Raw genomic sequence first — 130852 nt, forward strand, 5'->3', positions numbered from 1 at the left:
CTTGCATTAATCTTCTGTATTTGTTCAATTCTGGATCGAAAAAATTAGGGTTTACGACCCAATTGATCGAAAATTTGGGGCTTTTCCCCCAAATGCATTTGCCTTGTCAAATTGACATTAGAAACGGGTAATTGGTAATATAAGGAACATAACCATATATTTGTCTCGAATTTTCGTTGAGTTTTGAGCCTTTGAGTGAATTTGAGACGGTTTCACAGCTAAACCGCAAATTGCTTCAAAAATAGCCTTAGAATTGCCCATTGCGATGAAACTTGATGTTTGGGATCCTTGGATGATGGGTAAACTTTCTACCATCTCGGAATTTTGGTTTGTGACAACTTCTTCAGGACACTTTTCTAGGGCATAATCGCCGTTGTAACGAAATACTGCCGAAATTTCGACTTGAACCCGGAACTAGGCTTCAAATTAAGCTTGACTTGACCCAAATTACCACATGAGTGATCGGTTTTGTGAGAATATGGCCAAAGATGGCGAGAAAAGAGCGGTTTCAGGGCTTCCAAAGGCTCGAAAATCCCTTAACTAAGGCTCGTCGTCACGTGACGCGGCCTAAATTTGCTTTAATGTTGCAGGTGATGAGGCTTCTACTTCTGGGAGAGCTCCCATGGAGATAGACGTTGCTGTGATCGAGGAGGATTTGGAGCAGGCCTTCACCGCTGCAGTGATGGCTGCTGGGGACGAGATCCATGAGAAGGAGGCCGTTGAGGAGGAGGAGGCCCCGAGACGGGCCAACGTTCGGCGAGGAGGTCGTCAGCTGAGAGGAGCTCCCTCGTGGGCTGAGACCTGGGAGAGCAGGCACCTGCTTTAGGCTGCAGAGGGTCACCTGTCCTACAGGACGGTGAAGAGTTTGGTAAATAGGAATTCACTACTCATCACCCATCTTCTTTCATTCATTTGTTCATATCTCTTTCAATTTTCATTCAAAACTAAAGATAGCTTTTGTTTCAAATCATAATAGGAGGTCGGGAACATCAGATCATTCTCGGGCTATACGACAGCGATGGAGTGCTACGAGTGACTGTCGGCGGAGGAGCGCGCCATGATCGAGCGCGGAGCGTTCGGTTCTTTGGTGCAGGCCTGGAGGGATATTGCGAAGAGGAAGCTGCGGGCTAACCTTAGCCTGGTCCGCGCTTTCTTGGACCGATTCTGGGATACGACTTCCACTTTTCACATGCCTTTTGGTGAGGTGGGAGTCACTCTGGAGGACTACGGCATGATTTCTGGTCTGCCGTGTGGGTCTGAGGCTGTGGAGTGGCCGGAGACTGCCATGAGGGTGGACTCGGCCGAGGCTAGGAGGTTGATCGGCTGGAACTTGTCGCCGAGGGTTGTCACAGTGTCGGGTTTGGTACCCAGCTCCTACGTTCGAGACTACTTTGCGGGAAAGATCCCGGCGCTGGTGACGATTGACGGGAGGGAGACGGCTCCTCCTCCTTGTACAGCTGAGCAGAGGGTTCGTTTGTAGCTCTGGTGGTTTCTGTCTTGGATTTACCTCGGAGACAAGGGCGAGAGGCTGTCCACGAAGCTTCTTCCCTTCCTTTCTTACCTGAGCTCCCTAGGGCGTTGGGACTGGGTCACTGCTGGTTTTGCGGTCCTCATCTGCTTCATGAGGGCCATTGTTCGTCCGGAGTTGATGGAGAAGGGGACTTCTCCTGGCGCTGTCGGACCTGGACTACTGCTGGAGGTATGAACCTTCATTTAGACCAAAATCAATTTCTTTCTTTATCAAATCACGAAATATCGTTATTGACTATCTTGCTTCGCAGGCATGGGTATACTCCTACTTTCCGGGCCTCGCGCCCAAGAGGACGGAGCCGCTGGAGAAGGCCTATCCCGTGGTGAGGGATTGGGTGATGTGCAGGACGAAGAGCAAGCGTTCTTCTCACGGCGTCTACCGGCGGGACGTGAACGCTCTTCAGCTGGACAACTAAGCATCTCACTTATATTTATTTGCTTCTATATTGCTTTTAAATTGATCATAAGAATGATTCTTTGTCTATCTTGTCTCAGTGGGTGCCCCGGCCTTGGGCGAAGTACGCTGACGCGCCTCCTTTTGTGGCTGAGGTCCTTCGACCTAGGAGCTCGAGCTGGCTGCTGTTGAGGACGTCGATGGGTCATGTGTGGTACTTGGGCGAGCGCTTGGCTCGTCAGTGTTATCGGGACGTGTTGACGGTTCCCATCGATCCTCCTAGGACGATGTTCAGGGAGCCTTCTGAGGCTGAGAGGGAGGCGGACTTGGTTGGCGCAGGTGGTGAAGCCCTCCTTCTTTCTGGCGAGGACTACTCGGCGTTCCTCTACGGGAGGTTGGCGTACTGGCCGGTAGTGGTAAGCATCTTTACTCTTCTTCTTTACTTGATTTTTTGAGAACTATGATGAAAGATCATCGGTTAATGAGAAACATTTGACTTTGCAGGAGGTTGAGGCGGCGGGCATCGAGCCCCCAGAGTACCCCGAGACCCTCGAGTACACTGACGCGACTGGGAGGACGACGATCTCCGAGCTACGTGACTTTGACGTGGCTGTGACGGATGCTGGCCTGGCCGACTGACAGCATCTGATTCGGAGGGTGAGCCTCTAATTTGCATAACTTTTTGTGTAAGAACACATTTGATTGAGTTTGTTCAATTATTGAGAACTTCTTTTTGAAAATGCAGGTTGCGCCGTCTCGGTTCGTGGCGTTATGGAGGGTGGCCAACCGGCTGCGAGCTACTGCCATCGAGGCACTTATCGCCGGTCGAGGCCGTCAGGTATGGACCTTGTGCCTATTTCATTTTTTAATTTTGATTTTCCAACTTTTCTTGTAATTGCTTGGAATGATTGACATGAGCCAATTTTGTTGTTTACAGGGGGACCGTGAGCTGGAGCGAGAGTTGGCCCAGTCTCGGGAGGAGACAGCTCGCTTGTTGAGGGAGCTCGAGGTTCGAGACGCCGAGATTGCTGCTCTTGCGGCAAGAGTTGCGGAGCTGGAGGGCGACCAGCAGTAGCTTTGTTTAGTTTTTATTTGTTTGTTGGCCGTATTTTGCACATTTGTACATTTTGACTTTCATTTTGAATCATTTCGGGCTTTGTTTGGGGCTCGAGCCCCCAGTTTGTTAAACATTTCCCCTTTTTGAGTTGTATATAAGATGGCCTGAGTGCCTTTGCTGCTGGGTTGCGTTGCTTGTACCTGCAGGTTAGCTTTGAATAGGTTTGGTAGATCACGGTTTACGCCGTCATGCCGCCGAAATTTACATAGAAATCACGCAAGACATACATTTGTATATACATATGGTCGTAATTAGCGCAAAACGAGTGGCTCAAGAGAATGCAAAAATGCAAAAAATTTGCCGGAAATGACCAGACAGTACGGAGGGTTACCCCTTAAAAAAAAGAAAAAAAAGAAACCTAAGTTAGAAATGAGAAGATTAAAAAAAGAGTAAAATAAATAAAAAAGAAATTAATATATATATATATTAAAATGAAAGGTACTTCCGAAAATTAATTATATATAAAAAAATGAAAATTATTTCCTAAAATGAAAATTATTTAAAAAATGAAAATTATTTCCTAAAATGAAAATGTGCAAGTGTGGTAAAATGACGAAAATGTCGATGTCGTCTCGAAATGCGCGCCCGCGGACTTTAGGAAACATGAAATATATGGCAATTTCCACGTATTTACCAAAATAATAACCCATAAGAATAGGAAATTATTCGTCGAGGAATTAGGAAAGATCCAACGCGGAAAATCACAGAAGTCAAGTCAAAGAGGCGCAAAGATGAGTGCGTCCCTTTGAAGAGGCGCAGCAGGTGCTGCGCCTGTTCCCAGGTGGTTCTGTTCTGGCGGATTTTTGGAAACAGAAATTAGTATAAATAGAGACGTCGATAGAGCTTTTATTCACACAATTCTTCCGTCTCTTCTTCGTCTTATTACATAAAATTCTAAAAAATAATCCTTCATCATGAATACTTTGGAGATTCGCTTAAAGGAATGGACCAACGAATTTTCAAACATGGAGAAATATGATATGGGCGCCTATAATCTTGGATCATTGTTGAGTTTAAAGCTCATCAAGGTTGTTAAACCGTTCTTGGATGCTTGTCTTGACTATTGGGACCCAAATTACCATGTTTTTGCGTTCCCTGGAGGCGATATTTGCCCATTTCCTGAAGAAATTGCTGCTATTGGTGGGTGGGACCCCGAACACTTGCCCGCCATTCCTTCTACTTCGCAAGGGTACAAGAGCAAATTTAGAGACTTGCTTGGGTTGACTAGACTTTAGGTGGACCGTCTAGTGACCTCGAAGGGAGTGCGAATGTTGGACTTCATAGATCGATTTATTAATAGGGCTGACCCCACCGTTTCTTATGTTGCCAGGCGAAGGGCATTTGGGTTTTGCTTGTTGCATGTGTATGTCTTCCAAGGGCATGTTGATGAAGACTTGAGAGGTGATCCCCGTCTTCTGGGCCTTGTTGAGCAAATGGAGCTGCGCAGGAGCCCAGCTTGTTTATGTCTAGGAGAGCTCCTTTTGGGCTTGGATAACAGGGAGGCCAATCGCGACCTACCGTATTTGGGAAGTCCCGTCATTCTGCAGGTAAAAGAACTTTTCTCTTTTTCTTCTTTTTCTTTCTTTTTTTTTCGTTTTTCTTTTTTTTTTCTTTTTTTTTCGTCCTTTTTTTTCGTTTTTCTTTTTTTTTTTCTTTTTTTTTCGTCCTTTTTTTCTTTTCGATGTCTAATACCCGCTTTTGGTAGGTTTGGCTTATGGAACGGCTTCGTTTGATCGAGCCCCCAGTTCATGTTCCTTCCTATCATGCTCGTTCAATTGCGATGAGGACCAGGCTTTACATGGTAGATTTCACCCGAGTCTGCAATTATTGGGAGAACAAACTGAAGAGCGATGACGGCCCGTTGATTAGGTGGATTGTACCATGGTGGCACCTCAAATCTGTCACTGGAGTGTCTTCTTTGGATCCTACTCGGTCCGTGCGCATTCCTGGCTTGGAATTTATGGTGTGCATCTTCCCGGAAAGGCTGATGAGACAGGTTGGACTAAAACAGACAATCCCGAAGCTTGATACTGTCCTGCAGACTGCTGTGGCGCTTACTACAAAGAGACGAAGGGAGTGGGCCATTAAATGGGCTCAAATAAATGCATGGTTCTTGAACTCTTCTGCAAATGCCTTGTGGGTGTCGGATTCTTATCTACGATGGAGGAAAGCTACTACTCCGGAAGAGCGCGAGAGATTGAGGAAGCGCGAGCCCGTTGACTACAAGGTGCGCGAGGTGGAGGAAGAGAAAGAAAAGCATTTGACTGAGGGAGAGGAAGAAGCCGGGTTTCGAGTCGTTCATCCTTCGAAGAAACCGAAGACCTCTCCTGTCGTAGAGATGGTGATTGGCAAGAATGGGAAATCTAGGCCTCGAGAAAGACCGTTAGTGATTAGGTCTGAAGTGGCGCAAGAGCGTCCGGCTCGAGGTCGCGACATGAAGTATGACAAGAATGACAAGAGCAAAGGGAAGATGGAGGAATAGTCCAAGTCTTTATTTATTATTTATTATTATTATTATTATTATTTATTGTTGTAATAAAAAAGGTGGGGTTTTTAGAATCCTAGCCTATTTTTTATTTTTATTATGTAGCGTATTATTACTATTAGAAATTAAATGAAATAAAAAGGTTAAATGGTTATGAAACCGTTGTGATTTTCTATTTATTATTCTTGTCGAATTCCAAATGCAAAGCAAATGTCCTATTTACATTTTAAAATAAATGGGTTGTATCCTATAAAGGATTGCCTACGTATTCATTAAAAAAAAATGAAATCAAACCCTTGCGCGTAGTTCGAGTAAATGTAAAAAATAATTGTTCTAAGCAATAGCTTTTAATGAACTTAGAAAATAAGCATGAGCTTTTGCTTACTCTTGAAGGTGCAGATTTAGTTTATTTGATGATGTGAGGATGACAAATTTGTGAAAGTGCAAGAGCAAAGTGACATTAGCTTATTTCAGGTTGGCCAGGGGCCGTTTATTTAGTGCCAGAAGAGCGACACGTGAGGTTACGCGAGGCGCATTTTTGTTCCTATTCTAGGCATAGTATCGTTTTAGTTGGTCAAGGTTTGTTGGGTTGGTAAATTCATTCCCGTCTAGGTCTGTGATTCTAACCGCACCCCCTGGAAGTATGGACTTGACTAGAAATGGTCCGGCCCAATTAGGTTTGAATTTTCCCCCGTGGGTCGACAGGTAAAAGAGCTCTAACCGATTTGAGTACTAAGTCTCCTTCCTTGATGTTTCATGGCTTAACCCTTTTGTTGAAAGCTCGTTTGATATGTGCTTGATATGTTTGGACATTATGCAAGGCGCGTAGCCTACGTTCATCCAGGAGGATGAGTTCTTCATACCTATCCCTCTTCCAAACGGCTTCTGGGATTTGACTTTCGAGTAAAATACGCAAGGATGGTATCTCTAGCTCGACTGGTTGTACAGCTTTCATGCCGTAGGTCAAATAGAAAGGAGTAGCCCCAGTGGGCGTCCTAACAGATGTACGATATCCCCACAAAGCAAAGGGTATCTTGCTTGGCCAATCTCGATAGTTGTCAATCATTTTCTTGAAAATTGTGACAACGTTCTTATTTGCTGCCTCTACCGCGCCATTAGTCTGTGGCTTATAGGGCGAAGAGTGGTGATGCCTAATCTTGTATTTGGCTAGCAATTGCTCAGTCTCAGCTTGGAAATGTGATCCATTATCACTAATTATCTCATGTGGGCAACCATATCGACAAATGATGTTGTTTTGTATGAACTTTGCCACGTTTTTAACCGTGAGACTAGTGTAGGAAGCCGCTTCTACCCATTTGGTGAAATAGTCGATTGCCACTAGGATGAAACCGTGACCTCCTATTCCTACGGGGATTATCTTCCCGATTATGTCAATTCCCCAAGCATAAAATGGCCAAGGAGATGTCATCGTATAGAGCAATGAAGGAGGGATATGTTGGACATTCCCGAAGATTTGGCAATTGTGGCAATGTCTTACGTATTTGATGCAATCAGATTCCATTGTGGTCCAATAATACCCCAAACGTGTGATTTTCTTTTCCATCATGGGCCCACTCATGTGAGGACCGTATTCTCTATCGTGGACTTCTTCCATCACCTTTCGTGGCTGTGAATGATCAAGGCAACGTAGGATTACACCAAGAGGTGTTCTTTTGTATAACTCTCCTTGCATGAGAACGTATTGGGAAGCTAATAGGCGTATAGCACATTGTCCCCTCTTGGCCATATCCGGTGGATAGGTACCGTTGAGCTTGAAATTCAGAATTGCTTGGAACCAGGGTTCCTGCGCGATCTCCTCTTCATCGATGATTTGGTGGACATAAGCTGGCTCCGACCGTCGTTCGATGCACAAAGGCATTTCCACCATGTGATCTGGCATATTAATCAAAGATGCAAGTTTTGCAAGAGCATCTGCAAATTGATTTTCTTCCCGAGGTAAGTGTAGATATGTTACGTGATCAAAGAATTGGGCAACTTGGTCTATTCTGGCTTGGTATGGTGCTAGGCTTTCGCTTCGAATTTTCCAAGATCCTGTAACTTGATTGATGATCAGTGATAAATCCCCATGTACTCGGAGGTTTTTAATGCCTAAGCTCACTGCCGCTTGTAATCCAATTAGACAAGTTTCGTATTCTCGCAAAGATTATTTGTCACCTCGAAGTCGAGTTTGACAGAGATTGGTGTATGCTCACCTTCTGGAGAAATGAGCAACACTCCTATTCCAAATCCTCTTAAGTTTGATGCCCCATCAAAGTAAAGGTCACAGGAGTCTACATCAGTTTGGAGTATATCCTCGTCTGGAAATGACCAAGTGTCTATTGTTTGTGCATCATTGATGGGATTTTTTGCGAAGAATTCGGCAAGAGCGCGCCCTTTTATGACTTTTAGAGGCACGTATTTGAGGTCAAATTCTGAGAGCATCAAAGTCCATCTTGCTAGGCGTCCATTGAGGACGGGTTTTTCGAAGAGGTATTTGACTGGATCCATTTTGGAGTATATTTTGACGGAGTAGCTAAGCATGTAATGGCGTAGCTTCTTCGTTGCCCACACAAGAGCGAGGCATGTCTTTTCGAGTTGTGAGTATTTGCACTCGTACTCCAAGAACTTCTTACTAAGGTAGTAGATAGCCCTTTCTTCACTTCCTACAGTTTGAGCTAGCATGGCACCCATGGCGGTTTCGGTTACTGTGAGATATAAACCAAGAGGTTGATCTCGTTGAGGTGGCATGAGCACTTGTGGTTTAGCCAATATCTCTTTGATTCGGTCAAATGCCTTTTGGAAATGATCGTCCCACATGGTGTGGTCCGTCTTCTTGAGTTTCTTGAAGATAGGCTCGCAAATCATGGTGAGTTTCGATATGAATCGACTTATGTATTGCACTTTTCCCAGGAATCCTCTGACTTCATTTTCTGTTTGAGGTTGTGGCATCTCGATCAGAGCCTTGATCTTGGAAGGGTCTATTTCTATACCTCGTTGGCTAACGACGTATCCCAGGAGTTTGCCAGATGTTACTCCGAATGTGCATTTCTGAGGATTGAGCCTCATGTTGTACTTTCGTAGCCTTGCGAAGAATTTGCGAAGGTTCGCAATATGCCCCTCTCTTTCCTTGGATTTGACAATCATGTCATCTACGTATACCTCAACTTCTTTGTGTATCATGTCATGTAAGAGTGTAGTTGCGGTGCGTTGATATGTAGCTCCGGCGTTGATTAATCCAAACGGCATGACCGTATAACAATAGGTTCCCCATTGAGTGACAAAGGCGGTCTTATGCATGTCTTCTATGGCCATTTTGATTTGGTTATAACCCGCATACCCATCCATGAAGGATAGTAATGCGTGGTCTGCAGTATTGTCCACCAATATGTCGATATGTGGTAGAGGGAAGTCATCTTTAGGACTTGCTTTGTTTAAGTCCCTAAAGTCAACACAAACGCAGATTCTCCCATCCTTTTTGGGTACAGGTACTATGTTGGCTACCCAGTCAGAATACTCGGAAACTTTGATGAATCCGGCCTTGAATTGCTTATCAACTTCTTCTTTAATTTTGAGAGCCCATTCTGTTCTCATGCGACGAAGCTTCTGTTTTACAGGTTTGAAACCTGGCTTAATCGGAATTCTATGTTCGGCGATATCCTTGTCGATCCCTGGCATGTCTTTGTAGGACCAAGCGAAAACATCTTTGAACTCGTTTAGGAGGTCTATGAAATCGGCCCTTTCGGTAGAGCTCAAGGTAGTCCCTATCCTAAGTTCTTGGGGTTCTAGTTCGGTTCCTACATTGATGGGTTCGGTGTCCACTATTACTGGTCCCCCTTCCCCTTCCTGTAGTATTTCTTTGGCTACATAGGGAGGTATTTCGATCGAGTCTGGGTCTTGGTCATCCTCAGTATCATCGTAAACAGAATTGCACTCAAGATAACACAAAGAGTAAGCGGAACCTGATTTATTCATATTAAAGTTTGAGTAAAGTTGAAACAAAGAAGCCATCTGATCCATGGTCAGTGGTGGCAAAGGGACAGTGGTTGGGACATTTCCCGAACTACCGTGACTACTCGAGGCTAAGCTAGGAGAAACAGAGGGAATGGGGATGACGACAGGAGGAGACTCTCTAATGACTTCTGATACGGTCGTTATGTACCAAAAATAAATACCTAAATATAACTAACAGAAGCTAGCGATAAGTAGGGTCGATCTCCACAGGGATGCGGTCACTATCTACTTGTCTATTCTATCTGTCTGATGTCACAATTGGGGGTTTTGATTTGATTTAACTAAACTACTGAGGATTAAGGGAAGAGAAAACAACAAGAGAAAATAATGATGAAAAACAGGGGTAAAACAGATAAAAGAGAGAAATATGCTAGGAATCGGTCTACCGTGGCAGCTACACTATCGGGTCAACTGAGTCGATTAAATTATTGATAAGAAGAGCGAGGTCGTCACCTTTCGGTCCTTAAACCTACGATTATACCCTTTCGGTCTCTAATCGCCCTAGGGTCTCCCTAACTTAGCTTTCGCCCTAATTAGGTATCACCTATTGTAATTAAGCAAGCCTTCCCTTCCAATCTTTTGATCCAGGTCGGGGGTAACTAATTAATCGGTCTCCTGCATGCATTCATTCAACCTAATCACAATTAAATTGCTTAATACAATTCTTATCGCAAAACTAATCTAATCATGTCGATCCTAACATATTGCTACCACGGTTTCCCTAGTCCTAACATATTAAAGGAATTAGCTACGCATGGCTCGGGATACTACACAAGCAATTGCTAATCTAATAACATAAGACATGATAACTAAATAATAAAGAAACAATAAAAGCAATAAAGAAACAAGGGGTATTTGGGTTTATTCAGGCCAAGAGGGGATTGAGGCAGGGAGATCCTCTCTCCCCCTTGCTTTTTACTCTATGCTTGGAGTATTTAAGCAGGATTTTGGAGGTTACTCAACAGCATAGGCAGTTTAGATTCCATCCTCTCTGTCAAAGACTAAACCTCTCACATCTGTGTTTTGCAGATGACCTTATAATGTTTTGTAGAGGGTATAGGACTTCTATGGAGCTTCTAATTCATTCCTTTGAATATTTCTCAAAACCTACTGGCTTGGTTATGAATAGAGGGAAATCCAACATATATTTTAATGGCACTGATGAGCATCATATTAGTGAGGTGGAAAAGCTAACTGGTATGAAGAGGGGTAATGTACCATTCAAATATCTTGGGATTAATGTATCTCCAAAAAGACTGTCTGTGATGGACTGTTCTTGTCTAGTGGAGAGGATAGTAGAACGAATTAAGAGGTTGGGCTCTCGAAAATTATCTTATGCAGGGAGGATTGTTCTGATCAAGTCAGTCCTTAGCTCTCTTCATACATATTGGGCTCGTATTTTTGTGTTGCCTAAAACTGTGATTGCCAGCATTGAGGCTACTTGCAGATCCTTTTTATGGCATGGCAATGAACAAAAAGATAATCCTGCACTGGTCTCCTGGGACACTATTTGTCAACCTAAAAGACAGGGTGGACTAGGGATTAGGAAGTTTCATGAATGGAATCTTGCTGTCATAGCCAAGTATGCCTGGTGGGTTGCTACAAAAGCTGACCATTTATGGGTTCGTTGGGTTCATTCAATTTATATCAGAAACAGCAATTGATATGATTATGAACCTTCACCTACCTCCAGTTGGGCTTGGCGCAAAATTTGCCAAGTCAAGAACATCTTCAAAAACTTCTTATTTCAGCAAACATGGACTGATTCTGGACAGAGTTATAGGATTGATAAAGGTTATCAATGGTTGCTACCTGTAGGAGCTCAAGTTAGCTGGTTCCCTTGGATGAATCAGAGATGGCTTCTTCCCAAACATAGCTTCTGCAGTTGGCTCATTGTTCAGCAACGACTTTTAACACAGATGGACTAATGCGAATGAATATAGTGAATCATAATCTACATTTACTTATGTGGACTGCACGAGGAGTCTCATGACCATTTATTTTTTGAATGTGTGTATAGCAAGCGATGTAGGGCCTTGATTTCTGATTGGTGTCAGGTACAACTCCCTGGTACGAACAGTATTCTGTGGTGGCTAAAATGGAGGAATAGAATTGTTGGGAGGAAGCAAGGTATAGCGGTGATTCTTGCAGGACTGATGTATTGGATTTGGTATACAAGGAATCAGTGTCGTATTGAAGGGATGCTGTGGAGGCCTGAGTTTTTGGTTCAAAGATGTTAGGAGTGAAGCTTGTATGCGGTTCAAAGTCCTTAAGAGTCAAAATGTGAATTCTGCGACTTAGATTGATAGCATGATGTAATAGTTAGAGATGGTGTTATAAGTCTCTAACAAGTTTGTAATTGGGAATCTTTATTATTAATGAGATCAGCTTACTTGCCCCAAAAAAAAAAAAAAAAAAAAAAGAATAAAAGGGAAGAGAAATGTTACTGAAATAAATTCGGAAATAGGGAAGAACAAAAGTAACGGAACCAGTGTATTGGAAATTATAAGAGATCCCGAGAGGGGAAGAGAAGAGAGGGAGAGAGAGAGCTACAACTGACGTCCCTACCTTCCTATTTATAAGAAAATAGGAATTATTTAACCTAATGACGGAAATAAACCTAAAAAGCCCAAGCCCGTAGGATAAACCACTCGATCGAGTGGTTTAAAACCACTCGATCGAGCAAACTAAGGCTCAAACTGCTCGATCGACCAAAAGAAGTGCTCGATCGACTAAACATAAATAAGCAACTGGTCGATCGACCATATAAAGTGCTCGATCGACTAATTATTGAATCTAAAACCACTCGATCGACTAGTACAAAGGTTTCGATCGAGTGAAAACTAACTTCAAGACTCATAATTCTCGTTAGTTTGACTTTGACTTGTCCTTTTGGCTCCCAAAACAAAATGACTTCGCATCCCAAGAGAGCTATAATTCCGCTCCAAATTCACTCTTCCTCCAAATGCATGCAAAACGGACGATAAATGGCTTGATTTCACTACTTTCTGGTTCATTCCTGCAAATTAGACAAAATAACCCAAAGTAGCATATTCGGGGCATTTCGTAGCATAAAACCACGATAAAAGCATAGAAATACGTGCATAAAATAGGCTAAAAAGACTATATAAAATGCACGTATCAACTTCTCTAGACTCCGACTCCGACTCGAACTCATCGTCTTCTGGTTCTCCTTTGAACATCTCTCCTTCTCCAGTGGTGAGTTTGAAGAGTCTTCCTTGATTGTTGGTCCACTTGATTGATTTTCTCCATCCTTTCTGCTGTCTTGCGTTGGTTTCCGTGATTAACGCGGTGGGGTTGAAGCGATCGTCTTGAAGTATCATGGTAATGATCTCATCCTCGCGCGCTCTAACAAATCGATCCTCTCCGAACAATAGACTAACAGCTTGTTCGTTTAAGCAAGGTGCTTGACGGGTTTTGACGGTAGGAACCGTTTCTGGAGGGATGAAGTAGCAATCGTGAAAGATCTCGATTCCGGCTAGCTTCTTCTCGAGATAATGTCAAGGCTCGGGAAATTCGTGAAAGAGTTCTAGACTTCCTTCCTTAACAAAATACCCATTTAGGGTAGGGAGATAGGGTCGCATTTGGATTCCTACATGCTTACGGTTTTGAACTTGAGCGAGCATTTCGAGAACCTCTTCTTTAGTGGGTTTGTACCCCAGTCCAAGTGGTATCCTTTTTGAGTTACCTTCCTTGTATGGTGCGAAGGTGTTTCTTCGGGTAGGGTTCAAAGGCATTCCAGGGAAGTATCCCTGGGATTTGAGTATATGGTTGACCACCAAGTTGGAGTACGGGTCATAGTATAAGGGTGCCAATTCGCTTTCTATGACACTTATGCTTTGGAAGCCCCCAAGTTCATATACTAGATCTGCAAGGACTTGATTGCTTGATTTCTTTTCGATTATTGCCTTGATGGGTGACGAAGTGATCGTCACCACTTTGCCATTTAGTGGGATCTTGATCTTTTGATGAAGGGTGGATGTTACCGCTTTGGAAGCGTGAATCCAAGGTCTTTCTAGAAGTATGTTGAAGGAAGCTTCGATGTCCACTATTTGGAAGTTAACCTTTCGCTCAATTGGCCCTGTGGCTATGGTTAGGCTAGCAAGTCCTACTACCTTTCGTCGTGTACCATCATATGCACGCACACCTTGATTGGTAGGGGTCCAATCCGATTCTTTCATGCCTAATTTGTATGCCGTTTTGAGGGGTATGACGTTGACCGCGGAGCCATCATCTACCAAGGTCATTGGCACATTTTTCTTTAGACAAATGACAGTGATGTAAAGAGCTGAGTTGTGACTAGCGCCAAAAGGCGGCAAATCTTCGTCTGAGAAAGTAATAGGATTACTTAGCTTCGGTGATTCTTGGAAGACCAAGTTGACTACATCTTCGGGTGTCGAGTTATGTGCTACATTTAGTTTGGCCAAAGCTTGCAGTAAAGCTTGGCGATGTGGGAATGAGCTTGCTACTAATTGCCAGACTGAAAGATCAGCCTTTGTCTTCTGTAATTGCTTGAGCAAATGGTCAGTGGGGTCTTCTTCGTTATCATTTGGTGTGACAACGTTGGTTGGACCATTTTGAGTAGTGCTTTGATATGGACGACCCGAACGAGTTAGGTGGCCCACATCTTGGTCTTCACCATTTTGGACTATTTCTTTGACTAGGGAGTTTTTAATGAGATACTCGTCCTCATCATCGTCGGCCCAAACTCCATTGATTGTAGCTAGTTCCCTCATTCTCATGATTTCATCTTCTATTCGTATGATTTGATCGACTAGTTTATCAACTATGGCGACTACTTCTTGCATAGTAGCATTTTGAGAGAAGGTTAGTGGCACATGCTTCTTGGGTGTCACGTTGGGATCATGTAAAGTTATCACCACATTTTCTAATTCCCAAACTTGCCTATCCATACTCCTTGCCCATGTGATGAAGTCGGAAATGGTAGGGGAGATAGTAGAGTAGAACCCCTCACTCTCTATTGCGTGGATATTATTTTCGACTAGAGAAATGAGATGTGAACAATCTAAGGTAGATTCGTCACTTGTAATCACTAGAACTCCAAGAGGATTCTGAGTGTTGTTAGGTTTGCCTCCCGGCGGTATTGGTAGTCGACCATCTTCAATCATGTCTTGAAGCACATTTTTCAACTTGTAGCATTTTTCTTTGTCATGCCCCTTACCCCTATGGTATTCACAGTACGTGTTCTCGTCCCAGAATTTGGATTTCCTTTCGGGTTCGGGAGTAGGTCCAATGGGTTGAAGTTTGCCTTGCTTCATTAACCTTTTTAGAGCGTTGGAGTAAGTGTCCCTAAGGTTTGTGAATTTCCTCGGCGGGGTACTTTTCTTGGATGGCTCGAGAAGGTTAACTTCATCGGTTTTGCTAGTGGAGCCGTATGAACGACTTGTTGAGCCTTGATATCCTCGACCTACCGTTTTGGACAAGAGTCCTTTACGGGTGTCATCTTCAATCCTTGTCCCTATTACGGTTAGGTCCTTGAAAGTCTTGATATTTTGGTATCTCAAATGATTGGCATAAATGGGTTTGAGATTATCCACGAACTTCTCCATAAGGGTAGCCTCATCCGGCGTTCAACTAGTTGGGTACTAGTCTTCCTCCACCTACTTAGGAAGTCGGTGAATCCTTCTTTGTCATTTTGGGTAAGAACCTCTAGAGTGCGCATGTTAACTTGGATCTCGGCATTATCCGCATATTGCTTAGAAAACACGATCGCGGCATCTTCCCAAGTAGCGACCTTCTTGTGTTCTAAGGAGTAGAACCATTGCTTCGGGATGGTCTCAAGAGATGAAGGAAAGATCCTTAAGAACATCTCGGGTTTGATGCCTTTGATAGACATGTAATCCTTGAAGGCACGGATGTGGTTCAAAGGGTTTTCGTGCCCCTTGAATTTAGGGATATCCGTCATGTTGAAGTTGGTTGGCAATTTGGAATTGACGGCCTCGTACTTGCGGTTATTCTCCCCGTAAATGTCATCCCCTTTAAGGTACATCAATTGCTCCTCTAAGTATTGGAGTCTTTTCTCGGCTACAGTTAGCCCCATGGGAGGATTTTCATCCGCGGAGTCACCTATTACTTCACTTTCATGAGGAGGCAACCTCCCCTCTACGGCATAGATCCGGCCCTCAATGATCTCAAGGCGATCATGGACTTGGTCTTGGGTAACTTGGATTTGGGCTAGCGCGGCTAGGATTCGATCATTACCATCTTGAAGTTGGTGGAGGTTTGTTTCGCTGGATCCAGGCATCTTGAAAACTGGATAAGAGACCGATGACGAATCAAAACACGATCGACCAATCTAACACACTTGCTAAAAGAAGAAATGTTTTGACTCGTGAAGTGGGTGTGTGCCACTTGTGTTGAGTGAGCTTTGAAGAAAGACAAGGATTTTGAAAATGTGTATCCTAGTCAACTATAGTGTAGTTGTAGGAGTGGACTCGAAGTGAGGTTTTGAAATGGGTTTGTGACCCGGATTTTGACTCGACAAATGGACAGAGTTTCGACTGGGTTTTGCGCTAATCAAATGGCCTTTTCGAAATTTTGATTAAAAAAGGGTTTTGATTTTTGCAAAATTGTCATGGTTGTGTTTAGAAATGGTGATCACGTAAGGTACAAACATTCATACGAGCATTATAACGGGATGCTGAGTGCATTTAAAAGGGTTTTGGTTTAAAGGGTGGGTTGCCATACCGAACCATCAAACCCGAAGTCTGTGGAGAGGCTCGTACCAAACAAGAGTAAGGCCGATTCCTAGTCCATTTCCTCAAGTAGTGAAGGCCCTTGATACAAACAAGAGTAACCATCATGGTATGGATGACGTCAATCGCTATCCATCCTTAGGCCCAAATAAGAATTAGGACCGTTTAGACGGGACGATTGGTCGAATGGGTTGGGTTGGGCCTAAGAAGGCCGAAAAAAACGGTCTAGGAAGACCGAGTTATGAAAACCGACAATTGTCTTGTACAAATTATTCCCTAACCTTGTTCAAGTTTCACCCTTGGCTACACGTAAGTGTATTATTCCCAGCGGAGTCGCCAAACTGTGGACAGCGGGGGGCCCACGGGGGCGCTTGGGAGGAAGAGAACAAGCGTTTGCATTTTTGTTGGAGTCGCCACAATTTTTTATGGGAAATTGGAACCGTTCGAATACCTCGTGCCATGTCAAGACACAAAGTAGAGACATGAACACTAAGCAATCGTTACCCTTAGCATTCTATGTCTAGAATGACTCTCGTGGATGCCAATGAACACGGGTGTTCACGGAGATCTGGAGTAAGGGGTGAGGGTACGTATTAGGAAGCTCTTTTGATCGAACACCTAATCCCGCCCGCCTCGATAGCGGCCTATACTAATGATTAGGGACATCATTCGTACTTGATATATCGTCGGCTAAATGCATGCAATGCAACATCCAAGTTTTAATTCTAACATGTGAAAATTAGGCTAAGTCGATAGACAATTAATTTAGCATACAATTGGGTCGAAGTAGGATTTAATGCTCAATTACATGTGAAAACATACAAATGATACAAGAAATAATGATAAATACAATAAAGAAAATTACAATAAAGAAAATTACAATAATTACATTGGGTTAGGCGATTTATGTCGAAAATACCTTTAAAACGGATAATTTGAGAAAACGAATAAAGGAATGAATTAACGAACAAAACAGAAGGCGATAATACGAATAATAGTTAATTAATACATAAGCTAATTAACTAAGTCAAGGCAAAAACGGAGTTCAGGGACAGAATTCAACCCGGAACAGGCGCAGCAGAGCTGCGTCTCTTGGAATAGGCGCGGCAGCGATTCTTTGCGTCTGTTCTGACTTTGAATTTCGGTCGTGAAGCGGAATCGCGTGTTGTTAATACTCGTCGGTAAATTTAAAGATTGATTAAATTATTTACTCGGATGAAAGTGATTAATAGGTTATTTACATGCGATTAAGGGGTCATAAAAACAATAAAACAAGGATGAGACGGAATTAAACGAATTAATTACATGAAAGAATGATTGATTAGTGACGTGGGTGAAATAAATAGATTAAGCATGATGAATTAACGACAAATAAATGACGAATATGCGATAGATAACACAAAAGAAAGACGTAAATATGTCAATGATGAATTCCAGAAACTCAATATTGATGAATTGAATCCCTAAAACCCGAATTGAGTTTAATGACGAAAACCCGCAAAATATGAGATTATAAGGGATTTAAGTCGAATTAACGATTAGATTACATGCCAATGAATGATAAATAACATACATGTGAATTATTAGACTATTATGTCAAAGAATTAACAGGAAACAAACGAAACAAATAAAAGTTTGACGAATTTTAGAGGACGAAGGAAGAAGAAAGGAAGCAGGAACTGCGGCAGCCTCACGAAGAGGCGCAGCAGGAACTGTGCTCCTTCGAAGAGGCGCAGCAGTTGCTGCGTCCTTTCTCGACGTCTGTCTACTGGAAATCCGTAAAAAGAAGTTTTTAAACAAGCTTTTATAAATCGGTTTTAAGAGGTATTTTCGACATAAACCTTACAATTGATGATACAAAAAGTAAAATACAATAAATAAAGGAGGAATTTATACACCCTCAGACTTACATGTTTGACGAAACGAGATGAACTAAGATATCGATTAGTGATGCTCGACCGAATGTAAAGAAAGTGCCCTCGAAAGAGGAATTAAAACAGATTGATTAAGTTGATTGATTGTGGAGTTGGTCAAATTGGTCGGTCATGCAAACGAGGCTGGTACTCAGAAGGATCCGAGCTTACGTGGTCGAAAGTTCAAGCACGTAGGCGCCAAAAAGTAAGAACAAAGGTCTAGAATGCAAAGGGAGAAGAGAAAGGCGGACACTCGCGTGAGAAATATGAGGAGCAAAGGCTCCTATTTATACTAATCACGTGAAGGATTAGGGTTTCGGAGAGTCTTTGGAAGTGAATCTCGGAAAGATATGAAAAAGATACGAAAACTACGCAGAAAAGGACCTGGGAAGAGGCGCGGCAGCCACTGCGTCCCTAGGAAGAGACGCAGCACCTGCTGCGTCTGTTCCCAAGTGGTTTCCTCCTGCGGAAGAAAGATTTCCGTGTTTGAGTTATGGTAGGACGGAATAATTTGGTTTTCCTTAATATCTTATGTGAATATTACGGGAAATTTTTTACCAAAGGATAAAGATTGTGAAATATTTATAAAAATATGGAATAGAAATATCCAGAACATTCCAGAACATTCTGACTCGGGATTTGACGGTTATCAGAAAATGAAGACGGTTTTAGGCCCGGACTCCAAATGTACTCTAATTACTGTCAAAACGACCGTATCGGCACGTAGATGACAACTAAGAGGTAAACATTAATATTTGAGCAATCACTTGATGATAAACTTACGAACTGTCACAAATCATTCCGCGTAGCAAACATGCGGCCCAATCATCACCGGGTGGTTTGCGAGAGGTGCAGAAATGAGGTATCTACACATAGAGATTCATTACTTGAGTAGGGTTATATCATCTGATAGTAAGGTAATAGAAATGCTAGAACGAGTACAAGTGCTTGAAAAAGACTTGAACAATGCTGAAGCTCATCTCAAGTTTCTGATGGCGGAAAACAAGTGTATTGGGAAACTGCTAGAAGAAAATAAGGTGAAGAAATACACTGAAACTGATTTAGACCGTAAACCCTTTTCCTTAAAGGTTGTTCGTAGTACAACACTGTTACAGTAAAACCAAAACTAAACCCTAGGGAAGGACGGGTGATACCGTGTCGTGGACGGGATTTAAATTTGGGGAAAAACGCTCCTAAAACGGGACGGAAAAGGGTTTAGGGTTGGATTAGGCGGCACCGCTTCGCGGAGCCGCCTAATCCAACCCTAAACCCTTTTCCTTAAACAAAGGTTGTTCGTAGTACAACACTGTTACAGTAAAACCATAACTAAACCCTAGGGAAGGACGGGTGATACCCTGTCGTGGACGTGATTTAAATTTGGGGAAAAACGCTCCTAAAACGGGACCGAAAAGGGTTTAGGGTTGGATTAGGCGGCACCGCTTCGCGGAGCCGCCTAATCCAACCCTAAACCATTTTCCTTAAATAAAGGTTGTTCGTAGTACAAGACTGTTACAATAAAACCAAAACTAAACCCTAGGGAAGGACGGGTGATACCCTGTCGTGGACGGGATTTAAATTTGGGGAAAAACGCTCCTAAAACGGGACGGAAAAGGGTTAAGGGTTGGATTAGGCGGCACCACTTCGCGGAGCCGCCTAATCCAACCCTAAACCATTTTCCTTAAATAAAGGTTGTTCGTAGTACAAGACTGTTACAGTAAAACCAAAACTAAACCCTAGGGAAGGACGGGTGATACCCTGTCGTGGAACGGATTTAAATTTGGGGAAAAACGCTCCTAAAGCGGGACGGAAAACGGATTAGGGTTGGATTAGGCGGCACCGCTTCGCGGAGCCGCCTAATCCAACCCTAAACCCTTTTCCTTAAACAAAGGTTGTTCGTAGTACAACACTGTTACAGTAAAACCAAAACTAAACCCTAGGGAAGGATGGGTGATACCCTGTCGTGGACGGGATTTAAATTTGGGGAAAAACGCTCCTAAAACGGGACGGAAAACGGTTTAGGGTTGGATTAGGCGAAACATCTTCGCGGAGCCGCCTAATCCAACCCTAAACCCTTTTCCTTAAACAATGGTTGTTCGTAGTACAACACTGTTACAGTAAAACCAAAACTAAACCCTAGGGAAGGACGGGTGATACCCTGTCGTGGACGGGATTTAAATTTAGGGACAAACGCTCCTAAAACGGGACGGAAAAGGGTTTAGGGTTGGATTAGGCGGCACCGCTTCGCGGAGCCGCCTAATCCAACCCTAAACCCTTTTCCTTAAACAAAGGTTGTTCGTAGTACAACCCTGTTACAGTAAAACCAAAACTAAACCCTACGGAAGGACGGGTGATACCCTGTCGTGGACGGGATTTAAATTTGGGAGAAACGCTCCTAAAACGGGACAGAAATGGGTTTAGGGTTGGATTAGGCGGCACCGCCTCGCGGAGCCGCCTAATCCAACCCTAAACCCTTTTCCTTAAATAAAGGTTGTTCGTAGTACAACACTGTTACAGTAAAACCAAAACTAAAACCTAGGGAAGGCAGGTGATATCCTGTCGTGGACGGGATTTAAATTTTGGGAAAAACGCTCCTAAAACGGGACGGAAAAGGGTTTAGGGTTGGATTAAACGGCTCCGCAAATCAACCCTAAACCCTTTTCCTTAAATAAAGGTTGTTCGTAGTACAACACTGTTACAGTAAAATGAAAACTAAACCCTAGGGAAGGACGGGTGATACCGTGTCGTGGACGGGATTTAAATTTGGGGAAAAACGCTCCTAAAACGGGACGGAAAAGGGTTTAGGGTTGGATTAGGCGGCACCGCTTCGTGGAGCCGCCTAATCCAACCCTAAACCCTTTTCCTTAAACAAAGGTTGTTCGTAGTACAACACCGTTACAGTAAAACCATAACTAAACCCTAGGGAAGGACGGGTGATACCCTGTCGTGGACGGGATTTAAATTTGGGGAAAAATACTCCTAAAACGGGACGGAAAAGGGTTTAGGGTTGGATTAGGCGGCACCGCTTCGCGGAGCCGCCTAATCCAATCCTAAACCATTTTCCTTAAATAAAGGTTGTTCGTAGTACAAGACTGTTACAGTAAAACCAAAACTAAACCCTAGGGAAGGACAGGAGATACCCTGTCGTGGACGGGATTTAAATTTAGGGAAAAACGCTCCTAAAACGGGACGGAAAAGGGTATAGGGTTGGATTAGGCGGCACCGCTTCGCGGAGCCGCCTAATCGAACCCTAAACCCTTTTCCTTAAACAAAGGTTGTTCGTAGTACAACACTGTTACATTAAAACCAAAACTAAACCCTACGGAAGGACGGGTGATACCCTGTCGTGGACGGGATTTAAATTTGGGGAAAAACGCTCCTAAAACGGGACGGAAAAGGGTTTAGGGTTGGATTAGGCGGCACCGCTTCGCGGAGCCGCCTAATCCAACCCTAAACCCTTTTCCTTAAACAAAGGTTGTTCGTAGTACAACACTGTTACAGTAAAACCAAAACTAAACCCTAGGGAAGGCAGGTGATACCCTGTCGTGGACGGGATTTAAATTTGGGGAAAAACGCTTTTAAAACGGGACGGAAAAGGGTTTAGGGTTGGATTAGGCGGCACCGCTTCGCGGAGCCGCCTAATCCAACCCTAAAATCTTTTCCTTACACAAAGGTTGTTCGTAGTACAACACTGTTACATTAAAACCAAAACTAAACCCTACGGAAGGACGGGTGATACCCTGTCGTGGACGGGATTTAAATTTGGGAGAAAACGCTCCTAAAACGGGACGGAAATGGGTTTAGGGTTGGATTAGGCGGCACCGCTTCGCGGAGCCGCCTAATCCAACCCTAAACCCTTTTCCTTAAACAAAGGTTGTTCGTAGTACAACACTGTTACAGTAAAACCAAAACTAAACCCTAGGGAAGGCAGGTGATACCCTGTCGTGGACGGGATTTAAATTTGGGGAAAAACGCTTTTAAAACGGGACGGAAAAGGGTTTAGGGTTGGATTAGGCGGCACCGCTTCGCGGAGCCGCCTAATCCAACCCTAAAATCTTTTCCTTACACAAAGGTTGTTCGTAGTACAACACTGTTATAGTAAAACCAAAACTAAACCCTAGGGAGGGACGGGTGATACCCTGTCATGGACGGGATTTAAATTTGGTGAAAAACGCTACTAAAACGGGACGGAAAAGGGTTTAGGGTTGGATTAGGCGGCACCGCTTCGCGGAGCCGCTTAATCCAACCCTAAACCATTTTCCTTAAATAAAGGTTGTTCGTAGTACAATACTCATTTACATGAAAAAACCAAAACTAAACCCTAGGGAAGGACGGGTGATACCCTGTCGTGGACGGGATTTAAATTTGGGGAAAAACGCTCCTAAAACGGAACGGAAAAGGGTTTAGGGTTGGATTAGGCGGCACCGCTTCGCGGAGCCGCCTAATCCAACCCTAAACCATTTTCCTTAAATAAAGGTTGTTCGTAGTACAAGATCATTACGATAAAAAAACCAAAACTAAACCCTAGGGAAGGACGGGTGATACCGTGTCGTGGACGGGATTTAAATTTGGGGAAAAACGCTCCTAAAACGGGACGGAAAAGGGTTTAGGGTTGGATTAGGCGGCACCGCTTCGCGGAGCCGCCTAATCAAACCCTAAACCCTTTTCCTTAAACAAAGGTTGTTCGTAGTACAACACTCGTTTCGAAAAAACCATAACTAAACCCTAGGGAAGGACGAGTGATACCCTGTCGTGGACGGGATTTAAATTTGGGGAAAAACGCTCCTAAAACGGGACGGAAAAGGGTTTAGGGTTGTTTTAGGCGGCACCGCTTCGCGGAGCCGCCTAATCCAACCCTAAACCATTTTCCTTAAATAAAGGTTGTTCGTAGTACAAGACTGTTACAGTAAAACCAAAACTAAACCCTAGGGAAGGACGGGTGATACCCTGTCGTGGACGGGATTTAAATTTAGGGAAAAACGCTCCTAAAACGGGACGGAAAAGGGTATAGGGTTGGATTAGGCGGCACCGCTTCGCGGAGCCGCCTAATCCAACCCTAAACTCTTTTCCTTAAACAAAGGTTGTTTGTAGTACAACACTGTTACAGTAAAACCATAACTAAACCCTAGGGAAGGACGGGTGATACCCTGTCGTGGACGGGATTTAAATTTGGGAGAAAACGCTCCTAAAATGGGACGGAAAAGGGTTTAGGGTTGGATTAGGCGGCACCGCGGAAGCGGTGCCGCCTAATCCAACCCTAAACTCTTTTCCTTAAACAAAGGTTGTTCGTAGTACAACACTGTTACAGTAAAACCAAAACTAAACCCTAAGGAAGGACGGGTGATACCCTATCGTGGACATGATTTAAATTTGGGGAAAAACGCTCCTAAAACGGGACGGAAAACGGTTTAGGGTTGGATTAGGCGACACCGCTTCGCGGAGCCGCCTAACCCAACCCTAAACCCTTTTCCTTAAACAATGGTTGTTCGTAGTACAACACTGTTACAGTAAAACCAAAACTAAACCCTAGGGAGGGACGGGTGATACCCTGTCGTGGACGGGATTTAAATTTAGGGAAAAACGCTCCTAAAACGGAACGGAAAAGGGTTTAGGGTTGGATTAGGCAGCACCGCTTCACGGAGCCGCCTAATCCAACCCTAAACCATTTTCCTTAAATAAATGTTGTTCGTAGTACAAGACTGTTACAGTAAAACCAAAACTAAACCCTAGGGAAGAACGGGTGATACCCTGTCGTGGACGGGATTTAAATTTGGGGAAAAACGCTCCTAAAACGGGACGGAAAACGGTTTAGGGTTGGATTAGGCGGCACCACTTCACGGAGCCGCCTAATCCAACCCTAAACCCTTTTCCTTAAATAAAGGTTGTTCGTAGTACAACACTATAACAAGAAAAACCAAAACTAAACCCTAGGGAAGGACGGGGATACCCATCGTGGACGGGATTTAAATTTTGGGAAAAACGCTCCTAAAACGGGACGGAAAATGGTTTAGGGTTGGATTAGGCAGCCGCCTAATCCAACCCTAAACCCTTTTCCTTAAATAAAGGTTGTTCGTAGTACAACACTGTTATAGTAAAACCAAAACTAAACCCTAGGGAAGGACGGGTGATACCCTGTCGTGGAAGGGATTTAAATTTGGGGGAAAACGCTCCTAAAACGGGACGGAAAAGGGTTTAGGGTTTGATTAGGCAGCACCGCTTCGCGGAGCCGCCTAATCCAACCCTAAACCCTTTTCCTTAAATAAAGGTTGTTCGTAGTACAATATCACATACGAAAAACGAAAACTAAACCCTAGGGAAGGACGGGTGATACCGTGTCGTGGACGGGATTTAAATTTGGGGAAAAACGCTCCTAAAACGGGACGGAAAAGGGTTTAGGGTTGGATTAGGCGGCACCGCTTCGCGGAGCCGCCTAATCAAACCCTAAACCCTTTTCCTTAAACAAAGGTTGTTCGTAGTACAACACTGTTACAGTAAAACCATAACTAAACCCTAGGGAAGGACGAGTGATACCCTGTCGTGGACGGGATTTAAATTTGGGGAAAAACGCTCCTAAAACGGGACGGAAAAGGGTTTAGGGTTGTTTTAGGCGGCACGCTTCGCGGAGCCGCCTAATCCAACCCTAAACCATTTTCCTTAAATAAAGGTTGTTCGTAGTACAAGACTGTTACAGTAAAACCAAAACTAAACCCTAGGGAAGGACGGGTGATACCCTGTCGTGGACGGGATTTAAATTTAGGGAAAAACGCTCCTAAAACGGGACGGAAAAGGGTATAGGGTTGGATTAGGCGGCACCGCTTCGCGGAGCCGCCTAATCCAACCCTAAACTCTTTTCCTTAAACAAAGGTTGTTTGTAGTACAACACTGTTACAGTAAAACCATAACTAAACCCTAGGGAAGGACGGGTGATACCCTGTCGTGGACGGGATTTAAATTTGGGAGAAAACGCTCCTAAAATGGGACGGAAAAGGGTTTAGGGTTGGATTAGGCGGCACCGCGGAAGCGGTGCCGCCTAATCCAACCCTAAACTCTTTTCCTTAAACAAAGGTTGTTCGTAGTACAACACTGTTACAGTAAAACCAAAACTAAACCCTAAGGAAGGACGGGTGATACCCTATCGTGGACATGATTTAAATTTGGGGAAAAACGCTCCTAAAACGGGACGGAAAACGGTTTAGGGTTGGATTAGGCGACACCGCTTCGCATGCGAGCCGCCTAACCCAACCCTAAACCCTTTTCCTTAAACAATGGTTGTTCGTAGTACAACACACATTACGAAAAACCAAAACTAAACCCTAGGGAGGGACGGGTGATACCCTGTCGTGGACGGGATTTAAATTTAGGGAAAAACGCTCCTAAAACGGAACGGAAAAGGGTTTAGGGTTGGATTAGGCAGCACCGCTTCACGGAGCCGCCTAATCCAACCCTAAACCATTTTCCTTAAATAAATGTTGTTCGTAGTACAAGACTGTTACAGTAAAACCAAAACTAAACCCTAGGGAAGAACGGGTGATACCCTGTCGTGGACGGGATTTAAATTTGGGGAAAAACGCTCCTAAAACGGGACGGAAAACGGTTTAGGGTTGGATTAGGCGGCACCACTTCACGGAGCCGCCTAATCCAACCCTAAACCCTTTTCCTTAAATAAAGGTTGTTCGTAGTACAACACTATAACAGTAAAACCAAAACTAAACCCTAGGGAAGGACGGGGGATACCCTGTCGTGGACGGGATTTAAATTTTGGGAAAAACGCTCCTAAAACGGGACGGAAAATGGTTTAGGGTTGGATTAGGCAGCCGCCTAATCCAACCCTAAACCCTTTTCCTTAAATAAAGGTTGTTCGTAGTACAACACTGTTATAGTAAAACCAAAACTAAACCCTAGGGAAGGACGGGTGATACCACCCGTGGAAGGGATTTAAATTTGGGGGAAAACGCTCCTAAAACGGGACGGAAAAGGGTTTAGGGTTTGATTAGGCAGCACCGCTTCGCGGAGCCGCCTAATCCAACCCTAAACCCTTTTCCTTAAATAAAGGTTGTTCGTAGTACAATACTGTTACAGTAAAACGAAAACTAAACCCTAGGGAAGGACGGGTGATACCGTGTCGTGGACGGGATTTAAATTTGGGGAAAAACGCTCCTAAAACGGGACGGAAAAGGGTTTAGGGTTGGATTAGGCGGCACCGCTTCGCGGAGCCGCCTAATCAAACCCTAAACCCTTTTCCTTAAACAAAGGTTGTTCGTAGTACAACACTGTTACAGTAAAACCATAACTAAACCCTAGGGAAGGACGAGTGATACCCTGTCGTGGACATGATTTAAATTTGGAGAAAAACGCTCCTAAAACGGGACGGAAAACGGTTTAGGGTTGGATTAGGCGACACCGCTTCGCGGAGCCGCCTAACCCAACCCTAAACCCTTTTCCTTAAACAATGGTTGTTCGTAGTACAACACTGTTACAGTAAAACCAAAACTAAACCCTAAGGAAGGACGAGCGAAGGGTTTAGGGTTGGATTAGGCGGCTCCGCGAAGCGGTGCCGCCTAATCCAACCCTAAACCCATTTCCTTAAAAAAAGGTTGTTCGTAGTACAACACTGTTACAGTAAAACCAAAACTAAACCCTAGGGAAGAACGGGTGATACCCTGTCGTGGACGGGATTTAAATTTGGGGAAAAACGCTCCTAAAATGGGACGGAAAAGGGTTTAGGGTTGGATTAGGCGGCACCGCGAACAAAGGTTGTTCGTAGTACAACACTGTTACAGTAAAACAAAAACTAAACCCTACGGAAGGACGGGTGATACCCTTTCGTGGACAGGATTTAAATTTGGGAGAAAACGCTCCTAAAACGGGACGGAAATGGGAGCGAAGGGTTTAGGGTTGGATTAGGCGGCTCCGCGAAGCGGTGCCGCCTAATCCAACCCTAAACCTTTTCCTTAAACAAAGGTTGTTTGTAGTACAACACTGTTACAGTAAAACCAAAACTAAACCCTAGGGAAGGACGGGTGATACCCTGTCGTGGACGGGATTTAAATTTGGGGAAAACGCTCCTAAAACGGGACGGAAAAGGGTTTAGGGTTGGATTAGGCGGCACTGCGAATCCAACCCTAAACCCTTTACCTTAAACAAAGGTTGTTCGTAGTACAACACTGTTACAGTAAAACCAAAACTAAACCCTAGCGAAGGACGGGTGATACCCTGTCGTGGACGGGATTTAAATTTAGGGAAAAACGCTTCTAAAACAGGACGGAAAAGGGTTTAGGGTTGGATTAGGCAGCACCGCTTCGCGGAGCCGCCTAATCCAACCCTAAACCCTTTTCCTTAAACAAAGGTTGTTCGTAGTACAACACTCATTACTGATAAAACCAAAACTAAACCCTAGGGAAGGACGGGTGATACCCTGTCGTGGACGGGATATAAATTTGGGGAAAAACGCTCCTAAAACGGGACGGAAAACGGTTTAGGGTTGGATTAGCGACACGCCGCGAGCCGCCTAATCCAACCCTAAACCCTTTCCTTAAACAATGGTTGTTCGTAGTACAACACTCATTACGATAAAACCAAAACTAAACCCTACGGAGGGACGGGTGATACCACGTCGTGGACGGGATTTAAATTTAGGAAAAACGCTCCTAAAACGGAACGGAAAAAAGGGTTTAAGGTTGGATTAGGCGGCACCGCTTCGCGGAGCCGCCTAATCCAACCCTAAACCCTTTTCCTTAAACAAAGGTTGTTCGTAGTACAACACTGTTACAGTAAAACCAAAACTAAACCCTACGGAAGGACGGTTGATACCCTGTCGTGGACGGGATTTAAATTTGGGAGAAAACGCTCCTAAAACGGGATTTTAAATGGGTTTAGGGTTGGATTAGGCGGCACGCTTCGCGAGCCACCTAAGCCAACCCTAAACCCTTTTCCTTAAACAAAGGTTGTTCGTAGTACAACACTGTTATTAATAAAAAACCAAAACTAAACCCTAGGGAAGGACGGGTGATACCATGTCGTGGACGGGATTTAAATTTGGGGAAAAACGCTCCTAAAACGGGACGGAAAAGGGTTTACGGTTGGATTAGGCGCGGCGCTTGCGAGCCGCCTAATCCAACCCTAAACCCTTTTCCTTAAACAAAGGTTGTTCGTAGTACAACACTCAATTACGATAAAACCATAACTAAGCCCTAGGGAAGGACGGGTGATACCCTATCGTGGACGGGATTTAAATTTGGGGAAAAACGCTCCTAAAACGGGACGGAAAAGGGTTTAGGGTTGGATTAGGCGGCACCGCTTCGCGGAGCCCCCTAATCCAACCCTAAACCCTTTTCCTTAAATAAAGGTTGTTCGTAGTACAAGACTGTTACAGTAAAACCAAAAATAAACCCTAGGGAAGGACGGGTGATACCCTGCCGTGGACGGGATTTAAATTTGGGGAAAAACGCTCCTAAAACGGGACGGAAAAGGGTTTAGGGTTAGATTAGGCGGCACCACTTCGCGGAGCCGCCTAATCCAACCCTAAACCCTTTTCCTTAAATAAAGGTTGTTCTTAGTACAACACTGTTACAGTAAAACCAAAACTAAACCCTAGGGAAGGACGGGTGATACCCTGTCGTGGACGAGATTTAAATTTGAGGAAAAACGCTCCTAAAACGGGACGGAAAAGGGTTTAGGGTTGGATTAGGCGGCACCACTTCGCGGAGCCGCCTAATCCAACCCTAAACAATTTTCCTTAAATAAAGGTTGTTCGTAGTACAACATTGTTACAGTAAAACCAAAACTAAACCCTAGGGAAGGACGGGTGATACGCTGTCGTGGACGGGATTTATATTTGGTGAAAAACGCTCCTAAAACGGGACGGAAAAAGGTTTAGGGTTGGATTAGGCAGCACCACTTCGCGGAGCCGCCTAATCCAACCCTAAACCCTTTTCCTTAAACAAAGGTTGTTCGTAGTACAACACTGTTACAGTAAAACTAAAACCTAAGGAAGGACAGGTGATACCCTGTCGTGGATGGGATTTAAATTTGGGGAAAAACGCTCCTAAAACGGAACGGAAAAGGGTTTAGGGTTGGATTAGGCGGCACCACTTCGCGGAGCCGCCTAATCCAAATCTAAACCCTTTTCCTTAAATAAAGGTTGTATGTAGTACAACACTGTTACAGTAAAACTAAAACCTAAGGAAGGACAGGTGATACCCTGTCGTGGACGGGATTTAAATTTGGGGAAAAACGCTCCTAAAACGGAACGGAAAAGGGTTTAGGGTTGGATTAGGCGGCACCACTTCGCGGAGCCGCCTAATCCAAATCTAAACCCTTTTCCTTAAATAAAGGTTGTATGTAGTACAACACTGTTACAGTAAAACCAAAACTAAACCCTAGGGAAGGACGGGTGATACCCTGTCGTGGACGGGATTTAAATTTGGGGAAAAACGCTCCTAAAACGGGACGGAAAAGGGTTTAGGGTTGGATTAGGCGGCACCGCTTCGCGGAGCCGCCTAATCCAACCCTAAACCCTTTTCCTTAAACAAAGGTTGTTCGTAGTACAACACTTTATTACAAGATAAAAACTAAAACCTAAGGAAGGACAGGTGATACCCTGTCGTGGACGGGATTTAAATTTGGGGAAAAACGCTCCTAAAACGGAACGGAAAAGGGTTTAGGGTTGGATTAGGCGGCACCACTTCGCGGAGCCGCCTAATCCAAATCTAAACCCTTTTTCTTAAATAAAGGTTGTATGTAATACAACACTGTTACAGCAAAACCAAAACTAAACCCTAGGGAAGGACGGGTGATACCCTGTCGTGGACGGGATTTAAATTTGGGGAAAAACGCTCCTAAAACGGGACGGAAAATGGTTTAGGGTTGGATTAGGCGGCACCACTTCGCGGAGCCGCCTAATCCAACCCTAAACCCTTTTCCTTAAATAAAGGTTGTTCATAGTACAACACTGTAACAGTAAAACCAAAACTAAACCCTAGGGAAGGACGGGTGATACCCTGTCGTGGACGGGATTTAAATTTGGGGAAAAACGCTCCTAAAACGGGACGGAAAATGGTTTAGGGTTGGATTAGGCAGCACCGCTTCGCGGAGCCGCCTAATCCAACCCTAAACCCTTTTCCTTAAATAAAGGTTGTTCGTAGTACAACACTGTTATAGTAAAACCAAAACTAAACCCTAGCGAAGGACGGGTGATACCCTGTCGTGGACGGGATTTAAATTTGGGGAAAAACGCTCCTAAAACAGGACGGAAAAGGGTTTAGGGTTGGATTAGGCAGCACCGCTTCGCGGAGCCGCCTAATCCAACCCTAAACCCTTTTCCTTAAACAAAGGTTGTTCGTAGTACAACACTGTTACAGTAAAACCAAAACTAAACCCTAGGGAAGGACGGGTGATACCCTGTCGTGGACGGGATATAAATTTGGGGAAAAACGCTCCTAAAACGGGACGGAAAACGGTTTAGGGTTAGATTAGGCGATACCGCTTCGCGGAGCCGCCTAATCCAACCCTAAACCCTTTTCCTTAAACAAAGGTTGTTCGTAGTACAACACTATTACAGTAAAACCAAAACTAAACCCTACGGAAGGACGGTTGATACCCTGTCGTGGACGGGATTTAAATTTGGGAGAAAACGCTCCTAAAACGGGACGGAAATGGGTTTAGGGTTGGATTAGGCGGCACCGCTTCGCGGAGCCCCCTAAGCCAACCCTAAACCCTTTTCCTTAAACAAAGGTTGTTCGTAGTACAACACTCATTACGATAAAACCAAAACTAAACCCTAGGGAAGGACGGGTGATACCTGTCGTGGACGGGATTTAAATTTGGGGAAAAACGCTCCTAAAACGGGACGGAAAAGGGTTTACGGTTGGATTAGGCGGCACCGCTTCGCGGAGCCCCCTAATCCAACCCTAAACCCTTTTCCTTAAATAAAGGTTGTTCGTAGTACAAGACTGTTACAGTAAAACAAAAAATAAACCCTAGGGAAGGACGGGTGATACCCTGCCGTGGACGGGATTTAAATTTGGGGAAAAACGCTCCTTAAACGGGACGGAAAAGGGTTTAGGGTTGGATTAGGCGGCACCACTTCGCGGAGCCGCCTAATCCAACCCTAAACCCTTTTCCTTAAATAAAGGTTGTTCGTAGTACAACACTGTTACAGTAAAACCAAAACTAAACCCTAGGGAAGGACGGGTGATACCCTGTCGTGGACGAGATTTAAATTTGAGAAAAAACGCTCCTAAAACGGGACGGAAAAGGGTTTAGGGTTGGATTAGGCGGCACCACTTCGCGGAGCCGCCTAATCCAACCCTAAACCATTTTTCTTAAATAAAGGTTGTTCGTAGTACAACATTGTTACAGTAAAACCAAAACTAAACCCTAGGGAAGGACGGGTGATACGCTGTCGTGGACGGGATTTATATTTGGGGAAAAACGCTCCTAAAACGGGACGGAAAAGGGTTTAGGGTTGGATTAGGCGGCACCGCTTCGCGGAGCCGCCTAATACAACCCTAAACCCTTTTCCTTAAACAAAGGTTGTTCGTAGTACAACACTGTTACAGTAAAACCAAAACTAAACTCTACGGAAGGACGGGTAATACCCTGTCGTGGACGGGATTTAAATTTGGGAGAAAACGCTCCTAAAACGGGACGGAAATGGGTTTAGGGTTGGATTAGGCGGCACCGCTTCGCGGAGCCGCCTAATTCAACCCTAAACCCTTTTCCTTAAACAAAGGTTGTGCGTAGTACAACACCATTATTCTGATAAAACTAAAACCTAAGGAAGGACAGGTGATACCCTGTCGTGGACGGGATTTAAATTTGGGGAAAAACGCTCCTAAAACGGAACGGAAAAGGGTTTAGGGTTGGATTAGGCGGCACCACTTCGCGGAGCCCCCTAATCCAACTCTAAACCCTTTTCCTTAAATAAAGGTTGTATGTAGTACAACACTGTTACAGTAAAACCAAAACTAAACCCTAGGGAAGGACGGGTGATACCCTGTCGTGGACGGGATTTAAATTTGGGGAAAAACGCTCCTAAAACGGGACGGAAAAGGGCTTGGGGTTGGATTAGGTGGCACCGCTTCGCGGAGCCGCCTAATCCAACCCTAAACCCTTTTCCTTAAATAAAGGTTGTTCGTAGTACAACACTGTTACAGTAAAACCAAAACTAAACCCTACGGAAGGACGGGTGATACCCTGTCGTGGACGGGATTTAAATTTGGGAGAAAACGCTCCTAAAACGGGACGGAAATGGGTTTAGGGTTGGATTAGGCGGCACCATTTCGCGGAGCCACCTAATCCAACCCTAAACCCTTTTCCTTAAATAAAGGTTGTTCGTAGTACAACACTGTTACAGTAAAACCAAAAATAAACCCTAGGGAAGGACGGATGATACCCTGTCGTGGACGGGATTTAAATTTGGGGAAAAACGCTCCTAAAACGGGACGGATAAGGGTTTAGGGTTGGATTAGGCGGCACCATTTCGCGGAGCCGCCTAATCCAACCCTAAACCCTTTTCCTTAAATAAAGGTTGTTCGTAGTACAACACTGTTACAGTAAAACCAAAACTAAACCCTAGGGAAGGACGGGTGATACCCTGTCGTGGACGGGATTTATATTTGGGGAAAAACGCTCCTAAAACGGGACGGAAAAGGGTTTAGGGTTGGATTAGGCAGCACCGCTTCGCGGAGCCGCCTAATCCAACCCTAAACCATTTTCCTTAAATAAAGGTTGTTCGTAGTACAACACTGTTACAGTAAAACCAAAACTAAACCCTAGGGAAGGACGGGTGATACCCTGTCGTGGACAGGATTTAAATTTGGGGAAAAACGCTCCTAAAACGGGACGGAAAAGGGTTTAGGGTTGGATTAGGCGGCACCGCTTCGCGGAGCCGCCTAATACAACCCTAAACCCTTTTCCTTAAACAAAGGTTGTTCGTAGTAAAACACTGTTACAGTAAAACCAAAACTAAACCCTACGGAAGAACGGGTAATACCCTGTCGTGGACGGGATTTAAATTTGGGAGAAAACGCTCCTAAAACGGGACGGATATGGGTTTAGGGTTGGATTAGGCGGCACCGTTTCGCGGAGCCGCCTAATCCAACCCTAAACCCTTTTCCTTAAACAAAGGTTGTTCGTAGTACAACACTGTTACAGTAAAACCAAAAATAAACCCTAGGGAAGGACGGGTGATACCCTGTCGTGGACGGGATTTAAATTTGGGGAAAAACGCTCCTAAAACGGGACGGAAAAGGGTTTAGGGTAGGATTAGGAGGCACCGCTTCGCGGAGCCGCCTAATCCAACCCTAAATCCTTTTCCTTACAAAATCGTGGTGCAAAAAAACCAAAACTAAACCCTAAGAAAGGACGGGTGATACCCTGTCGTGGACGGGATTTAAATTTGGGGAAAAATGCTCCTAAAACGGGACGGAAAAGGGTTTGGGGTTTGATTAGGCGGCACCGCTTCGCGGAGCCGCCTAATCCAACCCTAAACCCTTTTCCTTAAATAAATGTTGTTCGTAGTACAACACTGTTATAGTAAAACCAAAACTAAACCCTAGGGAAGGACGGGTGATACCCTGTCGTGGACGGGATTTAAATTTGGGGTAAAACGCTCCTAAAACGGGACGGAAAAGGGTGCGGAACCGCTTCGCGGAGCCGCCTAATCCAACCCTAAACCCTTTTCCTTAAATAAAGGTTGTTCGTATTACAACACTGTTACAGTAAAACCAAAACTAAACCCTAGGGAAGGACAGGATTTAAATTTGGGGAAAAACGCTCCTAAAACGGGACGGAAAAGGGTTTAGGGTTGGATTAGGCGGCACCGCTTTGCGGAGCCGCCTAATCCAACAATAAACCCTTTTCCTTAAACAAAGGTTGTTCGTAGTAAAACACTGTTACAGTAAAACCATAACTGAACCCTAGGGAAGGACGGGTGATACCCTGTCGTGGACGGGATTTAAATTTGGGAAAAAACGCTCCTAAAACGGGACGGAAAAGGGTTTAGGGTTGGATTAGGCGGCTCCGCGAATTCCTTAAATAAAGGTTGTTCGTAGTACAACACTGTTACAGTAAAACCAAAACTAAACCCTAGGGGAGGACGGGTGATACCCTGTCGTGGACGGGATTTAAATTTGGGGAAAAACGCTCCTAAAACGGGACGGAAAAGGGTTTAGGGTTGGATTAGGCGGCACCGCTTCGCGGAGCCACCTAATCCAACTCTAAATCCTTTTCCTTACAAAATCGTGGTGCAAAAAAACCAAAACTAAACCCTAGGAAAGGACGGGTGATACCCTGTCGTGGACGGGATTTAAATTTGGGGAAAAACGCTCTTAAAACGGGACAGAAAAGGGTTTGGGGTTGGATTAGGCGGCACCACTTCGCGGAGCCGCATAATCCAAACCTAAACCCTTTTCCTTAAACAAAGGTTGTTCGTAGTACAACACTGTTACAGTAAAACCAAAACTAAACCCTAGGGAAGGACGGGTGATACCCTATCGTGGACGGGATTTAAATTTGGGAAAAAACGCTCCTAAAACGGGACGGAAAAGGGTTTGGGGTTGGATTAGGCAGCACCGCTTCGCGGAGCTGCCTAACCAACCCTAAACCCTTTTCCTTAAACAAAGGTTGTTCTAGTACAACACTGTTACAGTAAAACAAAAACTAAACTCTAGGGAAGGACGGCTAATACCCTGTCGTGGACGGGATTTAAATTTGGGGAAACACGCTCCTAAAAACGGGACGGAAAAGGGTTTAGAGTTGGATTAGGCGGCACCGCTTCGCGGAGCCGCCTAATCCAACCCTAAACCCTTTTCCTTAAAAAATCGTGGTGCAAAAAAATAAAAACTAAACCCTAGGGAAGGACGGGTGATACCCTGCCGTGGACGGGATTTAAATTTGGGGAAAAACGCTCCTTAAACGGGACGGAAAAGGGTTTAGGGTTGGATTAGGCGGCACCACTTCGCGGAGCCGCCTAATCCAACCCTAAACCCTTTTCCTTAAATAAAGGTTGTTCGTAGTACAATACTGTTACAGTAAAACCAAAACTAAACCCTAGGGAAGGACGGGTGATACCCTGTCGTAGACGGGATTTAAATTTGGGGAAAAACGCTCCTAAAACGGGACGGAAAAAGGGTTTAGGGTTGGATTAGGCGGCACCGCTTCGCGGAGCCGCCTAATCCAACCCTAAATCCTTTTCCTTACAAAATCGTAGTAAAAAAAACCAAAACTAAACCCTAGGAAAGGACGGGTGATACCCTGTCGTGGACGGGATTTAAATTTGGGGAAAAACGCTCCTAAAACGGGACGGAAAAGGGTTTGGGGTTGGATTAGGCGGCACCGCTTCGCGGAGCCGCCTAATCCAACCCTAAACCCTTTTCCTTAAACAAAGGTTGTTCGTAGTACAACACTGTTACAGTAAAACCAAAACTAAACCCTAGGGAAGGACGGGTGATACCCTGTCGTGGACGGGATTTAAATTTGGGAAAAAACGCTCCTAAAACGGGACGGAAAAGGGTTTGGAGTTGGATTAGGCAGCACCGCTTCGCGGAGCTGCCTAACCAACCCTAAACCCTTTTCCTTAAACAAAGGTTGTTCTAGTACAACACTCACATCTTGTAAAACCAAAACTAAACCCTAGGGAAGGACGGGCTGATACCACATCGTGGGCGGGATTTAAATTTGGTGAAAAACGCTCCTAAAACGGGACGGAAAAAAGGGTTTAGGGTTGGATTAGGCGGCACCGCTCGCGAGCCGCCTAATCCAACCCTAAACCCTTTTCCTTAAAAAAATCGTGGTGCAAAAAAACAAAACTAAACCCTAGGGAAGGACGGGTGATACCCTGTCGTGGACGGGATTTAAATTTGGGGAAAAACGCTCCTAAAACGGGACGGAAAAGGGTTTAGAGTTGGATTAGGCGGCACCACTTCGCGGAGCCGCCTAATCCAACCCTAAACCATTTTCATTACAAAATCGTGGTGCAAAAAAACCAAAACTAAACCCTAGGAAAGGACGGGTGATACCCTGTCATTGAAGGGATTTAAATTTGGGGAAAAACGCTCCCAAAACGGGACGGAAAAGGGTTTGGGGTTGGATTAGGCGGCACCGCTTCGCGGAGCCGCCTAATCCAACCCCAAACCCTTTTCCTTAAACAGAGGTTGTTCGTAATACAACAATGTTACAGTAAAACCAAAACTAAACCCTAGGGAAGGACAGGTGATACCCTGTCGTGGACGGAATTTAAATTTGGGGAAAAACGCTCCTAAAACGGGACGGAAAAGGGTTTAGGGTTGGATTAGACTGCACCTCTTCGCGGAGCCGCCTAATCCAACCCTAAACCCTTTTCCTTAAAAAATCGTGGTGCAAAAAAACCAAACTAAACCCTAGGGAAGGACGGGTGATACCCTGTCGTGGACGGGATTTAAATTTGGGGAAAAACGCTCCTAAAACGGGACGGAAAAGGGTTTAGGGTTGGATTAGGCGGCACCACTTCGCGGAGCCGCTTAATCCAACCCTAAACCCTTTTCATTACAAAATCGTGGTGCAAAAAAACCAAAATTAAACCCTAGGGAAGGACGGGTGATACCCTGTCGTTGACGGGATTTAAATTTGGGGAAAAACGCTCCTAAAACGGGACGGAAAAGGGTTTGGGGTTGGATTAGGCGGCACCGCTTCGCGGAGCCGCCTAATCCAACCCTAAACCCTTTTCCTTAAACAGAGGTTGTTCGTAGTATAACACACATATTCAAGAAAAACCAAAACTAAACCCTAGGGAAGGACGGGTGATACCCTATCGTGGACGGGATTTAAATTTGGGGAAAATCTCTCCTAAAACGGGACGGAAAAGGGTTTAGGGTTGGATTAGGCGGCACCACTTCGCGGAGCCGCCTAATCCAACCCTAAACCCTTTTCCTTAAACAAAGGTTGTTCGTAGTACAACACACATTTACAATAAAACCAAAACTAAACCCTAGGGAAGGACGGGTGATACCTGTCGTGGACGGGATTTAAATTTGGGGAAAAACGCTCCTAAAACGGGACGGAAAAGGGTTTAGGGTAGGATTAGGCGGCACCGCTTCGTGGAGTCGCCTAATCCAAACCTAAATCCTTTTCCTTACAAAATCGTGGTGCAAAAAAACCAAAACTAAACCTTAGGAAAGGACGGGTGATACCCTGTCGTGGACGGGATTTAAATTTGGGGAAAAATGCTCCTAAAACGGGACGGAAAAGGGTTTGGGGTTGGATTAGGCGGCACCGCTTCGCGGAGCCGCCTAATCCAACCCTAAACCCTTTTCATTAAATAAAGGTTGTTCGTAGTACAACACTGTTACAGTAAAACCAAAACTAAACCCTAGGGAAGGACGGGTGATACCCTGTCGTGGACGGGATTTAAATTTGGGGAAAAACGCTCCTAAAACGGGACGGAAAAGGGTGCGGGCGGCAGTGGGAGCGCCTAATCCAACCCTAAACCCTTTTCCTTAAATAAAGGTTGTTCGTAGTACAACACTGTTACAGTAAAACCAAAACTAAACCCTAGGGAAGGACAGGTGATACCCTGTCGTGGACAGGATTTAAATTTGGGGAAAAACGCTCCTAAAACGGGACGGAAAAGGGTATAGGGTTGGATTAGGCGGCTCCGCGAATTCCTTAAATAAAGGTTGTTCGTAATACAACATTGTTACAGTAAAACCAAAACTAAACCCTAGGGGAGGACGGGTGATACCCTGTCGTGGACGGGATTTAAATTTGGGGAAAAACGCTCCTAACACGGGACGGAAAAGGGGTTAGGGTTGGATTAGGCGGCACCGCTTCGCGGAGCCGCCTAATCAAACCCTAAATCCTTTTCCTTACAAAATCGTGGTGCAAAAAAAGAAAAACTAAACCCTAGAAAAGGACGGGTGATACCCTGTCATGGACGGAATTTAAATTTGAGGAAAAACGCTCCTAAAACGGGACGGAAAAGGGTTTAGGGTTGGATTAGGCGGCACCTCTTCGCGGAGCCGCCTAATCCAACCCTAAACCCTTTTCCTTAAAAAATCGTGGTGCAAAAAAAAAAACTAAACCCTAGGTAAGGACGGGTGATACCCTGTCGTGGACGGGATTTAAATTTGGGGAAAAACGCTCCTAAAACGGGACGGAAAAGGGTTTAGGGTTTGATTAGGCGGCACCGCTTCGCGGAGCCGCCTAATCCAACCCTAAATCCTTTTCCTTACAAAATCGTGGTGCAAAAAAACCAAAACTAAACCCTAGGAAAGGACGGGTGATACCCTGTCGTGGACGGGATTTAAATTTGGGGAAAAACGCTCCTAAAACGGGACGGAAAAGGGTTTGGGGTTGGATTAGGCGGCACCGCTTCGCGGAGCCGCCTAATCCAACCCTAAACCCTTTTCCTTAATCAAAGGTTGTTCGTAGTACAACACTGTTACAGTAAAACCAAAACTAAACCCTACGGAAGGACGGGTGATACCTTGTCGTGGACGGGATTTAAATTTGTTAAAAAACGCTCCTAAAACGGGACGGAAAAGGGTTTGGAGTTGGATTAGGCGGCAAGCACGTCGGGAGTCGCCTAACCAACCCTAAACCCTTTTCCTTAAACAAAGGTTGTTCTAGTACAACACTGTTACAGTAAAACCAAAACTAAATCCTAGGGAAGGACGGCTGATACCCTGTCGTGGACGGGATTTAAATTTAGGGAAAAACGCTCCTAAAACGGGACGGAAAATGGTTTAGGGTTGGATTAGGCGGCACCACTTCGCGGAGCCGCCTATGCCAACCCTAATCCCTTTTCATTAGAAAATCGTGGTGCAAAAAAACCAAAACTAAACGCTAGGAAAGGACGGGTGATACCCTGTCATTGACGGGATTTAAATTTGGGGAAAAACGCTCCTAAAACGGGACGGAAAAGGGTTTGGGGTTGGATTAGGCGGCTTCGCGGCCTAATCCAATCCTAAACCCTTTTCTTTAAACAGAGGTTGTTCGTAATACAACACTGTTACAGCAAAACCAAAACTAAACCCTAGGGAAGGACGGGTGATACCCTGTCGTGGACGGGATTTAAATTTGGGGAAAAACGCTCTTAAAAAGGGACGGAAAAGGGTTTGGGGTTGGATTAGGCGGCACCACTTCGCGGAGCCGCCTAATCCAACCCTAAACCCTTTTCCTTAAACAAAGGTTGTTCGTAGTACAACATCACATTATAAAAAACCAAAACTAAACCCTAGGGAAGGACGGGTGATACCCTATCGTGGACGGGATTTAAATTTGGGAAAAAACGCTCCTAAAACGGGACGGAAAAGGGTTTGGGGTTGGATTAGGCAGCACCGCTTCGCGGAGCTGCCTAACCAACCCTAAACCCTTTTCCTTAAACAAAGGTTGTTCTAGTACAACACTGTTACAGTAAAACAAAAACTAAACTCTAGGGAAGGACGGCTAATACCCTGTCGTGGACGGGATTTAAATTTGGGGAAACACGCTCCTAAAAACGGGACGGAAAAGGGTTTAGAGTTGGATTAGGCGGCACCGCTTCGCGGAGCCGCCTAATCCAACCCTAAACCCTTTTCCTTAAAAAATCGTGGTGCAAAAAAATAAAAACTAAACCCTAGGGAAGGACGGGTGATACCCTGTCGTGGACGGGATTTAAATTTGGGGAAAAACGCTCCTAAAACGGGACGGAAAAGGGTTTAGGGTTGGATTAGGCGGCACCACTTCGCGGAGCCGCCTAATCCAACCCTAAACCCTTTTCATTACAAAATCGTGGTGCAAAAAAACCAAAACTAAACCCTAGGAAAGGACGGGTGATACCCTGTCATTGACGGGATTTAAATTTGGGGAAAAACGCTCCTAAAACGGGACGGAAAAGGGTTTGGGGTTGGATTAGGCGGCACCTCTTCGCGGAGCCGCCTAATCCAACCCTAAACCCTTTTCCTTAAAAAATCGTGGTGCAAAAAAAAAACTAAACCCTAGGGAAGGACGGGTGATACCCTGTCGTAGACGGGATTTAAATTTGGGGAAAAACGCTCCTAAAAGGGGACGGAAAAAGGGTTTAGGGTTGGATTAGGCGGCACCGCTTCGCGGAGCCGCCTAATCCAACCCTAAATCCTTTTCCTTACAAAATCGTAGTAAAAAAAACCAAAACTAAACCCTAGGAAAGGACGGGTGATACCCTGTCGTGGACGGGATTTAAATTTGGGGAAAAACGCTCCTAAAACGGGACGTAAAAGGGTTTGGGGTTGGATTAGGCGGCACCGCTTCGCGGAGCCGCCTAATCCAACCCTAAACCCTTTTCCTTAAACAAAGGTTGTTCGTAGTATAACACTGTTACAGTAAAACCAAAACTAAACCCTAGGGAAGGACGGGTGATACCCTGTCGTGGACGGGATTTAAATTTGGGAAAAAACGCTCCTAAAACGGGACGGAAAAGGGTTTGGAGTTGGATTAGGCAGCACCGCTTCGCGGAGCTGCCTAACCAACCCTAAACCCTTTTCCTTAAACAAAGGTTGTTCTAGTACAACACTGTTACTGTAAAACCAAAACTAAACCCTAGGGAAGGACGGCTGATACCCTGTCGTGGACGGGATTTAAATTTGGGGAAAAACGCTTCTAAAACGGGACGGAAAAGGGTTTAGGGTTGGATTAGGCGGCACCGCTTCGCAGAGCCGCCTAATCCAACCCTAAACCCTTTTCCTTAAAAAATCGTGGTGCAAAAAAAACAAAACTAAACCCTAGGGAAGGACGGGTGATACCCTGTCGTGGACGGGATTTAAATTTGGGGAAAAACGCTCCTAAAACGGGACGGAAAAGGGTTTAGAGTTGGATTAGGCGGCACCACTTCGCGGAGCCGCCTAATCCAACCCTAAACCATTTTCATTACAAAATCGTGGTGCAAAAAAACCAAAACTAAACCCTAGGAAAGGACGGGTGATACCCTGTCATTGACGGGATTTAAATTTGGGGAAAAACGCTCCCAAAACGGGACGGAAAAGGGTTTGGGGTTGGATTAGGCGGCTGCCGCCGAGCCGCCTAATCCAACCCTAAACCCTTTTCCTTAAACTGAGGTTGTTCGTAATACAACAATGTTACAGTAAAACCAAAACTAAACCCTAGGGAAGGACAGGTGATACCCTGTCGTGGACGGAATTTAAATTTGGGGAAAAACGCTCCTAAAACGGGACGGAAAAGGGTTTAGGGTTGGATTAGACTGCACCTCTTCGCGGAGCCGCCTAATCCAACCCTAAACCCTTTTCCTTAAAAAATCGTGGTGCAAAAAAACCAAACTAAACCCTAGGGAAGGACGGGTGATACCCTGTCGTGGACGGGATTTAAATTTGGGGAAAAACGCTCCTAAAACGGGACGGAAAAGGGTTTAGGGTTGGATTAGGCGGCACCACTTCGCGGAGCCGCCTAATCCAACCCTAAACCCTTTTCATTACAAAAACGTGGTGCAAAAAAACCAAAATTAAACCCTAGGGAAGGACGGGTGATACCACATCGTTGACGGGATTTAAATTTGGGGAAAAACGCTCTCTAAAGCGGGACGGAAAAGGGTTTGGGGTTGGATTAAGCGGCACCGCTCGTGAGCCGCCTAATCCAACCCTAAACCCTTTTCCTTAAACAGAGGTTGTTCGTAGTATAACACTGTTACAGTAAAACCAAAACTAAACCCTAGGGAAGGACGGGTGATACCCTGTCGTGGACGGGATTTAAATTTGGGGAAAATCTCTCCTAAAACGGGACGGAAAAGGGTTTAGGGTTGGATTAGGCGGCACCACTTCGCGGAGCCGCCTAATCCAACCCTAAACCCTTTTCCTTAAACAAAGGTTGTTCGTAGTACAACACTTTATTCTATAAAAAAACCAAAACTAAACCCTAGGGAAGGACGGGTGATACCCTGTCGTGGACGGGATTTAAATTTGGGGAAAAACGCTCCTAAAACGGGACGGAAAAGGGTTTAGGGTAGGATTAGGCGGCACCGCTTCGTGGAGTCGCCTAATCCAACCCTAAATCCTTTTCCTTACAAAATCGTGGTGCAAAAAAACCAAAACTAAACGTTAGGAAAGGACGGGTGATACCCTGTCGTGGACGGGATTTAAATTTGGGGAAAAATGCTCCTAAAACGGGACGGAAAAGGGTTTGGGGTTGGATTAGGCGGCACCGCTTCGCGGAGCCGCCTAATCCAACCCTAAACCCTTTTCCTTAAATAAAGGTTGTTCGTAGTACAACACTGTTACAGTAAAACCAAAACTAAACCCTAGGGAAGGACGGGTGATACCCTGTCGTGGACGGGATTTAAATTTGGGGAAAAACGCTCCTAAAACGGGACGGAAAAGGGTGCGGAACGGCTTCGCGGAGCCGCCTAATCCAACCCTAAACCCTTTTCCTTAAATAAAGGTTGTTCGTAGTACAACACTGTTACAGTAAAACCAAAACTAAACCCTAGGGAAGGACAGGTGATACCCTGTCGTGGACGGGATTTAAATTTGGGGAAAAACGCTCCTAAAACGGGACGGAAAAGGGTATAGGGTTGGATTAGGCGGCTCCGCGAATTCCTTAAATAAAGGTTGTTCGTAATACAACACTGTTACAGTAAAACCAAAACTAAACCCTAGGGGAGGACGGGTGATACCCTGTCGTGGACGGGATTTAAATTTGGGGAAAAACGCTCCTAACACGGGACGGAAAAGGGGTTAGGGTTGGATTAGGCGGCACCGCTTCGCGGAGCCGCCTAATCAAACCCTAAATCCTTTTCCTTACAAAATCGTGGTGCAAAAAAAGAAAAACTAAACCCTACAAAAGGACGGGTGATACCCTGTCATGGACGGAATTTAAATTTGAGGAAAAACGCTCCTAAAACGGGACGGAAAAGGGTTTAAGGTTGGATTAGGCGGCACCTCTTCGCGGAGCCGCCTAATCCAACCCTAAACCCTTTTCCTTAAAAAATCGTGGTGCAAAAAAAAAAAACTAAACCCTAGGGAAGGACGGGTGATACCCTGTCGTGGACGGGATTTAAATTTGGGGAAAAACGCTCCTAAAACGGGACGGAAAAGGGTTTAGGGTTTGATTAGGCGGCACCGCTTCGCGGAGCCGCCTAATCCAACCCTAAATCCTTTTCCTTACAAAATCGTGGTGCAAAAAAACCAAAACTAAACCCTAGGAAAGCACGGGTGATACCCTGTCGTGGACGGGATTTAAATTTGGGGAAAAACGCTCCTAAAACGGGACGGAAAAGGGTTTGGGGTTGGATTAGGCGGCACCGCTTCGCGGAGCCGCCTAATCCAACCCTAAACCCTTTTCCTTAAACAAAGGTTGTTCGTAGTACAACACTGTTACAGTAAAACCATAACTAAACCCTAGGGAAGGACGGGTGATACCCTGTCGTGGACGGGATTTAAATTTGGGGAAAAACGCTCCTAAAACGGGACGGAAAAGGGTTTAGGGTTGGATTAGGCGGCTCCTGAATTCCTTAAATAAAGGTTGTTCGTAATACAACACTTTATACAGTAAAACCAAAACTAAACCCTAGGGAAGGACGGGTGATACCCTGTCGTGGACGGGATTTAAATTTGGGGAAAAACGCTCCTAAAACGGGACGGAAAAGGGTTTAGGGTTGGATTAGGCGGCACCGCTTCGCGGAGCCGCCTAATCAAACCCTAAATCCTTTTCCTTACAAAATCGTGGTGCAAAAAATCCAAAACTAAACCCTAGAAAAGGACGGGTGATACCCTGTCGTGGACGGGATTTAAATTTGGGGAAAAACGCTCCTAAAACGGGACGGAAAAGGGTTTAGGGTTGGATTAGGCGGCACCACTTCGCCGAGCCGCCTAATCTAACCCTAAACCCTTTTCTTTACAAAATCGTGGTGCAAAAAAACCAAAACTAAACCCTAGGAAAGGACGGGTGATACCCTGTCGTTGACGGGATTTAAATTTGGGGAAAAACGCTCCTAAAACGGGACGGAAAAGGGTTTGGGGTTGGATTAGGCAGCACCGCTTCGCGGAGCCGCCTAATCCAACCCTAAACCCTTTTCCTTAAACAGAGGTTGTTCGTAGTACAACACTGTTACAGTAAAACCAAAACTAAACCCTAGGGAAGGACGGGTGATACCCTGTCGTGGACGGGATTTAAATTTGGGGAAAAACGCTCCTAAAACGGGACGGAAAAGGGTTTAGGGTTGGATTAGGCGGCACCGTTTCGCGGAGCCGCCAAATCCAACCCTAAACCCTTTTCCTTAAAAAATCGTGGTGCAAAAAAAATAAAACTAAACCCTAGGGAAGGACGGGTGATACCCTGTCGTGGACGGAATTTAAATTTGGGGAAAAACGCTCCTAAAACGGGACGGAAAAAGGTTTAGGGTTGGATTAGGCGGCACCACTTTGCGGAGCCGCCTAATCCAACCCTAAACCCTTTCCTTAAATAAAGGTTGTTCGTAGTACAACACTGTTACAGTAAAACCAAAACTAAACCCTAGGGAAGGACGGGTGATACCCTGTCGTGGACGGGATTTAAATTTGCGGAAAAACGCTCCTAAAACGGGACGGAAAAGGGTTTAGGGTTGGATTACGCGGCACCACTTCGCGGAGCCGCCTAATCCAACCCTAAACCCTTTTCATTACAAAATCGTGGTGCAAAAAAACCAAAACTAAACCCTAGGAAAGGACGGGTGATACCCTGTCTTTGACGGGATTTAAATTTGGGGAAAAACGCTCCTAAAACGGGACGGAAAAGGGTTTGGGGTTGGATTAGGCGGCACCGCTTCGCGGAGCCGCCTAATCCAACCCTAAACCCTTTTCCTTAAACAGAGGTTGTTCGTAATACAACATTGTTACAGTAAAACAAAAACTAAACCCTAGGGAAGGACGGGTGATACCCTGTCGTGGACGGGATTTAAATTTGGGGAAAAACGCTCCTAAAACGGGACGGAAAAGGGTTTAGGGTTGGATTAGGCGGCACCGTTTCGCGGAGCCGCCAAATCCAACCCTAAACCCTTTTCCTTAAAAAATCGTGGTGCAAAAAAAAGAAAACTAAACCCTAGGGAAGGACGGGTGATACCCTGTCGTGGACGGAATTTAAATTTGGGGAAAAACGCTCCTAAAACGGGACGGAAAAGGGTTTAGGGTTGGATTAGGCGGCACCACTTCGCGGAGCCGCCTAATCCAACCCTAAATCCTTTTCCTTACAAAATCGTGGTGCAAAAAAACCAAAACTAAACCCTAGGAAAGCACGGGTGATACCCTGTCGTGGACGGGATTTAAATTTGGGGAAAAACGCTCCTAAAACGGGACGGAAAAGGGTTTGGGGTTGGATTAGGCGGCACCGCTTCGCGGAGCCGCCTAATCCAACCCTAAACCCTTTTCCTTAATCAAAGGTTGTTCGTAGTACAACACTGTTACAGTAAAACCAAAACTAAACCCTACGGAAGGACGGGTGATACCTTGTCGTGGACGGGATTTAAATTTGTTAAAAAACGCTCCTAAAACGGGACGGAAAAGGGTTTGGAGTTGGATTAGGCAGCACCGCTTCGCGGAGCTGCCTAACCAACCCTAAACCCTTTTCCTTAAACAAAGGTTGTTCTAGTACAACACTCATTATAAAGAAAACCAAAACTAAATCCTAGGAAGGACGGGCTGATACCACCTCGTGGACGGGATTTAAATTTAGGGAAAAACGCTCCTAAAACGGGACGGAAAATGGTTTAGGGTTGGATTAGGCGGCACCACTTCGCGGAGCCGCCTATGCCAACCCTAATCCCTTTTCATTAGAAAATCGTGGTGCAAAAAAACCAAAACTAAACGCTAGGAAAGGACGGGTGATACCCTGTCATTGACGGGATTTAAATTTGGGGAAAAACGCTCCTAAAACGGGACGGAAAAGGGTTTGGGGTTGGATTAGGCGGCTCCGCGGCCTAATCCAACCCTAAACCCTTTTCTTTAAACAGAGGTTGTTCGTAATACAACACTGTTACAGCAAAACCAAAACTAAACCCTAGGGAAGGACGGGTGATACCCTGTCGTGGACGGAATTTAAATTTGGGGAAAAACGCTCCTAAAACGGGACGGAAAAGGCTTTAGGGTTGGATTAGACGGCACCTCTTCGCGGAGCCGCCTAATCCAACCCTAAACCCTTTTCCTTAAAAAATTGTGGTGCAAAAAAAACAAAACTAAACCCTAGGGAAGGACGGGTGATACCCTGTCGTGGACGGGATTTAAATTTGAGGAAAAACGTTCCTAAAACGGGACGGAAAAGGGTTTAGGGTTGGATTAGGCGGCACCACTTCGCGGAGCCGCCTAATCCAACCCTAAACCCTTTTCATTACAAAATCGTGGTGCAAAAAAACCAAAACTAAACCTTAATAAAGGATGGGTGATACCCTGTCGTTGACGGGATTTAAATTTGGGGAAAAACGCACCTAAAACGGGACGGAAAAGGGTTTGGGGTTGGATTAGGTGGCACCGCTTCGCGGAGCCGCCTAATACAACCCTAAACCCTTTTCCTTAAACAGAGGTTGTTCGAAGTATAACACTGTTATAGTAAAACCAAAACTAAACCCTAGGGAAGGACGGGTGATACCCTGTCGTGGACGAGATTTAAATTTGGGGAAAAACGCTCCTAAAACGGGACGGAAAAGGGTTTAGGGTTGTATTAGGCGGCACCGCTTCGCGGAGCCGCCAAATCCAACCCTAAACCCTTTTTCTTAAAAAATCGTGGTGCAAAAAAAAACAAAACTAAACCCTAGAGAAGGACGGGTGATACCCTGTCGTGGACGGAATTTAAATTTGGGGAAAAACTCTCCTACAACGGGACGGAAAAGGGTTTAGGGTTGGATTAGGCGGCACTACTTTGCGGAGCCGCCTAATCCAACCCTAAACCCTTTTCCTTAAATAAAGGTTGTTCGTAGTACAAAACTGTTACAGTAAAACCAAAACTAAACCCTAGGGAAGGACGGGTGATACCCTGTCGTGGACGGGATTTAAATTTGGGGAAAAACGCTCCTAAAACGGGACGGAAAAGGGTTTAGGGTTGGATTAGGCGGCACCGCTTCGCGGAGCCGCCTAATCCAACCCTAAACCCTTTTCCTTAAACAAAGGTTGTTCATAGTACAACACTGTTACAGTAAAACCAAAACTAAACCCTAGGGAAGGACGGGTGATACCCTGTCGTGGACGGGATTTAAATTTGGGGAAAAACGCTCCTAAAACGGGACGGAAAAGGGTTTAGGGTAGGATTAGGCGGCACCGCTTCGCGGAGCCGCCTAATCCAACCCTAAATCCTTTTCCTTACAAAATCGTGGTGCAAAAAAACCAAAACTAAACCCTAGGAAAGGACGGGTGATACCCTGTCGTGGACGGGATTTAAATTTGGGGAAAAATGCTCCTAAAACGGACGGAAAAGGGTTTGGGGTTGGATTAGGCGGCACCGCTTCGCGGAGCCGCATAATCCAACCCTAAACACTTTTCCTTAAATGAAGGTTGTTCGTAGTACAACACTGTTACAGTAAAACCAAAACTAAACCCTAGGGAAGGACGGGTGATACCCTGTTGTGGACGGGATTTAAATTTGGGGAAAAACGCTCCTAAAACGGGACGGAAAAGGGTGCGGAACCGCTTCGCGGAGCCGCCTAATCCAACCCTAAACCCTTTTCCTTAAATAAAGGTTGTTCGTAGTACAACACTGTTACAGTAAAACCAAAACTAAACCCTATGGAAGGACAGGTGATACCCTGTCGTGGACGGGATTTAAATTTGGGGAAAAACGCTCCTAAAACGGGACGGAAAAGGGTTTAGGGTTGGATTAGGCGGCACCGCTTCGCGGAGCCGCCTAATCCAACAATAAACCCTTTTCCTTAAACAAAGGTTGTTCGTAGTACAACACTGTTACAGTAAAACCATAACTAAACCCTAGGGAAGGACGGGTGATACCCTGTCGTGGACGGGATTTAAATTTGGGGAAAAACGCTCCTAAAACGGGACGGAAAAGGGTTTAGGGTTGGATTAGGCGGCTCCGCGAATTCCTTAAATAAAGGTTGTTCGTAATACAACACTGTTACAGTAAAACCAAAACTAAACCCTAGGGGAGGACGGGTGATACCCTGTCGTGGACGGGATTTAAATTTGGGGAAAAACGCTCCTAAAACGGGACGGAAAAGGGTTTAGGGTTGGATTAGGCGGCACCGCTTCGCGGAGCCGCCTAATCAAACCCTAAATCCTTTTCCTTACAAAATCGTGGTGCAAAAAATCCAAAACTAAACCCTAGAAAAGGACGGGTGATACCCTGTCGTGGACGGGATTTAAATTTGGGGAAAAACGCTCCTAAAACGGGACGGAAAAGGGTTTAGGGTTGGATTAGGCGGCACCACTTCGCCGAGCCGCCTAATCTAACCCTAAACCCTTTTCTTTACAAAATCGTGGTGCAAAAAAACCAAAACTAAACCCTAGGAAAGGACGGGTGATACCCCGTTGTTGACGGGATTTAAATTTGGGGAAAAACGCTCCTAAAACGGGACGGAAAAGGGTTTGGGGTTGGATTAGGCGGCAAGCTCGCGGAGCCGCCTAATCCAACCCTAAACCCTTTTCCTTAAACAGAGGTTGTTCGTAGTACAACACATTATTCTGAAAAACCAAAACTAAACCCTAGGGAAGGACGGGTGATACCCTGTCGTGGACGGGATTTAAATTTGGGGAAAAACGCTCCTAAAACGGGACGGAAAAGGGTTTAGGGTTGGATTAGGCGGCACCGTTTCGCGGAGCCGCCAAATCCAACCCTAAACCCTTTTCCTTAAAAAATCGTGGTGCAAAAAAAATAAAACTAAACCCTAGGGAAGGACGGGTGATACCATCGTGGACGGAATTTAAATTTGGGGAAAAACGCTCCTAAAACGGGACGGAAAAAGGTTTAGGGTTGGATTAGGCGGCACCACTTTGCGGAGCCGCCTAATCCAACCCTAAACCCTTTCCTTAAATAAAGGTTGTTCGTAGTACAACACTGTTACAGTAAAACCAAAACTAAACCCTAGGGAAGGACGGGTGATACCCTGTCGTGGACGGGATTTAAATTTGCGGAAAAACGCTCCTAAAACGGGACGGAAAAGGGTTTAGGGTTGGATTACGCGGCACCACTTCGCGGAGCCGCCTAATCCAACCCTAAACCCTTTTCATTACAAAATCGTGGTGCAAAAAAACCAAAACTAAACCCTAGGAAAGGACGGGTGATACCCTGTCTTTGACGGGATTTAAATTTGGGGAAAAACGCTCCTAAAGCGGGACGGAAAAGGGTTTGGGGTTGGATTAGGCGGCACGCTTCGCGAGCCGCCTAATCCAACCCTAAACCCTTTTCCTTAAACAGAGGTTGTTCGTAATACAACATTGTTACAGTAAAACAAAAACTAAACCCTAGGGAAGGACGGGTGATACCCTGTCGTGGACGGGATTTAAATTTGGGGAAAAACGCTCCTAAAACGGGACGGAAAAGGGTTTAGGGTTGGATTAGGCGGCACCGTTTCGCGGAGCCGCCAAATCCAACCCTAAACCCTTTTCCTTAAAAAATCGTGGTGCAAAAAAAAGAAAACTAAACCCTAGGGAAGGACGGGTGATACCCTGTCGTGGACGGAATTTAAATTTGGGGAAAAACGCTCCTAAAACGGGACGGAAAAGGGTTTAGGGTTGGATTAGGCGGCACCACTTCGCGGAGCCGCCTAATCCAACCCTAAACCCTTTCCTTAAATAAAGGTTGTTCGTAGTACAACACTGTTACAGTAAAACCAAAACTAAACCCTAGGGAAGGACGGGTGATACCCTGTCGTGGACGGGATTTAAATTTGCGGAAAAACGCTCCTAAAACGGGACGGAAAAGGGTTTAGGGTTGGATTACGCGGCACCACTTCGCGGAGCCGCCTAATCCAACCCTAAACCCTTTCCTTAAATAAAGGTTGTTCGTAGTACAACACTGTTACAGTAAAACCAAAACTAAACCCTAGGGAAGGACGGGTGATACCCTGTCGTGGACGGGATTTAAATTTGCGGAAAACCGCTCCTAAAACGGGACGGAAAAGGGTTTAGGGTTGGATTACGCGGCCCCACTTCGCGGAGCCGCCTAATCCAACCCTAAACCCTTTTCATTACAAAATCGTGGTGCAAAAAAACCAAAACTAAACCCTAGGAAAGGACGGGTGATACCCTGTCATTGACGGGATTTAAATTTGGGGAAAAACGCTCTTAAAACGGGACGGAAAAGGGTTTAGGGTTGGATTAGGCGGCACCTCTTCGCGGAGCCGCCTAATCCAACCCTAAACCCATTTCCTTAAAAAATCGGGTGCAAAAAAAACAAAACTAAACCCTAGGGAAGGACGGGTGATACCCTGTCGTGGACGGGATTTAAATTTTGGGAAAAACGCTCCTAAAACGGGACGGAAAAGGGTTTAGGGTTGGATTAGGCGGCACCACTTCGCGGAGCCGCCTAATCCAACCCTAAACCCTTTTCATTACAAAATCGTGGTGCAAAAAAACCAAAACTAAACCCTAGGAAAGGACGGGTGATACCCTGTCGTTGACGGGATTTAAATTTGGGGAAAAACGCTCCTAAAACGGGACGGAAAAGGGTTTGGGGTTGGATTAGGCAGCACCGCTTCGCGGAGCCGCCTAATCCAACCCTAAACCCTTTTCCTTAAACAGAGGTTGTTCGTAGCACAACACTGTTACAGTAAAACCAAAACTAAACCCTAGGGAAGGACGGGTGATACCCTGTCGTGGACGGGATTTAAATTTGGGGAAAAACGCTCCTAAAACGGGACGGAAAAGGGTTTAGGGCTGGATTAGGCGGCACCGCTTCGCGGAGCCGCCAAATCCAACCTTAAACCCTTTTCCTTAAAAAATCGTGGTGCAAAAAAAAACAAAACTAAACCCTAGGGAAGGACGGGTGATACCCTGTCGTGGACGGAATTTAAATTTGGGGAAAAACGCTCCTAAAACGGGACGGAAAAGGGTTTAGGGTTGGATTAGGCGGCACCACTTCGCGGAGCCGCCTAATCCAACCCTAAACCCTTTCCTTAAATAAAGGTTGTTCGTAGTACAACACTGTTACAGTAAAACCAAAACTAAACCCTAGGGAAGGACGGGTGATACCCTGTCGTGGACGGGATTTAAATTTGGGGAAAAACGCTCCTAAAACGGGACGGAAAAGGGTTTAGGGTTGGATTAGGGTGCACCGCTTCGCGGAGCCGCCTAATCCAACCCTAAACCCTTTTCCTTACAAAATCGTGGTGCAAAAAAACCAAAACTAAACCCTAGGAAAGGACGGGTGATACCCTGTCGTGGACGGGATTTAAATTTGGGGAAAAACGCTCCTAAAACGGGACGGAAAAGGGTTTAGGGTTGGATTAGGCGGCACCGCTTCGCGGAGCCGCCTAATCCAACCCTAAACCCTTTTCCTTAAACAAAGGTTGTTCGTAGTACAACATCACATAAAAAAACCAAAACTAAACCCTAGGGAAGGACGGGTGATACCCTATCGTGGACGGGATTTAAATTTGGGGAAAAACGCTCCTAAAACGGGACGGAAAAGGGTTTAGGGGTTGATTAGGCGGCACCGCGAAATCCTTAAACAAAGGGCATATTTACAAAACAAATCGTATAACACTGTTACTGTAAAACTTAGGAAATATGCTCCTAAAACGGGACGGAAAATGGTCCTAAAACAATATTTATTGCTATATAAAATGTTGTAAGTGCTGTATAAAATGTTAACTATGATGTAGGAAAATCGAATGACTTTTTGCTGTGACATGTTATTGTCACAGCAACACACAATTCTACTTTTTATTTTTACTGTGACATATTATTGTCACAGCAACACAAAATCCTACTAATTATTGATAAGGTCACAATGTTACTGTAACATCATAACAGTATCAAACTTTTTTCTTTTTAGCTTCTTTCTCAGCAGCTTCATCAGCTATGCGAAGAGGGCATGTTTTCCTGTCGTGGGTAACTCTTTCTTTGCAGTATACACATAGCCTCTTTGGCTTGGCTGCTTTTTCAATGGCCTGTTGTTTAGCTAACTTCAATCTTTTTTCGCTGCCCTTGTTGCGTGCTTGTTCCGGAGGGTGGATAGTGACTTCAGACGACGAGCTGCAGCCCAACAGAATCTCCATCTCTTGGTATTTTGTAAGCGGTTCAATACATAACTTCTGCCGGAACTCAACTAGGAGGGATGCTAACTCTTCCGTGTGTTCAGCAGGTAAAGTTTTGAGAACACCAACTATCTGACGGAACTCTGACCATACGTTGCACAAATGATCATTATCGACGTAGCCATATATAAATCCTCAATGACATTCCCATTCGAATCAAGCACGGAAGTAAAACAAAGAGTTACTTTTATCATGGTGACAATGTTACTATAAGAAATTATGGTTACAATGTTACTGTAAAACAATTACTGTAAAGTCAAAACTGTCACTGTAATAATGTTTTTGAATCAAACCTGTTCGCTGCGTGTGTGTTATTTAGCCAACGATCTACAATGTACTTGCTTGGTATTCGCCCAATTCCTTTGCCCTTGTACACCCACACAATATGCCTGCAGAGTAATCCAATTCTTTCGAACAGTTTACACTCGCATACTGCATCTGTGCTTCTAAGGTCGAACCTCACCTTGAAAATTCTGTCTGTCTCAGCATCGATTACATGAATTATGCGCACATGCTCCTCCTTCTCAAAGTCATCAACACCACATGAATCGGCAGCCATTACTTCTTCTTGAAACACCTTGAACACAGCATGTGTGTATATAATAGCGCCATGCTTTTCTATAGGTAATTCTGTCTTAAGCTCAGGGAATGAGTGGTCGCTGTTATAATCATCGCACCTTCGTGTATAGCGCTGCTGGTTCATAGCAGTTTGGAACCTGGTTTTAATGCAACAAGGATTCGGCAACAAATTATTTATGTAACAATGAAACAATGGTACTTTGTAACATACACTGTTCCCGAATCGTAAGGAATGAAAAAGAGTTGTTTACCTCATCCAAAATTCGACCAGTGTACCAAAGTGATTCTCATAGCGCTTGAAAAACGAATTTGTACTTTCTGATCGCTGTGTTGTTCTTAATATGCAGCCCAAGGCAAGGTCACGATGGTAGGCAGGAATCCAATGGTGTCTGTCGTCGAACATTGTAGTCAACCAATCATTATCTTCCAGCTGGAAATCTGAAATGACCTTCTGCCACTTCTCTTCGAACTCCGACGGCTCCATATCAGGGTCCCAAACAACAGCGTTGAAGCGAGCAAGGAAGTCCGTGTCTCTGCAGAGTGCTGAACCAACTTTGTCCGTGATCTTTTGTGTAATATGCCACATACAATAACGATGCCTAGCTGTCTTGAAAACATAAGGGAAAGCCTGTTGTATGCCAGTCATAATGAAACAGCAAGTCAGAACGTGATATTGACCAGTAATAGGGAAAGAGCAAGTGAGTAAATTATATGTTAGTAATTTAGTTACAGTAATATTGTTATTGAATAACCTTGTAAAAGAGGAAGAGATGGAACAGTGGTAGTTGGAGTCAGAAAGTTGTGGTACAATAAATTTAAGTAAGTCTGTTACAGTAACATTGTCACACTATTACCTTCTTTATGGCAGGGCATTGATCCGTGATCATGAACTGCGGCTCTTTTTGTCCCATGGCAGTCAAGAAATGCTGAAAGGTCCATTGGAAGGAGATGTCATCCTCGTGTGGTGATCAACACCGACTTTCTGTGGTGATTAACACCTGTGAATGGTGTAAAAACCATATCATACTTGTTGGTTCCGTAAGTAGGGTCGAAGCTCACAACATCCCCAAAGAATGAGTAGTTTCTAATACATGTAGCATCAGCCCAAAAGAACTTTGTTAGACGGTTTTGCGGATCAACATCATAGGCAAAGTAGAACTGGGGTTGGGTCACTTTGAGTTTCTCGAGTCGATCGATGAAAAGGTCAGCATCTCTTAACCCAATGTAGCACTTGATATCTCTTTGAAAGTTCTTAAAATCTATCAATGTAGCACCGATATTTTCATACCCATTGATAAGTTCCTTAACCTGTCTAAAGGTCAACCCAGCGCCAATATTCAACTTGGAGTTGTCCAAGATAAGCGTCTTCTGGAACATATCAAGGGATCGTGAAATCTTATCGAGATCTCTGTTACAGACAGAGGTTAGACGATGATTGTGGACTTCAGAAAACTCGTCAATCATAGTTGGGCCATCAAGGCCATGTAGAAGGGCAAATCTGACGTACGCTCGGCATCCAATTCTTGTGATTTTAACTCGCCGTGTAACTGTAATAGCTGTGGACGAACCATCACCCATATTCTCATCATCCTTGGTTCTGTGACGCTGTTTCGGTTTATATTCCCTGAACCCTTGACGGTTGCAGACTACGAATTTTTGGTGTGCAACACCACCTCCTAGTGTTTTCGTACTGTGCTTCCGAGGGGTAAATCCACATGCCCGAGCATAAACCTCGTAGAACTTGATTCCAGCCTCAAGGGAGGCGAAAACTGCACCAATGGTAGGTCTAAACTTGTGCTAAACCACACGCATCCAGCGCTCACTTCCATTAGGCGTGTGAGACAGAACAAGCTGATTATTTGGTTGAGGACTGGGTTGCTCTTGGACAATTGGCGTAGAATGGGGTTGAGTGACAAGATTTGAGTCTCATGTAATACAAAAAGGAAAATACGAGTATTAGTGACCTGAAATACAACGGTGGTATTACAAAGAGTAACATTGTTACAGTAATACTAGTACTATGACAATGTAGTGACATAAGGATGGACGGGAGAACAGGAATGTGCGAAGAGGCTGGACTACAATTTAGAACAAGAAACTAAAGTACATTGAAGTAACAAATGAACCGAGGGACGTCCGAAGTGGTACAAGATATGTTATATGTGCAATGGAAAATGAATATATGTGATTGTGTTACTGATAACATTGATATTGTAACAAGTCGAGCACAGTAAGCATTGACAAAGAGAACAGGAATATACTGAGACGGGGAACAAATATAGAAGACAGGAAAAGAGGTCAAATATAATGAAATTTGACCGAATTTGAACGAGAAAATCAACAAATACAAGGAAATTTGACCTAATATTTAAGACAAAAGCAACTACGAGTATAATCAAAGGAAAGGAGACCGTAAATTGAAGTAGAAGTGAACGGATTTCATTAAAATTGAAGCAAACATAAAATCGATTAACCTAAAACACTGAAAAGCAACAGAATAAAGACAAATATAATCAAAATTGACGGAATGTGACGATAAAGCAAATGCGATTGTAAGCGAAGCAGAGGAGAAACGCAAATATGAAAATTCGATAGGAAAAACAACAAATACAAGGATATTTCACCTAATATTTAAGAGAAAAGCAAATACGAGAATAATCAAAGGAAAGGACACCGTAAAATTGAAGTAGAAGTGAACGGATTTCATTAAAATTGAAGCAAACATAAAATCGATTAACCTAAAAAACTGAAAAGCAACGGAATAATGAAATTACAATAGCGAATGATCAGCGACATAGAATCCAGATGAAATCGCGAAAAGGAAAACTGAAAACGAAAGGATTACGGAAATTACCTGTTTGCATGTTAATGTCGGTAGAATCTGCATCCATTGTAGCAACGAGAACCTGGAAAATAGACGAATTTGATTGATTTGTGAATGAATTGATAAAAGCGAGTAAAAAACAGGAACCTAGGGTTTGTTTGCTTGATTCAGAGGATTATTTTGACTTAGAGAGAGAGATAGAGAAAGCGAGGGAAAGAGACGGAGGAGAGAGAAAGTGAAACTGAATTATGAGGGGGAGGTTTGAATTCTTAGCTTTTATAGGTTTGTTATAATTTCTGAGATTTAATCACAGCCGTTTATTAGGAGTAGATCTAATGGATGAGATTAAAATGCTAGACTCACCTAAGATACCTAGACTCACTTGATGCAATTTCTATATATATATATATATATATATATATATATATATATATATATATATATATATATATATATATATATATATATATATATATAGAGTCGGGATCCGATGAGAACTCCTAAATATTTGAGGATTGAGTAACGAATGAAATATCACACCATATACAAAACAATATCGCGAGGAAAATTGACAAACAAAACCACCTAAAACTCCCAAAATCAGTCAATCGTTTCTCTCTCTAGGAAATCCAAAATCAATCAAAAACATTACAAACAAAAATATGTCACAATCCTCTCAAAAATCTCACTGAAAATCTTCGAAAACCTAAAAATTCAAACACGATTTCAACTGTATTTCAACATCCTAGAGTTATTCATTCATTAGATTGAATACTCTCACTAGAAATCAATCGTTGAGGTACATATGTTTCTCGTTTTCTTTCATTTTTGCGATTTTATTTCAACTTATGTAGTGTTAAATTGATTTTACATGTTAATTTTGTTCGAAATTATTGTATGTATGTTGAATTACCTGAATTTGATTGGATTAAATCAAAAAAATTGAACTAATCGTCAAGTTATTTAGTGTACTTTCATGTTCTTGCTGTAAATTTCTAAATATCTTACTTATAAATGATTTTAAACGTTTTTCGTTCATAATATCGACACATTGAATCAATTACTATCATCAATTGAAGTTGTAGTTATTTATAAGATGTCTTTTTTGTTTTAATCGCTAAAATTAGGGTTTAATATTGATCGATTGTGAAAAATAGGGTTCAACATTGTTTAATTGTGAAATTTAAGGTTTCATATTGTTTTAATCGCGAAAATTAGGGTTTAACATTGTTTAATTGTGCAAAATTACAGCTTCATATGATAGAATTGAAGTAATCGTTTGTGTTTAGTAAAATGAGTAATGTCGAATTACATGTTGGCTATGATAACGAAAAACGTGTGATACTGTTGTTTGTATGATGTGATACTGAATGTGAAGATTAGTGGTACTCTATTTTCATACATTTTGGCAGGTTGACTAGATAATTAAGTTGTAAAATGTCATCAAGGCAGTAAAATGCTATACTATGGTGTTTTCGCTATAAAATGTCACTGATTTGCAGTAAAATAATGTAAAATATTGCTGTAAATGATGTAATATATGGTGTGTGTTTTATATTTGTTGTATTGTCTTTTGTCTGAAAGATGATATTAAGATGATGTTTTGTACTTTGTTTTCTTTTATTTGCAGATTTCTTCGCTTTTGGAGGGTTATTTAAGAGTATGTTTGCAAGCTGGCGGAGTCTATAATGCATGATCAACTAAATAAATCATGTTTTTTTATTCATTTCTCTTATAAAGACAAATTCTTTATTCTTAGATATCGTTTCAAGCGGTTATAAATTTGTATTTTTTTTTTCATTTTTGAGTTGGAATGTAAAATAGTGGTAACAAAGTTATAGTTGTATCAGGATTTGCCTCTTTTTTTTATGTTACTAAATAGAAAATATATGGTTTCTAAAGTATTTCATTTTTTTGGTAAACAATATCACACGTTTGTTTTAACAATATCACACTATTAGTTTAACGATATCATAAGATGTGATAAACAATACCACACTATTGGCTTAACAATATCAAAAGATGTGGGAAACAATATCACACTACTGGCTTAACAATATCACAAGATGTGGTAAACAATATCATAAAACAATATCACCCTTATTGTCTTTCAAAAAAAATATCAAATGATATGGTAAACAATATCAAGTTATTACGCTAATAATATCACACTATGCTATTAACAATATCATATATCTATCTTTATTTGCTAGTTTCCAAAAAGTTATAAGAAACAATATATATCTTCATAAGTATCACGTCATATTGTTCTAGAAGCATTACCGAACAATATCAAACTTTACGCACAACAGTATCACATTTTAGCCAAAACTATATCACATTCACAAGGAATCTTTTTGCTATTGAAAAACAATATCACAACATATAAGATAAAATATCATTCATGATTCTAAACAATATCACAAAATTACAACCGTAATATTAATTTATAACGACTACAGCAGATCACTATCCTTCCAAAATTACATCAATCAGTACATATTCAATTAAAGTTCTGTCAACATAGTCTGAGTACACAGATTAGTTCCTTTCTCTTTCTCTACCTTTACCAATTTCTTTTTATTATCCATTTTGACATCTTTTTCCAGCACAATCTTGAATTTCTTGCTTGACGTTTGTTCGACCTCATCTTGTTTTAAATACCAGTACAACCGTTTCATAAAACCATTTCATGACCATGACTTAATTTAATGCAGCCACCTGACTATCTACCCAACTTTCCAGAACTCAATTACATCAAACCACTAGAACGACACCAATGAAGAATATCATGAGACTTCATATCCCCTTGGAAAGTAATACTGATTCTTAGCTTCATTTATGACTTGGTTTTATCAATTAGCTTCTTTGGACGCATCATGAGACTTCATATCCCCTTCAAAGTGGATCTGCCATTCCCAGTAAGAAAACATGTGAGAGATATACAAGGATCCAAAGTAAAGCTCGTCAAGAACAATGAACCATACTGTGTTGTGGTGTCTACTTCCACTTCATCGATGATCCATCTCAAAGAAAGAAAAGGTGGCCAACACATTTACTTCGCAGGATTTTTCACCTTTAAGCCGCCTAAACAAACCTGGTTTACGCAATCAACAATCTAGTGGGACAAAGTCAACCTATTGTACCAAAAGAAGAAAGTGGATTAATCAAAACTCGAATCCACCAATGAATTAAGAGCACTCACAGAAAATATGAGCAAGGCCACAACTGAAATTAGACAAATCCGATCTAGTTTTTTTCAATACATGATGAAAACAATGGAATCAGAAGAACCAACAACAATATCTTAAAATTTATGTTGTCCTTGCTACTCAACAAGATGAAATGGTGATGGTCAAACAAAATACCGCAACTCAATAAACAAGCAAAATGTAAATCAGAAACATATGATGACAACTCAACATCAAATCTATACCAAAACCAAACATACACCAAACTTGGAGACTCATTTGCCAGGTAAATTAAGCCTTAAGCCCAAAGCTTATTAGACCAATTTGGACCAAGTCATATCTCTGTTGAATAGGCCGCTCAAAGCTAAACAACTTTCACGATCTGACAAAAATTAGCACAAAAAAATACAATGTAAACAAACAAGTAGTAATTAATTTCTGACAATCAAAGTAACAGGGATGTAGTAAAACAATATCACACAGTCTGCTAAACAATGTCACATACTCTGCTAAACAATATCACACTGGATACTGTAGCAGCAAATACGTGATATTTATAAGATGTCAACCAATTTAGAACCTAAATCGGCGAAATGTATACTACTACTAGCTAACAGTAAAGAGTAACAATGTAAAACAGATGTAAATCAATCTGACACAAATTTAAAAAGATTTGAAACAAGATACTACACATGTAAATTAGGTTTACATGACAATAAAACTCGAACAAAGTGAAATAATTTAAAATCGCAATCAAATAACAAGACTATGAATCAATGTCATCAAAATTATAAATCGAGAACAAAAAAAATCATAACAACAGGTGAGTTGAACATAGATCAGGAAAAATTACTGAATATATAACAAATTCGTAACTTGTTCGAATTAAATTAACCTAGATATACGAGAAAGAATACAAATAAATCATATGAAATCCTCACAAATTAAACCTAATTTAGGAAAAAGAGATACAAATCATTGAAATCACGATGAGTAGCTACAAAATCATAACAAACACAGTAAGATGACTAGTAATTGCAAATATATGTAGCGAAACAACAATTACATTAAAATAAAACTGAAATTAAAAACTAAAGATAAAGTAAATGTACCTGACATCGCGATTTCGATTGAAAGAGTATGATCGTTGATAAGAAATAGAAGAATGACAATTGATTAAGCTGAGATTGAATTCGAAACAAAAAAAATCACGAAAACAGGAAAATTAGGGATTGCATCAAAGAAGATAGAAGGTAGAGAGAGAAAGGCTTTGGGTGAGAATGAATGAACTAGGTTTGTTTCGATGGAATAAGGAGTATATATGTGTGCCCGCAAAATTACCATATTACCCTTACTTATCCGCACTAAATCATGGACGATGGATCTCTTAGATCTGACAGCTAGTATTAATCCTCAATCCTCAAATATATGAGTCATACTCACATGATCCCATTCCTATATATATATATATATATCATTTCTGACGATTTTGTCTTTTTTTTCAGCATGATTACCAAGAGGAGATGAGTCAACCATTGCCACCTGGGCAGTCTCCCGACGAGATCCGGGCGTACTACAAGGCTGTAGGAGGCTTTGACGAGAAGAACCGGATGTTTGGGACCGGAGATAAAGGGGCCGAAATATGGTATGATCTTCCTACTAACAAAGCTGGCCGACGGTCTTTCTCTTATGCTCCTAGCATGATTTCATAGCTTTCCACCCAAATGAATGATGAGCGAGCCACTCGAATTGCTCTTGTAAAAACCGTTCGTAAACAGGGTGAACAAATGGCGGCAATGCAAAAGGTTTGGGCTGATATGCAAGCATCTCAACCCCCAAACATGTGTTCACAATTTACTCCACATAGGCGGAATGACTTTCCGGATGGTGGACACGGGTTTGGAGATGGTAGTTTTATTGAGCCTATACGTTAGAGCCTTTAGGTTAGATTAGTGTTGTCGTCTAGTATGGACTATGAAAAAACATTGGTGATTTGTGTTTAATTAGTAAGACAATGTATGAATTTGACCGATTTTTTATGTAAAAAATTTGCGTTCAATTCTCTTTTGTTGTCTATTGATTCCCGCAATAGCGGTCGACGTGAAAATGGATTCCCGCTTGGCGGTCGACGATTTTATGTGTTTTGCAGGTTTTGGTTGTATTTGAAACGATGCAAATAGGCATCGCGACTGTATTTGAAACGATGCAAAAAACGCATCATGGCTGGGCAGCAGGCTGTTGTTTCCAGGCCTGATTTTTAATAGACCTGACGGAAATTCCGTCAGTAATTCTAAAATACCGACGGAATTTTCGTCACGACTTTCCCTCCTATATTTCCCAGAAATAACCAGAACATGCCACATGTCCTAACAACTGACGGAAATTCCGTCGGTAATTCAAAAAAACTGACGGAATTTCCGTCTTTCCAACTTTTTTATGTGTTTCAACTGGGTGTCAAAAAACTGCCACGTGTCATTTTGTGACGGAAATTCCGTCAGTAATTCCAAAAAACTGACGGAATTTCCGTCACTTCCAACTTTTTTATGTGTTTCAACTTTGTGTCAAAAAACTGCCACGTGTCATTTTGTTACGGAAATTCCGTCAGTATTACCATTTCCTGACGGAATTTCCGTCACTTTCTAGCCACAAATAGGGACGGTCTTCCCGTCAGTGTTCTGTCAGTTATTTCATTTACTGACGGAAATTCCGTCAGGATAGGTTTTTTACTGACGAAATAAGCTGACCCTGGTTACTGACGGAATTTCCGTTAGGAAATGGAAATACCGACGGAAAAACCGTCAGTATGGCCTGAATTTTTCCGTCGGTATCCCGCGTTTTCGTTGTAGTGGAGACTGCGATTCTATTTATACTGGAGCATAGTAGTTTGCTCTAAATATTACTATAGGTAACAATCTAGCATTGTTGACATGTGCAACTCAGGAGTTGTATGCTAGCTGTGAAACTGTAACTTAATAATCCTATTTTGTGGATGGCGAATGGCCGCATAGTACGGTCTTTTGCATGTAATGTAAGACTGGAATGATTCTAGCTGATAAAGTTTCCAAGACACTTTAAGGATGGCTCAACAATGCTCTTTCAGTGGGGGTAGTAGTAATGCGGCTACCTCAAACTACATGAATTTGTGGTTTAGAGAATAAGGACTCAAATGTGCAATAGTTGATACTGTACGTGTCTCACATGTCATGCATTCTTGCTGAATTGGATAGAAATTGAATGTGCTCGAGCCAAGTTGAAGTTGTGAAGCTCCCGTTATCTAGGGTTGTTGGAGACGACGTTTATACTATGATTAGAGGAGTAGATTGGAGTTTTCACTTGAGCTATTTTGAACTGGTTAAAATAAATAATTTTTAAGTTGTAGTAAACCTAAAATGTTTGCCCTTTTTAAGAGTCAAAATTTCTGCCCAACCTCATGTATGTACCATCTTCTTCTTCTGCTACTCCTATTTCCCTTTCAGTCCTTGTACTAAACAAATGGAGGAAGTTAATGTATTTATATAATACTCCCTCCAATTCGCTATAATGTTCCCTCTTTCCCAAAACGGATTATTTAGGTAATGTTCCCCTTTCCTTTTTTAGTAACTTTTTCACATACACAATTACCATTCTATCCTTACTTGTTTTTTGTTTTTACATTTTGTACCCCTACTTTATTTCCTAACCCAAATACTAATTCACCTAATTAACCCAACCCAAATACTAACCCAATTATTAAACCAGCCCATTTAACCCTTAACCCTAATCAGCCAAACCCTAATTAACCCCTCCCGCCATATTTAACCCCTTTAATCAGCCAAACCCTAATTGTCACTCTCTCTCTCTTCCGCCATTGTTCCTCACTTTCTCTCTGTAGATCTCTCTTATTTTCCGTCCAAATCTTCCTTTGTTTCACATCTAATCCCTTTTCTCATCTCCGATCTTCACTTTCGCACTCTCCTTTCTATCATTCAATCATTATGTCGATGGATTTTTACTTAAATCGCCAGAAATTCGATAAGTTTATCAATTTTTTTCCAGATCTGAGTTATCTTGACTCGGATCTTGAAGATGGTCCTTGTTTGTTTAACAACTCTGTTGTTTTGGTTGGGTTTGATGAAGATTGCGAGGGGGTGAAAAGAAATGATGTAGGTGACAAAGTTGTTCCTGATTCTGGTGATGGTATCCTTGAATTTGGGAAAAATGATGATTATCAGAAGGCTAGGGAAGAGATGGCAGAGTTTATGAGGGTTGATGTAGAAAGAAGGATTAAAAAGATGGTTGAGAGACGTTAGTATATACTATGATAATCCTCTTGTCTTTTTATCTCTCTCTATTCTCTAATGAGGTTGAGCTATCTAACAGAGGAGACACACATAATGGTGAATTACATTGGGGGACAAGATGACTGACAATGAAGATGGTGAAAGGCGGAGTGAAAGGCGAATTTAGCTTCAGTGATGTGATATTGTGTAGTATAACCCGTGATATTGTTTAGTACAATCAGTGATATTGTTTATCGTAAGGTGTGATATTATTTTGTATAACTTGTGATACTCTTATACTGGACTCACAGACTCAGAAACAATATCACAGGTTATACTAAACAATATCATAGCATAAAAAAAAAAAAAAAAAAACAAAAAAAAAAAACTTTTTTTTATTCATAAAAAAAAAACGTGATATTTTTGTGTAAAGCGTGTGATACATAAGTGAACTCACGAGACTCAAAAAGATAGGGTGAACTCATGTGATCCTAATTCTATATATATATATATATATATATATATATATATATATATATATATATATATATATATATATATATATATATATATATATATATATATATATAGAGAGAGAGAGAGAGAGAGAGAGAGAGAGTCGGGATCCGGTGAGAACTCCTAAATATTTGAGGATTGAGGATTAGTGAATACAATATCACGGGTTCTTCAATACAATATCATGAAAAAAAATTAGACTTGTCCACAAAAAAAAAAAAAAAAAAAAAAAATTTGTTTTTTTTACACAAATTTTTTTTTTTCGTGTGATATTGTTTCGAATAACCTGTGATATTGTATTGAACAACCTGTGATATTGTAATGAAATCCTCAATCCTCAAAAAGATAGTGTATACTCACATGATCCCATTCATATATATATATATATATATATATATATATATATATATATATATATATATATATATATATATATATATATATATATATATATATATATATAGGCAAGATCCTATGAGTTTGCCACTTTTCGTGAGTTAGCCCCGCGTATATATACAATTGACCTAACAAAACCAATTGAACAAAAAAATCCATCGATAAAAAATCAACGCATCTCTCTCTCTTTCTTCCCTCCTCTCTCTCTCTCTCTCTCTCTCTCTCTCTCTCTCTCTCTCTCTACTTTCTCATCAAAATACCAACTACTCTGTTACGATAAAAAACATGGAAAATCAATCAAAATCTTCCATGATCATCAACAATTTCATCAAATTTTTCTCAGTTTTTTTTGTAATTTCATACGATTACAACAAATTCATTCACAGTTTCAAGCATTTCAATTGAAAAGATCAGATTTTCTTTAATTAATAGTCAAATTTCGGAAAACCCTAACGCGTCAAATCAAACGAAGGTATGAATATTATATACGATTTCTTAGCTAATAATCGAATTACTTCAGTGATTTTCTCGTAGCTATTGAAATTAAATAACAATTCTAATCAGATTTATGTGATTTTCAAGAGAATGATGAATTATGATGATCGAATGATGAATTCTGTTGATCAATCTCTTTCTCATCAAAACGGCGATGAATTCAGGTGCAAATATGTGTAATTCAGATGAACGATTTCGTTTTTCATTATGCTGATTACTTTAGTTATGTTATTCGTCATTAATTACAACAAATTATGATAAGATTTCATTATTTCTGGGTAATTTGCAGGTGGAATGATGTTGAAAAGAGATAATTGATGCTCAATTGAATAGTTAACGTCGTGTAATAGAACAACTGACGTTGTATGATAGAATAACTACGTTACTGTAATAAAATAACTTCTTTGCAAAGTTCACTGATATGTATGATTATTTTAATGTAGATTCTCAGTTATTGTAATGAATAAACGTAGTTATTTTATAGTTAACTCAGTTGTTTGCTGAGAAAAATGTTCTCTTGTATTTATAGTTATTCTAATGTATAAACTCAGTTATTTTAATGAATAACTCATGTTATTGTATTGAGTTGAAACTCAAATATAGCCAGTTTTGTTATCTTTTGTTTGTATATTTTCATCTTGTTTAATTGAAAAATTGTTTATTTTCAATAGAATAATTGATTTTTTTCAATGAAATAATTGAGATTTAGTGAGGGTTGATTACAATAAAATCTGATAAGATTACATTTTTTTTTGGTGATTTGCAGCAGTTCCAAGACTATACAACTGGATGTACAATGCTATTGTATATTCAGGGTTATTTTAGTCTTTTTTCAAATACTTTTGAAAAAAAAAATTAACGTAATCCAATTGCCCTCCTCCCTCTCTGACTGCTTCAATATTTTTCTAACTCCTCTTCATCTTCCTCCATCATCCAGTTAATGAATCACATCTTCCCTTAAATTATTATAATTAATTGACTATGCGGAACAAATCATATGACGTGACTCGTGAACATCATCTTGAAGGAAATTTTTTATCCAAAATTTATAATGCATGAAAATAGTTGAAGCTCGTATTTTTTTTTTTACATTAGCTCGTATTCTTTTTACATTAGCTCGTATTCTTATCTTAATAGCTCGTATTCTTATGTGCTCGTATTTTTAAGCTCGTATTCTTTTTTCATTAGCTCGTATTCTTATCTTAATAGCTTGTATTAGCTCGTATTCTTATCTTAATAGCTCGTATTTTTATGTGATTTAAGCTCGTATTTTTTTTTATATTAGCTCGTATTCTTATCTTAATAACTTGTATTCTTATGTGCTTGTATTTTTTAGCTCGTATTCTTTTAATAATAGTTCGTATGATTGGTGTAGAAATTTACCTCAAATTACTGTTTGATGCATTTTTCCGTCTTGATGGTTTAAATTGCATCTCGTTCACTAAAATATTATTAGATGCCTTTTTCCTCCTTGATATTGATGTCAATTGCTTCCGTTTCACCATTATTTTGGAATGAGAATTAGGAAAAAAGAGCAAGGTGACTATTCGTTTAAGAGAGATTATAGAAAACCCTAACCCTAAACCCCTAAATTGTGATGCGATTGAGATTTGAGAATTAAGAGTCGTTTAAGAGAGATGAGAGAAAAAGGGTTCCAAGTGGTTGTGTGAGAATTGGGAGTCGTTTAAAAGAGATTTGAGAATTGAGATGTGCGTCATTTTTTTTTATTGGATTTAGATAGTATATATAATATGTGACCCTGTTGTACAATGCTACTGTACAACAGGTTGTATGGTCTTATTTGTGGATTTGCAGGTGGAATGGCCTTGAAAAAGGATAGTTGATGGTCAATGGAATAATTGACGCCGTGTAATATAATAGTTGATGTTGTATGATAGAATAACTACGTTAGTGTAATAAAATTACTTTTTTTTTTACCGAAAATTATATTCTCTGGTATGTATAGTTATTTCAATGTAGAAGCTCAATTATTGTAATAAAGAAACGTAGTTATTTTATAGTTAACTCACTTGTTTAATTTACTGAGAATAATGTTCTCTGGTATTGATAGTTATTCTAATGTATAAACTCTGTTATTGTAATGAATAACTCATGTTATTGTATTGAGCTGAAACTCAAGTATAGCCAATTTTTTATCTTTTGTTTATATATTTTCATATTCTTTAATTGAAAAACTGATTATTTTCAATAGAATAATTGATTTTTTTCAATGAAATGATTGAGATTGGTCAATACAATAACTAAGTTAATATAGCCCTTCCCGATTTGTTGAGCGTGTTTTAGAAGAAGAAGGCGAGGAAGATGAATAAGAAGTTGGATGATCAAAAGCGGAAGAAGATGAATTGCAATCTGAATTTGACATAAGCAACACTTTTTTACAACATAAAAGTAGAGTAATTACATCAGCGTCGTATAATAATTTCCGTAAATTATTACAATAACCGTGATTGAACTTTACAATAACTGTGATTGAACTTTACAATAACCGACCATGATTGAACTATTGTGTACTTTGTCTCATACTTCATCCTTGGAGTTAAACATTAACAAGAAGTTGTCTTGATGGTGTTTTTCCCCTATTCTTCCCAATAAGAACCATGTCTAGCTGACGAGGGTTGAACTAGCAAAAAGCGAAAGCTTGCTGAAAGAAATAAAAACAAAGAAGGGCGTAAGTTGAAAATAACTATGCAACTGAAATACAATAACGACCCATAAGTATTGAAATAACCATAAAAACACTCTAAAATAATTGGATCTTTTAGAGAAATAAAAGCATATTTTGTCAGAATGAAGTAACTAAGCAAAATGAAATACAATAATCCAACTAATGCATTGAAATAACTGAAATAACACAATACAATAACTGATTATTTCACAGAAATAATAATGTACCAAAAAAACTCAACTACATCAGAATTACATAAAACAATACAATAACTGGGTTAAAACAATACAATAACTGTGTTTTGACATTAGAATCACTAACCAAGTTATACTTTGAAATTCATTGCTATTCCCAGTGATCATGCAACGTATGGTCCAACATATCAATCGTCTTGTTCATAGAGTTCACACAAACACAAAAGTAGTGCTTCCCTAAGGACAACGGGATGAAGACAAGGTCTAGTTATTATATAGTTTAACATGAATACACAAATAAGAATTAAACAGAAACTCAAAACGGGGGATGGGGGGATATACTCACATGTTCACTCTTGGAGTTTTGTGAACCCTATTGACCGCCTTTCTTGGAAAAACTGTTTTTAATCGTTGAAATCAACTCTATTACCAACTTCAGACTCTCTGTTAAGTTTAGGACCCATCTTTCTTATAACTAAGTACTACAAGAATTAAAAAAATAGTCAGAATAACATATTTATTACAACAACTAATGTACACAAACAAACAATAAGTCACTACTAGATACAATAACTGAGTTTTCATAATACAATAACTAGGTTAAAGAAATACAATAATCGACATATAACATTACAACAACTCAATCAGAACCACAAATCTCAGTTTTAAATGCTTATAATGACGAAAATTGGCATTTGGCGCTCTGAGAACAATGAAATCGTCATAATACCAACCATCTCAAGCCATATAGAGATCATGTCCAATTTTTGCTTTATCATCGACGGAAAGATCTTTCCCTCATATGTGAGCATGTGATACATGGTAAAAAAATCCCGATTCATTATCGTTCATCTGCTTTGCTTTTCATTCAAAATTAACATCAACAATTTTGAATGTAAAAACGACAATCCCTTCTTTTGCTATTGCCTTGTCTCCAAAAAGTCACATAAGCAATTAACCTACCACATGCACAAACAATAACTCGGTTAAATTAGCACTAAAGAGGACATAACAAATTATATCCCAAGATAACGAACAAGAAGTAACTATAAAATACAATAACTGAGTTTCAATAATAGAATAATTCGGTTAAAGTAATACAATAACTGTTATTAAACAGATTATACACTAACACAACAAAACAAGCAGTACAAGATAAAATAACTGTGTTTGAATAATACAATAACTCGATTAAAGTAATACAATAATCGAGATGTAATGCAACATTAAAAATCCATATATTACAATAACATCATCAATATATTACAATAACGAATAATTTCAACAAACAATTATCTTCATTGCAACAAAAGCACAATGAAATCACCAAAAACCAGAAAGAACAACATCAAAATTCAAAATCAGGTACAAAAACGCAAAATACAATTACGAAACCCTAGAATTATGCGAAAAAAATAGAAAATGTAATTTAACAACAAAAACACGACAAATTGAACTACATAATGAAAACGATTGAATAAGTTGAAGAATAGACACACAAAACACTAGAAATTCAAGCACAGGAAAATAAAAATGAAGTTCAAAAATAAACAAAAAATAGTATAATAAGAGAAAACGAGTACCTGATTGCAAAAACTGAAGATAAAGACGGAGTAGATCTACTGAGCGCGAAGAACAAGCACGAAATCGCTCTGAAAACGGAGAGAAATTGAAGATGAAGAGCACGAAATAATTGAAATTGATTATCGGACGGAGGTTTTTTTGTTCTGGCTTTTTAGAGGGAGAAGAAGAAGAGAGAGTGATTTTTCTAATAATGAGGGAGATTGAGAGAAAATTGGGTTTTCATAGCTTGAGTAAGTTTTAATCTCAGCCATTCATCTTAGATTAGATCAATGGTCCAGATTTAGAGGGGTAACTCACCAAACATGACCCAACTCATATGATCCTATATATATATATATATATATATATATATATATATATATATATATATATATATATATATATATATATATATATATATATATATATATATAGGGTCGGGGTCGGTGCGAACTAAAGTTCGGTGCGAACCGTACGAACTAGCTTCAAACCAGATTTTTTTTTTTTTTTTTTTTTTTTTTTTTTTTTTTGTAGATACACTTTATTTCTTTACTAGATACACCTCTTCTTCACATACATTTTATAATATATGTAGATACACTTTTTCCACCCTAAAATTCTAAATGCACTTTTACAATTTTTTTTACACTAATTTTTTTGGAAGTTTTAAGACAACTCCGGGATACATTTTATAGTATTTGCGGATACACTTTATATTATTAGCAGATACACTTTAGGGTAATTTCTAACTCTTGGATACGTTTTATATTTTTTGCGGATACATTTTATATTTTTGGCGGATACACATGACAGTAAAACTAGATACACATCTGTTCAAACCCAGATACACATGTCATTAAAAGTCGGATACTTGATACACATGATATAACTACTAGATACACGTGTATCCCGCAGTAATACCATGTGTATCCGGGCCGATATTATGTGTATCTAGGTGGTATTTTGCGACAGACAAAGATATAACATCATTATATGCTTCTGTCAATCAGTAAACTACTTACTAATAAACACAATGCAGAGATCAGGAACAAAAATGTTCATGAATAAATTAGACTGAACTCTGTTTCCAGTTGAAAGTATCAATAACATTCAACAACGTGATGGAGCAAGACTAGAAAATGACAAACCAGCATCTAAAAAGTTACACTGGCCATCAGACACCCACACCAGCGACATGACCATCACTCACCCCACCTATAACCCAGATTTGGGTATATGACGAGGAAATGCGGCTGGAATATCGAAAAATCGGAGTTGGTTCTCATTTTTATTACAAAATTTCAGATTAAAATGCTAGATCTACAAGAACTGAAGCGAAATATCGAAAAATCGGAGTTGATCGGAACGCGGCGAAACGAACAATAATGCGACGCCGATGAAATCTCCGGCAACAAAATACTCGGAAACGATGACGCTGATAAAATTGATGGTGGTGATGATGATGTCGCCACCATTAGAGGACGATGATGATGATGATGATGATAACTGTTGGAATTCATCAAATTAACATGGCATTTTACAAATCAATTGAAATATTAAACCCTGAATTGAGCGGAATTCATCGAATTAATAACCGCATTTTATATTTACGTATTGATTGAAGAATTAAACCCTAAAATTGGGGATTTTGATGAATGAATTTGGTGTAGAGGTTTGTGGAGTTGTATGCACGACGAAAGTGCGCCGGCGTGGAATACATCGGAGATGCTTCGGTGTTGGGGGGCGATGTTTGGTGAAGGTGAAGTGAAAGTAATTAGGTGAGTCTTTAATGGAGTAAAGGGGGAAGGGGGGGATATGTCGGTATTTGACAGAGAGAGAGAGGAAGGTACGGGGTAATATGGGTTTTTGTGTGTGTATTTGAGATGAAATCTGGGCCTTTCATTGTTCTAATCTAGTGGTTGTTAAAGAGTTCGTACAGTTCGCACCGAACTTTAGGTTCGCACAGGATCCTATTTCTATTTCTATATATATATATATATATATATATATATATATATATATATATATATATATATCGGAAATTAAGAGAATTTAATGATTGAAATAAGTATATAAAATTTCATTATACTGTATAGTTTTAACACGCTTAGTGAGTTTTTTTTAACATATTTGGGGGGCGTTTGGTTGGAGGTCTATAAGAAATGGAAGGGAAACAATGTTATCGATCCATCTAATTCCTTACTCTCAACCCCCAAGGTATGAGATTTCATTACCCTTATTACCCTTTCAACCACCTTATTTACCTACCATCACACTTGTGACTCCCACCACACCAGTCACCATCAAGACGCCATCGCCGCCACCACCACCACCACAACCACCCCACATAAACCACCACCATAACACCACCGCCACAACCATCATGACGCCACCACCATCACCGCCACAGCCACCCCATAGCCACCACCACCACGACGCCACTGCCACCACCACCGTCGCCACCACCACAACCACCCCACCTAAACTACCACCCGCACACCAAAACAAATCACAACCTACCACAGTTCATTTTTTTTATGTAACCAAACAACTAGTTAAGTTTTAGCTTTTAGGTAATCCCTTATTTTCCCCCTCTTACCCTTTCTAATTTCCTTTCCCTTTCTTTTTCTCTAACCAAACGCCCCCTTAGTCTTGTTACCATTACAGAATTTTTTTTTATGTCACAAAAGTCTTTTTACATTGCCTTACAAAATGGGTGAACACAAAATTCATGATCCAAAATGATGAACAAACCACTCTGTACGCTAAGAAAGACTTTTGACTAATATACTCTCACGACTTGGAATATTTGGCAACTCAAAACTTGACTAAGTTGCTCAAACCTAATGACACTCCAAAACACAACTATAAAACCAAATAATCGAAAACAACAATCATAATAACATAAAACATCACTCAAATTATAATCCCATTGCATGAACAAAATGTTACGTAAAAATTCCCATAATTTTCACCTTATTTACCTCTTATTTACCCTTTCAACATTATTACAAGCAATCCTAGCAGTTGATTACACTGTAACCAACAATGCACCCACAACACAAGGTGGCATGGTCTTCACTGACCAAATTGGCGACTCTTACGCACAACAAACCCTTTCAAGTGCCACAGACTTCATATGGCAAACATTCCAAGAAACCGACGTGTCGGACCAAAAATCCGTGGGCCAAGTCGACTTAATCATCGTCCCTAGCCTACCTCCTAACGTTGTGGCTGAGACGAGTAACAATCAAATCCAATATAGCGCGGAGTACCTAGCAAGCGACACCGGGGATGTTCCAACAGGATTTACTGGTGTAATTTACCATGAAATGGCCCATGTTTGGCAATGGAATGGTAATGGTCAAGCGAATGGTGGATTAATTGAAGGGATTGCTGATTATGTGAGGTTAAAAGCCGGGTATATACCAAATGGGTGGGCCCAACCCGGAGACGGGTCGAATTGGGATGAAGGGTATAGTGTCACAGCTAGGTTCTTGGACTATTGTGATGGGCTTCTGAGTGGGTTTGTGGCCCAATTAAATAACAAGATGAGAGATGGTTATAGTGATGATTTTTTCGAGGATTTGTTGGGGACGAATGTTGATCAGCTTTGGTCTGATTATAAGGCTATGTATGGTCATTAAACTATCGGACTAAATAGGTTATAATCCATTCAAATGTGCGTAAGATTATTGAAAAACCGTCTCTTCGTGTGAATTAACACGAAGGGTCGGAGATAAGTCGGTTTATATCCGATATGTTATTTCGTCATTTGGAGAACTCACAGTTAGTGAGGTAATGTTGCACTTATAAGCAGCAAATATAGATATATAAAGAATATAAGATAATTATTACGGAATTACTTTTTCACATACGAATTTTACTCTTTCACACACACTTTTTTATTATCTTTCCATATCGTAACCTTTTCGCTAAACCTACACAAATTAATTCTTATATTACCTTTTTTCCTTGAAATCTAATCTAATTGTTGTAAAAACTTGAACAATTGATTGTAATTCTGCAATTAGTGAAGTAATTTAGTTATTTAAAAATTATTAATATATTTTGTTGAAAGTATCGGATTTAGCATTAGAAATTAATATGTTTAGTTGTTTATCAATTATTATCATTTAGGGTTTACTATTGGGGGAAGACGGTAAGTAAAAATTATGAAGTTTATATCAGTAACATTAAACAACCCAATCTCGAGTTATAAACAATGGCGATTGTCAATTTCTTTGACAAAATATCAGTCGCCACATGATGCGTTGAGAATTGATCAATGAGGCAGTAATGCATGATATTCCAATTTGGATGTTTACTCCCATGGATTTTTTAAAAATTGCATGTGAGAATTTGTTGCAACTGGCAACATGTGTAAAGGCAAATGTTGAGTATAACCACACAACCATTAATTACCTGTTGGATGTTGTGTACCAAAAATCATAGATTGACCCATGCAGATTTTATCAGATTCATTTTTATAGGACTTTATCATCTTTATTGACCCATGCAGACAATAATTATCTTTTGCTCTTTCGTTTGACGGGGAAGCCGGACAAGGGTAGTCAGAGAAAGGGGAAATCGAGGTCGGTCGGAGCACTGGTCTACCGGAGTGAGGTTGGAAGGATTGTCGGAGGGAGGCAAAGGGAAGGGATATGAATAAAATTAAGGGAATTAATTGAGTGAGGGAGGAAAAAAATGACAAAGGTATAATTGTCAAATGTGTATGTGAAAGAGTAAAATGCGTAAGTGAAAAAGCAGAACCCAATTATTATGCAGCTATTAAGTTTTTGTGTTGTACTCTATACAGCAAAGCATTTGGTGATTCTATTTCTAATTTATTATTCGTATATTACTCCCCAAAAGTTTTTTTTTTTTTTTTTTTTTTTTGGTGTCAAATGAGGTATAAGGGTAGTGTAATAACGAGGGTTTCCTCAAAAAAAAATGAGGGTGAGTATTCGAACTTAAAACCTATTGTTCACTATACCTCCTTCTTATCACTAGTTTAAGACATTTTCGGTAAAAGATAATAATATATGTCCCCTATATATAAGTATCTCGGTCAAGGCCACATATATAACAAAAAGAATAGAAAAAAGAAAACAAGTGTCTACTATCAGTCTATGTCCACGGCCCCAAAAAAAGAAATTTTGTGGCTGCTGGGATTCGAGCCCAGGTCTCCACGGCCACAACGTGGAATTCTTACCACTAAACTACAGCCACTTTGTTGTTCATTAGCTTAGTTTATTTGAGTTATAATATAATCTATACGGCTTACATGATATTCATTGAAGATGCGTCATTATTCACCGAGTATAAATGGTGCTCCGTTAGTCATAATTATTGCGTATGGGATTGTTATCAGTAAATTTTCATCGATAAAATCTCAATTGTAATAATCTGTGTACTAGGTAATGCACTCATTCCTGTATTTTACCTAAAATGAAGTGTTGAAGGAATATTGTGTCGTCTCGGAAGGAAAATATTGTCACAATCCAACACGAACCCAATATTCATCGTCGAATTAACATAGCGTGTAACGATTTTCCTTTCAAATTAATCAAATTGCTAAATTAATTACCACATTAGTACCTTTACCCAACTATAAATACTCTTCACTTGCATTGTTACAAGCATCAACTGATAATCTACAAAATGTCTGTATACCAAGCTATAATAATCACCTTCCTTCTACTCCTAACTTCCAGAGTCACTTCTGTAAGCTATGGAGCTTACAACCCGTACCCGGAAAGTGCTGGTGGAGCCCGCTTTGAAAAAGAAATCGGGATAGAGTACGCCACGAACACACTCTCTGCTGCCACAGAGTTCATCTGGCAGATATTTAACCAAACTGAAAACCCACATGAACGTAAACCAGGCATAACCCGGGTGACATTACACGTGGTTCCCTGGAAAGGCGAAGTCTCAACCAAGAAAAACCAAATTTACTTAAGTTCAATCTACATATATAACTACAAAGGCGATGTGAAGAGGGAATTTACCCGGGTAATTTACCATGAAATGACCCATATTTGGCAATGGACTGGTAATGATCAAGCCCCAAAGGCATTGATTGAGGGAATTGCTGATTATGTCAAGATTAAGGCCGGCTACGCAGAGGAGAAATACGGGTTAAAGCCAGGTGATGGGAAACGCTGGGATCAGGGCTTTGAAATTACAGCGTATTTTTTGGACTACTGTGCCAGTTTGAGACCCGGGTTTGTTGCCCATCTCAATGCTCGACTGAAGGAAGGGTATGATGTGTCTTATTTCGAGGAATTGCTCGGTAAGCCTGTCGAGCGACTATGGGATGATTATAAGAATAAGTATGGTAAAAGAAACTAGGATTTGATTAATCATAAAGGTCATATACTGTAAATTTGAAGCATTTGTCATGTGAAAAGACTTGAGATTAAGCATAAATACTACTCCGTAGTATGTAAATGTAATGCTATGTTTGCTATGAATATATGATGCATCAGTAAAGATCGAGTCTATCTAAAATAAAGTTTGTCACCCTATGTTTTCCTAGTATTGTACGGAGTACTCCGTATGCATTAAGGATGTACTTGCGTGATATTTGGATAGTTCGATGGCAATTCCAACTTGCCAGATGGCCTGGATTCGAACCAGCAACCTAAGGATGTCTGTGCAGAACCCACACTACAGTCCTCCAATCTACCAACTAAGCTAAGGTCAGATAAATGTGGCTGTTGCTGTTCGGGTCGAGGTCTCCATGGCCACGACTGCACGACATGGAATTCTTATAAGCTTGTGCTTTGTTCTAAACTATTAGGATTCTGCCGTTCAAACTTTTAAGAAAACCAACATAACCATATATGTATCAGATGACTACAAATCATATACTGTATCAGATATATTAATAATCTGATTAAAGCAAACTCACAGTAAAGCTTTTTATTCAATCATATACTGTATCAGATAACTACAAATCTACAATCCTTCAGCTCCATTACTGCATTACACATTAATAATCTGTGGAAAATACCAAGATAGATTTTATGCAACTATTTTGACAACTTCAAATATAGCAGATACCTACAATCCTTCGGCTCTTTCATCAGAGAAGTAATGAACACGCTTCTTCCACCGGATGCTCTACGCTCAACAGAGTAGCAGAACAATACATATTTCTTCTTCTGTATATAACTATACTTATTCTCTTTACCAAAAGAAGAAGTGTGTTTATAAATCGTCTTAGCCTGGCAAGACTCGCTTTGGACTACCTCACCCCAAGCCACAAGTAGCTTATATTTGTTTTAAGCTCGCTAAGCGATAATTCTGGAAAAGAGAGATTTATAGAGGGGACTGGTACGGTGGAACAACATGGAACATTCGAACCTACTTTGGCTACTTACCCATTTCCCAGTAAAGCAAGTATTTTGTATGTAAAGGGACCTTTTATACATCAATGATCAATGTGTAGTATGGCTGATATCACTTCATCTATAGAAACAAACTTCCTCCTCTCTTTCATCAGCATTTTCGCACAGTTAAGCACCTTTCTCTCGCAATCAGCTCGTTTGCTAGCATCCATAATTGATTCAAAATCCTCGACATGTGCAACGCCAACGATTCTCCTACACCATACCACATCAAAGAATAAAATCTATATCCGTTATAAGTTACAAGGATAAGTGAGAGTGCAATAATTAATAATGGCAACTTGGCGAGGTCCACTAGTTACAAGGATACAACTTAAAAAATAAATGTCAATTAGGTGAGACAGATGAGACTATAAAGTTAGTAGCATATGCTGCACAACTAGACGATGGAAAAACAGTAGTAAAAACAGTAAGGAAGCGCAGCTAGGTGACGGATAAACAGAGATTCAGACATGCAAAACATAGCGGATCAGAAGCAAAAACCCTATTGGATCAGAAGCACAGTAATAAAGCAGCACAACTAGGCGATGGAAAAACAGAGATTCAGACATGCATAACATAGCGAATCAGAAGTTAAAACGCTATCTCACCTTATCATCTTGGCAGAGCCAAATCCAAGAGAATCGTGGAACAAATCTCTCATATAATTTGTCTGAACTAAATTCCAAACATCAGGGTTGTTATATATTTGGGGAAGATATGCGTCACCAGGACCATCCTGGTTTGCATTCCATAATGCAATTAATTTTTTGTGAAAGAGATTCCATGTTTCCTCTATTGTCCTGAGTATCCATTTCTTGTAATCCTGCAAAAGTTGGGAGAGATATGTGCTAATGCGACCAGCAAAAAGTTACTCAATCGGTCTTATCAAGTTATTTACGCTTGCCATTGAATTGTTTTCTTACGTACTACACATAGGTGTGTTGATTCATTTACAATGGGTAGGTTAGAATGTAAAACATTCTTTTAAGCAAAAAAAAACCTTATCTAAGTAGAAATGTAAACAAATGGTTTGAGACAGACAAAAAAAGGGAAAACATAAACAATTGGGTGAGGCCAGGGGAGTAGCTGAGTACAACACATGGCTTAAGACCATTAATAGTGTGGTGGTGTGATATGAATCATTAAATCACTGTCTAAGATTTATTCCTGCTAGGCATCTAGGCCTAAAAGGTACCACACATACACTAGATTCAGTCAGATTATTAGGCGGTCGATCATCAAATCTGGCAGAGATAAAAGCGTGAACAATAGCAGTTCACTATGAAGCAGGTGGTACCAGAAATGTAAAATACTGAAATCTTATTCTTAAAATGCTCAAGAGTTCAGGAGTATCACGCGATTCATCATATATTGAATCAAAGGCATAATTGATGGCTTAAGAGAACAATATAACAGCTTAAGTTGTCCTTGTAAGTTTAAATCTTCATTCCAATTATCGATGGTCATATAACCTTATAAATCAGGCGTCAATATTTGCACGCACAAGGGTATATGATTTTCTTAGGTGGTCATCAACTCATAGATGCAGTAATATGAAAAAACAGTCTATGATCAAATCCGTTCCCAACATTAACCATATAGAATTGTAGATGAAAAAAAAATAGGACGAAAAGACAAATTTATAAACAAAGTGTAAGTTTCGCACCTCCCTGTCATCACCTTCAACAGCATGTCCATCTTGAGCAAAGAAGGCCAATACAAGATTTCCCAAAAAAGCTCCTATATCGTATCCCATTGGTCCATAGAAGGAAAATTCCGAATCAATCACCTGAGTCGAATCCTGGGTAACCATTTGAGAACTAGTGTGGAGGTCTCCATGAATCAGGGCTTGAGCCTTTTCACAGAACCTACTTGAAAAAAGAAACAAATTAATACCTACTTTTTTCACACCAACAATACAAGAACATTGTGTAAAGTCAAGAGGCAATTATTTGAATGGAGATATGGAGATCATAGTTACATCGATTTGAGTTGAGCAACTTCAAGCTTTAGAACATTATCCTCACGAAGCAACTTAGCATCATGGTCAAGATATGGAGAGGTCCATCGGTTATATTGTGATACTTTATATGGGTCAGAGAACACAACCTGCTCAGTAAGCCGGCACAGCTCCACATTGCCACAAAATTCAGCAACTGTGTTAACCAAACCGAATACGAATAGTTAACAGGCAGTAGCAGCAACAGAGTTAATGTATCTTGAGCTTCTCGTTCAGATAAGATCTATGTCATAGTACGACTACTACTTCTAAAATCTAATCATAAACAAAGCATGATTAACAACGAAGAAGTTAACCTGCCCGTTTATGATCCGTGGTAGTGATATAAAGAAGGGAAGTGTAGAACAACGTCCTTGACATATATTCCGCCATATGTTCAGCAAGCAAAGGATATTTAACTCGGCCAATCAAACCCTTTCTTAGAATAATATGTGGAGGAGCCAAATAGCGCATGCCAATTAAAGACATTGAATGATCAAAGTGATAAACCTCAGGAACATGTGGAGGACACAAGCGTCCGTGCTCTTTCAAAGTCCTGGCCTCGAAATATGAACGGTCCTTGCTCATCGGCCATGACTCTCCTATGGAACGTACGTAAGGCAATGCCTACAACAACTTAACCACTATTAATTCCCGCAAAACACTACAATTCCCACACACCTATAGTACTACACTACTACCATAAATTCATCATTTTAGGAATTTGGGATACATTAGTTGAACCAGGCTTGATCAACTACGGTTTTAAGCTCAACCCGGAAGTTCATGGTCGAACTCGAGAATGGATCTTGTTATGCGGAAGCGACGGTACCTTTCCGGTGTCCATTGTCCATAATAGTATGATATTGTCCGCTTAAGGCCAAAAGCACGGATTTATTCTTGTGCTCATTCCCAAAAGGCCTAATACTATTATATATTATAGGATTTGTTTACGTAATACCCTCGTATTTTTCGAATTCTACGTGGTACCCCTCGTTTTTCCAAAATCTCGGTGCTATCCCTAAACTTAATGAAAACATCTTAAAATACCAAAAATGTTCTAATCTGCCTCTTTTAAATATTTAGATATTGATTTTTTAGCAATAATTTGTCATGCCATTAACATAAAAATCATTTACTCAACTGTAAACATATTTTCTTTACAAAATTTCACTGTTTTAAAACTTGATTTTTAGTAGTATGGGTATTATAAGTTTAGGCGTCACTGATATTTTAAAAAACCTAGGGTACCACCTAGAATTTGAAAAAATACGGGATATCATGTAGAAAAACCCTAATATTATATGTGGTGGACACTTAAGAAGACAACCTTTTACTTTACCCTACCTAGCAATAAAGAGATAATAAGGAGTACTAATTACATAACAGAGCGCATGATCAAACTCGAACATGGACAGATAATACCAACTACAGAGCAATAATATTGATGAAAATCCAGCCCAAGACAATCTGATAAAATTGAAAAGGGTAGAAGATGAGAACAATAGGGTGTAGGTGGTACCTGCTTAACGACAAGAGCGCCGGAAGGGGAGGTGACGATGTAGACGAAGTTAAGGTTGCCGTCACCAACTTCTTTAATCTCCAAGTTGTCGGATTCTCCGACAACGGAGTAGAGAGAAGGTGTTGACTTAATGTACTCTACCAATGACTTCTCGTCCAACGCTCGGGAACCATTATTGGCGGTCGTCATATCTGCCGCCGCCTGCCGGTGAAGGAATGAAATAGAGTAGCGATATGTGACGAGTTTACAAATTTACTCAAACGGTAGTGTTGTGTGGTTATAATTAGGGTTGAGCAAAACAGGGTACCCGACCCGGTTTTGCAAACCGGTTCGGTCCCTGATTTTAAAAAACCTTAAATTTTATAAACCTCACCCGCACCTCTTTTAATTCGGGTAACCGGTTTTTCTGAAATTTTTAAACCGGATTTGAAAACCGGTTACCTGAACCGGTTTTTGAACCCGGTTTTTGGTTGAATGCTCTTGAATTGCACAATAAACATGCTGCCAATTTGACTTTTGAAGACCTTGGTTGTCAAATGTTAAAATTACTTCATAAAAAAGTCATACATATTAAAGTTAAGAAAGTCATAGATATGTAAATGATGTTCAAAACTACAATTAAAGAGTCACATACATCTAAAATTATTTCATAAAGAAATAGGGTTTTGATGTTTTTGGCCTAAGTCTTGGCTTGGGCGTGTTTAATTCATAGATGAAATTATGTTTTTGAGAAAAAAGTCAATTCGGTTTTAAAAGCGGTATCCGGTTGGTTTTATTTAGACCCGCACCCGCACCTCATTTATGCTTAAAAATTCGGTTCGGGCCCCGCACCGGAAAAAACACGAATTTTTCGGTCTCCATTATTCGGGTTTCGGTCCGATTTCGGTTTAAAAATGCGGTTCAATTTTTTTTGCTCAGCCCTAGTTATAATGTGAAGGAGAGAAAGTGGCATGACTAACGTTGGAATCGTGAGACAGTGACACTGAGAATAGAGAGTGCACAAATGCCAATTTCGAATTAATGAATGAATGTGGTCTGGTTCGTGTAAGATGTGCAAGCCGCCGAGCTGACTCAATTCACCTATAAAAAAAACCGGTTTTATGATAATTGTTAGGCCATGTACTTTGGACTTGGGTCTTGTTCTTTCTAACTTTTTAGAGCTGAACTGAATTGAGTCAAAATGAATGGAGTTGAGCTCGAAATTGAATCGAATCGAAATGGATCGAATCGAATCAATTGAATGGAGTCAATCAATCGAATCGAATCAATAGAGCTAAACTGATTGGAGTTGAACTGAATTGAAGTAGAAATAAATAATAATAATAATAATAATAATAATAATAATAATAATAATAATAATAATTTTGGTGACTGGCAATGGTGGATTGTCACCCTTCTATTTACCTTCGGAGGACTTGGTGTGTAGGCTGCTTGAGATGTTCTACATTATGCTTTTTTGGCATCTCGATTGCAGTCTGCTGAACTGCAGGCTAAGCTTCTTCAGACCTCTGATGTCATGGCTCTTGTACCTACTTTTGATGCGAATTTGAGTGTGTTTAATGAGGTTACGGGTTCTGACCTTATGCGTAACCCTAGTGAGATTGTTGTCCCCAAACTTATGAAGAAATTGGCAGAAATATATTTCGCGAGGATTGTTGCTACTGCAGAACCGGTTTTCTCTTTGACTCCTCGACATGTTGCGTTGTGGAGGTCCCAGCAGGGTGGGCACGCATCTGATTGACTTCTTGCGATCCCTATTTCTGGGTTGGGGTAGACTATGAACGGTAGTTCTTATCGTTGTGTGCTTAGCTTTGATCCCAAACTTATGAAGATAATAATAATAATGGTAATAACAATAAGATGCGTGTCCACCCTGCTGAGATGGTAATAACTTATTATTATTATTATTATTATTATTATTACTATTAAAATAGATGTCTACCGTTCACAGTTTGACCCAACCCCGAGATAGGAACCGCACGTAGCCAATTAGAGGAGTGGGAACCCTGCTGAGACTGCCATAAAGCAAGCTGGCGTGGTGTCAAAGAGAAAACAGACTCTGAGGCAGCAGCAACCGTCGCGAAATAAATGTGTGCTTAATAGTAATTATTATTATTTTTTTTCTTTTTTTTTCTAGGATGCGCGCAGCTTTCATTAAAAGGAAAAAAAAAGTTTACATGAAATTGGTGGGGAGCCGAGAGACAATCTGGGCTCCCACACCCTTAGCAACAGCAAAGCTAAGTCTATTATTATTATTATTATTATTATTTTTTTTTTTTTTTTTTTTTTTTTTTTTTTTATATAAAGGGATGCGCGCAGCTTTCATTAAAATAAGAAAAAAGGTTTACATGAAATTGGTGGGGAGCCGAGAGACAATCTGGGCTCCCACACCCTTAGCAATAGTAAAGCTAATACGAGTAAAAATGTAAGCGGCTACCCGAGCCCCAAAGATCCCGAGATACCGAGAATTTCGGATCCGCTTGAGCAAGGCAACAAAGATCCGAACTCAACTCCCCAAGTGAAGAGAAAGAGAAAGGTAGGAAACCATAAACCGCTACCGCGCACAAATCCCCATACTTAGCACACTTTCGCCGAAAGAATCGGCGACAACCCGGCCCGCACAAAATCCGCCAACCCAGTCCGAGTCAAAGGTGAAGAACCCATCAGGTCGACGCACACATCACGGCCCATGTCCCAAGAATAAAGCAATAAATCCGCAGGACGAAGAGAGCCACCATGCCCATCAACCAAACCGATATCAACCTCCTTCCCCGCAAAATACCGGATCTATAGCGGATGTCGAAGAGAGTGTCCCGACAAGGTTATGCCGATGTTTAACGCCCACAAGATACCAGTCAAGAAACCGCGTGGTCCCCAAAAACATCCCCAAAGAAAAACCCGAGAGCAAGCGGGACGGGGCCTAGATACCGAGAATAACGGAACACCCAGACGATACCCCAAGACACTACGGTAAGTCCTCCCGTTCATAGTCTGACCCAACCCCGAGATAGGAACCGCACGTAACCAATCGGAGGAGTGAGAACCTGCCGAGACGCGCCATAGAGCGATCTCGGCGAGGTGTCAAAGAAAAAAACAGACTACGAGGTAGTAGCAACCGTCGTGAAATAAATATCTCGCCAATTTCTTCATAAGTTTGGGGGCGCAATTTCACTAGGGCGACCCAATATATCGAACCTCGTAGTCGCAGAAACACCGTGCGGCATCATCAAAAGCAGGGCCAGCAGCTACAACACGAGAAGGGCCGAGGAGCTTAGCTTGCAAACCAGCAGACTGCAAGCGGGACGCAATAAAAGCATAGAACAAAACATCTCCGGCCGCATAAACACCAAGGCCACCAAGATGAAAAGGGAATGTAGCAAGGCGCCACTGCCAATCCCCAAAACCCGGCCCTGATGCGGTGACAATACGTTCCAAGCTAGAACGCAGAGCGGCATCAAAAGGAAGATGAACAGACCCAAAAACACTAGGGGAGCAAGTGCGAAGAGAGAAGTAGAGCTTAGAAATACCAGTACAAGCTCGAAGAAGAAGCAACTCACACTGCGGGTCCTCAATCCTCGCAACCAAATCCATTAGCTCAATGGTCTTAGTTACTCTCGTCGCCACAATCTCACCGCTAAAACAGGACAAGTACTTGACTGAGGTCCTCCCAAAATCGTAACACCGCGCAATGGCCGAGAAATAGAAGTGGGAAAACCCCGGGAAGCCGGCTCCGTGGATCCTCAATGTGGCAAAAGACCTCCGTCTTGGAGACATTTAGGTGTAAACCAAAACGAGGGCCATCCAACCTAATCAAGTCCAACACCTTCCCCACCTCCAAAGTATCTCCCACAATGGTGCCATCATCTAAGTACCATGCCCGCAAAGTGAGGTCAAAAGTGTCCTGGATCTTGCTAACCAAAGGATGCAAAACCAGGTAGCGCAAAAGCAAAGGCCCCAACGGATCACCCTGCTGAACACCCTGACAAGACCACAAGAAGTGCTCCCCATAAAAAAGGCGGGCCGGGCTGGAATAACAAAACTCCACCCAACGGGAGAGAGTCGGGCACCGACGGCGGACCTTCTGAAGCATGGTCGAACGGTCAACAAGGTTGAACGCATTCGAAATCAACCAACATAGAAAGCCCCACTGTTCCCCCGAGCCTCAATGAGCCGGTTCAAGGCATGCAAGATAGCCTCTCCTCCACCGGACACACCCACCCCGAATCAAGCCCATCAAAATAAGAAGATAAAGACGGGCCAACCATAGAAGCACCAACCTTAGAGACAAGCCGTCTCCGGACCGTCACCGACAAAGAATAGGACGAACTCCACCACCCGGTTTAACGAGTGGTGTGAGAGGGGCGCCGGCAATGTACTCACCCGAGGAGGAAGAGGACACCGACCCTCAAGAAAAAGATTAACCACCCTAGTAATAGAAGTGATCAAATCATCGGAGATAGCCACAAAGCGCGCCACTCAAACAAATCCATAAGGTGTCAAGCACGAAAACCATCCCTCCCACAAGAAGTACCACGAGGGAAGCTCCGAATCATATCCAAGACCACCGCGGAAGAGGTAACCGAGGATGATGATCCCCAGACAGAGGAGGCAATGAAGGAGGCGGGGCGACAGGATGCTTCTCACGCAAGGCCACAAGAGTGGCATCGGAGTAGGGGGCGACCCCGGAGGAAGAAAGCACTCGTACAAAGCAGCGAGATAATGGCCATCTCGATATCTTCCGCCGGCATTGGCGGAGGTTAAGGTCACTCAAATCAAGATCCTCATCCACATAAAAAGAAGAAGGACCCTCATCAAAGCACTCCCGTAATAACCGCAAACCCCCCTGTGTGTCCCCCAAGCAAGAATAGCCCCCGGCAATACTCTCCTCCCGATGCTTTGACGCCGAATAGCGATCCCCGACACTCATGATTACTCCGAGGAGCAAAAGTCCCGAGCAAACAAAGAGGTAAAGCAAGCAAACGAACCCAGCGGGAGAGATCACTAGGGGCATCAAACACCGCATCCAAGGCCCCTTTCAAAGCCCGAGCATACCCAAGACGGCACTTAGGAGGAATAGATTTCATAGTGCGAAGGCCCAAAGACAGCAAACGACCCAACGAAGATATAGACCACTGAACGAGCTCCACACTATCATCAGAAGAAACCGAAGTAGAAGGAGCCAAAGGTCTCGGAATACCATAAATATGGAAGGTGTAAATGCCATCAACACACTCCGGATGCTCCACAATATCACCCCGATTATGCCGACATCTAGCACCAAGAGTATGGGTCATAAAACACACCCCACACAACCAAAACCCCATCCGTCTCAAAGAACTCTCGGCATTGGAATAAACAGTCAAACTATCAGAAAGAGTCTGCCGCGTAAGGTCCAACGCCCCATCATGACAATGTCGGTCCTGCAAATGTTTCTTCCAAGCTGCCTTAGTAAGGCCCTTACCGAAACCATCCCGACACCCATGAAGACCCGAAAAAGGACAATGGTACCTCACAAGCTCGGGCATGAAGGAAAAAGCAAAGCCCCACACCCGACCTGCACAAAAATCGTGATAGTTGTGAAAGGATCCCCACGTGATAGTGACCAAACCACACACGCGCAAGAACACACCCCTTCACAATACCACCGGCTAAAAACCACTATTATTATTATTATTATTATTATTATTATTATTATTATAAAGAGAAGAAGAAGAAGAAGAAGAAGATTACTACTAATAATAATAATATTAATACAAGTAATTATACTAATTTGAGTGATTAACTCGGTAACCGCTACCACGAACCGCGATTCACCATCAATCCTAATTAGGTGAAATAATAAAGCACCGATTTGCTAGATTGTTGTTCAGAGTCTAGCCGTGTATAATCCTAATTTGAGTGATTAGGTAGCCACCACGAACCACCAACAATCCTAATTAATTTAATTAATTAAATAAATAAAAATCGATAAATCCTAATTTTATCTTTAATAAGCAAATATAATTTGATTGATTAATTAAAACTCAACAAATAATATTAATAATTGATAAAAAATTAAGTTAATTTATTTATTGGTAATTTAGAATCCATCTTTTAAGTTTTAAGTCATTTGAGCAATTAGATTAAAATTTAGGAAAAATGTGGGTTTAAGAGTTCATTTGATTCAGTTTTGGATGAAAAGGGTACAAAATAGAACGTTTATGAAAAAGTGTATGTGAAAAATTAAAGTTCGTATATGAAAAAACAATTAGGTATTAATAATAAAAATAATATTAAAAGTAACATTAACAATGTTATTAATAATATTATTATTAATTAAAACCCATATTAATATTAATATTAGTAATAGTACTAATAATTGTATTAATATGACTATTATTGATTTTAATAACCATAATATTCATTATAAAGCAATAATGAAGATGATTAATTAATTAATTGTTAATAATAATAATAATAATATTGAGTTTTTTTCTTTTTTTAAAAATTAAATAATAATAATAATAATAATAATAATAATAATAATAGTAATAATAGTAATAATAGTAAATAGTAAATAGTATAAATAGTAGTAGTAGTAGTAGTAGTAGTAGTAGTAGTAGTAGTAGTAGTAGTAGTAGTAGTAGTAGTAATAATAAATAATAATAATAATAATAATAATAATAATAATAATAATAATAATAATAATAATAATAATAGTTATAGTAGTAGTAATAGTAGTAATAATAGTACTAATAATAATAACAACAATAGTAATAATAGTAGTAATAATAATAATAATAATAATAATAAAAGTTAGGACTTTTTATAAAAATAAAATAAAAGAATAATAAAAGAATATTAATAAAAACTACTAAAGTTTATAAGTAGAATTGAAATGGGCTCAATTTAGTGAAGCTGAACTGAACTAAGCTGAGCTTAACTGAATGAAGCTGAGCTTAACGGAACTGAACTGAATTAAGCTAAGCTGAGCTGAGCTGAACTGAATTGAATAAAGTTGAGCTGAAAATAAGTCAGAAATAACAGGGTCTTAATTTCAGTTCAGTTCAACTCTATTCAGTTCAGCTTCAATCAGTTTAGTTCAGCTAAGCTCTTCTCACAAATTAACTCTTATTTAATTTCAGTCCAGCTCCATTAAGTTCGGTTCAGTTCAGTTCAACTCCAATAAATTCAATTCAGACAATCTCAGTCTAAAAGAACGAGTTTGTAACAACTTCCTATTACCTATAACCACGTCTTTAACACTTGTTACCTTACATTTTTTTTTTTTTTTTTTTTTTTTTTGAAAAACTACCACAATTATATTTAGTTTGGTTCAAATACATTGTCAGTTGATAGATCGAGGAAAATAGCACAATCCTAGCCGTTGATTTTAAATGTGCATTTTAAGTGGTGTTTTATTTCCCTATTTTACCCTTTCCCCCTCTTGGTATAATCAATCATAATCAACTTATCTCCATTAATCCATCCATTGTCTTCTTCCTTGCAGTTGATGTCCTCTCTCTTTGAATTCTAATTTCCAATCTGATAAAACAAAAATTAGTGTTGGTGTCTGACCTCACCCAAACTACCTAAATAGCATAAACAAATTTAAGTGGCTAACTATACCTAATCCGACATAACACAAACCAATTAAAGTGGCTACCCGAAATGATGATCGAAATCGAACTGAACCTGAAACTGAGGTCAATACGAGTTAAACCGAACTGATTTAACCTAATTCGAAACCGAACTAAATGACCTATTTGTCAAGTCTAATTTTGCGTGGAGTTTATGTTGGATCTACCAGTCTACCACCGAATAAGTTTATATGGTGATGGTCAGGAAATTGGTTGAGGGGTGTTCTTTATTATCGTTCATCTACTGGCATGATTTCTTGGATTGTTGGTCTCTTAACTGGTGTGTTGGATCACCAAGATGTATTATTGGTGTTGGACCATATAGTTATATGTTGTGTTTTGATAATGACAAGGATACTTTATAATACACATATCTGTTACTCGTAATTATTTGTTTAGTCTTGGTTAGATTTAATAAGGATTACAATATAAGCACGCGATGTTATGGCATTCATGGCTATAACATTGAAGATTTGTGAAGCATTGTTATAGTAATGTTATAGCTACTTGAGCTCTAACATTGAAGACTTTTAAAAGCATTGTTGACTACAATCATTACTCAAGAAAAAAACATGATCAAGTTTTTAAGAAGCTTAAGATGAAGAGCTTATGATCAAGATGAAGAGCTTATCTGTGACACCCCGCGATAAAGCGGAAAATATAACTTATAAAAATTCAATCAGAAAATAGGAAATTTTTGAAACTTTTAAAATTTAAAGCGCGAGTTCATTAAAATCCAAAACATAAATAAAGAATGCGGAAATAAAGTTTAAATTATACAAACGTGATAGTCAAGGTGAGGGAAAATATATCCCTCGAATGACAATACAATAAAAGATGAGTCTAAGCAATCCTAATAAACCGACTACAAGGCCAAAGTGCTCGCTAGCTCACACATGTCTTCACCCCATAGATGCACCAACTAATACCTGTCATTCATGTAAACATGAACGCCACAGTCAGTGGGGAGTAACTCAAGACTCTCCCAGCCACAAAATGTCAAAACGAACATAACAAAGAACTAAAACAAGTAAGTCATATCAGATACTTACAAAAGATAAGAATATCAAGTTTATATGTAAACATGGCAGTTAAATGAGATGGAACAAGATAGACCAACATTAGCATAATAAGGATTCAACTATTAATGTGAGACAATTAAATAATATGAAAGACAAGGATACGGTCATTTATGCAAAAACACACATTTCAAGGAATTACAACATAGATATGAGAATAGAATCTGAATCATGTGAAGCGGTTAAGTAGGGGTCAATCAATGTAAATTACAAAAATAGAAACTGTAGCCATTACTTGGAAAACCACTTATCAAACAATTCATGGGACGTGGCCACTAATGTCACATTCATACTTATGGCTTGCATCTCACCATAAGAACGGATGGGAACATCAATCCCGACGATCATATCGCAACTAGAGGGCTTATAGCTCACCCCTAGTATCCGATAGGACCAAGACAAACAACACAAGGCATAACTCTTGCCTTGAAAGACAAATACCAATATCTATAACCAAGCAAGACCTTTACTACTCATATATCAAAATATAATTCCCCTGGTAGGACGACAATGGTACTCCCAAGACTAGGTCCTAGTCTAAATCTGGCCAGACTCTCGGGACAGCACACTTCCCGATTCGACATGCGACAGGACAATCCGCATCCAAGTCCCGAACCCTAAATCGGAAATCGAGAACCCACAATCGGCAGGACAGTCCGAAAGAGGCGGAAATATGAGCTAAACCCACAATCGGCAGGACAGTCCGAAAGAGGCGTAAAGATAAGTCAAGCAATACGGTATAGCATAAAGGCATTATCAAGAATACGACTCAACCAAGCGATACGAATCAACTTAGAAAGAGACTACTACGTGTAATGAACCGATGATAATCCGAGTGAGACCTTTCATGCCAAATTATATTCATGAACATGAATAAGTAACCCATTTCTTCAATATTTGTCACTTGAATAAAAATGTAAACAAATGGAAATGAACCATTTAAAATAAGCAAAACAAGCATTCAATTATAAATGACTCAAATGTAAGATAAACCATTTTCTACTCACAAGGCATGAATAATTAATTTAGTCACATATTAAACTGAAAACGCGTCATTTCATATATAATTGAGATAATTAAATAGTGCATTCCACAATTATAAATCATGTGAGGAAAATATACAAATAAACGATATTTAACGAATTAAGTTATATAAAGCATGAGACGGGATTTAAATAATTCAAATAACTCAAACTTGGCGCCAAAAGCACCCATGACTCAATACCAGTAACCAATCTTCATCTCAATTTCAATATCAATATCGTCAAAAGGTCCAATAATGAACCGTGCTCAACACTTATAGTAAAACTCTAAGCTACTCACCCACTAGTCGAGGTCAAAGAAAACGTCAATTAAAAATACAATACAAAGACCACGATGTCAATCCTCCATATAAACCAAAACCAATTATTCCTTAGAGCCATGTACGAATTCTTAAATAAAAACACATTGAGCTTATTGTTGGGGTTGGTGTCCTTAACAGTTAGTGCAAGGACTTATAAATCTCTAAAAGGATCAAAGGGCATACTTTTGGTATTATTATCAGTTGATCCACGTTTATCAATAACGGTTGGCTTGCTATATAAGTTTGACGTTATTGTCATACAGATGGCGGTGATCAACTGGTCCCTAAAAGTCACACCTATAGGATACGTTTGAGAGATGTGACAGTATGAAAATACAGTCATGTTGATGCCAAATTTTGACTAACCAGTTAGTCCGAGTTATTTGACTAGTAATTAGTCAAAATGTGATGTTGAGATATTATATTTAATACGGATTAAATAAAATGGGCTAAGGCGAATTAAACAGTTAATTCGTAAATTGAATATAAACGATTTATATTCGATTAATGTATATTGAATAAATTAATTATACAATATTGTCTTTGTCGGACATGTATTAATACTTCAACTAATCCGTGTTATTAGTCGATGTATTAATAACCGATAACCGATGACAGTTTATAATAAAAACCCGTCATATACATTTTAGCATTTGACGAACCGGACCACGAGCTAAAATTAAGAGGAAGTGGAAGCCCACTTCCCCATAAGGGCTCTCGGTTTGGCCGAATTAGAAGAACAAAAAGGAGAGCCTTCTCCTTCTTGTTAACCTAATCATCATTAGTGAAAAACAATTAGGGTTTCAGTGCAATTTTCTCTGAAATTCCTAGATCTCACATCGACAAAACTCACAATAGCTTTCTCAATATTGCAAGTCAATTAGAAAGCATTTCTAGCACAAGGGCATAGTCTCAGACGGTCTTGGGTGCAACAATTAGGAGGAAATCTCTGTTGATTTACTTCTTTTTACGCCGCACTACAAAGGACCCGAGGTTGATTCATATTCTTTATCGTTTCATTGTTGTTTTTCGTTTATGACAATATTTCACATGTTAAATTTACGTTATAATCCTTAAATTTAAAGGGTCTTATACGGATATTACCCCACAAGTGGTATCAGAGCGAGGCCACGTAATTTTTCATTGTGATTTTTCATAAAATCGATCTTGAAACGATTTTCTGTCTTGAAAACCGTGCGGCCAATCGTGTATTGCGGCTGTTTTTGTTTTCGTTTTCGATTTGTTCTTTTACATATTGTTATTTTATACGGAGATTATAACAATATGTCAAGTTTTGTCAATTGTAGAATTGATTTTATGCGTCTTTAGATCATTTTTGCAATTGGTTTTGTTTCACAAATCATTTTCACGAGGGTTTCTGTTTTCACCATGTTTGCACTCGATCGAGCGTAATTCTACTCGATCGAGAGCTATTCTGAAATGTTTTTCACTCGATCGAGTAATGGTCAGTACTCGATCGACCATTTTCAAAACCCCACCGCTCGATCGAGAAGTCCTCGTACTCGATCGAGCAGATTTGCCGATAAAGCCCTCGATCGACCTCGATCTCGTCGATCGAGTACTTTCTCGATAGCATACCTCTCGATCGACTTGCGTTCACTCGATCGAGTTCTTTTTGTTCCTCGATCGAGCACTTTTGTCCCTGGATCGAGGGATTTTTGTTCGCACTTTGAAAATTTATTCTTTTTGTTTTAAATTTTCTTTTGGCCTTAATATGTACTTTATACGGATATTGTACACTCGCTATGATTGTGAAACGGTTCACACACGTACCATATAGTTATTTTAAAGCGTATTTAAAGTAACGGATTGTAATATATTAAAATGAAATTGATAGAAGCAGTTTTATCACATAAATTTTAATCGTTAAAAGGTGGTTTGGATAAATTTAACATAATTACGGAATTATGTCACGAATAAATTTGTTTTAGTTGATGCATTTTATTTATCGTTAATTATGAATGTTTTTGAATGCTTTTATTACGTATTTATTTATTTTACAAACGGTTGTAACTTAGTGTGGCCTTAGTAGAACGTGTTACCGTAATGATGGAACACGGTCTTGGTTGTATTTTGAGATCTCGTATCTCCGTTTTGGATTTTTCACTTGTAATTACAGTTTTTAATTAGAATGTAAATAGGTTTATATCTTGTAATTTTTAATTGTAATTTTTGAGAAGACCAAAGATGGAGAATCAGATGCTCACTCCCGCTACATGAATCAAGATGGAACATCAAGACAAGCTTCTCGGGTCCAACGGTGGATTCCAAAGTTGTTTTATGTTTTATTTTATTAGGATAGGCCACACTAGGAATTTTATTTACGTATTGCATTCATTTATTTATTTTTCGTAACGATAATTTGCATCATATTCCGCCTAAAACCAAACCACCTAATTATTGCATGAAAACTGACACATATAGAGGTCACGAGTTAGTTTTCTTTGACATTCTCATGTCACACGATCTATGCTAAGCCATCACCTAAATTAATTCATTCACGCAGACGCTAGTTATTCGTTCACTTAATATGAATTATAATTAAGCTGATGGGATCTTCCTCGTATGAACTAAAATTGAGAACGGTCTTTATAGGTCAAACTCCAATGAGTCCCTTCTTCGTCGGTAGGCATAATATGACCCCTTCTACGTCGGGTAAGTTGGAACCGATTGACCTATTTTATCTCAACACTATGGTCACTCGTACGATCCTGTGATTATGGTGGACTATAGATAGAATTTACGGAAATCTATCGACCAGGAGTTCTTACGGAAGAATTAGCTAAACAGTTGGCTTATCAATTTACGGAAATTGAGTCTTGGGATCACTTGTATCATTCTTGAGGAAGATCAATTATGCAAGTGCTTGAGTCTACACGTTAAAATACATTTTAAATAGACTTAAATCACCTCGATGAGTTGCTTATTTCGTTTTTGTTTTTCTTTCTTTTTCAGTGTAGAACACGAATTTTCAAACTGCTATAACTAAATGGCTGGTCCTACTAACGACCCAATGCCAAGTGCCACATTGGACCGTGAGTCCTGGCTTCGGATCTTCATGAATCGGATGAATCGCCTACTCGATCAAGAATGATGGATCAAACTTCGCGGATCGGGAGGCGGCATTACGAATGCTGCGCTGCCGACGGAAAGCTCAAATATCTAATTGAGCCCATCCCGCCAAACCCAGGTCCCACGGCTAGAGCTAATGAGATCGCCAAGTTTAACGATTTATGTATGGAAGCGGGTGCGATTAAAAACGTACTCATTTTTGCAATGGAACCCAATTTGCAGAAACGCTTCATAGCCCATGGTGCAAACAAGATTTTCACCACGCTCACTAAGGAATTCTCGAAAGCACCGAGAATCGTGACCTATGAGCATACCACTCGCTTCTTTGATGCGAGACTCCGATGGGCCAACCGGTTAGCCCACACATTCTCAAAGATGATTGAGAATGTCGAGAAATGAGACGCTTGATTGTAAGATCGGAGAACATTGTTATTGACCGTATGCTTCATTCACTCCACGATGGTTTTGCGCTCTTTAGAGCGAATTACTATATGAATGATTTGAAGAAAAGTCCCCATGAATCGCACTCTCTTCTCGTATAGACCGAGAAGGACATGAAGTTCGGTGGGAGCATGAAACAAGATGTTCTCGTTGTGTCAAACAAGGGCAAGGGTAAGGGCAAAGCTAAAGCGGACCTAGCGGTAGGTAAGGCGAAGTTTAAGAAGTCGAGTTCGAGCAAGAGTGGGCCTGGTGAGTCGAGCACCTCATCCGGCACGACAAAGAGCAAGGATGGTAACATGGAGTGTCACCATTGCCACAAGACTGGGCATTGGAGGCGTACATGTCCCGTATACCATGAGGACATAAAGGCAGGTCGCGTTAAACCTGTTGGTATGTTTTCTTCCTCTTCTACTTTTATTCATATGATTGAGATTAACCACGCAAGTTACGGAACTTGGGTACTAGATACTGGTTGTGGTTCTCATCTGTGTAATCATGTGCAGGGGCTCTGAAACATCGAACCCCTCGTAAAGGGTGAGGTGGACCTGCGTGTTGGGAATGGCGCACGAGTGGGTGCCGTCTCAAGGGGAACATATGTGATCCAGCTTCCTAGCGGATTTGAGTTATCTCTATATAACTGCTATTATGTACCCAGTCTTTCGAAAAACATTATTTCAGTTTCTGCACTTGATAAACTTGGATTTTCATTTGTAATCGAGAATAATTCTTGCATTTTCTCATTACACGATATGATTTACGGCAAGGCAGTCTCCATGAATGGAATTTATGTTTTAGATCAGACCACCGAAATATTACACGTAATGAATAAAAAGTTAAAGGTTGGTGACAAAGATCAAACGTATCTATGGCACTGCTGTATGGGACACATTAATGAGAAACGCGTAAAATAGCTCATCAAAAATGGAGCTATCTCGGCCTTTGATTTTCAATCATTTGGCACATGTGAATCATGTCTCATCGGTAAGATGACTCGTATTTCCTTCAAAGGTGTTGGAATGCGCGCTGCTGACCTATTAGGACTCATACATACGGATGTGTGTGGACCTATGTCAATCACCGCACGAGAAGGCTATAGGTATTTCATCACTTTCACGGACGATTTAAGTAGATATGGCTATGTCTACTTAATGAAGCACAAAAGTAAATCCTTTGAGAAATTCAAAGAATACCGAACAGGGTACGTAACCTCACGGGTAGAAAGATTAAAACACTGCGTTCGGATCGTGGTGGCGAGTATCTTTCTCACGAGTTTGATCAACACCTTAAGGACTGTGGGATTGCCTTACAGTTAACTCCACCTGAACACCTCAGTTGAATGGTGTGTCCGAACGGAGAAATCGAACTCTACTTGATATGGTTCGATCCATGATGAGTCACACGGTATTACCTCGATTCATTATGGGGTTATGCTCTTCTCAAATCACCTGCTCTAATACTTAATCGAAGTCCGTCTAAAGTCATTGACAAGACTCTATATGAACTATGGAAGGGAACGGTCCCTAACTTGTCCTTTATACGGGTTTGGGGCTGCGAGGCTTATGTCAAGTGGAGACACGAGGATAAGCTCGGCTGCGATCGGTCAAGACATACTTTATAGGTTATCCTAAAGGAACACTTGGTCATTACTTCTATTCGCCAACCGAACAACGCGTTTTTGTTGCGGCGGTCGGCATTCTTAGAGAAGGAATTTCTCGAGAATGCAAAGAGTGATAGAACCTTCGACCTGTCGGAGATTCCAGAACCAAATACCGAGCTACCATTGGAGGAACCAATTCCTTCAATCCCGGCCGCGTTAATATTCTGAGGAACCTAGGAGGTCGGGAAGAGTCTCTATTCCTCCGGACATATACATTGGTATGGTCGAGGAACATGACATAGATGACATTCTACTCTTAACGAGTAGTGAACCCGCAACCTATAAAGGTGCCATGACTAGTTTCGACTCAAAGCTATGGCTTGAGGCCATGCAATCCGAGATGGACTCCATGTATGAGAACAACGTGTGGGATCTTGTTGACTTACCCGCTAAGGTTCGTCCCCTTCAATGCAAATGGCTTTACAAGATAAAGCATTCTGGGGAAGGTCAACAAGATATCTACAAAGCACGACTAGTTGCTAAAGGTTTCACCCAAGTGCCAGGTTTGCACTACGATGAAATTTTTGCACCCGTAGTCATCTTTGCGTTCCATTCAGATTATCTTAGCGATTGCCGCTTTTCATGACTATGAAATTTGGCAAATGGACGTGAAAACCGCCTTCTTAAACGGCTTTTTGGAGGAAGAGTTGTACATGGTACAACCCGAAGGTTTCATCGATCCAGAACATCCTAAGAAAGTATGCAAACTTAAGCGTTCCATTTATGGACTTAAGCAAGCATCTCGGAGTTGGAATCATCGCTTCGACCAAGTGATAAAAGAAAATGGATTCACTCGATCGGTCGAGGAACCATGTCTATATATCAAGTCGAGTGGGAGCAAGATTGTCTTTCTAATATTGTATGTTGACGACATACTCCTGATTGGGAATGACATACCTCTCTTAACTTCGGTGAAAGTATGGTTGAAAAACCATTTCCGGATGAAATATCCGGTGAGGCACAAAGAATTTTGGGCATCCGTATCTATCGAGATAGATCACGTCGGATGTTATCTCTCGGTCGAGTCTTACATAGACAAAGTCCTAGAGAGATTCAAAGATGACTAACTCCAAAAAGGGGTTTCTTCCTATGGCTCCAGGGGTGCATTTGAGCAAGTCTCAGGCACCAGAGACACCGGAAGAGAAAGAGCGCATGGCACGGATTCCTTATGCCTCGGCTATAGGATCAATCATGTATGCCATGATATGCACACGTCCGGACGTGGCATATGCATTGAGTATGACAAGTCGATTCCAACAAAGATCCAGGTGAATCACATTGGTTGGCTGTCAAGAACATTCTTAAGTACCTACGGAGGACTAAAGATTGGGCATTGACTTATGGAGGCCCTCAAAAGCTATGCGCAACCGATTCTGCAGATGCTAGCTTCCAAACGGATCGAGATGACTCGAAATCTCGGTCTGGATTCGTTTTTACTCTTAATGGCGCTGCAGATCACCGGAAGAGTTCCAAACAAATCATTACAGATTCTACGATCGAGTCCGAGTACTATGCCGCGTCTGAAGCTACAAAGGAAGCGATATGGATGCGTTAATTCTTACATGGACTATCTGTAGTGCCTAGTTCGAATGACCCGATCACCATCTATTGCGACAATAGTGGTGCCATCTTCCAAGCTAAGGAGCCAAAGTCTAGCAACAAGTCTAGACATGTACAACGGAAAGCTCATCTAATCCGAGATTACGTGGAGCAAAAGGAAGTAGTGATAGAAAAGATTGCTACAGATGATAATATAGCAGATCCTCTCACTAAACCATTACGACAAGATAAGCATGAATCTTTTATGGATTAGATTCATTCCCTTATGTACTCTATACGACATCATCGTTTTGATATTTATATATTTTGTTTTTCATGTGGAATTGTACGACAATTTTGAACACCACAAAGTGAACTGAACAAACATTATATTTTTAGTCCTTAATTGCCCACATGAGCTGATAACTCTGGCAATTATTTTGTGACGTTGGTTGATGGTGGGTTCAACGAGCCATAAGTCAACCGGTTGACTGACCAATCACAGAGGCGAGTTATACGGATATCTCGTAGGACACCATTGTGACATCGACGTGGAGTCCTAAATGTTTTATAACATTCGGTGCCCGGTCGTGGATAGGACCTCCATGGTGATCCTAAGAGTCGATTCTTTTGACTATCGACTGTCTCTTGAGACTAAGGCCGATTTTGGGTGACTTTGGTTTCTTTCTCACGGTCATCCGTAAAGGGGGCCAAGTAGATTTTTTCTTGGTCATTTCATGTTGTGCTTAGATCGGAAGGAGTCGAGTTGAAGGAAATATTCAGCCTTTATCAGGTACTCGATATTTCTCGGGGCCACTCGAGGAGTCAGAATCGAAATGCATGGCCATGCTCGGATACGGATTCGTTTTATCGGTTAAGTTACTCTCTAGTCGGGGAAACCACTCAAGATACAGATCGATTGTAAAATACGACCTTTGCGGATCCGGATCTGCAAATTGTTTTACATTGAGTGGGAGAAATTTTTAAATGAATATGAGAATCGGTTATCGCACATACACTTGTACGGACAAGTGGGAGTTTGTTGGAGCCGTGTCCTCCGGTTAGTGCGGATAACGTCATTGCACATACACTTGTACGGACAAGTGGGAGCTTGTTGGGGTTGGTGTCCTTAACGGTTAGTGCAAGGACTTATAAATCTCTAAAAGGATCAAAGGGCATACTTTTGGTATTATTATCAGTTGATCCACGTTTATCAATAACGGTTGGCTTGCTAGATAAGTTTGACGTTATTGTCATACAGATGGCGGTGATCAACTGGTCCCTAAAAGTCACAGCTATAGGATACGTTTGAGAGATGTGACAGTATGAAAATACAGTCATGTTGATGCCAAATTTTGACTAACCAGTTAGTTCGAGTTATTTGACTAGTAATTAGCCAAAATGTGATGTTGAGATATTATATTTAATACGGATTAAATAAAATGGGCTAAGGCGAATTAAACAGTTAATTCGTAAATTGAATATAAACGATTTATATTCGATTAATGTATATTGAATAAATTAATTATACAATATTGTCTTTGTCGGACATGTATTAATACTTCAACTAATCCGTGTTATTAGTAGATGTATTAATAACCGATAACCGATGACAGTTTATAATAAAAACCCGTCATATACATTTTAGCATTTGACGAACCGGACCACGAGCTAAAATTAAGAGGAAGTGGAAGTCCACTTCCCCATAAGGGCTCTCGGTTTGGCCGAATTAGAAGAACAAAAAGGAGAGCCTTCTCCTTCTTGTTAACCTAATCATCATTAGTGAAAAACAATTAGGGTTTCAGTGCAATTTTCTCTGAAATTCCTAGATCTCACATCGACAAAACTCACAATAGCTTTCTCAATATTGCAAGTCAATTAGAAAGCATTTCTAGCACAAGGGCATAGTCTCAGACGGTCTTGGGTGCAACAATTAGGAGGAAATCTTTGTTGATTTCTGTTCTTTACGCCGCACTACAAAGGACCCGAGGTTGATTCATATTCTTTATCGTTTCATTGTTGTTTTTCGTTTATGACAATATTTCACATGTTAAATTTACGTTATAATCCTTAAATTTAAAGGGTCTTATACGGATATTACCCCACACTTATACCATAGCAATACAATCATCTTTATCCATACTGAGAACAATTCCTAGTTGCCTTAATTGTCCAACCGTAATTACTCCTCACAAACCAATAATGAGCCTCACAGTACACTATTATACCACTCTGCTATACACAAACAATAAATCACGTGAGTTCCTTGCGATCAAATTTCGAAGTTTCCAATCTCACAAAAGAAACCCAACTCACAAATATACTTATTACACGAATATTATACCAATACGGATTTATAAGCATACTTGAGACGGAAATACACATTGATTTTACCATATAATTTAACCGCTATGTACCCACTAAAACATCCCGTGTATAGCGTTTAAGAACACCACGTTTTCTGTCTTAAAACAGTTCCGATACGGCACTAACTCACGCCTCATTCCCGTCCCAAAACAATCCATAGACAACCTGCAAAACGAACACTGAAACGGGGTCCAAACCAAGCCGTTTCAAACAGCCACCAAGACCCGTATCACAACTCGGTTTTACTGTCTGAACTAGACCGTAACATCCCCCCATAAACCACTCAAAGCAACCCGAGAGATGCATCATTTCGACTCGAAAATTCAGCATCAAGACAGCCTAACGCGGTCACGAGCAGCCGACACACGACTACCATTCACACCACCCTAACTTCCACCCCAAAACCGTATAAACATGCTCTGTTTTTACGCCTAAAGAAGCTCAAAACCAAAGCGGATTAAGACGACATACAGAAAACGAATGAGCTGAACTCTTACCCAGCTAAGACACCATTTTCAGACGAAAATAAAGCTAAACCCCACAAAGATCGAGACTTTACTACAACTACACATTCCACACACAAACTTAGCACATAAAACGACATAACAATAAGAGATGTCGACATTTGTCGAGTAACCTATCACCGTTACTTTATAACTTCTTTAATGGGCACGAATTCGATTCAAAATCATACCGAGTTGTCAAAGCTTGCCCTAAACACGAAGACGAAAGAAATTAGTACGAGATTCGAGTCTTAAGAAGGATGATAGGCGCGATTTTGGAAGAAAGCAGGGACCTTTCTTACCTCAAAAGACGAAGAATGAAAAGGGGAAGCTAATGGTGTAAAAATCATCGAATTTGGTCAAGAAACGAAGGCGGGATCGGAGTTTGAATGAGACGAAAATGGAGTATGGGGTTCACTGTGTTTTTGTTGTTCTTGCTGCTGTTTGTTTTCGAAAAGAAGGAGAAGAAGAAAGAAAGAGTGAGGGGACGCAGGGTGTGGGACACGGTGAATCACCAACCACACAATATATAGTAATAATAATAATGTATAATATATATATATATATATATATATATATATATATATATATATATATATATATATATATATATTAATCATAATAATATATAATAATAAAAGAGTTATTTAAGGGTAGAGTGTGAGAGAGTAGGTGAGCGTGTTGTCGATTTTCGATTGGTCCGTGTTTAGAGTAGGTACAAAGTGAAATGTGACGGTCTAATGTTAGACGGAAATTAAGACGGGGATTATTATTACAGTCATTATTATTATCCGACCAAAAATGCGAATACATATATTCTTAAAAATCATGCCTCATATAATTTTATAATACGCATTTTTATATAAATGAGCTTTTATATAATATACGTTTATAAAAATCATGTTTGACATAATATTAATTAAATTGAATAATTCAAAAATATATAATAAAGTGATTAAACGGTTTAATAAATTTTAAATGTCAAAATGGGAAATTCGCGGATGTTACATGATCCATATACTGAATATCTCCAGAAAGATTAGCTAGTATAGGACATTGTCCATTAACGGTATTTATGGAAGTAATGTTGGGAAGGTAAAGCTATAGCTATTTCACCTATAACTTTACTTACCAAGCTTAATGTTATAGTCATTAGATCTATAACCTTAGGCTATTTATATGAAGTCACGATTTTAAGGTGTTAAAATCAATTTTCGAAGCTCAAATCTTTTAATATGTTTTTCGAAAATTTGTGTGTATATTTTAGAAAGGAGATACGAGTTTTAGCTCAAATCAATTTATAGATATCATATTGATTAGTAAAACAACTTATGAGTTGTCATGCTATCTAGGGTTCTAAATTTTGTGTAAGAACTAAACCCTAATTCACGCATTAATATTTTACCTAGGGTTTCGAAATAAGACGGTGGGCTTATGAGCCGTCAACCACTTCGCACTAACTCTTTGTACAAGTAATCTATTAGATTAAATCTAGAATAATTGTTTTGAGATACTTTCCTATCTTAACAATGTATAGATTTACCTTATTTACTTATGATAAGATATTAATTAAGTTAAGGTAAGAGAAAATAAGATTTGTTTCTTATGGAACAATCTATTAGAGGAACACGATAATAATTTAGAGGTTTCAAAAAACCCTAGCTCTCGTCTCTACTATATATATACACAAGTGCTTCAATATTTAAAAATAACTTTTCGTAATCATAAAGATCCGTTGCAAAAATCGAGTAAACGTTTTTATCGAGTGATTAATTTGTTTTTGCAATTTGAAAATCCTTACGAAAAGTCGTACTTCATATTGTTAATTACTTTCATAGATTACGTTATTGGATAATAGTACTTTACATTGTTTCTTACTCGTTCAATTGTGTGAATAAATTAGAAGAACAATCTAGTGCTTTCTTATTAACGTAAGTTAGACAATATCGAGTATTTAACGATACTCAGTTGAGTTACAACTAGAGTTAGTTGTACGAGTGGATTAATAATTTTTTAATCCGTAGAAAGGTACTAAAATTATAAATCGAGAATAGAAGACGTAGGTTTCGACTTGTGAAACTGAACCACATCAAAATCACATGTGTCACTCGTTTTCCTTTGTTCGTTTCTTTACGTTTTAAATTTGCTTAGTTAATTAGTTAAAATTTAATCAATAAATTTTAAGTAATTAATTATTAATTCACGCTCATACCGACATTCGAAAAGGTGGGCTAAAGTTTTTATACTCAATTCACCCCCCCCCCCTTGAGTATTTCAGATCGATAGACTCTTCAATTGGTATCATAGTCTCGTGCTCTTGATTGCCTAACCGCAAAGAGGTTGGTCTGTCTATCTCTTTTTGTTTTTGTTTTTTATTATTCCGCTGCCCTACATGTGCTAAATGGATTCCAAGTATCTTAAGTGTCCCATCTTTGATGAGAAGAATTATGGACTTTGGAAAAACATAATGACACACTATGTGAAAGGACGTAATTGCGAGTGCTTGAAGATCATACAAAATGGATCGAATAAAATTCTGGTCGGATCTACTGAAGACACTACCTATGAGAGAAAGGAAGAATTCTATGTGGAGGCTGATTACAAGAAAGCTGAGAAAAACTCAAAAGTTATAAGTCTGTTACAAAATGGCATGACATCAAATGAATTTGATCGTTTTGTCTTCTTGTACCTCGGCCAAAGAAATCTGGGAAGGTCTTGAATTAGCTTATGAGGGAACACCAATTGTTAATAAATATCGTATTGACTTCCTGATTCAAAAATATGAGCTCTCTACATTGGAGCCAAACGAATCCCTTGATAGCTTGTCTGCACGATTTTCCAGCATTATAAATGAACTAAAAAATCTTGGTAGAAAGTTTGAATCTGAGGACATTGCTAGAAAAGTCCTTAGGAGTCTGACCAAAAAATGGCGTCCTAAGGTCACAACAATGGAGGAATTAAGAGATCTTACTTCCTTATCTTATCAGGAACTCATAGGAGCTCTCATGGCTCACGAGATTGTCCTAGATACACTACTACAAATCCAGGAAACCACAACGGCCCTTTAACAACGCTTATTTACGAAAATCACCATAAGACGTTGTAGAATGGATGACGCGAATTTTACAAAACTTAATTACAACGGTTATGTGTTGTTAACCGTTGTTATTGGTTTTAACAATGGGTCAAACTTGCACAACCGTTGTTAATATAAAAACTAATAACAACAGTTTACTCTGTAATATATTATAACTGTTGTTAATAATTTGGCGCAAAATTAGTGAAAAGTAATTACAACGGTTATATTAGAACCCGTTGTTATTAGGTTTTAACAACGGTTGTAGACGCAATAACCATTGTTATTGAAGTTATGAAGATCTAAATAACAACAGATCGCTTTATTCTGTTATACGCTACAAAACACAAACACAAGCTAATACTGCTACACAAATATCATCCTCCATTCCTCCCTGATCGTCTCTCTCTGTCTTCATCTCCGTCACTGTTGTCACCGTCTTCTCTCCCTCATCTTGTTTATCAATCAGGTATATATGTTTCTTAGCTTATTAACTATTTCTTATTAAGATTTTCAAGCTATATATAGATATAGGATTGTTCAATTTCCTGGCCTATGAATGTCGATTATTTTCGAATTTGTGAATTTGTTGGGTTATTATCTAATTTGTTGATAATTTAGCTTAATTGATTTCCTGAATTTCGTTTATTTGTTTGCCTATTATTGGATTTTCTGAATTAGTTGCCTATATATTACGAATGTAGAAAAATGAGTCGAACTTGGATGATTGCTGCAAATATGAGTGACCCCAACTAAAAGGGTGGTTTAGCTGAATTTTATGAAGTCGTTGCGAACAATTTGAAAGGTTCTTCTAGTATTCCATGTCCTTGTGAAAGATGTGGTAATATTAGGTATATGGCTTGTAACACCCGCGAATTTTCTGTTTTAGCATTTATAATTTAATTAGCCATTTTATTATTTTATTTATATTTTATATCCGTTTTTTTTTTTATAAAAATGCGGTTTTACATGTATAATAATGTTAGTATTAATAAAAATATACGTCTTAAGTTTGTAGTAGGTTTCAAACGTATTTTAGTGGAAAATCGACTCAATTTAAGGTTTTGGGCTTAGGATGACCATTTGGCCTTTCTTTTATTTCTTCCCCTCCACCAATCCTACACTCAAAACCCTATCTTCTTCCTTTCACTCTAAAAGCTCAGCAACTTTCCTCAACAAACAAACATGAAACACCATTGTTACACCATTTCTTCCATTTCACTGAAATCCCCATAACTTGCTCAATTCTTATCCGAATCAAGTGATTTTCGCGTCTATCTTCTCCTCTTTCCGTTCTCCATCCATTCATGTAAGAAAGAACCCAACTTTCCTCTTTCCCTTATTCTTGCCGTGTATATAAGGCACGTTCTTCCCCGATTAAATCGTTTTCTTTGTGTTTAGGTGAGTTCTTGGACAACCCGGAGTAGTTTTGAGTCGGAAGTGTTTTCTTTGAAGAGCTAAAAGGTAACGGTGATAGGTTACTCGACATTATGTTGAATTTATGTGGTTGTTTATTCTTTTAGTGAACAAGTTTACATTTTTAATTGTGTTTGTACCATGTTTGTATGTGACGGTTTTATACAAGTTTTACTTATCTATTTTGAGAAAAGATGGTACCTTTAGATTCATGGTGAAGTGGGTAAAATGAATTGGGTAGTTTATTTGAATGGAGATTACATGTTTCATGCTTAAAATTTTGTCTTAAGACGGCTTCACTAATTGTCTAGAAACCATGTGTATAGGTTGTTGATGGGTGTGTTTTGTGGACTGTTTTTGAGTCGGTTTCTTGGGTGATTTGAGACAAATTGTTAATTTCCGTCTCTTGTGTATATACATGTATGATTTGGGTAACTAGTATGGACGAATACCGCTTTACTCGTGCTTAGAAACCCGTCTTAAAATCACCCGTGTTGCCCTGGACACCTGTCATTCCTGACCGGGGCGACCTCCAATACCGCTGAAAATATGATAGATGGACCGGCGTCGAAAAATTAGGTGGTTTAGCCACTTGAATCACTCGATTCGGAGTCCGTATGAGTAAATGGCGACCGTTTTACCGTTTCAAGTTATATAAATATATATATCCTTTGTGTATGATGGTTGTTTATGCTTTTTATTCGTATCATGACCCAAGTTTTTCCTTGTTGACTCGTATATGTTTATGGGCTGTTCGAATTTTGGTTTGTTTACGTTTTGCCTCGTGTTTCGTATTAGTTAATTCATTTGTTATCGGTTATTTATACTTTGTTCAAGTAACATGTAAACGTGACATAAAATGTTTATTCATGATAAGAAAGCATGAAATGATGCTATATGCTTCATATTTGAGTTCATATTCATTTGTTTACATTTTACCATGTGTTTCGTATTACTTGTTCCATTTTGAGCTCAAGTGACATATAAATACGAAATATAAGGTTTATTCAAGTTATGTAAGATTGAAATGGTATTATATACTCCACATATGAGTTCTTATTTGTTCATGGTCTAATCTTTATCAAGTTTCAAGTATGAAATGACTTAGTATATTTCATTTATGGGTGTACTTACTTTTTTTTTTGTTTTTTTTTTTTGGGAAAATGTAAGCATTTCATTAATGATCATAAAACCACTCATACAATTTTTCACCACTTACATTTTTGCCTTTGAGCTATGCCAGATGCACTCATACATCATTAGTTACTACAAATTTTGTTAAACCAAGCATTTGTTTTTGAGAATTTAGACAAATGCCTACAACTACTTAGTCTCATCTGAATATCCTTCTTGCATCTCTTCATCACCACTATTGGCATAGGAACTAACTCTTCAGTTCGACATTTGTTCCTGCACCACCAAATGAAATAAACTGCTGCAGCCAACACAGCAGCAAGCGCTTGTTTCTGTTGGAGAGATCTGCACCTCAGTTGCACCCACCATGACAAAAAGTTCTTACCTGGGAGCTGCAACTGAAGCCAATCAGATAAAAAAACCAAGCATCTTCTACTGAAGGAGCATTGGAAAAACAAATGCTCCAAACTTTCTTTGTCATCACCACAAAGATATCAGCAATTCAGGTGAATGATCCCCATTCTAACCAATCTATCTTGTGTTAAGAGTCGTCTATGAGCCAGTAACCATATAATAAAACCATGCTTTGGGACAATCAGCCTGTTGGAAGTCCAAGCATGCCAAGAGACATCCATCCCCTCATCAACAAGCCATCCATATCCTAGCTTGATAGTATAATCAGTAAGAGTATCATTGAACATATGATGTTTAACTAGGTCTTTAACCCAGCAAATTTTCCTCCATGCCCAACTAACTCCACTTCCAGGTACATAATCCTCCTAGTCTTTGTCTTTCATATAAACTGCATGAATCCAGCAGACCCATAAATGATCAGTCTTTTGAGCAATCCACCAGACATACTTTGCTACTGAAGCTATGTTCCAGCAGTACAAATTTTTCATTCCAAGCCCACCCTTCTTTTTTGCCTTACATATTTGCTCCCAAGCAACCAAAGCTGGACTCTCCTTTATATCATTGCCATGCCAAAGAAACTGCCTGCATAAGGAATCAATCTTTGCAAGTATAGTTTTTGGCAGTATGAAAATTCGTGCCCAATAATTATGAAGTGTACTTAGGACAACCTTATTCATCACCACTCTACCAGCATATGACAGCTTTCTTGCCCCCAAACTTCGCATTCTGGTAGTTATATTATTAATCAGGCACTGACAATCATTGACACCCAATCGTTTAGGAGATATGTTCACTCCCAAATATTTGAAAGGGATTTTGCCACTGTGCATTCCAGAGATCCTAATCATCATTGCCATGGTGTGCTTGTCAACCCCATTGCAATAAATCTCAGATTTTCCTTGATTCATTACCAGACCAGAGGCTAATGAGAAAGACTTAAAAGCCCTCAGCATCAGCAAGACAGAAGATACATCACCTCTGCAGAACATCACTAAGTCATCTGCAAAGCATAGATGACTTAGCTGCACTCTTTTACATAGTGGGTGATATCTAAACTCCGTCCTCCTCTGAACCCACAATAGAATCCTACTGAGATAGTCCAGGCAAATAGTGAAGAGAAGGGGGGAAAGGGGATTCCCTTGTCTCAGTCCACGTTTCCCTTGAAAGTACCCAAATACATTCCCATTTAAGGCCATAAAAAGGTGGGAGTACTCACACATTGCATAATGAGCTCCATCCAATGACTGGGGAAGTTAAGAGCACTCAACATTTGTCTCAAGAAGGCTCATTCAACAGAGTCATACGTCTTTTGTAAGTCAATCTTCATCATTACTCTAGGGGAACAAGCTTTTCTTCTGTACAGTCGAATTAAATCTTGACAAATAAGAACATTTCCCACAATGTCCCTCCCCTTGATGAAAGCACTTTGAGAGGGGTTAATTATCTCAGGCAAAATAGTATTCAACCTATTACACATAACTTTTGTAACACATTTATAAATGGTGTTACAGCAAGCTATTGGCCGAAATTGAGTGACATGCTCATGAACATCCACCTTAGGTATCAGAGTGAGGACAGTTGCATTACAAGCTTTCAGAAGTTTTCCAGACTTAAAAACATTCTTTACAGCAGCAATAACATCCTTCCCTATGATGGTCCACGCATCTTTGAAAAACTGGCTACTATATCCGTCTGGTCCAGGAGCTTTAGTACCAGGAATGGAGAAAAGTGCAGTCTTAATTTCATCATCAGTGACAGGAGCAAGTAAGATATCATGATGAGCTGTAGTTAAGCAAGGCCCATGCCTGACAACCTTCACATTTACAGGTTCTACAGGTTTGGAAGTGCCTAATAACGTGCCATAATACTCTTCAAATGCACCTTGAATCTCCTTCTGCTCAGTGCATAACACACCATGCATATTCTTAATCTGGTAAACTCTATTCTTCATTCTTCTATGTTTAATACTAGCATGAGAGAATGCAGAATTAGAATCTCCCTCGTCCATCCAATTTTCCTTTGATTTTTGTTGGAGGTATTGAGTACAAGCAGTTTTAAGAAATCTCAGTTCCTGTGAACAAGCATATTCAGCATTACAAATTTCCTGATTCAAAGGATCAAGTCTAAGCTGTTTCTGAAACTCCTCAAGAGCAACTTCAGTCACATGGGTGATGTTCTCAATGTCACTGAAGTTATGCCTATCCAGTTGCTTTAAGCTATGTTTCAAGGTTTTTAGCTTCTGAGTAACCTGAAACATAGGGTTCCCATTCACATTTTTCTTCAAATGAGTCTCAACCACCCTAAGAAAGTCATCCACCATAGACCACATATTGAAGTACTTGAAAGGACTACCCTTCCTCTCTCTTTCTTCCTGGAAGTAGATCACACATGGGCAGTGATCAAAAAGACCTTCAGGGAGAAAGTTGGCAAAACAGTCAGGGAAATCATTCAACCAGTCAACATTTACCAACACTCTATCAATTTTGCTATAGACTTTGGACCCATTTTCATGCTTATTGTTCCATGTAAAAAAAGATCCAATAGTCTTCAATTCAGTTAAGTCACAGCTAACAGTCATCTGCTTCATAGGGAGAACATCATGCCATTGCACCTCAGCTCCACTTATCCTCTCATTCAGATGCATAAGGCTGACAGTCATCTGCTTCATATGGGTGTACTTACTCATTTCCATGTTTCCATCATATTTCAAGTATGAGTGATTTATTCTATGTAACTACTTGTAATGAGTCGTATTTTTGTGAAAATGTCATAATGATATGCCTTCTTGATTGACTTATCTTTACGCCTTACTTGTGCCGTTCTTCCAAGTATTGATTTTACGCCGCTCTCGTGCCGTTCTGCCGGGAGTTGGTTAATTTATGTTTTTCCCGCCCCTTTCGGACTGTTCTGCCGATTGTGGATTAGCTCATATCGTATTTTGGTGACAATGCCTTTATGCTATACATTTTGCTTGACTTGTCTTTACGCTCCTTTCGGACTGTCCTGCCGATTGTGGGTTTAGCTCATATTTTCCGTCTCTTTCGGACTGTTCTGCCGATTGTGGGTTCTCGACTTCCGTTCTCTCGATCGAGTCTTGGATGCGGACTGTTCTGCCGCATGTCGAATCGGGAACCGTTCTGTCCCGAGAGTCTGGCCAGATTTAGACTAGGACTGAGTCTTGGGAGTACCATTGTTGTCCTACCAGGGGAATTATATATTGATATATGAGTAGTAAAGGTCTTGCTTGGTTATAGATATTGGTATTTGTCTTTCAAGGCAAGAGTTATGCCTTGTGTTGTTTGTCTTGGTCCTATCGGATACTAGGGGTGTGCTATAAGCCCTCTAGTTGCGATATGATCGTCGGGATTGATGTTCCCATCCGTTCTTATGGTGAGATGCAAGCCATTAGTATGAATGTGACCTTAGTAGCCACGTCCCGTGCAATGTTTGCTAAGTGGTTTTCCAAGTAATGGCTACGGTTTCTATTCCTGTAATTTACATTGATTGATCCCTTACTTAATTGCTTCACATGATTCGGATTCTAATCCCATATGTATGTTGAATTTCCTTGAAATGCGTGTTTTTGTATAAATGACTGTATGGTTGTCTTTCATATTATTCAATTGTCTCACATGAATAGTTGATTCTTTATTATGCTAATGTTGATCTATCTTGTTCCATCTCATTTAATTGTCATGTTTACACATAAACTTGATATTCATATCTTTTGTAAGTATCTTACATGACTTACTTGTTTTAGTTCTTTGTTATGTTCGTTTCGACATTTTGTGGCTGGGAGAACCTTGAGTTACTCCCCACTGACTGTGGCATTCATGTTTACATAAATGACAGGCACTAGTTGGTGCATTTATGGGGTGAAGACATGTGTGAGCTAGCGAGCACTTTGGCCTTGTAGTCGGTTTATTAGGATTGATTAGACTCACCTTTTATTGTATTGTCATTCGAGGGATATATTTTCACTCACCTTGACTATCACATTTGTATAATTTAATCTTTATTTACGCAATCCTTTATCTGTGTTTTAGATTTTAATGAACCCACGCTTTAAAGTTTAAAAGTTTTAAAAGTTTTCTATTTTTCGCTTGAATTTATAAGTTTTATCTTCCGCTTTATCGCGGGGTGTCACAGTTGGTATCAGAGCCTATGTTGCTCCCGACGCACACACGTGTACCCCAAATTTAAAATTGAACTTGACCTTGAATAATGAATGAGATATGGGTAGACTTAAGGACCTAAGGTGGTAGTCTGTAGTGTGTTTGTTCTTTGTTAAGTTCTAACATGTTTGTTGATTGTCGATTATTGTTGTACCCTTGGATCAATAACCGTGAGCTTACCTACATGAAGATCAAGATTTGGTGCCTATTGCCGGGAATTGAAGATTTGTTCAACCTTTGAAGAATGCTTCTACTTCCTCGAAGATATTTCTCATTCTTTGTGTACCTTGCCCTATTCTTTACTTCTTGATGCTTATTTCCTCTTCTAAACTTTCTTTTCTTTTTCCTTGGGAGTTACTCTTGTACCCCCAACTTGTTCTTTGTCCCTTATTTAGCCTCCCTTAATGCCTTGTAGATATTTCTCCTTCTTTTGTGGGATGTTAATTTTGGTTGGATAATTTGGCTTTGTGGAGTTTGTTTGTGGTTGACCCATAATTCTTGGTTTTGAGAAGTTGTGATGTTGAAAGGACTTAGGTAGTGTGGTGAGACATACTTGGTGATTCTTATACCTAGTTCATTGGTAAGGTGAGTATAATTGATCGGTGGAATCCTGTGTGTTAAGTGTGAGTTGCCTATGATACTAAGATTATGGAACTTGGCCTTGTTGTTTATGTTGGGGTTGGTGTCCTTAACAGTTAGTGCAAGGACTTATAAACCTCTAAAAGGATCAAAGGGCATACTTTGGTATTATTATCAGTTGATCCACGTTTATCAATAACGGTTGGCTTGCTAGATAAGTTTGACGTTATTGTCATACAGATGGCGGTGATCAACTGGTCCCTAAAAGTCACACCTATAGGATACGTTCGAGAGATGTAACGGTATGAAAATACTGTCATGTAGATGCCAAAATTGACTAACCAGTTAGTCCGAGTTATTTGACTAGTAATTAGTCAAATATGTGATGTTGAGATATTATATTTAATACGGATTAAATATCATGGGCTAAGGCGAATTAACCAGTTAATTCGTAAAATTAAATATACGTGATTTATATTTAATTAAATGTATATTAAAAATAATTATACAATGCTGTTTTGTCGGACACGTATTAATAATTCAGCTAACCCGTATTATTAGCTGATGCCTTAATTTCCGATAACCGATAACAGTTTATAATATAAACCCGTCATATACATTTTAGCATTTTGGTGAACTGGACCTCGAGCTAAAATTAAGAGGAAGTGGAAGCCCACTTCCCCATGCATGCATTCGGTCCAGCCGAACCAAACAAAAGGAGAGGCTCCCTCTCCTTTTGACCTAGACAATTTCATTTGCAGAAAAACTAGGGTTTCGAAAGAGCATTCTTCTCTGTAGAAACCGAGATCTCACATCTCAAGCAAACTCACATCAGTTCTCCCTATATTGCAAGGCAATCGGAGAACACTGTTCTAGCACAAGGGCATATCTCGGACAAGGTCTTGGGTGCAACAATTAGGAGGGAATCTAGTTTGATTTCTGTTCTTTACGCCGTTCATCAAGGACCCGAGGTTGATTTCTTGTTCCTTATCGTTTTTATGTTTTATGACTATATTCACATGTATATTTTACGTTATAATCCTACAATTAAAGGGGTAGTATACGGATATTAACCCTCAAGTGGTATCAGAGCGAGGCCACGTAAATTTTATATATGTGTTTTTCATAAAACGTTTTTGATACGATGTTTTGTGCTTCGAATTCCGTGCCCTGTATACACGGCAGAATTTTTTTTAAACCGTGTCATGTATTACACGGTAATTTCATGTTTTTTCGATTTGGTTTTTGCATATTGTTGTTTTATACGGAGATTATAACAATATGTCATGTTTTGTAAATTGTCAAATTTGTTTTGATGCAATTTTGATCGAATTTGCAATTGTTTTTGTCTCGAAATTTGTTTTCACGAGGGTTTTGGTTTTTCCAGAGGTTTTCAGCCACTTTTGCATTCGATCGAGCGTATTTCTACTCGATCGAGTGCTGTTTTTGTCTTGTTTTTGATCGATCGAGTCCCTGTTGTACTCGATCGACCTTGTCTCAAAAACCTTTTTGCTCGATCGAGTCCCTGTTGTACTCGATCGACCTGTTTTCAAAACCCCTCTGCTCGATCGAGTTGTCCTCGTACTCGATCGAGTAGTTTTGCTGATATAGGTACTCGATCGACCACCAGTTTAGTCGATCGAGCACCTCCTGATTAGCATACCCCTCGATCGACTTGCAGTTCAGTCGATCGAGCCCTGTAGTTCCTCGATCGAGCACTTATGTCCCTGGATCGAGGGATTTCGTCTTTAACAGCTTTGAAAATTTGTTTCTTTTGATTTAAATTTTCTTTTGGCTTCAATATGTACTTTATACGGATATAGTACACTCGCTTAATAGTGAATCGGTTCACTCACGTACCATTTAGTTGTTTTAAAGCGTCTTTAAAATGACGGATTATAATGGATTAAAATTAAATGATAGAAGCGGTTTTATCACACGAATTTTAATCATTAAAAGGTGGTTTGGATAAATTTAACATAATTACGGAATTATGTCATGAATAAATTTGTTTTGTTTTTAGTTGATGCATTTTTATTTATCGTTAATTTATGAATGCCGTGAATGCCTTTTAATTACGTATTTAATTTTACAAGCGATTGTAACTTAGTGTGGCCTTAGTAGAACGTGTTACCGTAATGATGGAACACGGTCTTGGTTGTATTTTGAGATCTTGTATCTCCGTTTTGGATTTTTCACTTGTAATTACAGTTTTAATTAGAATGTAAATAGGTTTATATTTGTAATTTTAATTGTAATTTTTGAGAAGACCAAAGATGGAGACCGGATGCTCACTCCCGCTACTTGGATCAAGATGGAACATCAAGACAAGCTTTTCGGGTCCAACGGTGGATTCCAAAGTTGTATTATGTTCTTATACTAGGATAGGCCACACTAGGAAATTTTTACTTACGTTTTTGCATTCATTTATTTATTTTTCGCAACGATAATTTGCATCATTTTCCGCCTAAAAACCAAACCACCTAATATATTGCATGAAAACTGACACATATAGAGGTCACGAGTTAGTTTTCATTGACATTCTCATGTCACACGTTTTAAGCCATCATCCAAATAAATTCATTCACGACAGACGCTAGTTATTCGTTCACTTAAAATGAATTATAATTTAGTTGATGGGATCTTCCTCGTATAAACTAAAATTGAGAACGGTCTTTATAGGTCAAACTCCAATGAGTCCCTTCTTCGTCGGTAGGCATACTATGACCCCTTCTACGTCGGGTAAGTTGGAACCGATTGACCTATTTTATCTCAACACTATGGTCACTCGTACGATCCTGTGATCATGGTGGACTATAAGATAGGATTTACAGAAATCTATCGACCAAGAGTTCTTCCGGAAGAATTAGCTAAACAGTTGGCTTATCAATTTACTGAAATTGAGTCTTGGGATCACTTGTATCTTTCTTGAGGGAGATCAATTATGCAAGTGCGAGAGTCTACATGTTTAAAATAAATTTTAAATAGACTTAAATCACCTCGATGAGTTGCTTATTTCGTTTTGTTTTTCTTTCTTTTTCAGTGTAGATCACGTTTTAAACTGCTAAACAACAAATGGCTGGTTCAAGTGATAACCCAATGCCAAGTGCCACATTGGACCGTGAGTCCTGGCTTAGGATCTTCATGAATCGGATGAATCGGTCTACTCGATCAAGAATGATGGATCCAACTTCGCGGACTGGGAGGCGGCATTACGGAATGCGCCACCGCTGACGGAAGCTCAAATTTTTGTTAGAGCCCCTCCCGGCAAAAACCCAGTCCCACGGCTAGAGCTACCGAAATCGCCAAGTTTAACGATTTCTGCATGGAAGCGGGTGCGATTAAAAACGTACTCATTTTTGCAATGGAATCCAATTTGCAGAAGCGCTTCATAGCCCATGGTGCAAACAAGATTTTCACCACGCTCACTAAGGAATTCTCGAAAGCACCGAGAATCGTGACCTATGAGCATACCACTCGCTTCTTTGATGCGAGACTCCAGAAGGGCCAACCGGTTAGCCCACACATTCTCGCATGATTGAGAATGTCGAGAAGTCGGAGACCTTTAACTGTAACATCAGCGAGAACATTGTTATCGACCGTATGCTTCACTCACTCCACGATGGTTTTTCGCAATTCAGAGCGAATTACTATATGAATGATTTGAAGAAAACTCCCCATGAATCGCACTCCCTCCTCGTACATGACCGAGAAGGACATGAAGTGCAGTGGGAGCTCAAACAGATGTTCTCGTTGTGTCAAACAAAGGGAAAGGTAAGGGCAAAGCTCCGGCAAACCTAACAGTAGGTAAGGCGAAGTTCAAGAAGTCGGGTTCAGGTAAGAGTGGTCCTGGTGAGTCGAGCAACTCATCAGGCATGACAAAGAGCAAGAGTGAAAACATGGAATGCCATCATTGCCACAAGACTGGGCATTGGAGACGCACATGTCCTGTTTATCATGAGGACTTAAAGGCAAGTCGTGTTAAACCTGTTGGTATGTCTTCTCTCTCTTCTACTTTTATTCATATGATTGAGATTAACCACGCAAGTTACGGAACTTGGGTACTTGATACTGGTTGTGGTTCTCATCTGTGTAATCATGTGCAGGGGCTCCGAAACATCGAACCCCTCGTAAAGGGTGAGGTGGACCTGCGTGTTGGGAATGGAGCAAGAGTAGCTGCCATCTCCAAGGGGACATATGTGATCCAGCTTCCTAGCGGATTTGAGTTATCATTATATGATTGCTATTATGTACCCAGTCTTTCTAAAAACATTATTTCTGTTTCTGCGCTTGATAAACTTGGTTTTTCATTTGTAATAGAGAATAATTCTTGCATTTTCTCATTACACAATATGATTTATGGCAAGGCAGTCTCCATGAATGGAATTTATGTTTTAGATCAGACCAACGAAATATTACACGTAATGAATAAAAAGTTAAAGGTTGGTGACAAAGATCAAACGTATCTATGGCACTCGCCGCATGGGACACATTAATGAGAAACGCGTAAAACACTCATCAAACATGGAGCTATCTCGGCCTTTGATTTTCAATCATTTGGCACGTGTGAATCATGTCTCATCGGTAAAATGACTCGTATTTCCTTCAAAGGTGTTGGAATGCGCGCTGCTGACCTATTAGGACTCATACACACGGATGTATGTGGACCTATGTCAATCACCGCACGAGAAGGCTATAGGTATTTCATCACTTTCACGGACGATTTGAGTAGATATGGCTATGTCTACTTAATGAAGCACAAAAGTGAATCCTTTGAGAAATTCAAGGAATACCAAAATAGGGTACAAACCCGTTGGGTAGAAAGATAATAACACTGCGTTCGGATCGTGGTGGCGAGTATCTTTCTCACGAGTTTGATCAACACCCGAAGGACCGTGGGATTGCCCTACGCTTAACTCCACCTGGAACACCTCGGTTGAATGGTGTGTCCGAACGGAGAAATCGAACACTACTTGATATGGTTCGATCCATGATGAGTCACACGGTTTTACCCGATTCATTATGGGGTTATGCTCTTATGTCGGCCGCTCTAATACTTAACCAAGTCCGTCTAAAGTCATTGACAAGACTCCATATGAACTATGGAAGGGAACGGTCCCTAACTTGTCCTTTATACGGGTTTGGGGCTGCGAGGCTTATGTCAAGTGGAGACACGAGGATAAGCTCGGCCCGCGATCGGTCAAGACATACTTTATAGGTTATCCTAAAGGAACACGTGGTCATTACTTTTATTCGCCAACCGAACAACGTGTTTTTGTTGCGGCTAGTGCGACATTCTTAGAGAAGGAATTTCTCGAGAATGCAAAGAGTGATAGAACCTTCGACACATGTCGAGATTCCAAACCAAATACCGAGCAACTATTGGAGGAACCTATTCCTTCAATCCCTATTTGCGGTGAACATTCCTGAGGAACCTAGGAGGTCGGGAAGAATCTCTATTCCTCCGGACAGATACATCGGTATGGTCGAGGAACATGACATAGATGACGTTCTACTCTTAACGAGTAGTGAACCCGCAACATATAAAGGTGCCATGACCAGTTCGACTCAAAGCTATGGCTTGAGGCCATGCAATCCGAGATGGACTCCATGTATGAGAACAACGTGTGGGATCTTGTTGACTTACCCGCTAAGGTTCGTCCCCTTCAATGCAAATGGCTTTACAAGATAAAGCATTCTGTGGAAGGTCAACAAGATATCTACAAAGCACGACTAGTTGCTAAAGGTTTCACCCAAGTGCCAGGTTTGCACTACGATGAGATTTTTGCACCCGTAGTTATCTTTGCGTTCCATTCGGATTATCTTAGCGATTGCCGCTTTTCATGACTATGAAATTTGGCAAATGGACGTGAAAACCGCCTTCTTAAACGGCTTTTTGGAGGAAGAGTTGTACATGGTACAACCCGAAGGTTTCATCGATCCAGTACATCCTAAGAAAGTGTGCAAGCTTAAGCGTTCCATTTATGGACTTAAGCAAGCATCAAGGAGTTGGAATCATCGCTTCGACCAAGTGATAAAAGAAAATGGATTTACTCGATCGAATGAGGAACCATGTTTATATATCAAGTCGAGTGGGAGCAAGATTGTCTTCCTAATATTGTATGTTGACGACATACTCCCGATTGGGAATGACATACCTCTCTTAACTTCGGTGAAAGTATGGTTGAAGAACCATTTCCAGATGAAAGATCTGGGAGAGGCACAGAGAATTCTAGGCATCCGTATCTATCGAGATAGATCACGACGGATGTTATCTCTCAGTCAAGAGTCTTACATAGACAAAGTCCTTGAGAGATTCAAGATGACTAACTCCAAGAAGGGGTTCCTTCCCATGTCCCCAGGGTGCATTTGAGCAAGTCTCGTGCACCGAGAGACACCGGAAGAGAAAGAGCGCATGACACGGATTCCTTATGCTTCGGCAATAGGATCAATCATGTATGCCATGATATGCACACGTCCGGACGTGGCATATGCATTGAGTATGACAAGTCGATTCCAACAAAGAACCAGGTGAACCACATTGGTTGGCTGTCAAGAACATTCTTAAGTACCTACGGAGGACTAAAGATTGGGCTTTGACTTATGGAGGCGAACAAAAGCTATGCAACAACCGATTCGCAGATGCTAGCTTCCAAACGGATCGTGATGACTCGAAATCTCGGTCGATTCGTTTTTACTCTTAATGGCGCCGCAGATCACCGGAAGAGTTCGAAACAAACTGTTACAAAGAGATTCTACGACCGAGTCCGAGTACTATGCCGCGTCTGAAGCAACAAAGGAAGCGATATGGATGCGTCAATTCTTACATGGGCTCTCTGTAGTGCCTAGTTCGAATGACCCAATCACCATCTATTGCGACAATAGTGGTGCCATCTTCCAAGCTAAGGAGCCAAAGTCTAGCAACAAGTCTAGACATGTACAACGGAAAGCTCATCTAATCCGGGATTACGTGGAGCAAAAGACAGTAGTGATAGAAAAGATTGCTACAGATGATAACATAGCAGATCCTCTCACTAAAGCATTACGACAAGATAAGCATGAAGGGCACGTAAATTCCATGGGAATCAAACGTGTTCCTGAGTTGTAGTACTCTTTTATGGATCAGATTCATTCTCCTTTGTACTCTATACGACATCATCGTTTTGATATTTTATATATATATATATTTTGTTTTTTCATGTGGAATTGTACGACAATTTTGAACACCACAAAGTGAACTGAACAAACATCATATCTTGTTAGTCCTTAATTGCCCATATGAGCTGATAACTCTGGCAATTATTCCGTGACGTTGGTTGATGGTGGGTTCAACGAGCCATAAGTCAACCGGTTGACCACCAATCACGAGGCGATTTATACGGATATTTCGTAGGACACAATTGTGACATCGACGTGGAGTCCTAAATGTTTTATAACATTCGTTGCCCGGTCGTGGATAGGACTTCCATGGTGATCCTAAGAGTCGATTCTTTGACTATCGACTGTCTCTTGAGACTACGGCAGATTTTGGGTGACTTTGGTTTCTTTCTCACGGTCATCCGTAACAGGGGGCCAAGTAGATTTTTTCTGGGTCATTTCATGCTGTGCTTAGATCGGAAGGAGTCGAGTTGAAGGAAATATTCAGCCTTTATCGGTACTCGATATTTCTCGGGGCCACTCGAGGAGTCAGAATCGAAATGCATGGCCATGCACGGATACGGATTCGTTTTATCAGTAAAGTTACTCTCTAGTCGGGGAAACCACTCTAGATACTGATCGATTGTAAAATACGACCTTTGTGGATCCAGATCTGCAAATTGTTTTACATTGAGTGGGAGAAATTTTAAATGAATATGAGAATCGGTTATCGCACCTACACTTGTACGGACAAGTGGGAGTTTGTTGAGCTTGTGTCCTCCAGTTAGTGCGGATAACGTCATTGCACATACACTTGTACGGACAAGTGGGAGCTTGTTGGGGTTGGTGTCCTTAACAGTTAGTGCAAGGACTTATAAACCTCTAAAAGGATCAAAGGGCATACTTTGGTATTATTATCAGTTGATCCACGTTTATCAATAACGGTTGGCTTGCTAGATAAGTTTGACGTTATTGTCATACGGATGGCGGTGATCAACTGGTCCCTAAAAGTCACACCTATAGGATACGTTCGAGAGATGTAACGGTATGAAAATACTGTCATGTAGATGCCAAAATTGACTAACCAATTAGTCCGAGTTATTTGACTAGTAATTAGTCAAATATGTGATGTTGAGATATTATATTTAATACGGATTAAATATCATGGGCTAAGGCGAATTAACCATTTAATTCGTAAAATTAAATATACGTGATTTATATTTAATTAAATGTATATTAAAAATAATTATACAATGCTTTTTTTTGTCGGACACGTATTAATAATTCAAATAACCCGTATTATTAGCCGATGCCTTAATTTCCGATAACCGATAACAGTTTATAATATAAACCCGTCATATACATTTTAGCATTTTGGTGAACTGGACCTCGAGCTAAAATTAAGAGGAAGTGGAAGCCCACTTCCCCATGCATGCATTCGGTCCAGCCGAACCAAACAAAAGGAGAGGCTCCCTCTCCTTTTGACCTAGACAATTTCATTTGCAGAAAAACTAGGGTTTCGAAAGAGCATTCTTCTCTGTAGAAACCGAGATCTCACATCTCAAGCAAACTCACATCAGTTCTCCCTATATTGCAAGGCAATCGGAGAACACTGTTCTAGCACAAGGGCATATCTCGGACAAGGTCTTGGGTGCAACAATTAGGAGGGAATCTAGTTTGATTTCTGTTCTTTACGCCGTTCATCAAGGACCCGAGGTTGATTTCTTGTTCCTTATCGTTTTTATGTTTTATGACTATATTCACATGTATATTTTACGTTATAATCCTACAATTAAAGGGGTAGTATACGGATATTAACCCTCAGTTTATAATTGGAATTTAAGAATTTGGTAACTCGAGTTTTGTTGCTTGGGTTTTGACATGGAGTAGAGTTTATGATGAGAGCTTGGAAGGAAACACCTCTAGGACGTTGTTGGCTATTGGTGATGAAAGTGTTACTTGGAAACTTGAGTTGAGCTCGAGGTTAGCATAGTCGGTATACTTTTGTAAGTGTTGTGATGATTACATGGGAACCATGTTGGGTGAGAGTCATAGCTAGCTTTGAGATCTCATTTGGGTATCCACTTTGCGGTAACGAGGATTAGTTGCCAGAGTTCTTGAGATGTGATTATAAGTTGGGATCGATAGATGTTGAGCTGAGATGAGTTAGATGTTTTGGGTGGTTGTCTCGTAGTTTGGAGAATGTCACCATTTATACCTTAGGTTTCGAGAGTATAACAAGATATCATTGGGATGATAGAATGTGCAAAAGAACTTTTGAATTTGGATTTTTGATTGATGGTTTACCAGTTTGAGAAACCCGTGGTTGACCCTAGTTGAAATGAGTATAGCTTTGTTAGAAGCTTTGACCTTGATCTCGTGGAGGTTGTTTGTAGATTTTTGATGATTTGGAGTGGTGAAATCACACTTATAGTGAAGTACCTTGTTTCATGGAATAGCTTAGGATGAAGTAACATGAAGGTTTTGAGGAAATCCCTGGGAGTGATGTGGTTATGAATTTTGTTGTAGGAAGTCTTCGGAATAGCTTAGGTTAATGTTGTTATTTGAGATTGGAGTACCTGGCGTTTCCTTGTTGTCTAATTTCCCTTCTTCTTTGACCATAAGCGTTACCGTTCATACCTCTATTCCTCGCTCGTTGTACTTCCCTTTGAGTTTGATACTAGAGGCCTATAAAACTCTATGTTGTGACCTCCTTGTTGACCTTACGGTGACTTTTTATCCTTAAGAGTTCGTCATAGTCTTTCTGTTGGTTAAGTTTTGGGTTCCTTAGTGTACTTTGTAATTATGGTGTCTAAATTCTTTTTATTTTATGCAATTTCTAACCATTTGAGTTACTATTTTGGATTCATTGTTAAAATTTTGTGCTACTTTGACAAAACCTTACTTATTTTAAAGTTTTGAAAATGAAAGTTTGCTTTCAATTTGGTAGGTTCTTAGAAAAATTTGATTCTTTGTTGAAGTTTAATGTTACATTTTCAAAAATTTGACTTCTTTTAGAGCTTGAAAACAGATCTTTTACTTTCAATCTGGCTTTTGCAAAAGAAAATATGAGTAAATTATCATTTTCATTTAGTTTTAACGTTGACAGGATGTTAGAACTCGTTATTGGAGACGTCTAATAACTTGTTCTACGCTTATCGGCGAATGATTTTGTATTTGAGCTTGTCTTTGACTTGGAAAGTTTGCGTTCTTGTGTGGACAACAAGAGCTATTTCGTTCCATGGAAGAGGACTTATACTTTTGAAACCTCTTCTTAAAAGTTTTTGGAAGAATTACCATACCCATCATTGTAAATGCTTTCATTGTCGATTTCAAAAGAAATCCGAATTTATCTTTATAACTTTTCATTTCTACTTTCAAGTTTCGAGGACGAAACTTTTTAAAAGGTGGGATGATTGTAACACCCGCGAATTTTCTGTTTTGGCAATTATAATTTAATTAGCCATTTTATTATTTTATTTATATTTTAAATCCGTTTTTTTTTATAAAAATGCGGCTTTACATTTATAATAATGTTAGTATTAATAAAAATATTCGTCTTAAGTTTATAGTAGGTTTGAAATGTATTTTAGTGGAAAATCGACTCAATTTAAGGTTTTGGGCTTAGGATGACCATTGAGCCTTTCTTTTATTTCTTCCCCTCCACCAATCCTATACTCAAAACCCTAGCTTCTTCCTTCCACTCTAAAATTTCAGCAACTTTCCTCAACAAACAAACATGAAACACCATTGTTACACCATTTCTTCCATTTCACTAAAATCCCCATAACTTGTTCAATTCTTATCCGAATCAAGTGATTTTCGCGTCTATCTTCTCCTCTTTCCGTTCTCCATCCATTCATGTAAGAAAGATACTAACTTTCCTCTTCCCCTTATTCTGGCCGTGTATATAAGGCATGTTTTTCCCCGATTAAATCGTTTTCTTTGTGTTTAGGTGAGTTCTTGGACAACCCGGAGTAGTTTTGAGTCGGAAGTGTTTTCTTTGAAGAGATAAAAGGTAACGGTGATAGGTTACTCGACATTATGTTGAATTTATGTGGTTGTTTATTCTTTTAGTGAACAAGTTTACATTTTTACTTGTGTTTGTACCATGTTTGTATGTGACGGTTTTATACAAGTTTTACTTATCTATTTTGAGAAAAGATGGTACCTTTAGATTCATGGTGAAGTGGGTAAATGAATTGGGTAGTTTATTTGAATGGAGATTACATGTTTCATGCTTAAAATTTTGTCTTAAGACGGCTTCACTAATTGTCTAGAAACCATGTGTATAGGTTGTTGATGGGTGTGTTTTGTGGACTGTTTTTGAGTCGGTTTCTTGGGTGATTTGAGCCAAATTGTTAATTTCCGTCTCTTGTGTATATACATGTATGATTTGGGTAACTAGTATGGACGAATACCGCTTTACTCGTGCTTAGAAACCCGTCTTAAAATCACCCGTGTTGGCCTGGACACCTGTCATTCCTGACCGGGGTGACCTCCAATACCGCTGAAAATATGACAGATGGACCGACGTCGAAAAATTAGGTGGTTTAGCCACTTGAATCACTCGATTCGGAGTCCGTATGAGTAAATGGCGACCGTTTTACCATTTCAAGTTATATAAATATATATATCCTTTGTGTATGATGGTTGTTTATGCTCTTTATTCGTATCATGACCCAAGTTTTTCCTTGTTGACTCGTATATGTTTATGGGCTGTTCGGATTTTGGTTTGTTTACGTTTTGCCTCGTGTTTCGTATTAGTTAATTCATTTGTTATCGGTTATTTATACTTTGTTCAAGTAACATGTAAACGTGAAATAATATGTTTAATCATGATAAGAAAGCATGAAATGATGCTATATGCTTCATATTTGAGTTCATATTCATTTGTTTACATTTTGCCATGTGTTTTGTATTACTTGTTCCATTTTGAGCTCAAGTGACATATAAATACGAAATATAAGGTTTATTCAAGTTATATAAGATTGAAATGGTATTATATACTCCACATATGAGTTCTTATTTGTTCATGGTCGAATATTTATCAAGTTTCAAGTATGAAATGACTTAGTATATTTCATTTATGGGTGTACTTACTCATTTCCATGTTTCCATCATATTTCAAGTATGAGTGATTTATTCTAAGTAACTACTTGTAATGAGTCGTATTTTTGTGAAAATGTCATAATGATATGCCTTCTTGCGTGACTTATCTTTACGCCTTACTTGTGTCGTTCTGCCAAGTATTGATTTTACGCTGCTCTCGTGCCGTTCTGCCGGGAGTTGGTTAATTTATGTTTTTCCCGCCCCTTTCGGACTGTTCTGCCGATTGTGGGTTAGCTCATATCGTATTCTGGTGACAATGCCTTTATGCTATACATTTTGCTTGACTTGTCTTTACGCCCCTTTCGGACTGTCCTGCCGATTGTGGGTTTAGCTAATATTTTCCGCCTCTTTCGGACTGTTCTGCCGATTGTGGGTTCTCGACTTCCGTTCTATCGATCGAGTCTTGGATGCGGACTGTTCTGCCGCATGTCGAATCTGGAATCGTTCTGTCCCGAGAGTCTGGCCAGATTTAGACTAGGACTGAGTCTTGGGAGTACCATTGTCGTCCTACCAGGGGAATTATATATTGATATATGAGTAGTAAAGGTCTTGCTTGGTTATAGATATTGGTATTTGTCTTTCAAGGCAAGTGTTATGCCTTGTGTTGTTTGTCTTGGTCCTATCGGATACTAGGGGTGTGCTATAAGCCTCTAGTTGCGATATGATCGTCGGGATTGATGTTCCCATCCGTTCTTATGGTGAGATGCAAGCCATAAGTATGAATGTGACATTAGTAGCCACGTCCCGTGCAATGTTTGCTAAGTGGTTTACCAAGTAATGGCTACGGTTTCTATTCCTGTAATTTGCATTGATTGATCCCTTACTTAATTGCTTCACATGATTCGGATTCTAATCTCATATGTATGTTGTATTTCCTTGAAATGCGTGTTTTTGTATAAATGACTGTATTGTTGTCTTTCATATTATTCAATTGTCTCACATGAATAGTTGATTTTTTATTATGCTAATGTTTCTTTCTTGTTCCATCTCATTTAATTGTCATGTTTACACATAAACTTGATATTCATATCTTTTGTAAGTATCTTACATGACTTACTTGTTTTAGTTCTTTGTTATGTTCGTTTCGACATTTTGTGGCTGGGAGAACCTTGAGTTACTCCCCACTGATTGTGGCGTTCATGTTTACATGAATGACAGGTACTAGTTGGTGCATTTATGGGGTGAAGACATGTGTGAGTTAGCGAGCACTTTGGCCTTGTAGTCGATTTATTAAGATTGATTAGACTCACCTTTTATAGTATTGTCATTCGAGGGATATATTTTCCCTCACCTTGACTATCACGTTTGTATAATTTAAGCTTTATTTCCGCAATCCTTTATCTGTGTTTTAGATTTTAATGAACCCGCGCTTTAAAGTTTAAAAGTTTTAAAAGTTTTCTATTTTTCGCTTGAATTTATAAGTTTTATCTTCCGCTTTATCGCGGGGTGTCACATGGCTTTTCCGGACGTTAAAATACACCTAGAAAAGTGGAGATTTAGTCGATCCTATACACGTTGGATTTTTCATGGGGAACCATTAGAGGACGAGAATAGCTTTGAAGAAGATGATGTTGAGGTATACGAAAGGCTAACTGATGATCTTGAGTTTGCCGAGTTTTTTGAGTTGGAAGAGTTGGAAGCAGACAAGTTGAATGTTGGGTCTATAGAAAATGAAGAGAATGATGATGAGTCGAATGCTTTTCAAGATGTAGGTGATGACACTATTAATTGGGATGACCTTAACAACATGTATGAGAAGTTGTGTGAGTCTGAAGCACCTCTGTATCCTGGTTGTAAGTTCACAAAAATGTCGGTTGTGGTGAAGTTGTATTATATCAAGGGGGCAAATGGGGTGAGTGATACGTGTTTCACTAGTTTTTTAGCCTTGATAAAGGAGTTGCTTCCAGATGGTAATGTTCTACCTGTTAAGACATATGAGGCTAAAAAACTAATAAAAGGAGTGGGTATGAAATATGAGAAAATACATGCATGTCCAAATGATTGCATATTGTATCGGAAATTATATCAAAACTTAACCAATTGCCCTAAATGTTTGGAGTGGAGTTATAAGGATAAGGAAGGGATCCCGGCTAAGGTATTGTGGTATTTTCCAGTGATACCAAGATTCATAAGGATTTATGCGAATAACGATGATTCAAAAATGTTAACTTGGCATGAAACTGGAAGAATAAATGATGGAAAGCTAAGACACCCGGCAGATGGTATGCAATGAAAATCGTACGACGCTAAGTATCCAGAGTTTGGCAATGAACCTAGAAACTTACGTCTAGCATTGTCCACTGATGGAATGAACCTACACGGAAACATGAGTATCCAACATAGTACTTGGCCAGTAGTGTTGGCTATTTATAACTTACCTCCATATGTGTGCATGAAAAGAAAGTATTTGATGTTGTCGTTGTTAATTTCCGGCCCTAAACAACATGGAAATGATATAGATGTCTATTTGGAACCTCTTCTAGATGATTTTCGAATGTTGTGGGATAGTGGGATAGAAGTATTTGATGCATATAAGAACGAAACTTTCAGTTTGAGAGTGATGTTTTTGTGTACAATATCTAACTATCCGGCTTATGGCGACCTTTTTGGGCACACAGTTCATGGGAAAGAGGCTTGTCCATTGTGTGGGGAGGATATCGAGTCTGAATACTTGAACTCTTCTCGTAAGTATGTGTATATGGGAAATATGAGTTCTTGTATCATGACCATTGTTATCGCAAGATGCAGAAAGCATTCAATGGAAGACAAGAACTTCGTCAACCTCCTAGAATTTTGAGTGGGCATGAAGTTTATCAGAAAGTAAAGCATATTGAGATAGATTATGGGAAGAAGAGCGACTCTAAATTGTCTACTCGTAGGTATAAGAAAAGATCCATATTTTTTGATAAACTTCCATATTGGCCTGACCTGGAGGTCAGGCATTGCCTCGATTTCATGCATATTGAAAAAAATGTCGGTGATAATATTATCAATACCTTTCTGAATGTTCCCGGTAAAACAAAGGATAACGCCGCAGCTAGGGAAGATATGAAAATGATGGGTATTAGGCTAGAGTTGGCACCACAGAAGAGAGGTAATCGTACATTTTTACCGCCAGCAGCTTATACCCTTTCACGGAATGAGAAAAAAGTGTTCTGTGCATGCTTGAATGGAATTAATGTGCCACATGGTTATTCGTCGAACATCAAAAGCCTAGTGTCGATGCAAGACCTAAAACTCACCGGGTTAAAGTCACATGATTGTCACACTTTGATGCAACAATTACTACCTGTGGCTATTCATTCCATTTTACCTGAAAAGGTAAGATATGCTATAACTAGATTCTGTCTCTTCTTCCAGTCCATATGCGAGAAAGTCATCGATCCTGATGACGCGGATTCATTGTAGGACCTCGTTGTAACCTCTCTTTGTCAGTTGTAAATGTATTTTCCACCCTCTTTCTTCACTATCATAATTCATCTGACCATTCACTTGGTTAGGGAGATTTTGTACCTCGGGCCCGTGTACTTGAGATACCAGTATCCTTTTGAAAGATTGATTAACGTCTACAAGGACTATACATCTAATCGGTATCGTCCGGAAGGTTGTATTGCTGAACATGCTATTTTAGACGAAGCTCTTTCATATTGTTACGCTCATCTCTCCCCTGGGGAGTTGATTGGCATTCCTAAGAATCGTCATAGTGACTGGATGACCGAAAAAGGTATTAGGGGTCGGGTTGAAAAAATTGTAACACGTGAAATGTTGCATTTAGCACATACGTATGTGCTAAACAACGAAGATGAGGTGCAACCTTATATTCAACAACACAAATATGAGCTCAAATACGATCACCCAAACAAGACCGAGAAGTGGATTGCAAACGAGCATACGAAGACGTTTGGAGAGTGGTTTAGGAATATTGTCTTAGAGTATACGAATCAAACTGGTGATGACATCTCTCCTAGCTTACTACGTCTTGGTTTAGGTCCAAATGCCAGGGTCACCTTTTACAGCAGTTTTGCCATTAATGGATATACTTTTTACACCCGCGAGCAAGATGAGTTGAGCACAATGCAAAATAGTGGCGTGAGTTCTGAATTTGAGGCAATGCACTTTGCTACTTCAAAAGATAAAAAGCCTATTTGGGAAAAATGCCTTTATTATGGTGTTATTAAAGAAATATTGGTATTAGATTACATTGATTTCACAATGCCTTTGTTTCAATGTCACTGGGTTGATAACTGATGTGACCATAATTTGAGCATATTTAGTCCCCGAATTAGCCTTGTTCCCATGCTTTTTAGTGCATATTTGGGTCATTTATTGTCTTTGTCCTTTGTTTTGCATATTCTTTGAGGTTTTGACCCCTTGGTAGGAAAGGAGTGCAAAACTTGCATTTTCATGGCAAAATAGAGCTAAATTGATTGAATTCAATGACCAAGCGTCAAAAAGAAGACAAGACTAGAAGGCCTTTGTACATACTATAGTATATGGGCAATGATGTGAAAAGATCCTTGCATCCCCGAAGAAATCCTCAAGGATTTTATGAAGATAAAGGAAGAAAATAAGAAGGGAAGAAGCTGATCTACAATCCGAGCGGATTGCCCACAATCCGCCCGTCCAAGACAAGCAATCCGAGCGTCTTCCTCAGAAGGCCGCTCGTCCAAAACCACCACAATATGCCCGTCCACCCCACGAATCCGCTCGTCCAACAAGAAGACAATCCGCCCGTCCCGTGCTCTGGACGCTCGGATTGTGTGACAGCTATTTTGTCTTCTACATGTTTTATGAAGGATGTGCATACCTCGGGAAAGACTAGCAAAAAGGAGACTCGCATATTTTTCTGAGAGGAGCGATTCCTCAAGGACTTAATCATCATTTAAGCCCTTGGTAAACCCTAATTTGTCTACCTAATCCCCACTATAAATACCCCATTAGTCTAATTAGATAATCATGTTATTCTTAGCAATCTCTAGTATAGTTTATATCAATCTAATCTCTCTTTAATCTTGTAATCAACATTTAATCAAGTTTTAATACAAATCTCATTTCCTTAATCTCTCTTTTGTTCATCTTTCATTTTGGGTAATTGAATATTATTTGGGTTATTATTGGGAGATTGACAACCTTCCAATCAATCATCAAGTACTTCTATTATTCTTTGCTTTATTATTGGAATCATTAGTAGGTATAATTCTCTTAATCCCTTTTTAATTATTGTTAATTATCTTCATTTATTCATCATGTTTTACTTTGTTGGTATGATTGACAACCTTGCTAGCATGTTCAACATGATAATGAGTGAGTAGTTTCCTTAGCTAGGGTTAATGGGTAATTAGGGGAAACCAACATGGGGGATGATTCATGCTTAAATTAATATGTTTTCATAGTTTATTTGCTTGCTTGTTGTGATCTCAACTTATGCACATGTTATGTTTGATGAAATGCGAGCCTATGAATCCTTGCATTTTTTACCCATCACCTATGTTTTCAATGAGACTTGTAAGACATAAACCAACTCGAGTCTCATTAGACCATGCATATAGTTGAGTAGGGAAGATTAAGTCGACTTGTAGGTGTTGTACAATCTAATCGATTCGGCTCTGGGACCCAAACTTTCCTAGGGTTGTAAGATATAAACCAACTCGATCCATCACAACAATAATTGCTTGCTTATAATTTGAGAATATGTTTGTATGATCAATTCCCATGAATCCCCTATGACCCCATGACACCCTAGTGGCTTTTATCAATTGTTTACACCCCTTTTTAATCATCTTGCTTGTTTACTTTCATTGCTATTTAGTTTAGTGATCTTCTATTCAAACCCCAAATTGTGACACCCCTAGACACCGCTAGTTGCAATTGAAAATCTCATCTCAATTCCCGTTCCTTGGGATCCGACCTTTACTTGCCTCTTTACTAATTGTAGAGTTGTTTGTGGAGTTATAAATAGTGTTTTGGTCTAGGTGCACCTAACGACAAGTACCGAAAACTACACATCTCAAGAGAGTCCGACCAAAAATGGCGTCGTTGCCGGGGACAGTGTTAACTTGATTTAGATTTTCTTAGATTGTTATTAGTTGTCTTTCTTTGCCTTGGGGAAGTAAAACTCCTCAAGGTTTGTTCTAACTATTTTCAAGTTGTTCGATATTTTGCAAGATGGACCTTATAGATTGTTTTGTAGAGGACCACTTAAGTATACCTTTCTTCAAAGATCGCATGCAAGCATTGGAAGCCTTGGAAGCAAGTGAGGCTAAAAATATGTATTGGGAATTGGAGGTAGATGATATGCGACTTATTTACACCTCATTTCCCTCTTTATTTTACGCATTCCGGCTCATAACGAGTCGGTTTCGTGTGCCTTTCCTTGCATTTGTGCCCGATCCCCCGTACTTGTTATTTTGTGTATCCTTTTGTAGGAACCGAGTCGAGTATGGAGGAATTTGGGGCAAGAAAGGCATTCTAATGCCTTTACATGAAGAAAAGGGAGATGAAGGATTATGAGGATAATCCTCTGCCGGCAGGCCGACAGCCGGCCCACCGGCAGGGGATATGGCTATGAGGAGAAAAAGGAGGAAACAAGCTGAGCAGATGTTCTCTGCCGGCAGGCCGGCAGCCGGCCCACCGGCAGGGAACACCATTCCATACTTAGTCAAATTTTGGAAGAAGTTTTTGGGCAAAAGAAGTGAGAACGCTGCTGCTGCAAGCACAGTGTGCCGGCGACGGTCAACCGGCAGAGAGGGCACCGACATGAAGAAATGGAAGAAAATCTCAAGAAGAGGAATTCTCTGCCGGCGGCTGCGGCAAGCCCCGCCGGCGGGGATTACGCAACCTTCATTTTTCTCGCTTTTTGAAAGAACGCGCTGCCGGCACGGGAGGCCGGCGGCCCGCCGGCACAGGACACGCAGACACGACTTTTGGGCTTTTTCATTCCTTCCTCCCTTAATTCAATGATAGCCTATAAATACCCCCTCCTTAAACCCTTTTGCACACAACCCTAGATCTGAGAAACATTCCATATTTATTATAATACCTCCTCAATCAAGTTCTAATCTTTCAATAATTATTATTAATATTTAGCAAGAATTAGTTAGTTCTAGTAGTAGTCAATTGTTTACACTTGTTTGTTGAAGTTTGTATTGGGGATTTTGAAGGGTTTTCCTTCTTATTAATCAATCAAGCATTCATCTTTCCTTTTGTTGGTATAATTCCTCTCCTTTCTTTTACTTGTTTATCTTTTGTTTACATTTTCCTTGTCTTTTAATATTGCTATAACATTCATCATGTCTCCTCCTTGTGTTGTTTGCTTTTCTTCTCTATTTAGCATAATTTCCCTTAACATGAGTGAGTAGATTCCTTCTAGGGTTTAAGGGGGAGTCTTTATGGAATTTATGGGCATGATTCTTTGAATATTTTGGTCTTTGGTGAAATTGTTTATCTTTCCTATTCATGCACTCAAGGTGTTTGTTGATTTGCTCAAGTGAAAGCTTTTGCCTTTCTTTCATTATTGCTTAATTCTCCCTTGAATGAAAGTTTGTGGGGGTCTTGATGTTTGTTTAGGAGAGGTGTGATACTAAATGAGAATTAGTAGCCACCTTTAAGATAGCCAAGACATTGGTTCTACATCTTAGGTTAATCTCTCACCATTGACCCTTTTTGATCTTCATGTTTGCCCCTAAACCATATTGATGACCCCGAAAGCCCTAGCTTTTAAATTAACCGTATTCATTATCATTAACTTGTTTGTCCTTTGCTCTAGTGATTAAAAACCAAAACCCCTTCTTTTAATTTTGATTAAACTTGACTCTTAATCGAACTTTGTAGCAACCCCCGCCGTCCTTGAGTTCGACCCCGACTAAATACTACGCTTTTTCGGGTTTTACAAATAGTTTTGGTGTAGGAAGTAGACGACAAATTTTCTACTATCAAATGGCGCCGTTGCCGGGGATGGCGTTAGGTTATGCTTAGTTTTATTTAGAGTCTTTGCTTTAATCTTGTCTCAATTGTTAGTTTGCTTTAGTAGTTGATTGTTGTTTGTAGAGTGTGTGTGATTTTTGCCTTTCCCTAGTGTGTAAAAACACTAGGAGACTTACGATTTATTAAGTGTATGCCTAGAAGGAATCACCAAGCTCTTCTATTCAACTCCGACCCCGAAAGGCTTTTTAGAACCTTGAGGACTAG

The 130852-nt window shown here is 40.4% G+C and overlaps 5 protein-coding genes and 1 non-coding gene across 6 annotated transcripts; 2 read left to right on the forward strand and 4 right to left on the reverse strand.

Annotated features, from left to right (window-relative positions):
- Positions 1-52076: 52076 nt before the first annotated feature.
- Positions 52077-53848, reverse strand: LOC141613324 (protein FAR-RED IMPAIRED RESPONSE 1-like). The gene is made up of 4 exons (XM_074432057.1): positions 53792-53848; positions 53189-53565; positions 52683-53074; positions 52077-52441 (listed from the first exon to the last, which is right to left on the reverse strand). Exons 1-4 carry the CDS (start codon positions 53846-53848, stop codon positions 52077-52079), a joined length of 1191 nt encoding a protein of 396 aa, XP_074288158.1.
- A 40-nt stretch (positions 53849-53888) lies between these two features.
- Positions 53889-55828, reverse strand: LOC141613325 (protein FAR1-RELATED SEQUENCE 5-like). Its single transcript, XM_074432058.1, has 2 exons — positions 55792-55828; positions 53889-54706 (listed from the first exon to the last, which is right to left on the reverse strand). Exons 1-2 carry the CDS (start codon positions 55826-55828, stop codon positions 53889-53891), a joined length of 855 nt encoding a protein of 284 aa, XP_074288159.1.
- Positions 55829-71955: 16127 nt separating this feature from the next.
- LOC141614828 (uncharacterized) lies at positions 71956-72923 on the forward strand. The gene has a single exon (XM_074433556.1). It carries the CDS (start codon positions 71998-72000, stop codon positions 72706-72708), a length of 711 nt encoding a protein of 236 aa, XP_074289657.1. The 5' UTR covers positions 71956-71997; the 3' UTR covers positions 72709-72923.
- A 1298-nt stretch (positions 72924-74221) lies between these two features.
- TRNAH-GUG (transfer RNA histidin (anticodon GUG)) lies at positions 74222-74293 on the reverse strand. The gene has a single exon. It is a non-coding gene; the product is annotated as a tRNA-His (tRNA).
- A 432-nt stretch (positions 74294-74725) lies between these two features.
- On the forward strand, positions 74726-75415 carry LOC141613326 (uncharacterized). Its single transcript, XM_074432060.1, has one exon. It carries the CDS (start codon positions 74726-74728, stop codon positions 75413-75415), a length of 690 nt encoding a protein of 229 aa, XP_074288161.1.
- A 519-nt stretch (positions 75416-75934) lies between these two features.
- LOC141611581 (methylthioribose kinase-like) lies at positions 75935-80257 on the reverse strand. Its single transcript, XM_074430158.1, has 6 exons — positions 79980-80257; positions 78775-79084; positions 78440-78614; positions 78125-78326; positions 77067-77281; positions 75935-76671 (listed from the first exon to the last, which is right to left on the reverse strand). The coding sequence occupies exons 1-6, from the start codon at positions 80166-80168 to the stop codon at positions 76500-76502; spliced, it is 1263 nt and encodes a 420-aa protein (XP_074286259.1). The 5' UTR covers positions 80169-80257; the 3' UTR covers positions 75935-76499.
- Positions 80258-130852: the final 50595 nt, after the last annotated feature.

The sequence above is a fragment of the Silene latifolia genome, chromosome 11, assembly GCF_048544455.1.
Source record: "Silene latifolia isolate original U9 population chromosome 11, ASM4854445v1, whole genome shotgun sequence".
Lineage (NCBI taxonomy): Eukaryota > Viridiplantae > Streptophyta > Magnoliopsida > Caryophyllales > Caryophyllaceae > Silene > Silene latifolia.

What these genes read in the sequence shown, in the direction of transcription:
- LOC141613325 (XM_074432058.1), bottom strand. Translation starts at nt 55,828, where the DNA reads ATGGATGCAGATTCTACCGACATTAACATGCAAACAG. An exon ending in CGACATTAACATGCAAACAG is followed by an intron (nt 54,707 to 55,791) that starts GTAATTTCCGTA and finishes CCATTGGTGCAG; the next exon opens with TTTTCGCCTCCCTTGAGGCT.
- LOC141611581 (XM_074430158.1), bottom strand. Translation starts at nt 80,168, where the DNA reads ATGACGACCGCCAATAATGGTTCCCGAGCGTTGGACGAGAAGTCATTG. An exon ending in GCGCTCTTGTCGTTAAGCAG is followed by an intron (nt 79,085 to 79,979) that starts GTACCACCTACA and finishes AAGTTGTTGTAG; the next exon opens with GCATTGCCTTACGTACGTTC. An exon ending in GTTGCTCAACTCAAATCGAT is followed by an intron (nt 78,327 to 78,439) that starts GTAACTATGATC and finishes TTTTTCAAGTAG; the next exon opens with GTTCTGTGAAAAGGCTCAAG.
- LOC141613326 (XM_074432060.1), top strand. Translation starts at nt 74,726, where the DNA reads ATGTCTGTATACCAAGCTATAATAATCACCTTCCTTCTACTCCTAACT.
- LOC141613324 (XM_074432057.1), bottom strand. Translation starts at nt 53,848, where the DNA reads ATGGGACAAAAAGAGCCGCAGTTCATGATCACGGATCAATGCCCTGCC. An exon ending in AATGCCCTGCCATAAAGAAG is followed by an intron (nt 53,566 to 53,791) that starts GTAATAGTGTGA and finishes GGCATACAACAG; the next exon opens with GCTTTCCCTTATGTTTTCAA. An exon ending in CTGGTCGAATTTTGGATGAG is followed by an intron (nt 53,075 to 53,188) that starts GTAAACAACTCT and finishes CATTAAAACCAG; the next exon opens with GTTCCAAACTGCTATGAACC.
- LOC141614828 (XM_074433556.1), top strand. Translation starts at nt 71,998, where the DNA reads ATGAACAAAATGTTACGTAAAAATTCCCATAATTTTCACCTTATTTAC.